The sequence below is a fragment of the Gorilla gorilla genome, chromosome 3 (genome assembly GCF_029281585.2).
Source record: "Gorilla gorilla gorilla isolate KB3781 chromosome 3, NHGRI_mGorGor1-v2.1_pri, whole genome shotgun sequence".
Taxonomy (NCBI): Eukaryota; Metazoa; Chordata; class Mammalia; order Primates; family Hominidae; genus Gorilla; species Gorilla gorilla.
In genome coordinates, this window is record NC_073227.2 from 8,886,646 (window position 1) to 8,995,455 (window position 108,810).

The following is a 108,810-nucleotide window of genomic DNA, read 5'->3' on the forward strand; positions in this document are numbered from 1 at the left end:
GGTGCATGTGCGGTCCCATGGGTGTTTTTCCTCTCCAGAGACCCTCCCTCCCTATCTTCCTAACTAGCTTCTGACTGCCTCCTCTCTCAGGGGTTCCTCTTCCTTTTAAATATCAGACAGTAAACAAGGAATGATGGGTCCACAGGAAGACAGACCACCATGTATTCATATCTCTTCACAGCCTTGCCCTCCAGAGTTTAGATGTGAAGGGAATAGATTAAAGGCAAATTTCTTGTTTTGCTATTTATCTTTGGACCTGTCAGGCTGTAACTGTGTGTTTTTCTCCTGTGGTGTGGGGCACTGTGTGAGTTTAAGCACCAATCACATGCATCCACATGTACCTGCACTTCTGTTCCCAGAAGGAAGGCCGTGAGTGTGAGTTGTCCAGGTCCTTGATATTTTGAACAAAGAATTGAACAAAATGCAAAATGGAACAAAACACATGAAGGAAACAGCAAAAGCAGGGGTTTATTAAAGCAAGGAAGCACTCCACAGGGTGGGTGTGGGCCCCAGCAAGCAGCTCAAGGACCCGGTTACAAAGTTATCTGGGTTTTAAGTACTCCTTTTGAGGTCCCTATCAGCTACCTCTTATCTGGATGAAAGATTTGGTCCGTGGCTAATCAAAGGCTGAGGCGAATTGGTACCCCATGCAGATGAAGGCATGGCCTGTGCTTGGCCCACGGCCACTCCAAGGCACTCTCCTTTTCTATCAGAGAACTGGTGCAAAGGAGAGGGTTGTAGCAACAGTCACCTTTGATCCTTTGCTACTCAGGTGTAGATGAGGTTTTTCCTTTTGGTTTAGATGTAGGAAGTTCACGTTAACTGGCTTTAGGTTCCCTGATCCCAGACCTTGGTGTTTCTTCTTTAGGAATTCAGCACGAATTGGCCTTAAGTTCCCTGCCTCCAGACTCTATTCTCTTGCCTCACTTCTATATAAGTCAATACCATCTTACAACAAATTTAACTTGAAATAAAGGAACCACAAAATCAATACTTACAAGGTGCCAAGCATTTGCAGGTTATTTGTAATCAATCTGTCCTGGAATCCTGTCTTTAATGGGTGTATATATTACTAAGCTATAACTGCATAACAAACAATCCCGAAACATACTAGCTCAGGATTGAGCTGGTTAGAAATTTAGGCTGGGCTTAGCTGGGCCATTCTTCTGGGCTTAGTTTGGCTCCTTCAGGTGTGAGTGGTCAGATGCTGGTGAATTAGGTGGCTCTGCTTCTGGGAGTGAGCTGTCTGTAAACTGGCGCACTTTGGCTTTCCTCAGCATGCTATTTTATCCTCCAGAAAGTTAAAATGGGCTTGTTCTCATAGAGATGGAAGAATTCTGAAAAAGATAACAGAAGCATTTAAGACCTTTTGAACCTGGGCCCCAAACTGGCACACTGTCATATGCACAGCTTCGGCCTGTGCAAATAAGTCAAGAGAGATTCAAGTTTGGGAAACAGAATCTGTTTCTTGATGGGAACAACTATAAAAGCCATTTCCATAGAGATGGAAGAATTCTGAAAAAGATAACAGAAGCATTTAAGACCTTTTGAACCTGGGCCCCAAACTGGCACACTGTCATATGCACAGCTTCGGCCTGTGCAAATAAGTCAAGAGAGATTCAAGTTTGGGAAACAGAATCTGTTTCTTGATGGGAACAACTATAAAAGCCATTTCCAAGAACATGAATACGATAAGAATTTTTTTAATTGCTGTTTTTGCAATCAATTTTATCATGACTTTTCTTGCAGATGTGGCTTATATAACTATCCCACAGCTACCAAGCAGCTGGCTTGGACTCAGGATCGATGCTTCCCTAATTCTAAAGCCTCTGCACCTCCATAGACCACACTACTCAGCCAGCTTTTCGTGTCCTTCACGGGGCTGAAGAGTGACACTTCTGAAATAGAAGCAAGATTTTTTTTTTTTTTTTAGAATCTCATCCCATCCACCCCTTACTCTTCACCATTGGAAATAATTCACTCCAGGGAATGGTTCTGAAGTCTCTTGGAAAAACTGGAAACAATTTGAGGAAATTGCTGAGCATTGGGTTTAGGAAATTAATGCCCAACGTTACATTTTTAATTTATCATAAGAGAAATTTGAAAACACCTATAATGCACTCAACATAGCTGCAAACTCTTTATTTTTTGTATTTGTAGACTATTTATGATTTTTAATATAGACTAAATCAAATTACTGTTCCTGAAACAACTTTTGCTCTGCAGGCATGTGACATAGCAATAGGGCTGCTGATATTTTTTCCTGCTGCAATTTAGCCAACCAGCCGAGCATGCTTTGAAGGGCCAAGATGTTTTCTAAGACCCCACATTTAGGAGCAGCTATAGGGCAAATACCTAGAGCACACATAGAAATCACACATAACCAATGCATTCCTTGCCCTGAATCAATGCTTCTCACCCTTGGATGCATATTAGCCTGTTGTGCATGTAGGTGGTGGTATTTAAAGTTCCCAAACCCAAATTGCAAGGGAATAATTAAGCCAGAATCCCTAGCATAAGACCCAGGCAAAAGCCAGTGTGATTTAAAGCTCTCCAGGTGATTACAATATGCAACCATACTCCCAAATGTCTGCTGTAAACTAACATCTTTCGGAGAACCAGTTGAAAATATTTCTCAAATTAATGTAAAAAGTGTTTGCTGTTGAGCTGTGGCCTTTCAGTCTTACTAGTATTACCCACATTCTTTCCTTTGCAAAACTGACCTCTGCTACTTGTTTTGTTCCTGATTCAAACCAGTTCCGCACGCACTGAGCGCACACTATGTGCAGCCCACTGTGCTAGGTGAATATTGTTGTGGAGGAAGGACGTTGCTGTAAGAAATTGCATTCCCCAAAACTAAAACCATGCTACTTACTCAATTGATGTAAAAAATGAAAGACTGAGGGGGACTCCCAAGGGTCAAGACATGTATGCATACCTTGGAATATTAGTATCCATCTCATGATGACTGAATGTAAATGCTCCACTATTTTTTTTTTTGATATGCAGTCTCACTCTGTTGCCCAGGTTGGAGTGCAGTGGACCGCGCCTGGCCAATGCCCCACTTTCAAACAAAACAATACAAAACATTGCTATTATTCTGAAATATTAAGTTAGTATTAAATATGTAATATTTACATTTTTATTGATGTATAATGTACACACAAAAATGCATCCACAATGAAATATTAATGTAATGCTCAATAATTTATAACAAAGCTAATACATTCGTGTAACTATAGAATGGAACTACCCTTGTTTTTCCCCACAAACTACTTCTTCTTTTCCTTCCCCCCAAATCTAACCACAATCTTGAGCTAATGTAATAGATGGTTTGTCTTTTTAGACAAGTCTTTTATTAGAGAATATTTTAAACTTATACACAGTAACCAATATAGTATAATAGGCTGATGCTCAGCCTCAACATCTACTAATTATGTCTCATTTATGTTTAATTTCTTCTTCACTTTTTTTCTTTTTTTTTTTTTCAGACAGAGTCTTGCGCTTGTCGCCCTGGCTGGAGTGCTGTGGCGCGATCTGGGCTCACTGCAAGCTCCACCTCCCGGGTTCACTCCATTCTCCTGCCTCAGCCTCCCAGGTAGCTTGGACTACAGGCACCTACCACCACGCCTGGCTAATTTTTTGTATTTTTAGTAGAGATGGGGTTTCACCATGTTAGCCAGGATGGTCTCGATCTCCTGACCTCATGATCCACCCGCCTCGGCCTCCCAAAGTGCTAGGATTACAGGTGTGAGCCACCGTGTCCAGCCTCCCATCTCCACTTTATTATTGTTTTTAGTTATTTTCTGTAAGATAAGATGTATATGCATTGAAACATACAGTCTTTACTGTACCTTTTTGACAAATCGATACGTCCATATAAGCTTTTCTCTTTCAATCATAGAATTACTGCCACTGAACAATTATTAATGTGCATGTGAATCACCTGAAAATATTTGAAATCCAGATTTTGATACCATATATCTGGGTTTTGCCTGAAAATGTGTATTTCTAACAAAGTACAGATTCATAGAGCACATGATAACTACAAGGTCTATTTTGTCCAAAGTGTATAAAACTTGAATAAAATTAAGAAAAATTGACCTCAGAGGAACAAATCAAAACGCATGTGCAATATGCTATCTGTAGGAGCATTTCATCAACAGTGACTCACAGTCATGTATGACCTTTACTGAATTGCCCAAAATTCAGTCATTTATACCAAGTGCACTTAAATTTCATAATTTCCTATTAAAATTATATTTAATGCCTTTACAAAATCTAACAGTTTTCTTATAAAATTAAGTAACAATATTTGATATGACATAAGTTCCATTTATATTAAACTTAAACTTACATAATTTTATTAGACAGTGTCTATGTGTCTACCACTGGATATCCTTTTGGCTTCCAGCATTTGCACAGGCACCACAGCTGAGAAGCACAGGACAGATTCACTAGACACAGGATGTTCCCTGCATCTTTATCTCTAAAGTTCATCAGTTAGCCAAGTCAGGTGAGAATTGAGGTCATGTATTCGCTACCATATCATGTCTCACGGACCCTCTCTTTAGAGGGAAAAGAGACTAGAAGATTATTTTAGGGGGCAGTTCCTGGGGCAAGGGCTAAGCTGCCTAAGGAGTGAGGATTCTGTCCAGCAGGTACAGACTTCTCAGAAGAGAAAGATGAGGCAGCCATTCTGAACCTGGGGCTCCATTGCCCCTTGTCCCATCTCATTAAGACAATTCTGAGGGGTTGTTCTGGAACATGTCTGGATGGTGGCAGTTAAAAGACAGTATGAGCTTTGATGGGACTTGGGTAAGGTCTGTCACTGGAAGGTAGGAGGCCAGTGCTCAGCCTCTCAGTTTGTGTTCTTGAGGACAAAGGGTTGCCATTTTAGGCCCAAGTCCATTTTCACTAAAGAGTAGGCTAGAGAGTCTGCATGGCTCCCAGATTCCATTTATGATTATTTCAGGGGGTGGGGTCAGGAAGGGTCTAAGTCTCAATATCTTTGGGAAATTCTGGAAAGCCTGTTTTGGAAACCCGGGAAGAACTCTTGCCTGGTGCCTGAATGCTTGATTTGCTGTTCTGCATTTATATATTCTTCACAGCCAGAGAGCCAGGTTTGCATTCACACCGACAGAGCTGTGAGTCAGAGGCTGAAGTGGCCAGGATGAGTGTCTTGGTGGCAGGCTAGGGTACATTATGATAGCAAACTTCAAGACTGTTTACATGCAGCTTGGCAATCAGGGTTGAGTCCTAGCCCAGGTGCTTAGATGCAGCATGGGGCCAATCAATAAATCCACGTCCAATCCTTCAGCTGTCTATGAGGTAAAAGGGAGCCCAGTTCATGTCTTGACTGGGGGACTCTACCAGGTGTTTAGATGACACCCTGGATTTCTTGACTTCTGACTTACTTATAAGAACAGATTCAGGACAGATGTATTCTTGGATGTGTGAACTGTCATTACCCTGCTAGGATAATGTGAGACAGATTGCATTAAAATAGAAGGTGTTAGAAACCCCTGACAATAAGGAGAAAAATCACAAACTCAATTAAAAAATGCACAGAACTTATTTTAAAAATCACACATTAAAATAAGTTGGCCGGGAGCAGTGGCTCACACCTGTAATCCCAGCACTTGGGAGGCCGAGGTGGGTGGATTACAAGGTCAGGAGATCGAGACCATCCTGGCTAACATGGTGAAACCCCATCCCTACTAAAAATACAAAAACAAAATTAGCCTGGAGTGGTGGCAGGTGCCTGTAGTCCCAGCTGCTCTGGAGGCTGAGGTGGGAAAATGATGTGAACCTGGGAGGCGGAGCTTGCAGTGAGCCGAGATGGCACCACTGCACTCCAGCCTGGGCGACGGAGCAAGACTCCATCTCAAAAAAAAAAAGAAGTAAAAATGGCCATTTTGCCAGGCGTGGTGGTTCACGCCTGTAATCCCAGCACTTCGGGAGGCTGAGGCGGGCGGATCACCTGAGGTCGGGAGTTCGAGACCAGCCTGACCAACATGGAGAAACCCCCATCTCTATTAAAAATACAAAATTAACCAGGCTTTGTGGCACATGCCTGTAGTCCCAGCTACTCGGGAGGCTGAGGCAGGAGAATCACTTGAACCCTGGAGGTGGAGGTTGCAGTGAGCAGAGATCATGCCATTACACTCCAGCCTGGGCAACAAGAGGGAAACTCCATCTCAAAAAAAAAAAAAAAGGCCATTTTTCACAAGGCGCCCAACTTCAATGTGGTTAGAAAAAAAAGCTCCAAAATATATGAATTTTGTCTGGCATCACTTTGGGAAATTAAATGTTTTCTAATATTGTCCCTTTTTATGAGCAGTAGAAACACACTGTTCATACTTGTAAAGTGTATAAACGGTCAATAACCTTTTGAAAGATAATTTGAAAATATGTATCAAGAGTTGAAAGAAGCCAAGCATGATAGCTCACACCTGTAATTTCAGCACTTTGAGAGGGGAAGGTGGGTGAGTTGCCTGAATCCAGGAGTTCAAGATCAGGCTGAGCTACATGGCAAAAACCCCTATTTTTGCATATAAAAAATGCAAAAAATGGCCGAGTATGGTGGCTCACACCTGTAATCCTAGCACTTTGGGAGGCCGAGGTGGGAAGATTACGAGGTCAGGAGTTCGAGACCAGTCTGGCCAACATGGTGAAACCCCGTCTCTACTGAAGATACAAAAATTAGTGGGGCCTGGTGGCACACACCTGCAGTCCCAGCTACTCGGAAGGCTAAGGCAGGAGAATCGGTTGAACCCGGGAGGTGGAGATTGCAGTGAGCAGAGATTGCACCACTGCACTCCAGCCTGGGTGACAGAGTGAGACTCTGTTTCAAAAAAAAAAAAAAAAATGCAAAAACTACCGTGGTGTTGTGGTCTGAGCCTGCAGTTCCAGCTACTTGGGAGGCTGAGGTGAGAAGATCAGTTGAGTTTGGGAGGTATAGGTCCTAGGAGCTGAGACTGTGTCATTGCACTTCAGCCTGGGCAACAGAGTGAAACCACATTTAAAAATAAAAAAGAAGTTGAGAGTTACATGTTCTTGCATAAAGGATTCTGCCTGTTGAAGGACATCTCATAAGAACACTTGAGCATCTGCACAGAGATGCTCACACTAGCATGTTGTTGGTGGGCATATACATAATCAATAAATAAGAAGAAACAGAAGTGGAAGTAAAAAAAGAAAAAGAAGAAGCAGGAAAAGAAGGAGGAAGAGGAGGAGGAGGAGAAGAAGAAGGAGGAGGAAGAAGAAGAAGGGGTGCACACATATACGTGAATTTTTTTTGGTCATGAACACCTAGAAAATATCTTTCTTGACATTAGGAAAGAATTGGGAAAGAATTTTTGGCAAAGTTCCCAAAAGCAATTGAAAGAAAAACAAACATTGACAAACAGGACCTAATTAAACTAAAAAGCTTCTGCACAGCAAAAGACGCTATCCACAGAGTAAACAGAAAATTTATAGAATGAAAGAAAATCTTTGAAAACTATGCATCTGACAAAGGCCTAATTTCCAGAATCTGTAAGAAATGTAAACAACCAAAAAAGCAAAACAAAACAAAATAAGCCTATTTTAAAATGAGCGAAAACATGAACAGATACTTATCAAAGGAGAATTTACAGGCACCCAACAAACATGAAAACATGCTCCACATCACTAATCATCAGAGCAATGCAAATCAAAACCACAGTGAGATAACATCTCACACCAGCCAAAATGGCTATTATTAAAAAGTCAAAAAAAGGAAGATGTTGGTGAGGCTGTGGAAAAAATGGGACACTTATACACTCCTGGTAAGAATGTAAATCAGTTCAGCCACTGTAGAAAGCAGTATGGAGATTTCTCAAAGAACTTAGAACTACCATTTAATCTGGCAATCCCAGTACTGGGTATTTATTCCAAAGAAACCCAATTATTCTACCAAAAAGCCGTCAGTGGATCTACAATTCTGGGGTCTGGAGGATAGTGGCTCTCTTCTCACAGCTCCACTAGGTGGTGCCCCAGTGGGGACTCTTTGTAGGAGCTTCAACCCCACATTTGCCTTCCACACTGCCCTAGCAGAGGTTCTCCATGAGGGCCCTGCCCCTGCAGCAAACTTCTGCCTGGGCATCCAGGAATTTCCATACATCATCTGAAATCTAAACGGAGGTTCCCAAACCACAATTCCCAACTTCTGTGCACCTGCAGTCTCAACACCAGGTAGAAGATGCCAAGGCTTGGGGCCTCCACCCTCTGAAGCAATAGCCCAAGCTGTACCTAGGCTCCTTTAAGTCACAGCTGGAGTGGCTAAAACACAGGGCACCAAGTCCCTAGACTGCACACAGCAGAGGGACGCTGGGCCTGGCCCACAAACCATTTTTTATTCCTAAACTTCTGGGCCTGTGATGGGACAGGCTGCCACAAAAGTCTCTGACATGCCCTTGAGACATTTTCCCCATTGTCTTGGTGATTAACTTTTGGCTCCTCATTACTTATGCAAATTTTTGCAGCTGGCTTCAATTTCTCCTCAGAAAATGGGATTTTCTTTTCTATCACATTGTCAGGCTGCATATTTTCCAAACTTCTATGCTCTGTTTCCCTTGTAAAACTGAAAGCCTTTAACAGCACCCAAGTCACCTCTTAAATGCTTTGCTGCTTAGAAATTTCTTCCACCAGATACTCTAAATCATCTCTCTCAAGTTCAAAGTTTCACAAATCTCTAGGACAGGGACAGAATGCTGCCAGTCTCTTTGCTAAAACATAACAAGAGTCATCTTTGCTCCAGTTGCCAACAAGTTCCTTATCTCCATCTGAGACCACCACAGCCTGGATTTTATTGTCCATATCATTATCAGCATTTTGGTCAAACCCATTCAACAAGTCTCTAGGGAGTTCCAAAACTTTCCCACATTTTTCTGTCTTCTTCTGAGCCCTCCAAACTATTCCATCCTCTGCCTGTTACTCAGAACTTCATTTCTGGTTACCTTTTGAGCAGTGTCTCACTCTACTGGTACCAATTTACTGTATTAGACCGTTTTCATTTTCACGCTGCTGATAAAGACATATCCAAGACTGGGCAATTTACAAAAGAAAGAGGTTTAATGGACTTACAGCTCCACATTGCTAGGGAGGCCTCACAATCACGGCGCAAGCTGAAAGGCACATCTCACATGGCAGCGGACAAGAGAAGAGAGCTTGTGCAGGGAAACTCCCCTTTATAAGCAAGCCATCAGATCTCATGAGACTTACTCACTATCACGAGAACAGCATGGAAAAGACCTGCCCCCATGATTCAATTACCTCCCACTGGGTCCCTCCCACAACACATGGGAATTCAAAATGAGGTTTGGGTGGGACACAGCCAAACCAAGTCAGGCTCCTCCTGGGCTTCTGCTGTTTTCTGGGTGAATGGGTGATCCCTTCCCCTAGAGGACTCCACCTTAACCCAGCCCCTCCCAGTCAGTAATCTCCCCTACTAGTCCCCCAGATGCTAATTATTGCTCACTTGAGTCTTTCTCACCCTAATCGAAAATTAATGTCTGATTCCTCTCTCTCCCCTGCATAACCTCTGTGAAAAATGTCAGATGCCTTAGACCCAGGAGGTTTCCTGCCTGTATTTCCTTTCCCAGCTCTCTCTCCCAGGTATGTAGACTCCATAAATTCCTTCACACATATGTGTCCAGAGCCTACCCTGTTCCAGCCCCTGGGGATATAGCAGTGAACAAAAAAAATGCCCCCATCCTGTGGGAGCTTGAGTTCTAGTTGGGGAGACAGATAAGAGACAAGACGAATAAATAATATGTAAGTGTGATCGATAGCGATAAGGACTGTGGAGAAAAAGAGATTGAGAAAGGAAGACAGTAAATCCCCGGGGGAGGCAGTTCTGCAACTTCAGAGGCAGATCAGGGAAGACCTCACTGTGAGGGTAACATTTAGGGAAAGGCTTGAAGGAGGTAAGGGAGGGAGCTGTGCAGCTATCTAAAGGAAGAGCAGTCCGGGCAGAAGGAACAGCAGGTGCAGGGGGCCTGGGGAGCCCGTATGTTCCAGGAACAGCACAGGGCCAGGGTGGCTGCAGGGCAGCAAGTGAGAGGAGGTGCGGTGGGAGGTGAGCTCAGGGGGGTGATGTGCAGGCAGCATGGGCCAATTCTCCAGGGCCCTCCAGGTCACCTTAAAGCCTCTGGCTTTTACTCTGATGAGACAGGAAGCCAGTCCATGGTTCTGTGCAGAGCACTGATATGATCTCACCTAGTGTTGGGTTGCAAAGGCACTTCAGGGGTCAACAATGGAAGTGGAGACCAGTTAGGGGGAGAGGGATGAAGGCAATGAGTAGTCATGGGGGATGAGAAGCAATTGAAGGTGGGGCCCACAGGAGGTGGGTGTGAGAGAGGAGGTGAGGACAGTGGCCTGGATCACTAACTGGAAGGATGGGGTTTGGGGAGGAGCAGGTCTGGGGAGGAGGATGCAATGTGGGCAGCCTGCACACAGCACTTACAGCTTTCTCTCCAGCTGTGTGTCAGCGGGTACTTGCCGCTGTGCCTTTGCACATGCTGGCCTCTGTGCCTGGAAGTCATTCCTTGCCCTGAGAGAAGAACTTTAACTTCCCTCTCAAGGGTACCTTCTGTGAATGAGTCCTGTTGGCCTCCACCTCCTCTATCCCTCTCTTTGCTTCATGCACATGCTGGAACTCATGCACGTTGCACAACCTCGACCCTATTGTGCCCTGGAAGGTGCCCCAGAAATAAGGACAGTGTGCCATCCATCCCTGAAGCCTGTGTTTCTCAGAGTGCCCACACCTCAGAGTGTCCGCCACACAGTAAAGGCTCAATCACAGACTGACTGCGGACCTGACTGGGGTCTTGCTCTCCCTTTAACTTTAAGCCTCAATTGGCAGCAATCGCAGAGCTTTGTCCCTCCCTGTGAGCCTGTCTGGCTGTTTATGCTGGATGACATGCACCCCCCTCTGCCAGGAGTGCATAGTCTATGGCCTGGCCAGGCAGCCATTGCAGATGAGAAGAGCTTCAACATCAACTTTATTGTGCTGCTGGGTTTTTTCTGCTGGCTCTTAGCACGTTTCTCATGAGCCATGATCAGCCTCAGGTCTATGGCACCTTCTGCAGCTATGTCATGGTGCCTGGGGACATCATCTGAAGCATGTACCACTGCTACCCCAAGGCAGGTGAGGCTGTGTGGAGATAGGAGGGTTGGAGACCATGCCTCTATCTCATAAATCAACTCTTCATCCTTCAATCATCTCCTCGTTCTCATTTTGACTCTCTGTTTACTTCTTACTGCTCTCATGAGCATTCATCCATCCATCCATGTTTCCATCCATACTTTCATCCACCCATTCATTCATCTATTCATCCATCACTTAGCAGAGGGGTTGATCAGAAGCCCCCAGGATCTGAAACCATGAAACAAACACCACGGAAGGGAAGAAATGAAGCACAATGCATTACTCATGTACTTAAACTAAAAGCCAATGAGTGCTTTAAGCTGAGGCTGAGAAAGTGAGGTTCTATAGCTGAGTGGCAGAGTTTGGATTGGAGCTCAGATGTGCGAATGTAGGCATCATTCTTGTTTTTGATTTCTCCATTTCAGGGTCCCAGAGCTTTCTGGGGTGGGTCAGGTCTAATCTTGGTGGAATGCATTAAGCAATTCCTTTTTTTTTTTTGAGATGGAGTCTCACTCTGTCGCCAGGCTAAAGTGCAGTGGCACAATCTCGGCTCACTGCAACCTCTGCCTCCTGGTTACAAGCAATTCTCCTGCCTCAGCCTCCCAAGTAGCTGGGACTACAGGTGCACACCACCACACCTGGCTAATTCTTGTATCTTTAGTAGAGAGGGAGTTTCACCATGTTGGCCAGGATGGTCTTGATCTCTTGACCTCGTGATCCGCCTGCCTTGGCCTCCCAAAGTGCTGGGATTACAGGCGTGAGCCACCACACGTGGCCTGAGCAATTCTTTATCTTTTGGAGTCTTAATGTATTCCTAGCCCTAGGAGTGATTTAGGATGGGAAAAGCACTGGTATGAGAGTCTTGTGTTCTATTCCCAGTTCTGTCGCAAACTTTGTGTGTGATTTTTGTCTTTCTGAGCCTCAGCTTTTTATCTGAAAAATGGGACTCAAGCCTCTGTTTTGCACACTCTCACAGGGTATAAAGATCAGAGAAGAGACTAAAGAGAAGACAATTTTGTAAACTCTACAGTGTTGTAGGTAGGTGAAAGGCTGCCAGGTACTGATAACCCTGAGAGAAGGACATGTCAGCTCCAAAATCAAATCTGTTACTTTTTCATTTTTATTTTTAACTTTAGACACAAAAATGTTTCTTTTTTCTTGAAGTACATGCTTAAGAAGCTCTGATAACAACATGAATGTTTTTCTCTCTCTTTTTTTTTTTTTCTGAGATGGAGTCTCACTCCGTTGCCCAGGCCGGAGTGCAATGGCGCAAACTTGGCTCACTGTAACCTCTGCCTCCTGGATTTAAGCAATTCTCCTGCCTCAGCCTCCCGAGTAGCTGGGACTACGGGCGCACGCCGCCATGCCCAGCTAATTTTTTGTATTTTAGTAGAGACAGGGTTTCACCATGTTGCCCAGGCTGGTCTTGAACTCCTCCACCTGCCTTGGTCTCCCACAGTGCTGGGATTACAGGCGTGAGCCACTGTGCCCGGCCCTGTTTTTCTTTTGAAAATATTTTAATTTACTTTTTTTGTTGAAGGTATTGCAGGTAAGTATTCATTTCTAGCTTTAAAGATAATTTATCTCAGATTCATTTATGTTTCTTTTTCTGGTTTTCATTCTATGCAGCTGTGGAAATGTTACTTCCATCTTTGTAACTTTCTTTTTCTCTCATTGATTTATACTGTTTTTTTCTACTGTGGTCTCACGCAGCTTGGCTATTTTTCAGTATTTAATCTATTTATTTTGTTGACACACTGCATTTCTGAATTCAAAGACTTATGTCTGGTTTTCAATTTTAGAAACTATAAGTCACCAAGTCTGAATATTGACTTTAATTTTGAAAATATATTCTGTAGGCCAGGCACGGTGGCTCACGCTCACGCAGTGCTGTAATCCCGGCACTTTGGGAGGTCGAGGCGGGTGGATTACCTGAGATCAGGAGTTCAGGACCAGCCTGGCCAATATGGGGAAACCCCGTCTCTACTGAAAATACAAAAAATCAGCTGGGCGTGGTGATGAGCACCTGTAATCCCAGCTACTTGGGAGGCTGAGGCAGGAGATTCACTTGAACCTGGGAGGCGGAGGTTGCAGTGAGCCGAGATCATGCCATTGCACTCCAACCTGGATAACAAGAACGAAACTCCACCAAAAAAACAAACAAACAAATGAAAATATATTCTGTAGAAACAGAATATATTTGTTTTAGTTCCTTTCATCCTACTTTTCATAGATGTATATTTGAGGTTATATAACTTCTCCTTTTCTGTTTTTACAGTGATTCTGCTCAGTATTATAGTTGACTGATCTCATCAGCTAAGACAAATGTTTCAGTGATATGTTGTAAATTAAGTAGATTATTTACATTTTTAATTGTTTGCTTCATATTTGGCTGTTTTCCAAATATGACTTGTCACCCTCATATCTTCTTGTTCTTTCCACATTATTAATATGTTGTCTATTTTCCTGATTGTATTGACTTGAAACATTTTAAATGTAAATCCTGTAAATGTAGGCAACATAAGTTGTAATTGTTTCACATTAATGGGAGATACCACAATTGCAATGTCTGCAGTTAGTTTATGGTTCTTTCCCCATTTGCCTATGTCAACTTGGTCAACCCACAGGAACCTGTCATCTGTATCTTTACCTATATCCAAGAAGAGCTCTTGTTTCTTAGATTGATCACATTCTGGATAGTTTATTTGGTCTTCTTCACTACCTAGAAAGTTCTCATATTTTTCTTGCTACTCTACTCAGAATTTTAAAAGTTCTTGTTGCTGGGCGTGGTGGCTCATGCCTGTAATCCCAGCACTTTGGGAGGCCAAGGTGGGTGGATCATGAGATCAGGAGATTGAGACCATCTTGGCTAACACGGTGAAACCCCGTCTCCACTAAATATACAAAAAATTAGCTGGGCATGGTGGCGGGCGCCTGTAATCCCAGCTACTCAGGAGGCTGAGGCAGGAGAATTGCTTGAACCCAGGAGGCGGAGGTTGCAGTGAGCCCAGATGGCACCACTGCACTCCAGCCTGGGTGACAGAGAGAGACTCTGTCTCAAAAAAAAAAAAAAAAAAAAAAAGGCCGGGCGCGGTGGCTCACGCCTGTAATCCCAACACTTCGGGAGGCTGAGGTGAGTGGATCACCTGAGGTCGGGAGTTCGAGACCAGCCTGACCAACATGGAGAACCCTCATCTCTACTAAAAATACAAAATTAGTCGGGCATGGTGGTGCATGCCTATAATCCCAGCAACTTGGGAGGCTAAGGCAGGAGAATCGCTTGAACCCGGAAGGCGGAGGTTGCGGTGAGCCGAGATTGCGCCATTGCACTCCAGCCTGGGCAACAACAGTGAAACTCCGTCTCAAAAAAAAAAAAAAAAAAAAAGGTTATTGTAACTTCCTAAGAATTTTAGCTTTCTACATTTAAAGTTTCTAGAATATGTATTTTCCCAAACAGCAAACACATCAACAAAGCATACCTGAGAAAAATATTTCACAATTTTTTTGGCAGAGAACAGCATCTCATGAAAAATTTCAAGTTATTTAGAATATATCTTTCCCTCAATTGTACTGTAAAGTAACAATAATTCATAGAGTGTATTTTTACTACAGAAAAACTGATTTTATGTCTTCACAAAATTTTGAAAACTACCCCGAGTGAAAGGAATAATATCTAAATATGGGCAGAATGCCACTTTCCTCTATGACTAAGATAACACTCGCAGGATAATTTACTGAAATTCAGGGTTTTGGCGTCAATCACCATGCTTCATCATGAACACTTTTCTGAATCCAAATTCTATTTGAATTTTCTATTTAATCCAGAAATTAATTTTTTAAATCTTATAGAAGTTTTATGTAGATAGATATTACTTGTGAACTCACTTTAGTAGATGCCTTCGACTGTTATTTACAATGCCTAGAAAATACTACCTGCTGGGTTTTTGCTCTCATGCATTCAACGACATATTTTAGTCCTAAAACCTTTCCATTTAATGGGTATTTTTTGTTTACTGGTTAAAAATTCTTCCCATTGGAGCGCCTCTGCCCGGCGCCCCCATTGTCTGGGAAGTGTGGAGCGCCTCTCCCTGTCTGTCGCACCGTCTGGGAAGTGAGCAACGCCTCTGCCCGGCAGCTGTGCAACCCTCCAAGTGTGAAGCGACAGCCTTGTGTGTGATCTTTCTGCCTTCCCCAGGTTTGCATTTTCGACATTAAAGTTTACTTTTAAACTAAAAGTTAAAAAAAAATTCTTCCCATTTATTTCTATGGCTATTTAGTCAAACTTTCTTATACAGCCATTTAACATTATTTATGTTCATGTAGTTGTTGTATACCAAAGTAGTTAATTGATGCAATGGCCTTAATATAACTTAATAGACCGGGCGCGGTGGCTCATGCCTATAATCCTGGCACTTTGGGAGGCCGAGGCGGGAGGATCACGAGGTCAAGAGTTCGAGATCAGTCTGACCAACATGGTGAAACCGCATTTCCATTAAAAATACAAAAATTAGCTGGACGTGCTGGTGCGTACCTGTAATCCCAGCTACTCAGGAGGCTGAGGCAGGAGAATCGCTTGAACCAGGGAGGCGGAGGTTGCAGTGAGCCAAGATTGTGCCACTGTACTCCAGCCTGGGTGACAGAGCAAGACTCTGTCTCCAAAAAAAAAAAAAAAAAAAATATATATATATATATATATATATATATAAATCAGAGTGAAAATGTGAGTGGCTAGGAGAGGGAGCGGATGTAGAAAGCGAAATTGTACCAAGTTTCACTTAGATGAGAGAATAAGTATTAGTGATTGATTGCACAGAATGGTGACTATAATAAATAATAATTTATTGTATATTTCAAAATTGCTATGAAGATTTCAAAAGTTTTCACCACAAAAAAATCATATGTGAGCTAAAGAATTTGTCACTTAGCTCAATGTAATCATTTTACAGCATAAAAAATCAAAATATGACATCATACCCAACAAATATATACAATAATAATATTTCAATTAAAAGTAAAATTTTTAAAGGTACCAGTTTTTCTTATTCAATAAATATTTAATATATTCACTTTAAACTCTTAGGTGTTAAGCCGATAAATGTTTAATGGCTTAGAATAATGTCTCACACATTGTATGCACAAAATACTAATGACAATAATGGTCAGATTACCTTATGCTCATAGTTTTCTTTAAAGACAATATTATTTTGTATTTGTTCTTATTAAAATGTATTTTCTGTCTTTCTTTTTTTTTTTTTTTAAGACGAAGTCTTGCTCTCATCCCCCAGGCTGGTGTGCAATGCTGTGACCTCAGCTCACTGCAACCTCTGCCTCCCGGGTTCAAGTGATTCTCCTGCCTCAGCCTCCCAAGCAGCTGGGACTACAGGTGCGTACCACTGCGCCTGGCTAATTTTTTGTATTTTAAGTAGAGATGGGGTTTCACCACGTTGGCCAGGCTGGTCTCGAACTCCTGACCTCAAGTGATCCACCCACCTCAGCCTCCCAAAGTGCTGGGATTACAGGCATGAGCCACTGCACCCAGCCCATATTTTCTGTCTTACTTAAATATTGATAAATATAGAAGGGAGGCTTTGTTCTCCTGCTTTATACATTCCAAAGTCAAATTGCAATTTTATTAACTTCCTTCTTATTCAGTAATTCATTTGTCTCCCACAGTAAACATAAGTATTAACTAACACAATTATAGTCATATTCTCCATCTTAATAATGCAGTAAAATTTGTGTTATTCATTGACTGGGTTATAGCCTCATTTTATATTTTTATCTCATGTTATTTCATGTGAAGTACCTAAGATATAAATTTTTATAAAATACTATGAACTAAAAATAAATGTCTTTTGCTTGAGCTCAGGAGTTCAAGACCAGTCTGGGCTACATGGCAAGACCCCATCTCTACTAAAATTACAACAGACAGCCAGGAATGATGGTGTATGCCTGTGATCCCAGCTACTCGGGAGGCTGAGGCAGGAGGGTCCCTTGAACCAAGGAGGCAGAGGTTGCAGTGAGCCAAGATCATGCCACTGCACTCCAACCTGGGTGACACAGCAAAGCTTTGTCTCAAAAAAAAAATACATACATACATAAATGTCTTAATAGGCACAAATTATGATAGTAATGTTATAGTTACAATGTCATAGTAATCAAATAATATAGTACCACCATAGGAATAGAATTATGTAAATTAAAAGAATAAAATTGAAGGTATATTAATAAACACATTAATTTTAGGTAAACATAATTTTGTCAGTCATGCTAGGAAATTCCAATAGGAGAAATTGTTCAAAACATAATGCTGAGAAATCAGTTTTCAACATGCAAATATAATGGATATACATACATATATATTAAATAAAATAGAGTAAATGAATAGCCATATAACAAGTAAAAAGAAAGTATTAATTAAATTATTTTCACATAGAAAAGCTCAGTGTCAAATTGCATAAATTCTAAATTTCACCAATATTTAATAATACATAATATAATTTTTTCACAAAAACTTTCAGCAATAGCAGAGATAACATTTTTCTATTAATCTATTAGCCAGGGGTACTGTGGTACCAAAACCGTGGCTGGGCATGGTGGCTCATGCCTGTAATCCCTGCACTTTGGGAGGGCCGAGGTGGGCAGATCACAAGGTCAGGAGATCAAGACCATCCTGGCTAACATGGTGAAACCCGTCTTTACCAAAAATATAAAAAATTAACCGGGCATGGTGGCGCATGCCTGTCATCCCCCTACTTGGGAGAAGAATTGCTTGAACTAGGAAGTCAGAGGTTGCAGTGACCCAAGATTGTGTCACTGCACTCCAGCCTGGGTGACAGAGTGAAACTCTGTCAAAAAAAAAAAACAAAAAAACAAAAAAACAGACAAAACAATCACACGTAAAGAACACTATGAACCAAAATTCCATATGAATATAGAATTCCTGATGAAATTATTAGAAATGTTAGCAAACTAAATCCAGCAACATGTAAAGCTGATTGCATACCATGACCACATAATAGTTTGTCATAAATGCAGTGTTGGCTTAATATTTTAAAAATCAACCAACATATTACAAAGTTACCTGAAGAATAGAAAAAGGTGATAATTTAAATAGACACAAAATGTATGACAGATCCAGCACCCACTCATTATAAAACACTCAGAAATCTACTAGAAAGGAACTTGTTAAGACCTGCTAAAAAGCATCTATAAGAAATCAATACCTGGCCGGGCATGGTGGCTCATGCCTGTAATCCCAGCACTTTGGGAGGCCAAGGTGGGCGGATCACCAGGTCAGGAGATCAAGACCATCCTGGCTAACACGGTGAAACCCCATCTCTACTAAAAATACAAAAAATTAGCCAGGCATGGTGGCGGGCGCCTGTAGTCCCAGCTACTCAGGAGGCTGAGGCAGGAGGATGGCGTGAACCCGGGAGGCGGAGGTTGCGGTGAGCCAAGATTGCACCACTGCACTCCAGCTTGGGCAACAGAGCAAGACTCTGTGTCACAAAAAAAAAGAAAGAAAGAAATCAGTAGCTAATAGTATACTTAATGGTAGATGATTGCAGGCTGTATCTGTAAGTTTAAAAATGGAACAAGAATGTACACTTTTTCCACTCTGTTTAACATTGTACTGGAAGTATTAGCCAGAAAACTATACTGGATAAATAAATAAAACCCTCAGATTAGAAAAGAATTAGAATACTATTTTCCTGCCACAATGTTATATAAAAAACTGTAATAAATTTACCAAAAATGTACTTGAGTTAATAAACAATTTTATTAATGTCACAAAATACAAGATTAATAAACAAGGTTAAATAATACTTTTATATAACATAATCGACAGACTGAAAATCAAATTATGAAAAAAATAATGTCATAAAAACCATTTAGGAATATATTAAAAGCAAGTACACATGCTTTACATTGAAAATTATTTAAAATGCTGAAATTTTTAAAACTCTATAAGTAAAGATACATCTAATATTAAAGGTTATCAATGAGAAATATTAAGATCAAAATACCCAACAAATCTATCTACAGATTCAATGCAAATTTCGAAGTAAATTATTTTCTTTCTTTCTTTTTTTTGAGATGCAATTTCGCTCTTGTTGCCCAGGCTGTAGTGCAATGGTGCAATCTCGGCTCACCGCAACCTCTGCCTCCCGGGTTCAAGCAATTCTCCTGAGGCAGGTACTGCTGTCTTCACTTTACAGAGGACACTGAGCACAGGCAAGTAACTTCCCCATGGTCACAAAGCTGGAAACAGCAGAGCAGCTAGGATGTGAACCCAGAGTCTGTGTACTTAGCCACAGTACAGTCCTGCATAACTACAAAACAAACTTATGTGTGTGAGCATCTATCCGCCCAAGCAGACAAGTGTCCAACTACGCGAATGCTGTCCAAGCACTGCGTGAGCATACACTTCTCTGAAAGCGTTCTGCTCATCAACAGGGCCAGCCAGTGACTTTTCTGATCGCTTAATGCACCTATCCAGTCTCTTCACAGGCGGCTCCTGGGGTCTGCCGGGGGTGCTGGCGTCGAGTTGGCCCTGGCGCTGTCCCCAGCCCCCACTCCCCAGGCCCTGCAGCGCCATGAGGTCGGACTCCTGGGCGTGTCCTGGGTTCTGACACCCTCCTCCCCCGGAAGCGGGGTCCTGGGGGCCTGGGGGGCGGGTCCCTGACCCACCCGCGACGCCAGCTGCCCGCGCCCGGAGCGGATGGGCCTGGCCCGGCTCCACCCCGCGGGGCTCCGCGGCTCAACGGGTCGCCCAGGAGCGCGGGCCCGGCTTCGTCCTCGACAGTGTCCGCCCCGGCCCTGGCTAGGCCGACGGCAGCCGGGTCCGGGTGGGGCTCGGGCTCGGAGCGCGCCCCTCCCATCTCTCCAGGGTCCGCGTCCTCGCTGCCGCCAGGTCCCGCCGAGACCCCCGGTGGCCCCGGCTCCAGCGGCTGCAGCGTCGCCATCGCCGGGCAGACCCCGGCCGACCTCAAAGCGACCGCGCGGTGGGGCCGGCGGGGACTGGGGCTGCGCAGAGCGGCCTGGGGTGGGGGCGGCGGGGCCCCCAGGAGCTCCTGGGAACCGAGGGTCCTGGGGCGGTCCCGCCCCGCACAGCTCCGGGTGAGCTTGGGGAGGGAGACACACTCTCAGCCCACCTCGCCCCGCCCGACGGCGCTCCGAGTCCTGAGTCCCCTCACCCCCATTCCACAGACACGAAGGTGAAGCCAAAGACGGGACGCTCACTTCCTATTTGCTGCCTACTGCGTGGACACCACCGACCTATTGTTTACAGCGGACAGGGACCCGCCCCCCAGACCCCCAGGACCCCGCTTCCGGGGGAGGAGGGTGTCCTCAGCAACGGTGACCCGCACCAAAGCCCTCCTCACCGGGGTCACCGCCACAGCCGGTGCGAGGCCCGCAGGGCGCTGGGGATGCGCGACCGACTCCCGTGAACCTGCTCCTCGCGCGTCAGGGAGGGCTGTGCACCCAACTAGGCTCTGTGAGGACGGACTAAGGTCGGCCTGCAGGCTGCGGTCCCGAAGGCAGGATTTGTGGAGAGGTGATTCGCGAGCCTGGAGGAAGGATGGGCTGTGCGTGCGTGGGTGCGTGCGTGTGTGCGTGTGTGTGTGCGTGTCTGTGACTTTTGTATGTTTATGTGAGACTGCGTACGTGCGCGCGTCTGTGTGTGTGCCCGCGTATATGTCTGTGTGTGTACGTCTGTGTGTGCCTGCGTGTATAATTTCTAAATGGACGTCACCTTACACATCACAAGGTTAAAAAATGACCTCTGGGCTGTGCCAGGCCAAGCACGAAGAGAAAGCCCCGCCTGAAAGTGCCTGGAGGCCCCCGGCTGTCACTCTCGCCACATTCCGTGGAGTGTGTGGTTGCAACTTCTGTCACTCAAGGTCTGAGGGCGGGGAGATTGGAGCCATATCCAATCAGGGCACTGGAATGAAAACTGCCCAATCAGGCACGCAGCCAGAGAGGAGGCGGTGGCTTCCGGGATGTGGCGCGGATCTTTGCGTCTGGCTACTGCCAGACCGCGGGTTAGGGGCCTTATCTCTCTGCATCCTCAGTTCTGGGAGGCCTTGGTGATTCGGCCACAGCCTCAGCCTCCGTCGCTCTGTGACCTGCGGGTATTGGATGATTGGTAGCTAAGATTCCCGAATACTCCAGAAGTGGGGAAATGGTGAGTGTGCGGGGCAGGGCGTCCCAAGGCTGAGGAGGTCTCATCGGAGCTGGCGGGAAATGGCGGCGGGACCGAGTCTGCGAACGGAGTCCCCGCTGCCGCCGCTCAGCCCTCGGGCCTCAGTTCCCTCCGGTGAGGGACCTGGGCTCCTGTCGGTCCCCGCACATAGGCTCTGGCCCAGCCTGCAGCCCTGCTTGTGCAGCTCTGCGCCCGCAGCCCCGCACCTTCCCCAGGTTGTGGGGTGAGGAGTAGCTTATCTGGAAGCCGCCCGCGCGGCGTGCGCGATGCCGGCGTGGGAGGAGCTGTGGGAGAAGCTGTGGTCCGGGGATCCCGTCCCTGCTTTACCCTGTTCGGAATGAGATCGAGGCCCCATCAAAACAGAGTTCATGTGAGCAAATGGGGACTCATTAATGGGACAGCGCCGGCCGTGGCTCGTGGTTTGGGGGCTGCCAGCGGGTCTTGAAGGAAAGGCTTTTGTAAGGTGTGTGAGAAAGCAAAGCAAATCACCCGCCCGCTCCAACTTGCCCACCAGTCCCCTTGCCTTGTGCACCTCCTCCGCTTGGCTGTTCCTGAGTGGCATCTTTTAGAATACGCTAGTGTGGGCGCGCACAGCGCTTCGCTGAGTTCTGTGAGTAGTTCTGCCATATTATTGAACTTGAGGAGGGTGTGGGCCCCTGGTTTGTAGACAGGTGTTCAGAAATGAAGACGGGTGTCCAGAGGCAGGCACTGGCGTTTGCAGCGGGGGCAGCTGCGGGAAGAGCGCTGAGCTTGTGGGGTCTGCGCTGACTCCGGGTGGTGTCGTTAGTGAGTTGTTGGACAGCCCGCTGGGGTCGGAGCATTGACTGGTGTTGAGCAAACTCCTCACGTTTCCTGTCAGAAGAAAGACATGGCTGAGCCTGGGCTGGAGGGAGTCGCAGGTGTCCGCGGGAGACCAGCCAGGTTCTGCACATGCACTGCCCTGCTGCGCACTGTCCTTTTCCTCCAGGTCTCCTCCCGGGGAGAGAGGGGACTGAGAACTTGGAGGAAAGGAGTTCTGAGAAACATCCCTTCCCCGCACCCTGCTGCCAACCCCCACCCAATGCTAACCCACTCCTGAGCCCGCCCATTGGGCATTCGCACGGCCACGCTTGCCCCAGGACAGGGTTCTACACTCAGGAATTGTGCCCATGGCAGCTTTGCTCCTAGATTTTTCTCCCAAGAACACACACAGTGCCCAGAAGACTCCTGGTTCATTTTAACCCCAGATCTGTAGCAGGAATCTGTTTTCTTCACCCACCCAGGCTTCTGGACCACCTGATCCTAATCTACTCTGCCTTTATGGACTCAGGAATCAGTCAGAGCTTAGCCCTGCCTGGGCCTGAACTTGTAGCACAAACCAGTCCTTTCGTCAATCCTGCCTTGCGCCCACCCAGGGCTCTTGATAGCACCTTTCTTCTGCTCGTTTCTTCCCCACAAATTCTCTTTCCTGTGCACACAGTTTGCTCAAGTGCATCCCTCATGTGCTACAAGAATTCAGACGTTAGTGAGTTCAAGACCATGCCTTTAGACCTGCCTGTTGTAGGACCAAATACAAATCAGAAGAGGCTTAATGCTTTCTCTTTAGAATGAGGGAAGAATTTTTGCTCTTCTCCCTTAAAGCGTTTAGTTTGAAAACTTTTATATTTAAATATTTTCTCTGTTTCTTTGAAATATATATAACTCATTTTAATCTGTTAACTAGGTGATTTGTCTTTTTTGACTCAAAAATTGTCTTTAGGACATGGAAACTATTGCTTTGAAATGTGCATAGCAAGAATATATAACCTATTCCGCAATTTCTGTAGGAGAGTAGGAGGCTGCCTTCAGCAGGTACCTGCCTTCACATATCAAATCTACCTCCTGTCCTGAAGCTGTGGGAAGTTTATTTTCCCTTTGAATATTACCAATTAGAAAACCCAGATGACCTCCCAAATTACTAGGTGAAAGTGTAATAAACTGTGTATGATACATGGTACTGTCAAGTCTTCTACTTGAGAGCTAATTATGGTGACTTTCTTTGTTTTGGCAGTGTCTTAGTAGACTGCCTGTAATGCACACCACATTTTGTTTAATTCTCTAACAACACATTTTCTTGCTGTTCTCAGTCACAACCCACAGTCGTGCGGAAAAGTGCACGAAGTGCAGCAAAGTGCTCCCCAAAGCTGCAAACAAAATGATCTCTCTATTTGGGATCTACAATCCCTTCTATAGCAGTTTGACTAGATTTCTACAAAAATGACTTTTTAGGATAGCGATCAGTTTTTCCACCTCTTTCAGTGCGCCAGTGATCTTCAGATCTGACACTGATTCAGAAATCATGGGGCCCATAAATCCAGTGAGGTTCACACATGTGCATTGATTAAACCTGAGAACTTCAATTCTCTCCCTTCTCCCCTTGCCCAAATGCCCACAAATGTGCTTACCAGCCCTCCAAGTCTTAAATGTGCAGTTCCAAATTCTGAGTTTATGTCCTGGGATTTGAGAGAAGAACAGAACTTTTGTTTGAGAAATACAAGTTCTTTTAATTATGAGACCAAGTGATGTGTTAAAATGAGACCACAGTCCTACTGTTCCCGTCTTTGAACTGTTTGTCTTTTGAAGTTGTTTGCTATTGCCACAAGTGGATATAAGTTAACCTAATAATGCCATACTGGACACTATAACCCACACCTTATAGCTTAACAACGTATATAGCCAATCACTAACCAATGTTACTTCTATAAACCAATAAGAATTTCTGACAGCTTTCTATCAGTTCCCTCTGCCTTTCTTTTTGCCTTTAAAAATATACTTGTAACTGCTTCTAACTGGAGTGTATATTCAGGGCAGCTTTATAGTCCAGGGTTGCAATCTTCAAGCTTTGGCCCAAATAAACTCTCTTCTTATATTATGTTTACCCCAGCTTTTTCCTTTTAGGTCAAAAAAAATTTTTTCTTTTGAGACAGAATCTCACTCTGTCGCCAGGCTGGGATGCAGTGGTGCGATCTCGGCTCACTGCAACCTCCGCCTCCCAGGTTCAAGCAATTCTCCTGCCTCCGAGTAGCTGGGATTACAGGTGCACGCCACCAGGCCCAGCTGATTTTTTATATTTTGTGGTAGAGATGGGGTTTCACCATATTGGCCAGGCTGGTCTTGAACTCCTGACCTTGTGATCCACCCGCCTCAGCCTCCCAAAGTGCTGGGATTACAGGTGTGAGCCACCGTGCCCAGCCTGTTTTGTGAATTTTGATGCCATTATGTGAATGGCTATTCATTGACAGAAGAGAAGTTGTTATTATTTGTATTGTGTTTACCTTGCTAAGAATAAATATTTAGCTTCTAATATAATTGTTCTAGAGAAACATAAGGGTTTTGGTTAAATTCCTTGTTACTGTATGTTATACAAAAGACAGAGAAGTGGCTAAAATAGATTAAAATTTCACAAATTCTGGGAATCAAATTTCTCTTGGGCAGGCTTAGAAAAGACAAAACCGAAAGTACTTAGTGACATAGAGAGCAGAAGCCTAGGGCCCACTTTCTGTCCCATCCCTGCCCAGATCTACCCTCTTCTGATCCTTGTCCAGGTCTGAGCCAACACTGAAATCTCTCACAGAACTGATTAATAGAGGAGATCAGAGTTTAGGGTGGCTACTCCAATTTCCTCTCCAGAGCTGGTGCCCACAATTTCCTGAAACCCAAAAGCCAATAAATAGGGAAAAGCTATATACTTTGGGGCCTTAAATCTTTTCTATAAAATTAAAACTAATGTTTCTAGAGACATCCCACCCAGCAACCTGTTCTCTATCCCTGCAGTTTCAGTGGCTTTTTCTTACAAGTCTCAAAGTAAATACAAACACAAAAATAAAAAAATTCCTCTGAATTGTACTTAACACTTTCTTTGGCTCTCTCCCATCTATTTATATTTAGCTATTATTCTATACATTTTTAAAAAAAAGTCAGGGGAAACAAAAAGGAAATGGAAATTCTGGGCCCTGCCTTTAAATCTGGGAAGTATGGGACACCTAGTGTCTACCTCCCAGGATGTTATGAGAATTAACACACATAATGTGAGCTTCCCATCACAGTGCTCTGTGACATACATCTGAGCACATATTACATGCCCCATAAAGATGGCATTAATGCAGATGCACATGTTGTTTTTCAGATACAGACTTACTCAGACATTGCCACCATCTCCGACTTCTGTAACCTTATAGGGTCTGCAGAGAATGCCATGTTTCAAGATGATGATTGGTGGTCTTGGGATGAAAAGTATTTGTGTTGTGGTAACGGTGTTGGGGTAAGGGACTCTGTGTGCTGTGTCTGCTTTCTCTAACTGAGTGGTACTATAATGGGTCTAGAGGGAGGAGCGTCAGCATTAACAGGAGACTTGCTGTAAAAAGCTAATTCGTGGACCCTTTTCAAACCTGCAGAATTTTGTTACTTACAGTGAGGCCTAGAATATCAAATAATGTATATGTACAATGAAGCTTGAGAGGCAGTGCTTAGCTAAGTGACTCTCAGCCCAGTCTTCCAGTAGGATCACATGGACAGTTTGAAGAGAAACCATCAGCTGTGTTCTCCCCACAGATCCTGTCCATTGTTCTGGGTGAAAAGTCCTTATTTATTTTATTTTTGGTTGTTGTTGTCCCAGATTTATTGAAAATAATACAGCACCACAGAAAAAATTCAAACAGGTCCCCGAGGCATTTTGAAATTCATCCCAACTGTAGGCTGAGTGACCTGAAGGTTGGACAGACTGCCAAAGTCCAAAAACTTCAGCATTTCCTTAGTGTCAGGATCTACTTCAATTATCTCTACTTCAATTATCTCCTGATCCAAGGCTGAGACCTTATTTTTTAAAATCAGTTCCTTGCATGGTTAAAAAAGTATTAAAAAAGTTCCTTGCATGATTAAAAAAGTATTTAAAAAGTTCCTTGCATGATTAAAAAAGTCCTTATGTTTTAAAATCAGTTCCTTGCATGATTCTACAGCAAGGCCAGGGTCAAGCATGAGGGCTTCCAGATACTTTACTGAAAGGTGAGTTCACCCTTTGTTCCAGGAGGTCACAGGGCCTACTCTGCTTGATTTTGGTAGGGGAAGGTCAGTGTAGCCCATTATTTTTATTGCAGCAACAGAAACTCTTGGAATGCCATCCTTTTTCTGCAGAGCTATAGAATACTTTAGAGAATATTACTGCGTTGAAAGTTATTTTATCAGATAATCCCAGTCAGTCACATGTCAGAACTAGCGCTCTCAACTCATTTCACCTGTAGTCAAATTAAGAACTATGTCCCTTGATATATTTGTATTTTCAGGAACTCTTAACATTCAGGGATGTGGCCATAGAATTCTCTCCAGAAGAGTGGAAATGCCTGGACCCTGACCAGCAGAATTTGTATAGAGATGTGATGTTGGAGAACTACAGGAACCTGGTCTCCCTGGGTGAGGATAACTTCAATACATAATTCCTAATTTTTCTCAGAGCTTTATTTTATTCCTTTGAAGAATTTCTCCTGGGAACTTTTATGTTTTATCTTTACATAAACCTTCTCTTTTCTTGAGCTAATTTGAGTCCTTCACTCTAGGTTAGTGGTAATTCTAGAAATTCAATGACATAAAATATTGTTTCCCACATCTTAAAATCCAATTTGCACCACTTATTTTTTATTCAGTAGTACTTGGTAGTGGAACTTAGAACCGGCAGATTTAAAATACTTAAATATTCTAAAGATTCTGTCAGGAAACAATTTTTGGATTAATTTTCTAGAATCTTCCATAATATCTCTCTTCTGCTTAGCATAGTACTAGGTTGGTAATTGGAGAATCCCCATCAATAGTCATGTTATTATTATTTTTTAAATAAAACAGGTGTTGCTATCTCTAACCCAGACCTGGTCACCTGTCTGGAGCAAAGAAAAGAGCCCTACAATGTGAAGATACATAAGATCGTAGCCAGACCCCCAGGTAGGTGAGAGTGAATGGAGGAGAGGACACAGGCAAGGGGACCAAAGGTCAAGAAGGAAGCCAGGCCTTAAAATATGGTTTGGGGCCAGGTGCAGTGGCTCATGCCTGTAATCCAAGGACTTTGGGAGGCCGAGGTAGGCGGATCACGAGGTCAAGAGATCGAGATAATCCTGGCCAACATGGTGAAACCCCGTCTCTACTAAAAATACAAAAATTAGGGGCATGGTGGTGCGCACCTGGAGTCCCAGCTACTCGGGAGGCTGAAGCAGGAGAATCACTTGAACCCAGGAGGCGGAGATTGCAGTGAGCCAAGATCACACCACTGCACTCCAGCCTGGTGACAGAGCTAGACTCCGTCTCAAAAAATAAAATAAAATAAAAAATAAAACGGGTAGTTTGGGAAGCTCTGCTCCAATGAAAATAATTTCTGAAAAAGCTGCATTTTTTCTCATGTTCACAAATAGGGGCATCTTCTGTCCCATGCTGTTAAATCTAAGAATTCTCTTTTTTCTTTAGTGATCTCCCTTTCAGTTTACAGGGAGAGCTAATGTCCACTTTATCGCTTATAAGGGGCTGCATGATGTGACTGCTGTTCCATTGCTTTTGGAGACGGTGGAATATTTGTGTTACTGAGGAGCTGTATGTCAAAGTATTTTTTTCAAATATTCTTTTCGTATTATGTCTAAAATGTGTAACGTGAGTAGTGGACATAGTGGGATTTGGTTCAGAAATCCCAGGAACACCAAGGACAGATGTTGCGTCTTTTCTACTTAGTGTTTTCTAATCCTATGGAGGCTGCAAATGTAATGCTACAAAAATTCTTACTCAGCAATTTTATCAGAACAATAAGCATTTCCTAAATATGAAAAAAAGTAATGTTATTTTACTTCAAAATTACTGTTTTAGTATAAACTCGTTTGTAATTTAAACTCTATATGTGCAAATTTTGAAATTATAATATAGTTTAAAGCATGGATTTCCAACATTTTGGCTTCCCTGGGCCACATTGGAAGAAGAATTGTCTTGGGCCACACATAAAATACACTAACACTAATGATAGCTGATGAGCTCGGATCATCTGAGATCGGGAGTACGAGACTAGCCCGACCAACATGGAGAAACCCCGTCTCTACTAAAAATACAAAATTAGCTGGGCGTGGTGGCGCATTCCTGTAATCCCATCTACTTGGGAGGCTGAGGCAGGAGAATTGCTTGAACCCAGGAGACGGAGGTTGCGATTTGCCGAGATTTTGCCATTGCACTCCAGCCTGGGCAACAAGAGTGAAACTCTGTCTGCAAAAAAAAAAAAAAAAAAAAAAAAGTTTTTGAAAAATTTTTGTGATATCCTCCACCACAGAAGATAAGCAAAAAAAGTCCTTGCATTCAAAGGATTGGAAACCACTGGATTAAAGGATCTACTCACCTTCTATATTTCTTAAATGCACTGTATCATTAACAAGCATAAATGTGCTATGTCATTAACCAGCATAGAACATTACTAAGTGTATATTAAGCTCTCAATTGTTCTCTTATTTGTTAATAGCTATTATAATTTTGTCTTAGTAGGAAGTCTGTTGAGATTCTGTCATTGAGATGTATCTCTCTGTAGCTATATAAAAATGTGTTTCTCACACACACACACCTATATAAGTTATTTAAGTGTGTAGTAAATTCTCACTTAACATTGTTGATAGGTTCTTGGAAACTGAGGGAAGCAACATATTGTTTAAGAAAACTAATTTTACCAGAGTTTAATTGATAACCAGAGTTTAAAAGATAACGAGTTATGTTTGAATGGCATATAGCAACATTGTTTCATTTAACAATGCAGTTTTTAAGAACCTAATTTGAACATTAAGTGAGGACTTACTGTACATCTGTGTTTGTGTGACATGGATTTTTCTGATAAATAAAAATTACATAACTATATTTAATGTGTACAATGTAATGATTTGATATGCATCTACATTGTGAAACAATATAGTCAAGTTCACGAAGAAATCTATTACTTCACCTAGATAACCATTTTGTTTGGTAGTAAGAACACTTAAGGCCTACTGTTGTAGCAAATTTAAAGCACACATTATAGTATTAACTATAAATACAATGCTATTTTGGTAATCTAACGCTAATATACATTAGGTTTCTCAGATTTACTCAACTTATAACTAAAAATTTGTGCTCTTGAACAACATGTCATATTCCCACCCTAGGCACTAACAACTACCATTCTGCTGTCTGCTTCTATGAGTTTACGCTTTTAGATTTTGTATCTAACTGAGAAAATTTAGTTTCTTTGTCTTTCCGTGTTTGGCTTATTTCATTTAGCATAATGCCCTCCAGGTCTATCCATGTTGTAAATGGCTAGATTTCCTTCTGTTTTATGGTTGAATAGTGTCCTGTGTATGTGTGTGTATATACATATGTATATACGTGTGTGTATGTACGTGTGTGTATGTACGTGTGTGTATACGTGTGTGTATGTACGTGTGTGTATACGTGTGTGTACGTGTGTGTATACGTGTGTGTACGTGTGTGTATGTACGTGTGTGTACGTGTGTGTATGTACGTGTGTGTATATACGTGTGTGTATGTACGTGTGTATACACACACACACACACACACACCATATATTGGCTACTGTAAACGGTACTACAATAAACATGGAGGGGAAGATAGTTCTTTGAGGTACTAATTTTATTTCCTTTGGTAGTATGCCCAGAAGTGGTATTGCTGGATTATATGATACTTCTAATTTTATTCTTTTTTTTTTTTTTGAGATGGAGTTTCACTCTTGTTGCGCAGGCTGGAGTGCAGTGGCATGCTGTTGGCTCACCACAGCCTCTGCGTCCTGGGTTCAAGCAATTCTCCTGCCTCAGCCTCCGAAGTAGCTGGAATTACAGACGTACCACCATGCCTGGCTAATTCTGTATTTTTAATAGAGACGGAGTTTCTCCACGTTGGTCAGGCTAGTCTCGAACTCCCGACCTCAGGTGATCCACCCGTCTCAGCCTCCCAAAGTGCTGGGATTACAGGAGTGAGACACCACGCCCAGCCAAGTTTTTTTTTTTTTTTGAGACTGAGTCTCGCTCTGTCGCCCAGGCTGGAGTACAGTGGCAGGATCTTGGCTCACTGCAAGCTCCGCCTCCTGGGTTCACGCCATTCTCCTGCCTCAGCCTCCCGAGTAGCTGGGACTACAGGCGCCTTCCACCACACCCGGCTAATTTTTTGTATTTTTAGTAGAGACAGGGTTTCACTGTGTTAGCCAGGATGGTCTCAGTCTCCTGATCTCATGATCCGCCTGCCTCGGCCTCCCAAAGTGCTGGGATTACAGGCGTGAGCCACGGAGCCCGGCAGCGCCCAGCCTAGTTTTATTCTTTACTGTATTTTTGTAAGTTTATCAATTTGCATCTCACCACCAGCATACGAGATTTCCCATGTATGTATTTCTTCTTTGGGAAAAGAAAAAATCGAACCTTTTGCCTGTTTTTGAATGGGTTATTCATTATTATTGTTTTGCTTTTTTGCTTTGAATTGCAGAAGTTTGTTACACATTTTGGATATTAACTTTTTTTTTTTTTTTTTTGTAGATGGAATTTCTGTCGCCCGAGCTGAAGTGCAGTGGCACGATCTTGGCTCACTGCAACCTCTGTCTCTCGGGTTCAAGCGATTCTCCTGCCTCAGCCTCCCAAGTAGCTGGGATTACAGGCACGTGCCAGCATGCCCAGCTAATTTTTTGTATTTTTAGTAGAGACGAGGTTTCACTGTGTTAGCCAAGATGGTCTCAATCTCCTGATCTCATAATCCGCCTGCCTCGGCCTCCCAAAGTGCTGAGATTACAGGCCTGAGCCACCGCACCCAGCTGGATATTAACTTATCAGATATGGCTTGCAAATGCTTTTCTATTTTGTAGGGTTTTTAAAAATTTTGTTTTTGTTTTTTCCTTTGATGTGCAGAGGCTGTTTACTTTGACGCAGTCTCACTTGTTTATATTTTATTTTGTTGCTGTGCTGTTGATGTCATTTCAAAACAAGTTATTGCCGAGACCAGTATCAACAAGGTTTTTTCCGTATGTTTTCTTCATGAGTTTTAAGATTTCATGTCTTAATTTCAGTCTTTGTTTTGAAAGTTTGAAATTAGAAAGCATGATGCCTGCCAGACAAGGTGGCTCACACCTGTAATCCCAGCACCTTGGGAGGCCGAGGTGGGCGGATCACTTGAGATCAGGAGTTCAAGACTAGCCTGGCCAATATGGTGAAACCCTGTCTCTACTAAAAATATACAAAAACTAGCTAGGCGTGGTAGTGGGCGCTTGTAATCCCAGCTACTCAGGAGGCTGAGGCAGGAGAATCGCTTGAACCCAAGAGGCAGAGGTTTCAGTGAGCCTAGATCGTGCCACTGCACTCCAGCCTGGGTGACAGAGCTGGACTCCATCTCAAAAAAAAAAAAAAAAAAAAAAAGCAAGTATGGTGCCCCCAAGCTTTGTTCTTTCTCAAGATTGCCCAGGTTATTAAAAGTCGTTTAAGGTTACACTTAAATTTTACAATTGTGTTTTCTATTAGTGTGAAAAATGCCAATAAAATTTTGATAGGGATCACATTGAATCTATAGATCACTTTGGATAATATTCTTTGACAATATTAGTTATCCTAATGGAATATGTTTCCATTTATTTGTTTCTACTTCACTTTCTGTCATTGATATCTTATTGTATTTAGTGTATAATACTATATGTTTTTTATGTCATTTGGTTAAATTTATTTTGATTAACTTTCTTATTTTTATACTATTGCAAATGGAAATGGTTTCTATTTTTGGAAAGTTTGTTTTTACTCTATGGAAATGCAAGAAATATTTGCATGTGGTGCCAGGTGCAGTGGCTCATTTCTGTGATCCCAGCACTTTCAGAGCCCAAGGCAGTTGTATCATGTGAGTACAGGAGTTTGAGATAAGCCTGGGCAATAGAGTGAGGCCCTGTCTCAAAAAAAAAAAAAAAAAAAAAAAATCCCAACAAACATCTATATGTTGATTATGTATCCTGATACTTTAATGAATGCATTTATTAGTTCAATCAATTTTTCTTATTTTACTCTAGGGTTTTATGTATATGCATGATGATATTATCCACAAACAGTAACATTTTTATTTCTTTTCCACTCTGGAGAGCTTTATTCTCCTTTTCCTTGTCTAATTGTTCTGATACAAACATCCAGTCACATGTTAAGATAGAAGCTGTGGCCCTGGAGGCAGGCCTGCAAGTGTTGTCCCCGGCTGTGGTCTCTGAAGCAGCCCTGTGTCTGCATTTGACAAATTTCACAGTTTGTATAAACTATTTTTGGCAGGTAAAGATCTCCTTTTGTTGAGTCCCAGGCTGATGAGATTACCTCTGGGGTTGCAGAGAAGAAGGGTTGTAGCTGGGTCACAAGGGTGCTGCTGGGTCTGCTGTGGGGTCTGCCTTTGATTATTGTATTACCAGAGATTTGGACAGTCATGGATTCTTTCTGGGCCCTGGAGAGATTAGATTTCTTTGAGGATATTAATCTATATGGCAGGCAGTAGACTAGGGTTTTGAAGTTTGTCTGCATATGATGGACCAAATACCAGGTGTATGAATGGGTTTGGCTTCTACTGACAACCTGGGAACAGTTTCCACACTTTTCTCTTTGGGTCCCTGATTGTGTTCAACTGGCCATGGACTGTGACTGTGAGGGCTAGAACTGAGTCACAGGGCTGCTTCAGGGAGCACAGCTGAGGCCAGGATACACAGGCCTGCCTCCAGGGCCATGGCTGGGTGTGTATCTCCCTGCAGGTCTCTTGATGGGAAGAACCACTTCTGGACTGTAGCTGAGATTGAATTTGAGAGAGGTTACAGAACTGCTTCAGAATCCTCAGTAAGACCAAGCTCAGTGTGTCTTTCCCTTGTCTGTAGCCATGTCTATGGGCTCTTGAGTTGGCCATCTGAGTGAGGGCCTGCTTATTCCAAATAACCCTCGATCTCTGGCTCCACTGAGGTTTCACAACCCTAACTATAGGCAAGCACCTTTCTACTTCTGCTTTCTATGTGCTTACTACTTAAAATATTGTATAAAAATGGAATCATGCATTGTCACTGTTAGTGTCTTATTTCACTAAAATAATGGCCTCAGGATTTATCCTTATTGTAGCATCTGACAAGACATTTTCATTTGAAGCTAAAGAATATTCCATTGCGTGTATAAGCCACATCTTTTAAAATCTTTCATTCATTGAAGGATGTTTGAATTTTTTCACTTTTGTAAATGATATGGTTTGGATCTATGTCCCCATTCAAATCTCATGTCAAATGTAATCCCTAATGTTGGAGGTGGGGCCTTGAGAGAGATGATTGGATCATAGGGTTGGCTTTTCATGAATAGTTTAGCGCCAGCCCCTTTGGTACTGTCTTTGCCATAGTGAGTGAGTTCTCCTGAGATCTTATTTTTTATTAATTTTTTGAGATGGAGTCTCGCTCTGTGGCTCAGGCTGAAGTGCAGTGGCACGATCTCGGCTCACTGCAAACTCCACCTCACGGGTTCATGCCATTCTCCTGCCTCAACCTCCAGAGTAGCTGGGACTACAGGTGCCCGCCACCACGCCCGGCTAATTTTTTGTATTTTTTTTTTTTTTTTTTAGTAGAGACGGGGTTTCACTATGTTAGCCAGGATGGTCTGGATCTCCTGACCTCATGATCCGTCCACCTCAGCCTCCCAAAGTGCTGGGATTACAGGCGTGAGCCACTGCGCCCGGCCTGAGATCTTATTTTTTAAAAGCATGTGGCACCTCCCCTCTCACTCTGTCTTGCTCCTGTTCCCACTGTGTGAGATGACTCACTCTCCCTTTGCTTTGTGCCGTGACTGGAAGCTTTTTGAGGCCTCCCCAAAAGCAGAAGCTGCTGTGCTTGCTGTGCAGCCTTCAGAATTATGAGCCAGTTAAACCTTTTTTTTTTTTTTTTTTTTTTTTTTTGAGACAGAGTCTCGCTCTGTCACTCAGGCTGGAGTACAGTGGCGCGATCTCGTCTCACTGCAATGTCCGCCTCCAGGGTTCAAGTTATTCTCCTGCCTCAGCCTCCCGAGTAGCTGGGACTACAGGTGCCTGCCACCAAGCCTGGCTAATTTTTTAAATTTTTAGTAGGGGCGGGGTTTTACCGTGTTAGCCAGATGGTCTCCTGACCTCATGATCCACCCCTCGGCCTCTGAAAGTGCTGAGATTACAGGCGTGAGCAACCGTGCCTGGCCGGAGAAACATTTATACTTCCATATACTTGTTGAAGTATAAAATGTAAGTGCCTTACAATTTTCTTTCCTCCTAAAACATAAGCACTGAGTTTGAGGCATTTTCCTGGATTTTTCAACCACTGAGTTCTTTTTATATAAAACTAAGTGAATAACCTTGACTGGGAATCAGAGACCTAAGCCTGTTGACTGCAGGGTAAGGTCAATCTTGATTCTGCCAAAGCAGGTCATCAATAGCCCGGTAATGTGTTGCTGGTGAACCTTTCTTTCAGGTGTCTCAGCCTGCTCAAATTAGACAAGGAAGGAGCCCTGGAAAGCTGGGTATCCACAGGCAGAGGCAGTGAGGGTTTGGATGAGAGGAGGTTGTGATATCCTCTGAGAGGGTGTAATTGTTATTGACATGGGGCTGTTTCTACATATTGTCAAGTAAAATAAATTTCGATGTAGGTAAGAAGTGAGTTTATTCTAAGGAGTATTGCAGTGGGGAAAGCATCAAGCAAAAGACCTGAAGGCATCTCCAAAATGAGGCAGAAAAAGGCTATTTTTCATGCAGAGGAGCAAACAAGATTAGAAACAAGGTAGGAGGGCCAGGCATGGTGGCTCACGCCTGTAATCCCAGCACTTTGGGAGGCCGAGACGGGCAGATCAGGAGGTCAGGAGATGGAGACAATCCTGGCCAACATGGTGAAACCCCATCTCTACTAAAAATACAAAAAATTAGCCGGGCGTGGTGGTGGGCACCTGTAGTCCCAGCTACTCAGAAGGCTGAGGCAGGAGAATCACTTGAACCCGCGAGGCGGAGGCTGCAGTGAGCCAAGACTGTACCACTGCACTCCAGGCTGGTGACAGAGCGAGACTCCGTCTCAAAAAAAAAAAAAAAAAAAGAAGGTGGGAGAGGGAGAAGGCAGAATGGAGAATGGCAAAATCAGATTTAAGATTAGAGAATGTTTCACCCTGAAGTCAGCCTGTTCTTGGGAGGGGCATCAAGAGGGGTTATATGCTAGCTCAGACTGAAGGTGGAGCAGAGTCCAGGGACCTGGGGGAATGTAGAGTCTGTGAATTTGTGATATCTAAGAGGGAGCATCTTCAAAATCATAGTGAAAAGGGTATTTCTTTGCAATAAGCGTTTTTTGCAGATCACAAAGGATTGGAGAGACCTTAGTCATAGCTATTTACCAAGATTCACTACCCACCTCATCTTTTCCCCCACTTTCTTTGTCCTATACATTTTTTCCCTTTGGCTTTTACTGAGCTGTATTCAATATAATAACCTGGAAAACAGATAAAGCGTTTTTGCTAAGTTCTGTGAGTAGTTTTATCAAATTATTAAATTTGAGGGAGGGAGTTAGGGAAGCCCATGATTTATAGTCAGTTGCTCAGAAGTGTAGGTGGGCCCCTGGAGTTTGTGACTGGCATGTGCAGCGGAAGCAGTGTTGTGGAACTGGGTCTGAACTTGTGGGGTCTGTGCTGACCCTGGGTGTTGTCAGAATTGAGTTGTTGGGCACCCAGTTTGTGTTGGAGGATTGGTTGGTGTTCAGCAAACTCCATATATTTGGTGTTGGAATAAAGATAATCAGGCTGGATGTGGTGGCTCATACCTGTAATCCTAGCACTTTGGAAGGCCGAGGAGTGCAGATGGCTTGAGGTCAGGAATTCAGCACCACCCTGGGCAACCTGGTGAAATCCCACCTCTACCAAAAATACAGAAAGTTAGCCACGCATGGTGGCACGCACTTGTATTCCCAGCTACTTGGGGGACTGAGTCTGGAGGATTGCTTGAACCCTCGGAGGTCAAGGCTGCTGTGACCTGAGATCATGCCAGTGCACTCCAGCCTGAGTGACAAAGTGAGACCCTGTCTAAAAAAAAAAAAAAAAATCACAGCAGACTTGGTCGGAAGGAGATGGTGGGTCTGTTGAAGAATGCAGAGTTTATTTATTTATTATTATTATTATTATTATTTTTTTTTTTTTTTGGAGACAGAGTCTCACTCTCGTCCAGGCTGGAGTGCAGTGGCGAGATCTCGGCTCACTGCAACCTCCACCTCCTGAATTCAAGTGATTTTCCTGCCTCAGCCTCTCAAGTAGCTGGGACTACAGGTGTGCGCCACCATGCCTGGCTAATTTTTTGTATTTTTAGTAGAGACGAGGTTTCACCATGTTGGCCAGGCTAGTCTCGAACTCCTGACCTCAGGTGATCCCTCCACCTTGGCCTCCCAAAATGCTGGGATTACAAGCATGAGCCACCACTCCCCGCTGAGAGTTTTACTTCTTTTGCACACAAGTTGTCACAGTTAGGTGTGATGTGATTCTACGTCTCCTCCATAGGGGACTGAGGACTTAAAGGGAAGGACTTCTGAGGGCAGACTCTTCCCTCCACCTGCTGCTACAATGTGATTTCTGCTCATTCACACACATGCACGCTAAGCAATGGTATGGCCGTGCTTCTCTCATGACAAAGCTTCACTCAGGAATTGTGCTGAGAGCACCTCTGCTTCTAGGGTTTTCCACTAATAGGCTACATAAGTGCCCAGAAGACTCATGGGCTCTTTCTACCTGCCAGATCTTGAATCTGCACCAGTAACCTGTTTTCTCCAGTAGAATAGGCTTCTGGATCACCTGACCATCTCATCTCCCTGTATGCACACATTTATAAGTCAGAGGTGCCCTGCCTGGGTGAATATCTAGAGCACTAACCAGTCCTTTTACCAACTGTGCACTGATCCTCACCCATGGTTCTTGATAGCACCTTTTCTTATTCTGCATTTTCCCCCCACAGACCCTCTCTCATGTGAACACAGTGTGCCCAAGGTCACCCTGCAGGTGCCTAAGTCCAGGGCCTGCTGGAAATCAGGTTTCCATGAGTTCAAGGCAAAGTTGTTGGGTGTGGTTATTGTAAATGTAAATGCAAAATAGAAATAAGAGGCTTAATCCTCACATTGGAAAATAAAGAGTATTTACTCTCCTCCCTTTTCTTAAAACCTTTGATTTAGAAAACTTTTATATGTAAATTTTTTCTGTGCCTTTTATCTTTTTTGTTGTCTTTTAATTCTCTAATTTGTTTCTGGTCTGATTTTTGTTATTTTGTTTATTATGCTAACATTGGGATTATTTAGTTATTTTTCAAGTTTTTGAGGATTAAAGTTGGTGTATTTGAGATTTTTTAAATATAAAATATATTACTATAAATTTCCGTCTCAGAACTGCTTTTGTTACATTCATTTTTATATATTATGATTCTATTTTCATTTTTCTCAAATACTTTATGATTTCCTTTTACTTTCTTTGACCCATTGGTTGTTCAGAAGCATGTTGTTTAATATCCATTTATTTGTAAGTTTTAAAATTTCCTTCCAGTGTTGATTTCTAGTTTTATAAAATTGTGATTTAAAAACTTGATATGATTTCAGTCTGTTTAAAAATGAAAAGACTTGTTTATTTTTGTTGTGGGCCAGATTTATGACGGGTCCTGCAGAGTGTTCCATGTGTGTTTGAGAAGAATATAAATTATACTGTTACTATCATATTTGTTTTTTTCTCCAGTTTAGTTAACATATGTTTATATATTTGTGTGCTCCAATATTGGATACATAAATATTTTTAATCGTTATATTCTTTTGACAAATTAGCCTCATCACTATATAATGAAGTTTTTTTTTTTATGACGAGTTTTTTTCTTTATTTTATTCTTTTTTTTTTTCTTTTTTTTTTTTTGAGACAGTCTCACTCCGTCACCCAGGCTGGAGTGCAGTGGTGCAATCTTGGTTCACCACAACCTCGGTTCACCACAACCTCTGCCTCCCAGGTTCAAGCAATTCACCTGCCTCAGCCTCCCTAGTAGCTGGGATTACAGGTGCCCACCATCACGTCTGGCTAATTTTTGTATTTTTAGTAGAGACAGGGTTTCACCATGTTGGCCAGGCTGGTCTCGAACTCCTGATTGCAGGTCATTCTGCTGCCTGGGCCTCCCAAAGTGCTGGGATTACAGGTATGAGCCATCGTGCCCAGCTATGACAGATTTTTTTCTAGACGTCTATTTAGTCTCTTATAAATATAGGCATTCCTACACTTTTTAAGTTATTATTGGCATGGAATATTCTTTTCATTTTTGAATCGTTAACCTATGTATTTCCTTAAATCTATAGTAAGTCTCTAGTTTGCAGCATATTGTTGATTTTTAAAATCGATTCAGACATTCTGTGAATGTTTTAGATTATTTTTTGCTTAATAACAATATTCTAGGGTTGGTAATTTATAAAGAATAGAAGTTTACTTAGCTCACAATCCTGGATGCTGAGATGTCCAAGAGCACGTCATTCCCACCTCATGAGAATCACAGTTCCACATCACAGCATGACCAAAGTCTTGAGGATGATGGAAGGTGTACACCGGAGCTCACTTTTATAATAGACCCACTCTCATGATGACTCACGCACTCTTAGAATTATAATACTAGGCTGGGCACAGTGGCTTACACCTGTAATCCTGGCACTTTGGGAGGCTGAGGCGGGTGGATCACAGGTCACGAGTTTGAGACCAGCCTGGCCAAGATAGTGAAACCCCCATCTCTACTAAAATGACAAAAACTAGCCGGGTGCGGTGGCGGCTGCCTGTAATCCCAGCTACTCAGGAGGCTGAGGCAGGAGAATCGCTTGAACCTGGGAGGCAGAGGTTGCAGTGAGCCGAGATCATGCCACTGCACTCCAGCCTGGGTGACACAGCAAGGCTCCGTCTCAAAAAAAATAATAATAATAATACTATTAATCCTTTCATAAAAGTAGAGCCCTCATGACCTAATAACTTCTTAAAGGCCTCACTTCTTATTTGTTTGTTTGTTTTTCGAGACAGAGTCTTGTTCTGTCACCCAGGCTGGAGTACAGTGGCATGATCTCAGCTCACTGCAACCTCCACCTCCCAGATTCAAGCGATTCTCCTGCCTCAGCCTCCCCAGTAGCTTGGACTACAGGCGCGTGCCACCACACCCGGTTAATTGTCTGTATTTTTTGTAGAGTTGGGGTTTCACCGTGTTTCAATCTCTTGACCTTGTGATCCTCCCGCCTCGGCCTCACTTCTTAATTTTATCACGATGGCAGTTAAATTTTAACACGAATTTTGAGGGGACACTAAAACCATAGCAGTGTGTTTTTATTGGATAGCTAAATCTTTCTATATTTAAATGAATTACTGATTGATAAGAACTTATTACTGCCATTTTATTCATTGTTTACTGACCATTTAGTAGTTTCTGTTTTTGAATTCCTTCATGCTGTCTTTTGTGTTTTCTTGAATTTTTGTTTTGTTTTTGTTGCTTTCTTTTTCTTGTATGTGCATCTACTAGTTTTTTTTTTTTTTTGTAATTTCCAAGAGACTTACATGAAACCTCTCATAATTTTAAAATTTTGCCTTCAATTTAACCTTTTGTTTTGTACAGATAGGGTCTTACTTTGTTACTCAGGCTATAGTTCAGTGGTGCATTCACAGTTCAGTGCAGCCTCAACCTTTGTGGGCTCAAGCAATCCTCCCATCTCAGCCTCTTGAGTAGCTGGAACTACAAGCACATGCCACCATATTCAGCTAATTTTGTCAGTGCTTTTTGTAGAGACGGGGTTTTGCCATGTTGCTCAGGCTGGTCTTGAACTCCTGACCTCAAGCACTTGATTTGACCTCCCAATGTACTAGGATTACAGGCATGAGCCATCAGGCCCAGTCACTTCTTTTTTTAAAAGATTGAATAGCTTTCTGAGATCTTTATTTTATATATGTATTTATTTTAGAGACAGCGTCCTGCTATATTGACCCAGGAGGTGGAGGTTGCAGTGAGCCGAGATGTCACCACTGCACTCCAGCCTGAGTGATAGAGTGAGACTCCGTCTCAAAAAAAAAAAAAAAAGAATCTCTCTTTGTCTTTGAATTCTGGCAGTTTAATTATAATGTGTCGTGAGCAATTTTTATGAGGTTCTTCTTGCTATAGAGATTTTAAGCTTCATAAAACTGAATGTCTATTTTCCTTCCAAGATTGGGAAAATTTAAGACATTATACCTTTACACAATTAAAAAAATTTTTTTTCTCTGTCTCCTGAACCTCTTAAGATATGTACATTCCTACAGATAATTATGCAGTGTGGGGCCCAAATGCTTCAGTCACTCTTTCTTTTTTCTTTTTTTTTTTTTTTTTTTTTTTTGAGACAGTCTCACTCTGTTGCCCAGGCTGGAGTGCAGTGGCACGATCTCGGCTCACTGCAGCCTGCGCCTCCCGGATTCAAGCAATTCTCTACCTTAGTCTCCTGAGTAGCTGGGACTACAGGCGTGCGCCACCACGCCCGACTAATTTTTTCTTTTTTTCTTTTTGTATTTGTAGTAGAGACAGGATTTCGCCATGTTCGCCAGGATGGTCTCGATTTCCTGACCTCGTGATTCACCCGCCTCAGCCTCCCAAAGTGCTGGGATTACAGGCATGAGCCACCATGCCTGGCCTCATTCTTTTTTTTTAAGTTTTAATTAGGAACTTACAAATGACTTACTTTTAAGTTTGCTTATTTTTTTTTCCTGTAGAACTGAGTCTCCTGTTAAAGCTTGTTGTTAAATTTTTTAGTTCTATTGTGTACTCCAGCGTATGTATTTGGTTCTTTTTTAAGTTTCTCGTTCTTTTTTTTTTTTTTTTTTTTAAGATGGAGTTTCGCTCTTGTCACCCAGACTGGAGTGCAATGGCACGATCTTGGCTGACTGCAACCTCTGCCTCCCGAGTTCAAGTGATTCTCCTGCCTCTGCCTCCCAAGTAGCTGGGATTAGTCATGAGCCACCACACCTGGCTAATTTTTATATTTTTAGTAGAGGTGGGGTTTCACCATGTTGGCCAGGCTGGTCTCGAACTCCTGACCTCAAGTGATCCGCCTGCCTCAGCTTCCTGAAGTGCTGGGATTACAGGTGTGAGCCATTGTGCCCGGCTCTCCTTCTTTTTTATAACTCATTTTGTTCATGCATTGTTGCAAAAAAAATTAGTAATCTGTGTACTTTTGCATTTTATTTTTCTTTTGTTGTTTTTTCGTTTGATTGTTTGTTTGATATGGAGTCTTGCTCTGTTGCCAAGCTGGAGTTCAGTGGTTCAGTCTCGGCTCACTGCAACCTCCGCCTCCCGGGTTCAAGCAATTCTCCTGCCTCAGCTTCCCAAGTAGCTAGGATTACAGGAATGTGCCACCACGCCCGGCTAATTTTTGTATTTTTAGTAGAGACGGGTTTCACCATGTTGGCCAGGATGGTCACGATCTCCTGACCTCGTGATCCACCCGCCTTGGCCTCCCAAAGTGCTGGGATTACAGGTGTGAGCCTCCGCACCTGGCCTCTTATTGAGATTTTTTAAGATAATTACTTTGAATTGTCTGTTAGACATTTTCTAGATCTGTGTTTTATTGTTAGTTGTTCCTGGAGCATTTTTAGTTTCTTTTTGTGCTGTTAGGTTTGCCTGATCCTTCATAATCTGTGAAGCCTTGTTTTGATGTTCTTGCATCTGAAGGAGTAAATGCTTCTTTCAGTCATTACAGACTAGTTTAGGGAGGTAAATATCTTCTATTGGATTTCTGGGCTGATGAGATTTTCACTAAGATCACAGTCAACTGTATTGGATCCTGGTCACATAACTGCTACTGGGTCTACAGTGAAGTTAATGCTTGGCAGACCTCTTATTTAAACATCAGACAGTTGAGGATTCCATTTTCTGAGGAGACTGAACTTTCTTTAAGACCTTGATCAATAAGACTGGTGCTGAGAAAAAAAAAAAACCCAGTTAATATCTGCAAATGGAGTTGCTGATACAATAAATATGAGTAGGTGTGGCTCCTGCTGTTTGGCTCTTGCGAGGTGTTTGGAAATGCTCTAACCTAGTCATTGGACAGGTTTCTAGATGACCGTTACTGAGCGTTGATCACAGCTGAGAGGGTGTGGAACTGATTCATAGGGCTGCTTCAGGATACACAGCTGAGACCAAAGTCTTCAGGTTTGTTCTGGGTTCATGACATTTCTCCCTCCAGATTTCTAGGTGGGCAGGACTTCTCCCCGCCTCTAGCTGCCAGAGACTGGAGCTTGGTTATAGGACTGCTTCACAATTCACGGTGGGAATAAAGTCAGCCAGCATGCCTACAGGGACACATATAGCTGTGCTTTTGGGCAGGTCACAGGTCAGGAAAAACTCCTCCTGGATTTTGGTTGCATGGACTTGGAGCCAATTTGTAGTGCCACGTCAAGATCCACCATTAAATAAATATTGGCAAGCCTACATCCAGGGGCAGAGATGGATATTTCTGTCTGTGGGTCCCTGTGTGAGTAGGATTTCTTCCACATCATGACTGACATGTGCAAGGGGTGGATTTTGGGGTAATTCAGAGATCACAGACAGAAGCAACATCTAAAGGCCTTTCATCTGAGACACAGGACATTATGAATCCTCCTAAGTGTCTTGGCAGATGGTGCTAGTGGCATATACAAAACCAAATGATCTGTAGCTGTGTTTACAATGAGAATTAATTACATTTCATTCTGTATTGTGGGCAAGCATGCCACTCAAGCAAGGGCACACCCTCTCAATACAGCCCTCCTCAGTCTTCGGTTCGCAGTCTTACACATGGATTCCAAAGTTGGCATAAAGGTTGTTTTGTCAGGGCTTAACTGCTGCATTTTTGTTACTGTAGAAAGTGTGGGTAGGGAGCCTCCTATTCTGCCATCTTGCTATGCCATATGTTCCGATATGTTCTATGTCAAATTTATCTGATTACAGATTCAGAATTTCTGAAATAAAATACTCAGATTTACACATTGTGTAATAAGTAAACGTATTGCAATGCTTCGTTCTCATTAGAGCATTTTATTAATTATTGAAATGCATTTGCTTTTATTGCGGCACATGGCATGTCAAAGATTCAGAATGCCGGCTCTTCATAAGTCACAGTTGAAAACTAGTTATTTAAAGGATTGTTTTTATGATACGTCTGTATTATATTCAATATTTTATAGGTCAGAATTTTCTCGTTTTCAACTGTATTTTACTGGGGAGTCTCTTTTCATGTAGGTTCTCCTTGATCATTTACTTTTTTGTGTGTTTTTAATCTTCATATTTGTATGGTAATTTTCAACTTTGTACCTTTTATGACCATGTATTGTTTAATTCTAATAAAAATCATTGGAGCAAGTTAAAAAAATATACATATATATATATGTGACATTTCTGTTGCCTATAAAAGTTATCTATGTGGTATTTGCCTGCAAAAATCACTTTGGGCAAATTTAAAAATATATATAAATGTGAATTTTCTATTGCCTATAAAAGTTTTCTATATGGTATTTGCCTGTATAAATATTGACCTACTTTGTTTATAAATTACTCATTTTCTTGGGTAGTCATCAGTATTTCCTTGTGTAGGTGAGCAGTCAAAGAAACTGTAAATTTACCATCTATTTATTGTTTGATTATATATTATTCTGTGAGAGAAACACTTGTTATTTGAAGGTGATTTTTGAAAAATGTAACCGCTTTAGGTAGATGTAAATATTTAATTGTGATGAAAAACATAAAATTGCCATCTTAAACATTTTCAAGTATACAGTCTAGTGGAGCTAAGTACATTTACATTATTTTGCAATGGATCTTTAGATTAATTTTATCTTACGAAAGTAAAATGTAATAATAAATAAACTGCCCTTTTCCTCTCTTCAGCTCTTGGAAAACACCATTTTACTTACTGTTTCTATACTTTTGGCTGATTTTTATATTTGTATCACTATAATTATATAATGTCTGTTTCTTTTTGACTTTTTTAACGTAATGATCTCAGGCTTTGTTTTTGTAAGATGTGTCAGAATATCTTTCTGGTTTTTTTTTTAAGTTCTAGGGTACATGTGCACAACGTGCAGGTTTGTTACATATGTATACATGTGCCATGTTGGTGTGCTGCACCCATTAACTTGTCATTTACATTAGGTATATCTCCTAATGTTATCCCTACCCCCCCCCACCCACCCCACGACAGGCCCCGATGTGTGACATTCCCCACCCTGTGTTTGAGTGTTCTTATTGTTCAGTTCCCACCTATGAGTGAGAACATGCGGTGTTTGGTTTTCTGTCTTTGTGATAGTTTGTTCAGAATGATGGTTTCCATCTTCATCCATGTCCCTACAAAGGACAAGAACTCATCCTTTCTTATGGCTGCATAGTATTCCATGGTGTGTATGTGCCACGTTTTCTTAATCCAGTCTATCATTGATGGACATTTGCGTTGGTTCCAAGTCTTTGCTATTGTGAATAGTGCCGCAGTAAACATACATGTGCATGTGTCTTTATAGCAGCATGATTTATAGTCCTTTGGGTATATACCCATTAATAGGATGGCTGCTTCAAATGGTATTTCTAGTTCTAAATCCTTGAGGAATTGCCACACTGTCTTCCACAATGGTTGAACTAGTTTACAGTCCCATCAACAGTGTAAAAGTGTTCCTATTTCTCCACATCCTCTCCAGCACCTGTTGTTTCCTGACTTTTTAATGATTGCCATTCTGACTGGTGTGAGATGGTATCTCATTGTGGTTTTGATTTGCATTTCTCTGATGGCCAGTGATGATGAGCATTTTTTCATGTGTCTTTTGTTGCCTAAATGTCTTCTTTTGAGAAGTGTCTGTTCATATCCTTTGCCCACTTTTTGATAGGGTTGTTTGATTTCTTCTTGTAAATTTGTTTGAATTCTTTGTAGATTCTGGTTATTAGCCCTTTGTCGGATGGGTAGATTGTAAAAATTTTCTCCCATTCTGTAGGTTGCCTGTTCACTCTGATGGTAGTTTCTTTTGCTGTGCAGAAGCTCTTTTGTTTAATTAGATTCCATTTGTCAATTTTGGCTTTTCTTGCCATTGCTTTTGGTGTTTTAGTCATGAAGTACTTGCCCATGCCTGTGTCCTAAATGGTATTGCCTAGGTTTTCTTCTAGGGTTTTTATGGTTATAGGTCTAACATTTAAGTCTTTAATCCATCTTGAATTAATTTTTGTATAAGGTGTAAGGAAGGGATCCAATTTCAGCTTTCTACATATGGCTAGCCAGGTTTCCCAGCACCATTTATTAAATAGGGAATCCTTCCCCCATTTCTTGTTTTTGTCACATTTGTCAAAGATCAGATGGTTGTAGATGGGTGGTATTATTTCTGAGGGCTCTGTTCTGTTCCATTGGTCTATATCTCTGTTTTGGTACCAGTACCATGCTGTTTTGGTTACTGTAGCCTTGTAGCATGGTTTGAAGTCAGGTAGCGTGATGCCTCCAGCTTTGTTCTTTTGGCTTAGGATTGTCTTGGCAATGCAGGCTCTTTTTTGGTTCCATATGAACTTTAAAGTAGTTTTTTCCAGTTCTGTGAAGAAAGTCATTGGTAGCTTGATGAGGATGGTATTGAATCTATAAATTACCTTGGGCAGTATGGATATTTTCACGATATTAATTCTTCCTATCCATGAGCATGGAATGTTGTTCCATTTGTTTGTGTCCTCTTTTATTTCATTGAGCAGTGATTTGTAGTTCTCCTTGAAGAGGTCCTTCACATCCCTTGTAAGTTTGATTCCTAGGTATTTTATTGTCTTTGAAGCAATTGTGAATGGGAGTTCACTCATGATTTGGCTCTCTGTCTGTTATTGGTTTATAGGAATGCTCGTGATTTTTGCACATTGATTTTATGTCCTGAGACTTTGCTGAAGTTGCTTATCAGCTTGAGATTTTGGGCTGAGACGATGGGGTTTTCTAAATATACAATCATGTCATCTGCAAACAGGGACAATTTGACTTCCTCTTTTCCTAATTGAATACCCTTTATTTCTTTTCTCCTGCCTGATTGCCCTGGCCAGAACTTCCAACACTATGTTGAATAGGAGTGGTGAGAGAAGGCATCCCTGTCTTGTGCCAGTTTTCAAAGGGAATGCTTCCTGCCCGGGTGCAGTGGGTTATGCCTGTAATCCTAGCACTTTGGGAGGCCAAGGTGGGCAGATGATGAGGTCAGGAGATGGAGACCATCCTGGCTAACACCGTGAAACCTCGTCTGTACTAAAAAAATGGAAACAATTAGCCGGATGTGGTGGCAGGCACCTGGAGTCCTAGCTACTCGGGAGGCTGAGGCAGGAGAATGGCATGAACCCAGATGGCGGAGCTTGCAGTGAGCCAAGATCGTGCCACCGTACTCCAGCCTGCACAACGCAGTGAGACTCTGTCTCCAAAAAAAAAAGTGGGGGGGGGGAATGCTTCTAGTTTTTGCCCATTTAGTAAGATATTGGCTGTGGGTTTGTCATAAATAGCTCTTATTATTTTGAGATACATTCCATCAATACCTAGTTTATTGAGAGTTTTTAGCTTGAAGGGCTGTTGAATTTTGCTGAAGGCCTTTTCTGCATCTATTGAGACAATCATGTGGTTTTTGTTGATGGTTCTGTTTATGTGATGGATTATGTTTATTGATTTGTGTATGTTGAACCAGCCTTGCATCCCTGGGATGAAGCCGAGTTGATCATGGTAGATGAGCTTTTTGATGTGCTGCTGGATTTGGTTTGCCAGTATTTTATTGAGGATTTTCACACTGATGTTCCTCAGGAACAAAAAATTCTCTTTTTTTGTTGTGTCTCTGCGAGGCTTTGGTATCAGAATGATGCTGGCCTCATAAAATGAGTTAGGGAGGAGTCCCTCTTTTTCTATTGATTGGAATAGTTTCGGGAGGAATGATACCGGCTCTTCTTTGTACCTCTGGTAGAATTTGGCTGTGAATTCATCTGGTCCTGGACTTTTTTTGGTTGGTAGGCTATTAATTATTGCCTCAATTTCAGAGCCTGTTATTGGTCTATTGAGAGATTCTGTTTCTTCCTGCTTTAGTCTTGGGAGGGTGTATGTGTCCAGGAATTTATCCATTTCTTCTAGATTTTCTACTTTATTTGCATAGAGGTGTTTATAATATTCTCTGATGGTAGTTTGTATTTCTGTGGGATTGGTGGTTATATCCCCTTTATCATTTCTTGTTGCATCTATTTGATTCTTCTCTCTTTTCTTCTTTATTAGTCTTTATTACTCTTGCTAGAGTCCACTCCAGACTCTCTTTGCCTGGGTATCACCAGCAGAGACTGCAGAACTGCAAATATTGCTGTCTGATCCTTCCTCTGGAAGCTTTGTCCCAGAGGGGCACCTGCCTGTATGAGGTGTCAGTCGACTCCTACTGGGAGATGTCTCCCAGTTAGGCTACATAGGGGTCAGGGACCCACTTGAGGAGGCAGTCTGCCCATTCTCAGATCTCAAACACCATGCTGGGAGAACCACGATTCTCTTCAGAGCCATCATACGGGGACGATTAAATCTGCAGAAGTTTCTGCTGCCTTTTGTTCAGCTATGCCCTCCCCCCAGAGGTGGAATCTACAGAGGCAACTGGCCTTGTTGAGATGCAGTGGGCTTCGCCCAGTTCAAGCTTCCCTGGCTGCTTTGTTTACTTACTCAAGCCTCAGCAATGGTGGACGCTCCTCCCCCTGCCAGGCTGCTGCCTGGCAGGTCAATCTCAGACTGCTGCGCTAGCAGTGAGCAAGGCTCTGTGGGTGTGGGACCTGGCAAGCCAGGCATGGGATATAATCTCCTGGTGTGCCGTTTGCTAAGACCATTGGAAAAACACAGTATTTGGGCAGGAGATCCCGATTTTCCAGATACAGTCTGTCACAGCTTCCCTTGGCTAGGAGAGGGAAATCCCCCAACCCCTTGTGCTTCCCAGGTGAGGCGATGCCCCACCCTGTTTCGGCTTGCCCTCAGTGGGCTGCACTGCACCCACTGTCCAACCAGTCCCAATGAGATGAACCAGGTACCTCAGTTGGAAGTGGAGAAATCACCCGTCTTCTATGTCAGTCATGCTGTGAGTTGCAAACCAGAGCCGTTCCTATTCAGCCATCTTGGAACGGGAGGTCTCTGCTCTATTTTTAAATTGTGTGTTAATTTTTGTTGTTAAGTTTGTTAAATATTCTATAAGTTTATCTTTTGTTGTGTATATTTCACAAATATTTTCTTTCATTCTGTAGATTATCTCTTCACTTTGTTAATGTTTTCTTTGCTGTGTAAAACATTTTTAGTTTGTTGTAATCCCATTTGCATAATGTTACTTCTTTTGCCTGTGCTTTTGAGGTCTTACTTAAAAATTATTTGCTCTGTAATATGTGGTAAAGCATTCCTCTATATTTACCCAAATAGCTTTATAGGTTTGGGTTTCACATTTAAATCTTTATTTGCGATTGAGTTTTTTATACCGTAAGAGCTAGGGGCCTAGTTTCATTTTTTGATTATCATGTAGATAATCAATTTTCCTAGCACCAATTATTGAAAAGACTGTCTTTTTCCAAATGTGTGTTCTTGACATCTTTGTTGAAAATCACTTGCCTCTAGTTTCATGAATTTATTACTGGGCTCACTGGATAGTTTGATCTGTCTGTTTTTATGCCAGTATCATGTTGTTTTGCTTATTATAGCTTTATAGCATATTTCGGAGTCAGGTAGTGTAATGCCTCCAGCTTGATTCTTTTTGCCCAGGATTACCTTTGCTATTTGGGGGTCTTTGGTTGTTCCTGGTTAATTTTAAGCTTGTTTATTCCATTTCTGTGAAAAAAGTCTTTGGTATTTTGATAGAGATGGCATTGAATCTGTAGATCACCTTGGGTAGTATGGCCACTTTTGTAATGTTTTTTCAATTCATGAGGAAAAATATCTTTCAATTTTTATGTCTTTTTCAGTTTTTTATCAATTTTGTTGTTGTTTGCTTTTTGAGACGAAGTCTTGCCCTGTTGCCCAGGCTGGAGTGCAATGGCACAATATCGGTGCACCACAACCTCTGCCTCCTGGGTTCAAATGATTCTCCTGTCTCAACCTCCTGAGTAGCTGGGATGACAGGCGTGTGCCACCACGCCCCACTAATTTTTGTATTTTTAGTAGTGACAGGGTTTCACCATGTTGGTCAGGCTGCTCTCGAACTACTGACCTCGTGATCTGCCCACCTTGGCCTACCAAAGTGCTAGGATTACAGGCATGAGCCACTACACCCAGCATTATCAATGTTTTATAATTATCAGTGTAGAGAGTGTTCACCTTTTCAATTCGGTTTGCTGCTAGACATATTTTATTTTATTTATTTAATTTGGGATGGAGCCCTGCTTTGTCGCTCAGACTGGAGCACACTGGTGCGATCTTGGCTCACCACAACCTCTGCCTCCTAGGTTCAAGCAATTCTCCTGCCTCAGCCTCCTGAGTAACTGGGAGTAGCTGGACTGCACCTGGTTAATTTTTGTATTTTTATGAGAGACAGGGTTTCGCCATGTTGACCAGGCTGATCTTGAGCTCCAGACCTCAGGTAATCCTCCTGCTTCAGCCTCCCAAAATGCTAGGATTACAGGCGTGAGCCACTGAACCTGGCCAACTGGTGGATGCAGAAGCAACACTGGCAAAATTGAACATGGCTTTGTGATTTGAGAAACTCAACGAATTAGGTATAGATCATATGTACCTCAATACAGTAAAGACCCTATATGACAGATTAATAGCTGATATCATACTGGATAGGAAAGAGCAGAAATCTTTTTTTTTTTGAGATCTGGAACAAGACAAGTATGTTTTTATTTTATATTATAATTGTGTGTGACAGCATTCAACTGTGTACACTGTAAGACTGGAGCACAAGTCAAATATGGATCACTGATATGTCTATTTCCAATATGAGTCTATGTTTATCTGTATGTGTATTGGTTTTGTATTGTTTATGAGTTGTTTACTTGTTCTGTTTGTGTGTGTTCAATGGTGGTTTTGAATAGTCATTGAAATCCTCCTAATTTTACTCTCTATTTATTTGTAAATCTATATTTGTGTGTGGGAGAAACACTTTTGCGACTTGAAGATAAGTTCAAAAACTGTCATATCTGTATCTCAGATTTTAGATACTATTTTTAATTGTCAAAAACACATAAACTTTACAATCTTTTTTTTTTTTTTTGATGTGGAGCCTCACTGTCACCCAGGCTGGAGTGCAGTGGTGCGATGTCAGTTCACTGCAACCTCTGCCTCCCAGGTTCAAGCGATTCTTCTGCCTCAGCCTCCTGAGTAGCTGGGATTACAGGTGCGCACCACCGCACCCAACTAATTTTTGTATTTTTTGTAGAGACGGGGTTTCACCATATTGGCCAGGCTAGTCTTGATCTCCTGACCTCATGATCTGCCCGCCTCGGCCTCCCAACATGCTGAGATTACACCGCGCCCAGCCAAAACTTATCTTAAATACTGTTTTTTTCCAAAGTTTGTTATCATAATTTAAGTTCTGGGGTACATGTGCAGAACATCCAGATTTTGTTACATAGGTATACATGTGCCATAAATACTTTTAAGTATTTACCTTAGTCATATTATATCGATATTGTTATGCACTCTATCTGGAATATGTTTATCTTGCAAGGCTAACACTCATACACATTAAACAACTACCTACTTTTTCTGTTTTCTGGCCCTTTACAAAAACAATTCTGTTTTCTATTTTGGAGTCAGACTGCTTTATATATGTCATGTAAGTTGACTCATGCAATTTTTGTCTCTTCATGGCTGACTTATTTTGTGTTACACAGTGCCATCAACATTTATCTTTATTATACATATTAAGATACTTTTTGCTTTTTATAAACGGTAATGTTTAATTTTTTTTTAAAGGTTTTTTTTTTTTTTTTGAGACAGAGTCTTGCTCTGTCACCTGGTCAGAATGTAAGTGCAGTGGCACCATCTCAGCTCACTGCAACCTCCACCTCCCAGGTTCAAGCAATTCTTGTGCCTCAACCGCCCAAGTAGCTGGGATTACAGGCATGCACCACCACGCCCATCTAATTTTTGTATTTTTAGTAGAGACAGGGTTTCACCACATTGGTCAAGCTGATCTTGAACGCCTGACCTCAAGCGATCCACCTGTCTCGGCCTCCCAAACTGCTGGGATTACAGGCATGAGCCACCATGCCTGGCCAATTGGCCAATGTTTCATTATTTTAATATTTCAAATTATATTTATCCATTGATTTGGTGAGAGAAATTTTCATTACTTTCATTTATTTGCTTTCAGTAACAATGCTACAATAATTGTGAGTGTCCAAATTACTCTTTATGTGACCATATGTGTGAGAGTTCATATTTTTGCTGGATTTTATTGATTTAGGTGTTCACCTTCATACTCATACCAAATTGTTTTAATTCTTTAGCTTTGTATGTTTTTTGAAATCAAGAACTGTAGTGTTTCTGACATTGTTACTCTTTTTGAAGATTGTTGAGTACTTCATTGTTTCTTGAAATTCCATATAATTTGGGGGTTGCTGTTTCTTTTTCTGGAATAATTTAATTAGAAATTTGACAAGGATTGCATTTAATCTGGAGATTGCATTAAGGAATTTAGACATCTTCTTTTTAGGCAAAATTGTTTTATACTGCTTTCAAGTCTTCTATTCCCATATGAATATTCTGTCTTGTTTCATTATTCATTATAGAAATTGGGGTATTGAAATATCCTACTACAATTACATTGCTCCCCATATCTTGCTTTAATTCTGTCAGTATTTGCTTTGTATATTTTGAACCCCAGTGTAACATACACACACACACACTCACACACACACATTAATATATGTATACACATATTTATCATGGGTTCTAAGTAAATGAACTTGTTTATTATTGTTTAATGTCTTCCTTTGCCCCTTATGAGCTTTTAGTTAAAGTATATTTTATGAAATAGAGTTTTTGACTTAAGATGTACTTTGTGTTATATAACTTGGACCTGTTCTCCTCTTATTTGGTCATTTCCATGAAATGTCTTCTTTCATCTTGCCTTTTTCAGTCTCTTTTAATCATTAGACCTCAAGTGACTCTTATAGAAAAACAAGTTGGATCTTGTTTTTTAATTTTTGCAATCAGTCCCTTTATTTGGTGCATGTATTTTGAATGGAAAGTTTACTTCATAAATATTTGAATAATTTGCTGAAATAGAAAGGCTTACCTGTTTTATAAATTGTTTTACTGGATTATTTTATCTCTGTCCCTTATTTTCTTTTTCTGTCTTCCTGTTTGTCTTTTAGATTTTTGTGTTGATAGGACTTTACTTCTTATACTTTTGTGTATCTATACCTTTGTGGTATCTTGGGAATTCTGAAAAATTTGTTAAAGATATATATATATATATATATATATATTTTTTTTTTTTTTTTTTTTTTTTTTTTTTTTTTGAGAGGGAGTCTCACTGTGTCGCCCAGGCTGGAGTGCAATGGCATGATCTCAGCTCACTGCAACTTCTGCCTCTCAGGTTCAAGCGATTCTCCTGCCTCAGCCTCCTGAGTAGCTGGGACTACAGGCATACGCCACCATGCCCAGCTAATTTTTGTATTTTTAGTAGAGACGGGGTTTCACCATGTTAGCCAGGATGATCTCGATCTCCTGACCTCGTGATCCACCTGCCTCAGCCACTCAAAGTGCTGGGATCACAGGCATGAGCCACTGGGCCCGGCCAAAATAATGTATTTTAAACTCTTAAAAATGTAACTTGAATTGCATTTGAAAATTCTTCCTCATTACATCTGCCCTCAATGTTTTTATTGATGTCACTAATCATATTTTTATGCTGTATATTTATTACCAGATTATGATGAATAATTTATAATCATTTTTATGCTTTTATCCTTTAAATTTTAGAGAAAAACTTTTTTGCACTATTATAATGATACAGAACTTTATATTTGTGTTTGTGCATATGTTTTTCAGAAAGTTATGTATTTTCATATAATCATATTTTTTTCTTGCATCCTGTTATTTTCAATGGAAGATAGTTCAGCATTTTTTTTTATAAGGCAGGTGTTGTGCTAATATACTTTTCAGCATTTGGTTATCTTGAAAGGCCTTTACTTTTTCTTCATTTTTAGGACTGTTTTACTGGTTATATTATTCCTACTTAGAAGCTATTTTTCCTTCAGCACATTAACTATATAACTTTCTCTTGTCTGAAAAAATGTTGACAGATTCACTTGTTATCTTATAAGAGCACACTTACAAATCACACATCACTTTTATCTTGCTGCTTCTAAGATTCCATTTTTGCCTTTGACTTTTAAAACTTTGCTTATTATGTGCTTTGTTGTAAATCTCTTTGTATATCCTAGTTGAAGTTTGTTGAGCTCTTTCTTTTTTTTTTGAAATGAAAGTCTTGCTCTGTTGCCCAGGCTGGAATGCAGTGGCACAATCTCGGCTCACTGCAAGCTCCGCCTCCCAGGTTCACACCATTCTCCTGCCTCAGCCTCGCGCATAGCTGGGACTACAGGTGCCCACCACCACGCCCAGCTAATTTTTTTTGTATTTTTAGTAGAGACAGGGTTTCACCATGTTAGCCAGGATGGTCTCACTCTCCTGACCTCGTGATCCACCAGCCTCGGCCTCTCAAAGTGCTGGGATTACAGGCATGAGCCACCATGCCTGGCCACATCTTTTTTTTACTTTTGAAAATTTCTCAGGCATTATTTTTGTATTTTTCACCTCCATGTTTTTTATATTTTTAATGTTTTCATTTATATATATATATATTTTAATTATATTTAGTTTTGTTACCATTTAGCTCATTGAGTTTTATTCAGGTCAAATTTTAAAACTTTGTACATCTTCATTTTTAATTTTTGTTCTGGAATTTTTTTTTTTTTTTTTTTTTTTTTTTTTTTGAGATGGAGTCTCATTCTGTCACCTAGGCTGGAGTGCAATGGTGCAATCTTGGCTCACTGCAACCTCCACCTCCCGGGTTCAAGCAATTCTCCTGCCTCAGTCTTCCGAGTAGCTGGGACTACAGGCATGTGCCACCATGCCCAGCACATTTTTGTAGTTTTAGTAGAGACAGAGTTTCACCATTTGGGCCAGGATGTTTTCGATCTCTTGACCTCGTGATCTGCCCACCTCGGCCTCGCAAAGTGCTGGGATTATAGGCATGAGCCACCATGCCTCGCCTTTTGTGATAATGTGTGTGTGTGTGTGTGTGTGTGTGTGTGTGTGTGTGTGTGTGTGTCAGTCTCGCTCTGTCTCCCAGGCTGGAGTGCAGTGGCGTGATCTCAGCTCACTGCAAGCTTTGCCTCCTGTGTTTACGCCATTCTCCTGCCTCAGCCTCCCGCATAGCTAGGACTACAGGCACCCATCACCACGTCTGGCTAACTTTTTTGTATTTTTAGTAGGAACGGTGTTTCACCATGTTAGCCAAGATGGTCTCTATCTCCTGACCTCGTGATCCACCCGCCTCAGCCTCCCAAAGTGCTGGGATTACAGGTGTGAGCCACCATGCCCGTTCCCTTTTCTGAAAATTTTTAAATTGTTGGACCGTGTTGTTCTAATATTTTGTATACATTGTAATGTTTGGTTGTTATTTGTACATTAACAAAAAGCTATTTGTAACAATCTTTACAATGCAGCTTTTTCCTGACATAGCCTGAAACCAATTGTCCTCGATAGAGATTATGGTAACCTCTCATACATGTTCTAAGGATGTGTCCTCTCTGGAATTTTGTGTTTATTTTTCAGTTAAAAGGGTTTGTTCATGTTTCTTCTTAACAGTCTCTAATCACTTGTTCTACCTGTTGCCTGTATTTAGCACTGCAGTCTGCTCCTGAAACACTTACATTTGCTTTCAGCAGACCCAATCTGTCCTCCCAAAGTGTATCACCATTTCTATCAGCACTCTGTGGTATTGGAGACAGAAACCAGGTTTTGTAAAGACACTCAAAAGCCAGAAGTAAGGATATGTGTATCAGTATTTTTCTTCTCTTTAAAGGAAGAAGCCAGGAGTTGATACTTCACTCCTAATGGCACAGTGCTATATTGGGGAGGAGGAAGAGCTGTTGGTGGGTAAATGTAACAAACATTCCTTCCTGTTCTATGTGGCTCTTGGCATTTTGCTTACCTGAGGCATTGCATACAATTAACTCATTTATAGATTTCACAGAAAGGTGTCTTTGTTAGTATATGTTTGCTACATGTATATGTCTGTGAAGACGTTATGGCCTGTGGGATTTTGTTATGCCATCTTACTAATGTATTTTGAATAATTTCATAAGATTTGTAAAGTATATTTATATGAATCTACTAAGTGGGATAATTTGTAATTTTTATTTCTTTCAGCTGTGTGTTCTCATTCCACCCAAGACCATTGGCCAGTGCAGGGCATAGAAGATTCATTCCACAAACTTATACTGAGAAGATATGAGAAATGTGGACATGATAATTTACAATTAAGAAAAGGCTGTAAAAGTTTGAATGAGTGTAGGTTGCAGAAAGGAGGTTATAATGAATTTAATGAATGCTTGTCAACTACCCAGAGCAAAATATTTCAGTGTAAAGCAAGTGTCAAAGTTGTTAGTAAATTTTCAAATTCAAACAAACGTAAGACAAGACATACTGGAGAGAAACACTTTAAAGAATGTGGCAAATCATTTCAGAAGTTTTCACACCTAACTCAACATAAGGTAATTCATGCTGGAGAGAAACCCTACACTTGTGAAGAATGTGGCAAAGCCTTTAAATGGTCTTTAATATTTAATGAACATAAGAGAATTCATACTGGAGAGAAACCTTTTACTTGTGAAGAATGTGGCAGCATCTTTACCACATCCTCACACTTTGCTAAGCATAAAATAATTCATACTGGAGAGAAACCCTATAAATGTGAAGAATGTGGCAAAGCCTTTAATAGGTTCACAACCCTTACTAAACATAAGAGAATTCATGCTGGAGAGAAACCCATCACATGTGAAGAATGTAGGAAAATCTTTACCTCATCCTCAAACTTTGCCAAACATAAGCGAATTCATACTGGAGAGAAACCCTACAAATGTGAAGAATGTGGCAAAGCCTTTAATAGGTCCACAACCCTTACTAAACATAAGAGAATTCATACTGGAGAGAAACCCTACACATGTGAAGAATGTGGCAAAGCTTTTAGACAGTCCTCAAAACTGAATGAACATAAGAAAGTTCATACTGGAGAGCGGCCTTACAAATGTGATGAATGTGGCAAAGCCTTTGGACGGTCCAGGGTCCTGAATGAACATAAAAAAATTCATACTGGAGAGAAACCCTACAAATGTGAAGAATGTGGCAAAGCCTTTAGACGGTCCACAGATCGGAGTCAACATAAGAAAATTCATAGTGCAGATAAACCCTACAAATGTAAAGAATGTGACAAAGCCTTTAAACAATTTTCGCTCCTGAGTCAACATAAGAAAATTCATACTGTAGATAAACCCTACAAATGTAAAGATTGTGACAAAGCCTTTAAACGGTTCTCACACCTGAATAAACATAAGAAAATTCATACTTGAGAGAAATCCTACAAATTTAAAGAATGTGGCAAACCTTTGGATGATCCACAAACCTTAATGAACATGAGAAAATTTATACTGTAGAGAAACCCTGGAAATGTGAAGAACGTGGCAAAGTTCTTTACCTCATTCTCAAACCTTGATAAACATAAGAGAATTCATACCGGAGAGAAACTGTACAAATGTGAAGAATGTGGCAAAGCCTGTGAATGGTCCACAAACCTGAAGGAGCAGAAGAAAATTATTACTGGAGATAAACCCTGCAAATGTAAAGAATGTAACACAACCTTTAAACAGCCCTCACCGATGAATAAACATAAGAAAAATCATGCTGGAGGGAAGCCCTACACATGTGGCAGAATGTGGCAAAGCATTTAATTGGTCCTCAGTGCTTAATAAATATAATTCATGCTGGAGAGAAACTTCACATGTGAACAGTGTGGCAAAGCCTTTAAATGGTCCTCAACCCTTAATGAACGTAAGTGAATTCATGCTGGAGCAAAATGCTTCACATGTGAAGAATGTGGCACAGTCTTTACCACATCCTCAAACTTTGTTAAACATAAGAGAATTTATACCAGAGAGAAACCCTACACATGTAAAGAATGTGGCAAAGCCATTAATAGGTTCTCAACCCTTGCTGTACACAAGATAATTCATTCTGGGGAAAAAAATGCTACAAACGTGAAAAACGTGGCAGAGCCTTCAGACCATCCACAAACCTTTATGAAAATTCATATTTGAGCGTAGAAGATTCATTCCACAAACTTACATTGAGAAGATATGAAAGATGAATATAAGAAAATTCATCCTAGATATAAAACCATAGAAATGTAAAGGATGTGACAAAAGCTTTAAGCCATACTCCAGGCTTCTTAAACATATGAGAACTCATACTGGAGGAAAGTCTTACAAATGTGAAGAATGTGGCAGTTTTAAAATCTTCCTCAGTCTTTTCTAATCATAAGATAATTCACACTGAAGAGAAACTGCAAACGTGAAAAGTGTGACAAAGCTTGCAACCACACTCAATCTATTCTAAATATAAGAGAAATGATATTGGTGAGAAGCCACAAAAATATGAAAAATGTGGCAAAGCCTTCAAATGCTTGTCACATCTTACTGTATATATATAATTCCTACTGAAGAAATCCCTGGAAATGCAAAAAATGTGGCAGAATTTTTACCAATGCTCATCTTTTTGCACATGATATCCTTTATATTCGAGAAAAGTTGTAGAAATATAAAAAATATAGAAAAGTCATATCACATTTTACTAACTAGCAATGTTCATACTTAATGAAAACATTATAAATGTAATTTCTGTTGAAAGACTTCAGAAAATATAGGCCTTTAAAGTGAAGAAGAATATTCTTAAGACAAACAATACAAATATAAAGAGGGTTGTAGTACCTGTACTTCTCTCATGGATTTTGTTGTACACATTTTATAATAGGGGAAAACACTGAAGGAGACTTTCTTGAACATCAGAAAATTTATATTGGAGAGAAATCCTACAAATGTAATAAATGTGGAAAAACATTTGTTCAAAAACTGCAGCTTAAAAAACAGTTTACACTAGAAAATATTTTGTAGATGCAGTAAATGTGAAGAAATATTTAGTCTAAAAAGAAGAGTATGTAAACATCAGAGGATTTACAGTAGAAATAACTAAGGAACTAACACTTCAGACACTGCAGTAAATCAGAGTATTAAGTATAAAAAAATCCAAAGTTGAACCTATTAGAGAATTTCTTTGTATATAAGTTGAAAAGAAGATTTTTGAAGAGATACTACATTTAAAGTATATTTTTTCACTTGAAAAAATTATAGATTTTTTGAAAAGCATATAATAGTTAATTCAACTCAAATTATTTCATACTGTTTCAACATTCCTGTTTATGTGAAAGCATGTGATGAATTGTTGCTGCATCAGAGATAAGAGAGATTCTTTTTCATTAGGTGGGCATTATTCATGAATTTTTACAAGAAAGAGTGAGGACAGAAATGAAAGATCCATGATGAAAATCTAGCAGAGAGGCTTTTTTGTAGTTGACAATATTGAGTGATGCTTGAGGTAGGTGTTCAGAGTAATATTCTTCTGCATTATAGTGAGAGAAAATCTGTTTTAGTAAATTGTTTTACCAATTATACATTTATGTAATAAAATACAGTAAATTTTAAAATTATTTTAAGATCATGTGGGAACATAATTTTTTAACTAAACAAAATTTTTAATGTGTTGAAATAATTGTTGCTTGAATGAAGTGTCATTATGCCACCAACTTAAACCTATCCCACCTTACTCAATGGTGTAGGTAAAAGATGGTAACAATGTTAACATAGTTGAATGACATTTTTAGTATTCTCTTTTTCCAGTGGCTTTAAATAGCAAATACATTGAAGAATATCATTCCCATATGTTGCATTTTCACTCTTGTTATTTTCCGAAATTTTTGTGGGTACATAGTATGCATATTTATCTATGGCGTATATGGGTTATTTTCTTATACAGGCATACAACATGTAATATACCAGAGTAAATGAGTTATTCATCACCTCAAGCATTCATCCTTTGTATTACACACAATCCAATTATACACTTTAATTATTTCTAAATGTACAATTATGATTGTAGTATTATATCAGTATAATTATAATTCATACATTTATGCATCCTGAATACTTTTAAAAAATGTTTTACATTTATCTTTGAACATGTGGCATCTTTTCCTGCAAACTTATACAAACTTTAGTTTCATTTACATGAAGTTAAGTATGTAAATGTGTTGCTGTAAAGATAAACCTTAGGTGTAAGAAAATTATAGAGCAAGCAATTGTGTTTATGTGAGTTTGTACCTATTTTCCAAAGAAAATAGCAATATTAGAACAAAGAAGATTATGTTAATACCATGGATAATTTACTGGAAATCTAGAAGCCTGAAACATTCTATATTTTCCTCTTTTTATTTAATTACTCTAAAATCTAATGGATTGTTGTTGAGAATCTCCCCATACAAACTGCTTGTTTTTATTTGTCTGGTGCTCATGCTAGAGCTATAATTTCTTTGATTCTCTTTTTTGTTTTCACTTCATGAAGTGTTTATTATGTGAGCTGGTCAGAAATTATAAGAATGATTTTTATAAAATGTAGCGAATGTAAAATTTTTAGATGTAATTTCATAATATACGTATTAAGTTATTTTAGTTGGAACATTTCATTTTGTTGTTTTAATTTAAGAACCCTATATAAACTGTTTTCTTTAGTTATTGTTCCTTTCGGTTTTTATAATTGACATAAATGAGTTTATTTTGCCAATTTGTTCAGGTAAGTACTTGGAAAACTTTGTCAGTCATGGGGATGTTTTGATCTATTATTGTAGTGAACAAACAAAGTTCTGGTTGTGTAATAGATGCTTCATAATTAGCCATAAATATTCCTGGAGTTAGTTTGTAGCTCCAAGTAAGAGATTGAAAATAATCTGTGGTGAACAAATGGCATTAATTGTGCATGTAGAGAGGACGTCTGTTCTCAGGCTGCAGAACCAACTCATTATGAATGTAAAGAGGATTTCTTTTCTTATTTTCTAATTATCTTCAGTTTTGTGATATCTTTATGATTTATCCCCAGCTATGTATGCCTCAGAGCCTTTCTTCATTTTTGCGTTATGGCTAGTTTGTCACTGTTCTCTTCATTCCACGTAATTTCGCATGGACTTTAGGTTCTGATGATAAGTTTCAAGTTTTTTACTGTGGTAAATTGTTTTTAACTGGGGTGTTTGAGGTTATTTATAGGTTATCAGTGCAACATTTAGATCACTTAATTGAGATAAGAGTAATTCACTATCAACAGGTGAGAGGATTAAGTCAGTTGGCATTGTTTTTCTGTGTTTGTAAAAGAAAAATTGTATGAGATTCTATCACAAAGTGTGTAAAATGTAACAAAAGTTAGAATAAGTAAAGCATTAATATAAGTGGGTTGTATATTGTACCACCATATGAAGAAACATCACAATTTTGAAATTTCTTAAGAGGAAATATATCTTAGAAATAAAATTTTTAGGCCAGGTGGCGGTGGTTCACACCTGTAATCCCAGCACTGTGGGAGGCCCAGATGGGTGGGTCATGAGGTCAAGAGAGCAAGATCATCCTGGCAAACATGGTGAAACCCCATCTCTACTAAAAATACAAAAATTAGCAGGGCGTGGTGGCATGTGCCTGTAGTCCCAGCTACTCAGGAAGCTGAGGCAGGAGAATCGCTTGAACCCAGGATGCAGAGGTTGCAGTGAGCTGATGTTGCGCCACTGCAGTGCAGCCTGCCAACAGAGTAAGACTCCGTCTCAACAACAACAACAACAAAAAAGAAGAAAATTTTTAGGAGACAATGGTAAGTGAACAATTTTACATTTAATTTTCTGTGACATAGCAAAACATTTTTCCATACAAAATCTTCTATTTATTTATTTATTTTAGATGGAGCCCCACTCTGTCACCAGGCTGGAGTGCAGTGGTGCAATCTCAGCTCACTGCAACCTCCGCCTCCCAGGTTCAAGTGATTCTCCTGCCTCAGCCTCCTGAGTTAACTGGGACTACAATCGCCTGCCACCACGCCCAGTTAATTTTTATATTTTTAGTAGAGATGGGGTTTCACCATGTTGGCCAGGATGGTCTCGATCTTTTGACCTCATGATCTGCCTGCCTTGGCCTCCTAAAGTACTGGGATTACAGGTATGAGCCACCGTGCCTGGCCAGAATATTATATCTTTGAGTGTGAGTGTTAAATAGTGGAAAAACAATAGAATGATCTCTGTAGATTCAAAATCTGCACTGATCTTTTTTGTCCAGATTCATATTACAATCTTGAGGAATTTCTCATAATTTTTTGTTTTAGTGGATGCATTTCATGGGCTACAGTTTTCATTTTTACTCACCTAACTTTATCCAAGTCCTTGGTCACCTTCTCTGGAAAAAATTTGAAGATTATGGCAGCTGTTGAATTCAAACAGTTTCTCAGTGATTTTTTTTTTTTTTTTTGAGATGGAGTCTTGCTCTGTCGCCCAGGCTGGAGTGCAGTGGCACAATCTCAGCTCATTGCAACCTCCACCTCCCGGGTTCAAGAAATTCTCTTGCCTCAGCGTCCCGAGTAGCTGGGATTACAGGTGCCCACCACCACACCCAGCTAATTTTTGTATTTTTGATAGAGATGGGGTTTCACTCTGTTGGCCAGCTGGTCTCGAGCTCCTGTCCTCGTGATCCATGCACGTCAGCCTCCCAAAGTGCTGGGATTACCGGTGTGAGCCACTGTGCCCAGCCTCTCAGTGATTTTTGATGCAAATTCATTTACTGTGTTCACGAAGTGGCCAATTTTGGGACCTTTAGCATCACTTGCCCTTTTAGTGTCTTACATATGTATGATTACCATCAGCACTAGAAATTCCAGGTACTTCAAGCTTAAAAGTGAGAGCTCTAGAGTGTATTGTCTTGTATTATATATTGTTCTGGGTCTAAGCCATGCTAGTAAATATTAGAGTTCCTATGATTATTTTCTTCTTTATTTTATTTTTGAGACGGAGTCTCGCTCTGTCGCCAAGCTGGAGTGCAGTGGTGCGATCTCAGCTCACTGCAACCTCCGCCTCTCAGGTTCAGGCGATTCTCCTGCCTCAGCCTCCTTATTAGCTGGGATTACAGGTGTGCACCACCATGCCTGGCTAATTTTTATATTGTTAGTAGAGATGGGGTTTGACTATGATGGCCAGGCTGGTCTCAAACTCCTGAGCTTGTGATCCTGCCACCTCGGCCTCCCAAAGTCCTGGAATTACAGGCGTGAGCCACTGCGCCCAGCCTCTATGGTTATTATATTACAAAAACAGCACAAAAACTATATATTTTTTATAATACTCAAGTTGTTTGACAAAGATACTCATCATTTGCAACATTATTCTGTAATTTTTAAAATATATTTGTTAATTGACAGATAAAATATCCTGTAGAACATGGTGTTTTGTAGTATATATACGTTGTCAAAAGCTTAATTCTAGCTGCTTAACAAATACTTCACCACACATAATTACTTTTGGGATAAGAGCTCATAACATTGACTGTGTTAGCATTTTCCAAAAATACATTATTGTTAACTGTAGTCACCATGCTGTACAATAGATTTCTTGAATTTATTCCTCCTAGGCAACTATGTGTTATTTTATAGACATGTCTCCAGATGCCCCTTTCTTGTAAATACCCAAGCATCTGGTAACCAGCATTCTACTCTCTGGCTTATTTCACTTAGCATAGTGTCTTCCAGATTTATCCACATTGTTTCAAATGAAAAGATTTCCTCCCTTTTAACGTTGAATTGTATTTCCTTGTGTATACCACATTTTTGGAAAAATACATTAATTTCTTGGTTGAAAAACTCACATGATGAGAAGATATTTCTGTATTAAAGCATGTATTGGAATTCAGTATATACATATTTTAGTAATAGTTGATTTCTACCAAATGCTAACCATAATACTGTATATGTGTTAATAAATTTTATTTTCAGCCAGGTGTGGTGGCTCACACCTGTAATCCCAGCACTTTGGGAGCCCAAGGCAGGTGGATCATGAGGTCAGGAGTTTGAGACCAGCCTGGCCAACATGGTGAAACCCCGTCTCTACTAAAAATATAAAAATTAGCTGGGTGTGGTGTCAGGTGCCTGTAATCCCAGCTACTCAAGAGGTTGAGGCAGGAGAATCACTTGAACCTGGGAGGTGGAGATTGCAGTGAGCCGAGATCACGCCATTGCACTCCAGCCTGGGTGACAAGAGCAAAACTCCATCCCCCCCGCCCCCCAAAAAATTAATTTTCACAGAAGATTAATAGCATAGGTATTATCCTCATTTTACAGAGAAAGAAACAGCCATAGAGAAAAATGACTTGCTCACAACACAGGCAACTTTGACTCTAGAGATAACACTTATTACAGTAAAATCCCTCTTCAGACAGAAAATACATGATTATCTTAAACATTCTTAATAAAAATTTAACAAAAATTGTTAAATGTTGTCATATATGTGTGTGCAAAACGTATAAAATATACAGAAAAGAGAAATACTTCCTGTATTTAAACCATATAAACTCTAGAATTGCCCTTCGATACTGACGTACTTGGGAACAGCTTTCCTTTCAACTGTCCTTCACCACCCTTTTAGCAATTCAGAATATTTATAGCATAATTTTTACCTATACATGTAGTCAGTAAATGCTGTAATGTAATTAAATATTATTTACTGCAAACTCACATAGTACATTATGACTTTATTACTGTTATAAATACAAATTTATTTGTTGAGTTAAATATTTCACTCTATTAGTTTAGTTTCCTTTGTGCCTATTTCTCAGTTTTGCCTAAATGCTACCAATTATCTTACACTGGCTCCCCAAATAGGTTTTTATTTGTTTATAAAACTTTAAATTTATCTCTAGGAACCTCAGCCGAGCAGTCAGAACTCACAGCTCTGACCAAACCCCTAGAACTAAGAAAGAACCAAAAATTTACTATTTAATACAGACTTCAAATGTGCTTTTTTTTTTTTTTTTTTTTTTTTTTTTGAGACGTTGTCTTGCTATGTCGCCCAGGCTGGAGTGCAGTGGCGCAATCTTGGCTCACTGCAACCTCCGCCTCCTGGGTTCACACAATTTGCCTGCTTCAGCCTCCTGAGTAGCTGGGACTAACAGGTGCGCTCCACCACGCCTGAAAAATTTTTGTGTTTTTAGTAGAGATGGGGTTTCACCATGTTGGCCAGGCTGGTCTCAAACTCCTGACCTTAAGTGATCCACCCAGTCAGCCTCCCAAAGTGCTGGGATTACAGGCGTGAGCCACCATGCCCTCAAATATGCTTTGTTAGTACTCCACGTTTATGCAGCCATCTGGAAAGAAAGGAGACTTTTGACAACAGAGAATACCCCTATTAAATACGGGTCACAGATTTTTACCCTAGTCCAGCCTATCCACCTACCACAGAAAGTAGCTGTAGTTCATTGCTGGGGCCACCAGAAGGGTCAAGATGAAATTGCTCAGAGAAACAGGAGGGCTGACCAAGCAGCTAGGGCCACCACCATCTCTGGGAACTTTTTGTTTTTTTTTTTTGAGACGGAGTCTCACTCTCGCCCAGGCTCTGGAGTGCAGTGGCTCGATCTCAGCTCACTGCAAGCTCCACCTTCCAGGTTCATGCCATTCTCCTGCCTCAGCCTCCCGAGTAGCTGGGACTACAGGCACCTGCTACCGTGCCCGGCTAATTTTTTGTATTTTTAGTAGAGACGGGGTTTCACCATGTTAGCCAGCATGGTCTTGATTTCCTGACCTCGTGATCCGCCTGCCTCGGCCTACCAAAGTGCTGGGATTACAGGCATGAGCCACCACGCCCGGCCTTAGTTGTGTGTGATTTCTATGTGTGCTCTAGGCACTTGCCCTATAGCTGCTCCTAAATGTGGAGTCTTAGAAAACTTCTTGTCTCTTCAAAGCATACTCTGCTGGTTGGCTAAATTGCACTGGGAAAAAATAGCAGCAGCCCTATTGCTATGTCACTTGCCTGCAGAGCAAAAGTTGATTCAGGAACAGTAATTTGACTTTGTCTATATTAAAAATCATAAATAGTCAACAAATACAAAAAATACAAAGAATTTTTAGGTATGATTAGTGCATTATAGGTGTTTTCAAATTTCTCCTATGATAAATTAAAAATGTAATGTTGGGCATTAATTTCCTAAACCCAATGCCCAGCAATTTTCTCAAATTGTTTACAGTTTTTCCAAGAGACTTCAGAACCATTCCCTGGAGTGAATTATTTCCAATGGTGAAGAGTAATGGATGGATGGCATGAGATTCTCAAAAAAATCTTGCTCCTATTTCAGAAGTGTCACTCCAGCCCCTTGAAAGTCCAGGAAACCTGGCTGAGTAGTGTGGTCTATGGAGGTGCATGGGCTTCAGAATCAGGCCAACGTTGATCCTGAGTCCCAGCCAGCTGCTTGGTAGCTGTGGGATAGTTATACAAGATACATCTGCAAGAAAAGTCATGATAAAATTGATTGCAAAACAGCAATTTGAAAAATTTCTTATTGTATTCATGTCCTTGGAAATGGCTTTTATAGTCGTTCCTATCAAGGGACAGATTCTGTTTCCCAAACCTTGAACCTCTCTTATTTGCACTGGCCCAGTTTGGGGCCCAGGTTTAAAGGTCCTAAATGTTTCTGTTATCTTTTTCAGAATTCTTCCATCTCTATGACAACAAGCCCATTTTAGCTTTCTGGAGAACAAAGTAGCATCTGAGAAAAGCCAAAGTGCCTCAGTTTACAGACAGCTCACTCCCAGAAGCAGAGCCACCTAATTCACCGGCATCTGACCACTCACACCTGAAGGAGCCAAACTGAGCCCAGAAGAATGGCCTGGCTGAGCCCAGCCTAAATTTCTAACCAGCTCAATCCTGAGCTAGTATGTTTCGGGATTGTTATGCAGTTATAAGTTAGTAATATATACACCCATTAAAGACAGGATCTCAGGACAGATTGATTACAAATAACCTGCAAATGCTTGGCACCCTGTAAGTATTGATTTTCTTTTTTCCTTTATTTAAAGTTAGATTTGTTGTAAGATGATATTGAGTTACACAGAAGTGAGGCAGGAGAATAGGGTCTGGAGGCAGGGAACTTAAGGCCAATTCGTGCTGACTTCCTACAAGAAAAAACACCAAGGTCTGGGAGCAGGGAACTTAAGCCAGTTAACGTGAACTTCCTACATCTAAACCAAAAGGAAAAACCTCATCTACACCCGAGTAGCAAAGGATCGAAGGCGACTGTCGCTACAACCCTCCCCCTTGTACCAGTTCTCTGATAGAAAAGGAGAGTGCCTTGGAGTGGCCGTGGGCCAAGCACAGACCATGCCTTCATCTGCATGGGGTACCAATTCGCCTCAACCTTTGATTAGCCAAGGACCAAATCCTTCATTCAGATAAGGGGTAGCTGATAGGAACCTCAAAAGGAGTACTTAAAACCCAGAAAACATTGTAACGGAGTCCTTGGGCGGCTTGCTGGGGCTCACACTCACCCTGTGGAGTGCTTTCTCACTTTAATAAAATCTTGCTTTTGCTGTTCCCTTCCCGTTTTTCATTCCTTTGTGTGTTTTGTTCAATTTTTTTGTTCAAAATGTCAAGGACCTGGACAATTCATACTCACGGCCTTCCTTCTGGGAACAGAAGTGCAGGTGTATGTGGATGCATGTGATTGGTACTTAAACTCACACAGTGCTCCAAACCACAGGAGAAAAATACAGTTACAGCCTGGCAATTAGGTCCAAAGATAAAGAGCAAAACAAGAAGTTTGCCTTTAATCTATTCCCTCCACATCTAAACTCTGGAGGGCAAGGCTGTGAAGAGATCTGAAGACATGGTGCTCTCTCTTCCTGTGGACCCATCATTCCTTGTTTACCATCTGATATTTGAAAAGAAGAGGAACCCCTGAGAAGGGAGGCAGAGGCTGGTTAGGAAGATAGGGAGGGAAGGTCTCGGGAGATGAAAAACACCCACGGGACCACACCTGCACCACCCATGTAGCTAGCAGGAAGAAATGTGGTTAAGAACTTCCTCTTATGCCAGGGTGTTGATCAGAAGAGACTGTCTCACTTAGGCCCAGGTGTAATAAATCAACCTAAATGTCATTTAACTTGACCCAGCTCCTTATAACGTTACTAACATGACATAAATATTTTGGTCTTAGCTTCACTCTTTCCACCTGCTGTCGGTTTTGCTTGGGCACTCATGGGTAATAACCAAGATGGAGTCACTGTGGTCAACTCCAGGCATGCACAGATACAACACCCTTAGTGGGGAACTTTACCCCTCCCATTTGGGCAGAGCCCACAGAAGACTTCCTTGTTCTTGCCATATGAAAGACCCAGAACTCAGCCCCATTTCTGGCAACCTGCTTTCATGTCCCCTTTCTGCTGAGAGCTTTCCTTTTGCTTAATAAATCCCATTCTGCTTTATTCACTCTCTGATGTCCGTGTGCCTTATTCTTCCTGGCCGTGGAACGAGAGTCCACACCTGGCTGAACTGAGGATACCACGACACCGGCACCAAACAGCAACTGGGAGACCGTGGTCTTCACGTGGACACTCTCAGCTTGCAGCCCCTGCTCTCTCTAGAGGCACTGTCCCATCCACCCTTGAGCCTGAGGAGAACAGTTGGTAGAGAGGCTGTTCCCTCACAGCAGAAAAGAAGTGTTCAGGCCCTCACTTCCCTGAGGGAAGAGAGCCTTCATGGCTGCACTCAGTGTGGCTGCCATCTGCCATATGTAGCTACTGGGTACCTGGAATATGGCTGGTTTGAGGTAAAATGTGCTGGAAACATAAAATACACAGTGAGTTTAGAAGAATGAGGTCAGAAATATACTTTATTTCTAATTATATATTGATCACATATTAAAACAATAATATTTGGGGTTTAAATTATTTATTTATTTATTTATTTTGAGATGGAGTCTTGCACTGTCACCAGGCTGGAGTGCGGTGGCACGATCTTGGATCACTGCAACCTCCGCCTCCCGGGTTCAAGCAATTTTCCTGCCTCAGCCTTCCCAGTAGATGGGACTACAGGCACACGCCACCATGCATAGCTAATTTTTTGTATTTTAGTAGAGACGGAGTTTCACCAGTTTGGCCATGATGGTCTCGATCACCTGACCACGTGATCCACATCAGCTTCCTAAAGTGCTGGGATTACAGCCGTGAGCCACTGGGCCCGGCCAATATTTTGGATACAATTGGTTAAAATTATCACAAACAATTTCACTTGCTTCTTTTTCTCAGTTTTGATGTGGCTAATAAAAAATTGAAAATTCACAAATAGCTAACATTTTATTTTTTAGAGGTTCGCTTTCCTCTTCAAATCTCGGGTATCCTACTCAAAAGACCACGGGCCAGAAAAGTTATGATATCTAAAATATTAAAGTAATTATACTGTTTCCATTTGTGAACAAGTGTGTGTCTGTGTGCATGCGCGCGCGCGCGCGTGCGTGCACAAGGTTAAAAATGAACCTTGTGCAGAGCCAGGCCTAGCACAGAGAGAAAGCCCTGACTCTAAGTGCCCGGAGGCACGAGTCTGTCACTCTTGCCTCAATTAGTATACTGTGTTTTCGCAATTTCTGTCACTCAAAGCCTGAGGGCGTGAAGCTTGGAGCCCTATCCAATCAGGCCGCTGGACTGAGAACTGCCCAATCAGGGATGCAGCCGGAGAGGAGAGGGCGGCATCCGGGATCTGGCGCGGCTTTTGCCTTTCGCTCCAGCCTGAGCTCGGTTAGGGCCTCAGCGCCCTGCTTCCACCCCTCAGGGAGGCCTCCGTGTTCGGCCTCAGCCTCCGTCGCTCTGTGACCTGTGGGTATTGGATGATTCCTAGCTGAGACTCCGCTACACCCCTGAAGTGGGGAAATGGTGAGTGTGTGGGGCAGGTCCTCCCGAGGCGACTGGGGAGGCCTCATCAGAACCGACGGGAAATGGCGGCGGCGGGACCGAGTCTGTGAAGAGAGTCCCCGCTGCCGCCGCTCAGCCCTCGGGCCTCAGTCCCCTCCGGTGAGGGACTCTGGTTCCTGCCGGTTCCCGCAGGGTGGCTCTGGCCCAGCCTGCAGCCTTCCTTGTGCAGCTCTGCGCCGCAGCCGCGCACCTTCCCTGGGCTGTGGGGTGAGGAGGAGTTCATCTGGAAGACGCCGACGCGGCGTGCGCGGTGGGCGCGTGGGAGGAGCTGTGGTCTGGGGGTCCCGTCCCTACTTGACCCTGTTCGGAATGATGTCAAGGCCCCATCAAAACATAGAGTTCATGTGAGCAAACGGGGACTCATTAATGGGACAGCGCCGACCATGGCTCGTGGTTTGGGGGCTGCTGGCGGGTCTTGAAGGAAAGGCTTTTGTGAGGTGTGTGAGGAGGCAAAGCAAATCACCCGCCCGCTCCCACTTTTCCACCAGTCCCCTTGCCCTGTGCGCCTCCTCCGCGTGGCTGTTCCGGAGTCGCATCTTTTAGAATATGCTAGTGTGGGTGCGCACAGCGCTTCGCTGAGTTCTGTGAGTAGTTCTGCCATATTATTGAACTTGAGGAGGGTGTGGGCGCCCCTGGTTTGTAGGCGGGAGTTCAGAAATGAAGACGGGTGCCCAGAGGCGGGGACCGGCGTCTGCAGGGGGGCAACTGCGAGAAGAGCGCTGAGCTTGTGAGGTCAGCGCTGACTCTGGGTGGTGTCTTTAGTGAGTTGCTGGACACCGCTTTGGGGTTGGAGCATTGACTGGTGTTGAGCAAACTCCTCACGTTTTCTGTCAGAAGAAAGACATGGCTGAGCCTGGGCTGGAGGGAGTTGCATGGTGTCTGCGGGAGGCGTGACTGGGTTCTGCACATGCGCGGTCCTGCTGGGCACTGTCTTGTTCCTCCAGGTCTCCTCCGAGGGAGAGAGGGGACTGGAAACTTAGAGGAAAGGAGTTCTGAGAAACATCCTTCCTCACACCATGCTGCCAGCCCCCACCCAATGCTAACCCACTCCTGAGCCCACCCACTGGGCATTGGCATGGCCACACTCCTTCCAGGATAGGGTTCTACCCTCAGAAATTGTGCCCAATGGCAGCTTTGCTCCTACAGTTTTCTCCCAAGAACACACAAAGTGCCCAGAAGACTCCTGGCTCATCTCAACCCCAGATCTGTAGCAGGAATCTGCTTTCTTCACCACCCAGTCTTCTAGACCACCTGATCCTAATCTCCTCTGCCCTTATGGACTCAGGAATCAGTCAGAGTGTAGCCCTGCGTCGGCCTGCACTTGTAGTACAAACCAGTGCTTTAGTCAGTCCTGCCTTGCCCCCACCCAAGGCTCTTGATGGCACCTTCCTCTCTTCTGCTCTTTCCTTCCCCACAAATCCTCTTTCCTTCCCCACAAATCCTCTTTCCTGTGTTCACAGTGTGCCCAAGTCCATCCCTCAGGTGCCTACAAGAATTCAGACGTTAGTAAGTTCAAGACCATGCCTTTAGAACAGGCTGTTGTAGGACCAAATACAAATTAGAAGCTTAATGCTTTCTCTTTAGAGTGTGGGAAGAAGTTTTGCTCTTCTCCCTTTTCTTAAAGCATTTAATTTGAAAACTTTTATATTTAAATATTTTCTCTGCTTCTTTGAAAAATATATAAATCATTTTTATCAGTTAACTAGGTCATTTGTCTTTTTCGACTGAAAATTGTCTTTATCTAGGACCTGGAAACTATTGTCTTGAAATGTAAATCGCAAGAGTCTATACACCCTATGCCACAGTTTTTGTAGGAAAGTAGGGGGCTGCCTTCAGCAGGTACCTGGCTCAGCATTTCAAAACTACGTCTTACCATGAAGATGTGGGAAGTTTTTTTGTTGCTGTTGAATGTTACCAATTAGAAAACCCTGCTGAGACTACAGGCGCCCAGGTGACCTCTCAAATTACTAGGTGACATAAACTGTGTATGACAAATGATGCTGTCATGTCTTGTACTTGAGAACTAATTACGGTGATGTTCTTTCTGTATTTGCAATCTATTAGTTGATTGCCTGTGATGCATATCATAGTTTGGTATAATTACATAACAGAACATTTTCTTGCTGTTCTGTTATTGTGGAGAGTATTTTAGGATTGGAGATGATTTTGCTTTTAGTTATAGTTACCACACTGTTCAGAATTACCAGATTTATACATAAAGTGCCCACTAGGCCTCACTTGAGAGAAAACCTTTTTTCTAAGGATTCCAGTCACAATCCACAATTTTGTGGCAAAGTGCACAAAGTGTAGCAAAGTGCTCCTCAAAGCTGCAAAAAAAAAAACAGCCGGGTGCAGTGGCTCACACCTTTAATCCCAGCACTTTGGGAGGCTGAGGTGGGCAGATCACGAGGTCAGGAGATTGAGGCCATCCTGGCTAGTACCATGAAACCCTGCCTCTACTAAAAATACAAAAAATTAGCTGGGTGTGGTTGCAGGCACCTGTAGTCTCAGCTACTGGGGAGGCTGAGACAGGAGAATGGCATGAACCCGGGAGGCAGAGACTGCAGTGAGCCAAGGTCACGAGACTGCACTCCAGCCTGGGCAAGTGCTGGTGAGAGTGAGACACCATCTCAAAAAAAAAAAAAACCTCTCTATTTGGGATCTCTATTTGGGAACAGTCACTTCTAAAGCAGTTAGACTAGATTTCTACAAAAATAACTTTTCAGGACAGCAATCGGTTATTCCATTTCTTTTAGCGGTCCTGGCATCTTCAGATCTGACACTGGTTCAGACATCATGGGGTCCATAAACCCAACCAGGATCACATAAGTGCATTAATTAAACCAGAGAACTTCAATTCTCTCTCTTCTCCCCTTGCCCAAATGCCCACAAATGTGCATAGCTTACCAGCCTTCCAAGACCTAAATGTGCAGTTCCAAATTCTGAATTAATATCCTGGGATTTGAGAGAAAAACGGCACTTTTGTCTGAGAAATACAAGTTCTTTTAATTATCAGACCCAGAGATTTGTTAAAATGAGACCGAAGTCCTACTTTTCCCCGCGTTGAACTATTTATTTTTTGAAATTCCTTGCTATTGCTACCAGTGGCTATAAATTAACCTAATAATACCACAATGGACACTATAATGCACACCCTATGGCTTAACAATATATATAGTCAGACACTAACCAGTGTTACTTCTATAAACCAATAGGAATGTCTGAGAACTTTCTATCAGTCCCCTCTCTGCCTTCTTTTTTGCCTTTAAAAATACACTTGTAACTGCTTCTAATTGGAGTGTATGTTCAGGGCAGCTTTATACTCCGGGCTTGCAATCTTCAAGCTTTGGCCCAAATAAACTCTCTAGTTATGTTTACCCCAGCTTTTTCCTTTTAGGTCAAAATATTCTTCAGAATGTGTTGAAGGAGCCTCCATGAGAGGATCTCTCTGGTTTTACTCTGTTTGCTGTAATCCCCAAGAATGCAGAGGCACATTGATTCTGAGAGGAGAGACCCTCTCATATTGTTTTATATTGTTTTATACTCAGTAAAAACAACAAGGAAGTGAAATCAAAGACAGGCAGCCCGGCGCCAGGCCTGGGCCTGCCTGGCCTAAACCCAGTAGTTAAAAATCAACTTATGAATTAGAAGCCGATGTTATTCATAGATTCCAGACATTGTATAGAAGAACATTGTGAAACTCCCTGCCCTGTTCTGTTTCTTCCTGATCACCAGTGCATGCAGCCCCTGTCACATACCCCTTGCTTGCTCAAATCAATCACGACCCTTTCATGTGAAATCTTTGGTGTTGTGAACCCTTAAAAGGGACAGAAATTGTGCACTCAGGAAGCTCGGATTTTGAGACAGTAGCTGGCTGATGCTCCCAGCTGAATAAAGCCCTTACTTCTACAACTCGGTGTCCGAGAGATTTTGTCTGTGGCTCGTCCTGCCACAATTCCACCTAGAATCTGCACATAAAAGCTGGCTTCTGCCTAGGATTCACAACATAGTGCCAGACTTTGGGTTGAAGACATACAGAAAACTCACAGAAGGCATTTTCTGCATCATGAGAGGTCAACATAGACATCTTAAACCACACTTTCAGAGTGGAGCCCTTTGAGTTTTCCAGGTCTTGTCTAGTCACCTGGTACAACTATGTGAGAGGCTTCTGGTGTGAACAGAATCCTGTGGCAGAATCTGTAAGTGTAAACAAGCACCTTAGCAGTGGGAGGTCAGGGCCACAAAATATCCAGAGCCATAATCACAACCATAATCACTAGTCTGCCATCCTGTATACTGTGGTACTGGAGTACTTTTATCTTTCCTCTTGTCTCAGAGTTAGCTGATCAGGGACAGTGCATATGACATCTGGATCCAGGATCTGCAGCTCTACCAGGGCAGTTCTGTTTTCCGTTTGCACTCCACAAAGTCAGCCTGAGTCTCTCCTGCCTGGATCACTATGGGGGCTTCAGCCCAGGGTCACTGAGGACACTCTCACCAGCATCAGTGAGTTATTTGAGACATTTGAGGATGTCCTGTGCAAACTGGGGTCAGTCTGACAACAAAGTCTAATTCTGGTTCCATTTTCAGAGAAAGAGAAATGACTCATCCAGGGTTTGTTCCTCCCCTCACAGAAAGAATCTCCTTGGTTCATAACAGATAAGAGTTGTTCCAGTTTTTTTGGTTCTTTGGTGAAAATGAGGAGATCTAGAGACTCAAACTGATCAGTAAGTAATTGCTTCTATTTCTTATGGTAATTAGAAAAAGAAATGAACCAGTCATGGTCCCTACCATCAAGTAACCTGCAGTCTGGAGCACAAAGACGGAAACTGTACAGGAGACTTAAGCTTCATTTGGGTTACTTTTATCGTTTTGTGAGTTTTGATGCCTCCACCTGAAGGGCTATTCATGGACTGAAGAGAATTTGTTGTTGTTGTTATTATTATTTGTATTGTTTTTAGCTTGTGAATAATAAGTATTTGGCTCTTAATATAATTGGTCTAGAAAAAATAAGGATTTTGGTTAAGTTCCTTCTTATTGTATGTTGTAATATAGACAGGGAAGTGGCGAAAGTTTATTAAAATCACACAAACTCTGGGAATAAAATCTCTCTTGGTCAGGATTAGAAAAAACAAAACTGAAAATACTTAATGGCCTAGAGAGCAGAAGCCTAGGGCCCACTTTCTGTCCAAACTGTGCCCAGATCCACTCTCTGCTGAATCTTGTCCAGGTCTGACCCCACACTGAAATCTCCCACAGAACTGCTTAGAGGAGATAAGAGTTTGGGGTGGCTACTCCTACTGCCTCTCCAGAGCTGGTGCTTCCAATTTCCTGAAACACAATAGCAGATAAATTGGGAAAAGCAATATACTTTTGTGCCTTAAATTCTTTTTTATAAAATTAAAACCAGTGTTTCTAGAGACATCCAGCAATCTGTTCTCCAGCCCTATAGTTTTAGTGTTTGTTTGTTTTTCTTTACAATTTTCAAAGTAAATACAAAAATAAAAAATTCCTCTGAATTGCACTTAACACTTTCTTTCTGTTTCTCTCCCATCTATCTATATTGAACTATTCTATACATTTTTAAAAAAATCAGTCATAGGAAAACAAGAAGAAATAGAAATGCCGGGCCCTGCATTTAAATCCTGGGAATTATGGGACACTTACTACCCACCTCCCAGCATGTTATGAGAATTAACGCACATAATGTGAGCTTCCCAGCAGAGGGCTCTGTGACATACTCCTGCACACATAGTACATGCTCCATAAAGATCACATTAATGCATGTGCACATGTTTTTCAAATGCAGACTTACTCAGACATTGCCACCATCTCCAGCCTCTGTAACCTTTGAAGGGCCTGCAGAGAATGCCATGTTTCAGGATGATGATTGGTAGTCTTGTCTTCGGGTGAAAAGTATTTGTGTTGGGATAAGGGACCCTGTGTGCTGTGCCTGCTTTCTCTAGCTGAGTGTTACTATAATGGATCTAGGGGAGGAATATCAGCATTAACAGGAGACTTACTATAAGAAGCTGTATAATTCATGGACCCTTTTCAAACCTCCAGAATTTTGTTACTTACAGTAAGGCTTAGAATAGCAAATAATTTATACGGACATTGAAGTCTGAAAGCCAGTGCTTAGCTAAGTGACTCTCAGCTGAGTCTTCTAATAGTATCACATGGACTGTTTGAAGAGAAACAGCCACTTTTTCCCTCCCCACAGATCCTGTCTATTGTTCTGGATGGAAACATCCCTGTTTTTTAAATTAAAACATGATTCTACAGCGAGGCCAGGGTCAAGCATGAGGGCTTCCAGATACTTAATGAGAGGTGAGTTCACCCTTTGTTCCAGGACGTCACAGGGTCTACTCTGCTTGGTTTTCATAAGGGCAGGTCAGTGTAGCCCGTATTTCCATTGTAGCAACAGAAATTTCTGGCATGCTGTAGAAAATGAAGTAGAGATTCCTCTTCAAAGGGACTTTCCTCCCAGTCTAATTGAGAATAAATAGTAACCTCTCTTAGAAGCAAAATTTACTCAAATACCTATGCTGGTATTTTTAAATATCTGCTAACCGTAATAAAGAAATCAATATACTTTGTATTCTTAGCTCCCACATTTTAGCCTAAGATATTTGCCCTGGGATGCCTAAGCAGGTCCAAGCAAGCATTAGGTCATAGGCTGTTCCTCTTACTTATTTGGAGGTGTTTTTGGCCTTTCTCAGCATTCCACAAGTTACTTCCTCTTTTCCTTTATTCTCCTCTGCCTTCCCCTCTTTTGGAAAGTTCTAAATTGCTAGCCAGTCGGGACAAGGACAAAATGTGAGGTCCTATTCCAGCCAATGGAAACCAGACACAGCCATAGGGTGGATGCATCAGGTTATAAATGACCCTGCCTCCTTTATTTGTGTGTGATCTCATGGCAAGACTGCTAGTGAGTGGCACCCTTTCTACAGAAAGTAAATTAGCCTTGCTAAGAAGATCCTTTGTCCCAGTGTTGATTTTTGTTGACACCGAATATGCATTCCTGACACATGCTGTCCTTTTTCCTCAGAGTTATGGAATACTTTAGAGAACATTACTGTGTTGAAAGTTATTTTATCAGATAATTATAGTCAGTCCCATAAGTCAGAACCAGCTCACATAACTCATTTCTCCTGTAGTCAATTTAAGAACTCTGTCCTTAGGCCGGGCGCGGTGGCTCACGCCTGTAATCCCAGCACTTTGGGAGGCTGAGACGGGTGGATCACGAGGTCAGGAGATCGAGACCATCCTGGCTAACACGGTGAAACCCCGTCTCTACTAAAAATACAAAAAATTAGCCGGGCATGGTGGTGCGCGCCTGTAGTCCCAGCTACGCGGGAGGCTGAGGCAGGAGAATGGCGTGAACCCGGGAGGCAGAGCTTGCAGTGAGTCGAGATCGCACCACTGCACTCCAGCCTGGGCGACAGAGCGAAACTCCGTCTCAAAAAAAAAAAAAAAAAAAAAAAAAAAGAACTCTGTCCTTTGATAAATATGTGTTTTCAGGAACTCTTAACATTCAGGGATGTGGCCATAGAATTCTGCCCAGGAGAGTGGAAATGTCTGGATCCTGCCCAACAGAATTTATATAGAGATGTGATGTTGGAGAACTACAGAAACCTGGTTCCCTGGGTGAGGATAACTGTAAAATGTAATTGCTAATGCTCCCTCAGAGTTTCTGAAAAGGCTGCATTTTTTTCTCATGTTCACAAATTAGGGGTGTCTTCAGTCCCATGCTGTTAAATCTTCTAAGAATTCTCTCTTTTTTTTAGTGATCTCCCTTCAAGTTTACATGGACAGCCAATGTCCACTTTATCACTTATAAGGGGCTGCATGATCTCACTGCTGTTCCATTGCTTTTGCAGACATAGGAATATTTGTGTTATTGAGGAGCTCTATGTTAATTTATTTTTTTCAAATATTGTTTTTGCATCATGTCTAAAATATTTAAGGCAAGTAGTGGACGTATTAGGATTTGGGTCAGAAATCCCAGGAACACCAGAGACAGATGTTGCAGATTTTCTGCTTACTGATTTTTAATCCTATTGCAAATGTAATTCCACAAAAATTCTTTGCTAGCAATTTTTTCAGAACAATAAGCATTTTCCTAAATATGAAAAATGTTGATTGTACTTCAAAATGTTATTGTTTTAGTGTAAACTGAGATTTGTAATTTAAACTCTATATGTGTAAATTTTCAAGTTATAATATAGTTTAAAGCATGGGTTTCCAACCTTTTGGCTTCCCTGGGCCACATTAGAAGCAGAATTGTCTTGGGCCACACATAAAATACACTAACACTAATGATACCTGATGAGCTTTAAAAGAAAAGTTCATGGATAGTTTTTATGAAATCTACCACAACAGGTATGCAAAATATTCTTGCATTCATAGGGTTGGACACCACTTGATTAAAGTATCTACTCACCTTCTAGATTTCTTAAATGTACTGTCATAAACCAGCTTAGAACACTGCTAAGTGTATATTATTATTTCTTAATAACTATTATCTTATAATTTTAGTAAGACACCTACTGGGATTCTGTTATTGAGATCTATCTGTATCTAAAAATGTGGGTCTCATGCATATACACACCTATATAATTTATATATGTGTATTGTAAATTCTCACTTAACATTGTTGATAGGTTCATGGAAACTGTAAATGAAGCAACATATTCTTTTAAAAAAAATAATTTTAACTGGGCACGGTGACTCAAACCTGTAATCCCAGCACTTTGGGAGGCTGAGGTGGGCAAATCATGAGGTCAGGAGTGCAAGATCAGCCTGGCCAACATGGTGAAACCCCATCTCTACTAAAAATATAAAAAATTAGCTGGACATGGTGGCATGCACCTGTAATCCTAGCTACTCGGGAGGCTGAGGCAGGAGAATCGCTTGAACCCGGGAGGTGGAATTACCGTAGTTTAATTGATAGAAACAAGGGTTATGTTTGAATGCATATAACAACATTGTTTTATTTAACGATGCAGTTTTCAAGAACCTATTTTGAACATTAACTGAGGACTTACTGTACTTCTGTGTTTGTGTGACATGGATTTTTCTGATACATAAAAATGGTATAACTATATATTTAATGTGTACAATGTAATGATTTGATATGCATGTACATTGTGAAACAAAATACAGTCAAGTTGATGAACATATCTATTACCTCAAATTTTTTTTGTAGTAAGAACACTTAAGATCTACTGTCATAGGCCAGGCACGGTGGCTCATGCTTGTAATCCCAGCACTTTGGGAGGCTCAGGTGGGTGGATCACGAGGTCAGGAGTTCGAGACCAGCCTGGCCAACATGATGAAACCCTGTGTCTATTAAAAATACAAAAAATTAGCCGGGCGTGGTTGCACGCACCTGTAATCCCAGCTACTCAGGAGGCTGAGGCAGGAGAATTGCTTGAACCCAGCAGGGAGAGGTTGTAGTGAGCCAAGATCACGCCACTGCACTCCAGCCAGGGCAACAGAGTGAGACTCTGTCTCACGAAAGAAAAAAAAAAGCAAATTATAAGCATACATTACAGTATTACTAACTATAAACACAATGCTATTTGGCTAATCTAATGCTAATTTACATTACATTTCTCAGACTTGCTCAATTTATAACTAAAAATTTGTACTCTTTGAACAACATCGCCTCCTATTTCCACCCTCAGACACTAACAACCACTACTGTACACTCTGCTTCTGCCGGGCGTGGTGGCTCACACCTGTAATCCCAGCTCTCAGGGAGGCAGAGCTGGGAGGACAGCCTGAGCCCAGGAGTTTGAGACCTGCCTGGGCAATATAGCAAGACCCCATGCTCCATAAAAAGGAAGAAAAAAAAAAAGACAAAAAAATAATAAGTGTAACTACACTCTGCTTCTATGAGTTTATGTTTTTAGATTTCTCATCTAACTTAAAACAAGCAGTTTCTTTGTCTTTCTGTGTTTGGCTTATTTCATTTAGCATAATGTCCTCCAGGTCTGTCCATGTTGTAAATGGCTAGATTTCCTTCTGTTGACGGCTGAATAGTATTCTGTGTATATATACACACGCACCATATTTTGGCTATTGTAAACAACACTACAGTGAACATAGGGCTGAAGATATTTCATCAAGATAGAAATTTTATTTCCTTTGGTAGGATGCCCAGAAGTGGTATTGCTGGATTATATGGTATTTCTATTTTTATTTTTTACTGGTTTTTATGATGACTTTATTTATTTACATCTCACCAACAGCATACAGATTTCCCTTGTATGTATGTCTTCAATGGGAAAAAAAGTAACCTTTTGTCTATTTTTGAATGGGTTATTATCGTTGTTTTGCTTTGAATTCTAGAAGTTTTTTGTATGTTTTGGATATTAACTTCTTGTTAGATATATGGCTCGCAAATATTTTCCTATGTTATAGGGTTTAAAAAAATTTTTTTCTTTGCTGTGCAGAAGCTGTTCAATTTGATGCAGTCCCACTTGTTTGTATTATTTGTTGCTATGCTTTTGATCTCATATCAAAAAAGTTAATGCCAAGACCAATATCAACAAAGTTTTTTTTTTTAATATGTTTTCTTCAGGAGTTTTAAGGTTTTATGTCTTACATTTAAGTCTTTCATTTTGAGTTAATTTTGGGGTATGGTATAAGAAAATATTCTACTTTTATTCTTTCACTTGTGGATATCCAGTTTTTCTGGCACCATGTATTGACAAGACTGTATTTTCTGCATTGTATATTCTTAGTGGCCTTGTCAAAGATTAGTTGACCTTGTATTCCTGGTTTTGTTTCTGGGCTCCCTATTTTGTTCCATTGGTTTTTGTATTTGTCTTTACGCATATACCATACTCTTGATTATTATAACCTTTAAATAAAATTTGAAATTAGAGAGTATGATACCCTCGCATTGTTCTTTCTCAAAATTGCTCAGGTTATTTAAAGTTCTTTAAGGTTACACTTAAATTTTACAATTGTGTTTTCTATTACTGTGAAAAATGCAACTAAAACTTTGATAGGGATCACATTGAATCTAGAGATCATTTTGGATAATATGATACTTTGACAGTGTTAGTTATCCTAATGGAATATGTCTACATTTATTTGTGTCTACTTCAATTTCTGTCATCAATCTTATTGTATTTAATGTATAATTTTTTTATTGGTTAAATTTATTTTAATTAAGTTTCTTATTTTTGTACTATTGCAAGTGGAAATTGTTTCTTTTTTTGGAAAGTTTGTTGCTACTGTACAAAAATGCAAAAAATATTTGTATGTTGGGCCAGGTGCAGTCTCTCATTTCTGTAATCCCTGCCCTTTCAGAGTCCAAGGCAGGTGGGTCACTTGAGGACGGGAGTTTGAGATGAGTCTGGACAATGCAGTGAGACCCTGTCTCCAAAAAAGAAAAAAAAGAAAAAAAACCCCACAAGTATTTGTATGTTGATTATGTATCTTGATACTTTAATGAATGCATTTACTAGTTCAAACAATTTTTGTTGTTTTACTCTAGGGTTTTATATATATATATATATACATATATGCATGATCTTATTACCTACAAACAGTAACATTTTTACTTCTTTTCCAAGCTGGAGAGCTTTGTTCTCCTTTTCCTTGCCCAACTGTTCTGAAAGAAACTTCCAGAAATATGTTAAGGAAGCTGTGGCCCTGGAGGCAGGCCTGCAGATCTTGGCCTCAGCTGTGGACTCTGAAGCAGCCCTGTGCCTGTGCATTTGAAGAATCTAACAAGGGTTTCTATAAACTATTTTTGACAGGTAAAGATTGTCACGCGCGTCCGTGTGAAGAGAGTCCACCAACAGGCTTTGTGTGAGCAACAAGACTGTTTATTTCACCTGGGTGCGGGTGGGCTAAGTCTGAAAAAGGAGTCAGCAAAGGGTGGTGGGTTTATCATTGTTTCTTATAGGTTTGGGATAGGCATACAAAGTACCTTCTTAAGGGCAGGGGAGAATATATGTATCAGGGTGGGGCAGGAACAAATCACAATGGTGGAATGTCATCATTTAAGGCTAATTTCACTTCTTTTGTGGATCTTCAGTTGCTTCGGGCCATCTGGATGTATACATGCAGGTCACAGGGGATATGATGGCTTAGCTTGGGCTTAGAGACCCGACATTCCTGTCTTCTTATATTAATAAGAAAAGGAAAACAAAATAGTGGTGAAGTGTTGGAGCAGCAAAAAATTTTGGGGGTGGTATGGAAAGGTAGTGGGTGATGTTTCTCAGGGCTGCTTCGAACGGGATTAGGGGTGGCGTGGGAACCTACAGTGGGAGAGATTCAACCGAAGAAAGATTTTGGGTTAAGGGGTGATATTGTGGGGTAGTTAGAAGGAGCATTTCTTGTATAGAATTATTGGTCATGGCCTGGATGCGGTTTTGTATGAATTGACAAACTAAACGAAAGACACAAGGCCAAGTAAAAGAAGGAGAAAAATAGGTATTAAAGGACTAAGAATTGGGAGTACCTAGGACGTCCAATTAGAGAGTGTCCAGGGGGGTTCAACGTTATCGTTTGCTTGGTTGGTGAGTTTTGGAGCTCTATCCTTGAGTTTTTTTACGTTGTCATATACCAGGCCAGATTGATTTAGGTAAAAACAACACTCTTCATTTAAAAATATACAAAGTCCTCCTTTTTCAGCAGTGAATAAATTGAGGCCTCAGCAGTTCTGGAGGACAACTGCAGCTAAAGAGTCAATTAGGGCTTGGAGAACAGACAAAGTTTGTGATATGTCTGTAATGCTAGCAGAGAAGTCATTAGAGAGGCTGCAGAATGTTGTGACAGAGGTTAAGATGCCTGCTGTTCCAGTTCCAAGTGCACTAGTGGAGGCAGAAAGTCTTAGACCCATAAGTAAAGGGATTAGTGGGATGACTCTTTTTTTGTCATGTTGGTGTCATGAGAGGGACAGGCAGTTTTTCGTTCCCATCTGCAAACTGGATGTGGGGGGTAAGGAAGACTAGAGTACATGTGCCTGTCCAGTTGGCAGGTAGGCACATGTAGGTGAAGAGCCACATAAAAAGAAGAGACCTTGTGTCAGGCAGAACTGGAAATGTAAAGTGAAAAGGTGAGAGGGTGTACTGAAAGAGGAATCCTGCACCTAAAATCCTAGCGATCCAGCAAGGGCAGCAGCCATTAGAGGTTGTAATGGGGATTGATGGTGCAACTGTGTAGAGGGAGGGGTTTGGTTTTCATGGTGTATGAGAAAGCGCATAGTGTCTACAAGTAACCTTTCACTGCTATTCATGGGGCTGGGTATAAGCAAGCAAGAGGAGGGGCTAGGAGGAGATTCAGATGAGCAGGGGGAGGGTAGCCAAGGATGGAGTGAGATGCAGGGTAGGTGTCTTCCTAAACAATAGTGACTGCCAATGCTTTTTAGTTTGTAACGATAGAGGGCTTATCAGTAATGCAAAGTTGGAATGCTCCCATCCGTTTGGTAATGTGTGTGGCTGGGTTCTGGAGATAAAGAGTAAAGGAATATTTGGACAGTGGAAGGTTGCCTAAAGGGATTCCAGTACGCTGTTGTTGGGAGATGCATAACGGAGCGGCAACAGGGATAATTGTTTGTGTGGTTAGGGGTCCAAATATGGGTGGGGGTGGAATTGACATAAGGAGAAAGGTGCTATAAGTAGATGCAGAGAAATGTGACAGCTTGTTGGTGTGAAATGTCTGAGGAGTTCTCACCAAATCTGTCTATAAAGTAAAGAAGTTCCCCAGGTGCGTAAAGATGAGTGCTATCGAAGGAGGTTCGGAGGTGCAGGGAGATGGGAGAGGTAGCCCAATCGGCCTGTAGAGCAGGGATGGCTGTGTAAGAGCAGGAAGAAAGGGAAACACATAGCCAACAATTCTTTGCTAGAGAAGGATTGGAGGCAGTGAGGAGAGAGTGGGTGAAATTGATAGTGTGCTAGAGGCAACTTGGGAGAGGTAAAGAGTGGCATAAGAATGGGAATGACAATAAGAGTGAGTATAAAAGTAAAGAATAGAACTTCATCAGGGTGGAAGTATTGGAGGGTGCCCTGTCAGCAAAGATCATCTATCCAGTCCAAGAGGGAGTCAAGAGTGGTGGTTTGGGGATAACACCAGGAGTTATCAGCTGTGATGTCTTGGCAAAACAATGTAAACTGGCAGTGTAAACAAGAGCAGGTCATTTATGAGTAGTTGAGAATGGTGAATAGGAGTATGACTAGACAGAAGATAGCAGGGATGACAAGTTTTGGGGGTATAGTCCAAGTAGTGGGGGTGACTGCATAAAGCCCTGTTGCAAAGAGTAGGGTAAGGATGGATACACCTAATAGAATGAAGGGATGTATTAGGCTCATAAGGGGTATTATTATTCTTCAGAAATGCGAGTGAGTTTAAGGGAAGTAGGGGAGAGTACTTGTGACTTCCAGGAGGAAGAGGAGATATCAGGCTGGCTGGCTGATGGACACAGCTTTATTCTGGAATGGTGAACCCAATGGGGAGGGTCCTGCGGGTGGACGGCAGTCGGGGTACTATAGATGACTAAGTAGGGTCCGGTCCATCGAGGTGGTAGAGTTTGAGGGGTCAGAATCTTAACAAGAACTGATCGTCCAGCTAGGGTGTCTTTACATCGCTGGGAATCTGGAGTGGGCAAGAGAAGATTAGCAGCCTGGTGAATTTCATGTCTAGCCTGCTGGAGGACTGGAAGATAGTTGTCTAGAGGGCTGGTGTCTGGGACAAGGTTTGGGCCAAGTAAGAAAGGGCGTCCATATAAAAATTCAAATGGACTGTGCCCTGTAGCATCTCGAGGACAGTTTCTAATTCTGAGAAGGGCAAGAGGTAAAAGTACTGTCCACTCCTTTTTAAGTTGGAGGCTGAGTTAGGTAAGGTATGTCTTTAAAAGACCATTAGTCCATTCTGCCTTTCCTGAAGATTGAGGACGGTAAGGGGTATGAAGTTTCCACTGAATACCAAGAGTCTGAGAAACTGCTTTGGTGATTTGACTAATAAAGGCCTGTTATTGGACTGTATAGAGGTGGGAAGGCCAAACTGAGGAACTGTCTGACAAAAGGGAAGAAATGACCATGGTGGCCTTCTCAGACCCTGTGGGAAAGGCCTCTACACATCCAGTGAAAGTGTCTCCCCAGACCAAGAGGTATTTTAGTTTCCTGACTCGAGGCATGTGAGTAAAGTCAATTTGCCAGTCCTGGGCGGGGGTAAATCCCTGAGCTTGATGTGTAGGGAAGGGAGGGGGCCTGAACAATCCCTGAGGGGTAGTAGAATAGCAGATGGAACACTGAGAACTGATTTCCTTGAGGATAGAGTTCCATGATGGAATGGAAATGAGAAGTTCCAAGAGGCGGGCTAGCGGCTTGTAACCTACGTGGAAGAGGTTATGAAATGATCATGTGTCCGGAATTGGTGGGTTCTTGGTCTCACTAACTTCAAGAATGAAGCCGCAGACGCTCGCGGTGAGTGTTACAGTTCTTAAAGGCAGCGTGTCTAGAGTTTGTTCTGATATTCGGTTGTGTTTGGAGTTTCTTCCTTCTGGTGGGTTCATGGTCTCACTGGCTCAGGAGTGAAGCTGCAGACCTTCACGGTGAGTGTTACAGCTCTTAAGGTGGCACGTCTGGAGTTGTTTGTTCCTCCTGGTGGGTTCATGGTCTCGGTGGCTTCAGGAGTGAAGCTGCAGACCTTCGCGGTGAGTGTTACAGCTTATAAAGGCATTGTGGACCCAAAGAATGAGAAGCAGCAAGATTTATTGCAAAGAGCGAAAGAACAAAACTTCCACAGTTTGGAAGGGGACCCGAGCGGGTTGCCACTGCTGGCTCGGGCAGCCTGCTTTTATTCTCTTATCTGGCCCCACCCACATCCTGCTGATTGGTCCATTTTACAGAGAGCTGATTGGTCTGTTTTACAGAGAGCTGATTGGTCCATTTTGACAGAGTGCTGATTGGTGCGTTTACAATCCCTGAGCTAAACACAAAAGTTTTCCATGTCCCCACTAGATTAGCTAGATACAGAAGGTCGATTGGTGTATTTACAAACCCTGAGGTAGACACAGAGTGCTGATTGGTGCATTTACAAACCTTGAGCTAGATACAGAGTGCCGATTGGTGTATTTACAATCCCTTAGCTAGACATAAAGGTTCTCCAAGTCCCAACCAGACTCAGGAGCCCAGCTGGCTTCACCCAGTGGATCCCATGCCGGGGCTGCAGGTGGAGCTGCCTGCCAGTCCCACGCCGTGTGCCCGCACTCCTCAGCCCTTGGGTGGTCAATGGGACTGGGTGCTGTGGAGCAGGGGGCGGCGCTCATTGGGGAGGCTCGGGCCACGTAGGAGCCCATGGCTGGGGGGGTGGAGGCTCAGGCATGGTGGGCCGCAGGTCCTGAGCCCTGCTCCGCGGGGAGGAAGCTAAGGCCCAGCAAGAAGTCAAGCACAGCAGCTACTGGCCCAGGTGCTAAGCCCCTCACTGCCTGGGGCTGGCGGGGCCAGCCGGCTGCTCCAAGTGCAGGGCCCACTGAGCCCACGCCCACCCAGAACTCACACTGGCCCGCAAGTGCTGCGCGCAGCCCCAGTTCCCGCCCGCGCCTCTCCCTCCACACCTCCCAGCAAGCTGAGGGAGCCGGCTCCGGCCTTGGCCAGCCCAGAAAGGGGCTCCCACAGTGTAGCGGCGGGCCGAAGGGCTTCTCAAGTACAGCCAGAGTGGGTGCCAAGGCCGAGGAGGCACCGAGAGCAAGCGAGGGCTGCAAGGGCTGCCAGCACACTGTCACCTCTCAATGATAGAATAGAATGGGCCTTTGAGGCTGGAAGGAGACATTTTCCTTGGTCCAAGAACCATTTGCCTTGTGTGGGAAGAGATTAGATTGATAGGTGGAAGTTTCAGTGGGAGTGTAGGTGGGAGTGACCGATGAGGAGAAAAACTGGCCATAAGGGACAGAAGTTGGAATGCTAGCTGCTTCTTTAGCTACCTTATCAGCATAAGCATTGCCCTGAGCGATGTGATCTGATGCCTTTTGATGGCCCTTGCAGTGAATGACTCCAGCTTCCTTTGGAAGGAAAGTGGCTTTGAGAAGAGTTTTTATTAAAGAGGCATTAATGATGTAGGACCCTTGCATAGCGATGAAACCTCTTTCACCCCATATAACAGCATGGTGGTGCAGGATATGGAAGGCACATTTAGAGTCAGTATAAATATTGACATGTAATTCCTTGGCAAGAGTGAGGGCTCGAGTTAAGGCAAAGAGTTCAGCTTGCTGAGAGATAGTGGAGGGGGCAGAATGGTAGCCTCAATGATAGATGTGGAAGATACTATAGCATAGCCTGCCTCTGCTGTTGAGTGGCAATTAGGCCTGGTGGAACTGCCATCAATAAACCAAGTGTGATCAGGGTGAGGAACAGGAAAGAAGGAAATATGGGGAAATGGAGTGAATGTGAGGTGGATCAGAGAGATACAGTCATGGGGGTCAGGTGTGGTATCTGGAATAATGTGGGAGGCCGGATTGAAGTCTGGGCCAGGAACAATGGTATTTGTGGGAGACTCAACAAAGACTGAGTATAGCTGAAGGAGCTGGGGGGCAGAAAGTATATGTGTCAAGCGTGAGGAGGAAAATAGATTTTGAAAGTTATGGGAACAGTAGAGAGTAAGTGGAGCATAGCTTGTGATTTTGAGGGCTTCTAAAAGTATTAAAGCAGCGGCAGCCACTGCACACAGATATGAGGGTTATGCTAAAACAGTAAGGTCAAGTTGTTGGGACAGAAACGCTACAGGGCACGGTCCCAGCTCTTGTGTAAGAATTCTGACCACACATCCCTGCAGTTTGGCTGTGTGTAATGAAAAATGTTGGGATGAGTTAGGCAGAGCTATGTGGGAGCAGTTTTTAGGGCTGTTTTTTGAGGAATGGAAAGGGGAGTAGGGAAAGGATTTAGGATTTGTAGGGTCAGCTAGGTTTATCTAGAACAGAATAATGGGTTGTGGAGGGAGGTACTGAGGATAGGAGAGCATATGGGTTTGGCACCACGGGGTGGATAGGCAAGACAATTTGGTTGATAAGGTGCAGATCCTGAACTAACCTGTAAGACTTGTCTGGTTTTTGGACAGGTAAAATGGGAGAATTGTAAGGAGAGTATATAGGCTTTAAAAGGCCATGCTGTAACAGGCGAGTGATAACAGACTTTAATCCTTTTAAAGTGTGCTGTGGGATGGGACATTGGTGTTGAGCGGGGTAAGGGTGATTAGGTTTTTTTTTTTTTTGAGACAGAGTCTCGCTCTGTAGCCCAGGCTGGAGTGCAGTGGCGCGATCTCTGCTCACTACAAGTTCTGCCTCCCGGGTTCACGCCATTTTCCTGCCTCAGCCTCTTGAGTAGCTGGGACTACAGGTGCCCGCCACAACGCCTGGCTAATTTTTTGTGTTTTTAGTAGAGACGGGGTTTCATTGTGTTAGCCAGGATGATCTCGATCTGCTGACCTCGTGATCCACCCATCTCAGCCTCCCAAAGTGCTGGGATTACAGGCGTGAGCCACCGTGCCCAGCCGGGTGATTAGGTTTTAATGGGATAGCAACAGATGTGCAATCGGTTGCCAGGGAGGGAGTGGAGGTGTCCCATACTTGTGGGTTAAGGTTGGGGGTATACGAGAGGAAGACGCGAAGGAGGCTTTGGGTTGGGAAGAAGGGTGGCAATGAGATGTGGCTGTAGTCCAGGAATAATCAGGGAAGCAGATAATTTGGTTAAAATGTCTCAGTCTAATAAGGGAACTGGGCAGGTGGGGATAACTAAAAAAGAGTGCATAAAAGAATGTTGTCCAAGTTGGCACCAGAGGGGGGGGAGTTTTAAGGGGTTTCGAAGTTTGCCATTAATACCCACAATAATTATGGGGGCAAGGGAAGCAGGCCCTTGAAAAGAAGGTAATGTGGAGTGGGTAGCCCCCATATTGATTAAACAGGGGACGGACTTAACCCTCCACTGTAAGAGTTACCTGAAGCTCGGCATCTGTGATGGTCCAGGGAGCTTCTGAGGTGATCAGGCATGTCAGTCTTCAGCTACTAAGTTGAGGAAATCTGGGAAGGAGTGGTCTAAGGAACGTTGGGTTTGGTCTCCAGGGGCTTGAGGAGCGGTGGTGATGTGAGTCAGACAGTCTGACCTCCAGTGGGGGCCCACACAGACAGGGCACAGCTTAGGAGGAATCCTGGGCTACAGGCATTCTGAGGCCCAGTGGCCAGGCTTTTGGCATTTGAAGCAAGGTCCATGAGGATGTTTTGAGGGACCCCTGGGAGCTGTGGCTTGGATGTTCTGAAGTTCTTGTATGCTAGAGATGTGGCTGTGGGTTGTCTTACAGTGGAGGCAAGTAGCTGTAACTCAGAAATGTGTTGCTGTCTGGCTACCTCCTCCCTATTATTGTACACCTCGAAGGCAAGGTTAATTCCCATTGTGGGGTTTGAGGGTCAGATTCCAATTTTTGAAGCTTTTTCTAATGTCAGGAGCTGACTGGGTGATAAAATGCATATTAAGAATAAGGCGGCCTTCTGGCCTCTCTGGGTCTAGGGCGTAAAGCATCTAAGGGTTGCTGCTAAGTGGGCCATGAACTGGGCTGGGTTTTTATATTTGATGAAAAAGAGCCTAAATGCTAACTGATTTGGGAGAGGTCAGATAAAGAGAAAAGCATTAAGTTTGACTATGCCTTTAGCTCCAGCCACCTCTTTAAGAGGAAATTGTTGGCAGGTGGGGGAGGGCTAGTCGTGGAATGAAACTGTAAGCCAGACTGGGCATGAGGAGGGGAGGTGATAGAAAGATTATAGGGTTGGGGAGCAGAGGCTGAGGAAGAACTGGGACCTGGCTCAGCCTGGCGAGGAGCAGCCTGGGGAGAAGGGGAGAGGTCAGATGAGTCCGTAGAAAAGAAGGATTCAAAGGATTCAGATCTTGGGTTGGAGACTGAAAGAACAGACAGGAGAGAAAGAAGAAAGATTTGGGATGAGTCAGATTGGGAACAGAGACTAGGGAGGGACCAATGTGTAAAGGATGCCTGGACATCAGGCACCTCAGACCATTTGCCCATTTTTCAACAAAAATTATCTAGATCTTGTAGGATAGACAAATCGAAAGTGCCATTCTCTGGCCACTTGGAATTACTGTCAAGTTTGTATTGGGGCCAAGCGGTTCTGCAGAAGAAAATAAGGCATTTAAGTTTTAGGTCAGATGTGAATTGAAGAGGTTTTAAGTTCTTGAGAACACAGACTAAGGGAGAAGAAGGGGGAATGGAGGGCAGAAGTTTGCCCATAATGAAGGAGGTAAGTTTAAAGAGAAAGGTAGAGACACAGAGAAGAGGGTGGGTGAGCAGCCCTGGGCTGCAATGTGGGTGTGCAGCCAAGCAGGTGTCCCCGCAATTGACTTGCCACCAAGGGAATGTGGGTGAATGACCAAAGCAGGCATCCCTGTGGTTATCAGACACCAATGGAATGTGGGTGAATAATCAGGCAGGCATCCCCATAACGATTAAACGTCAAGGGAAGAATGTCTTCCTGAGTCTGTGACTGGCGCCAGAGTTTTGGGTCCACAGATAAAATATGTCTCCCTTGTCTCTACTAGAGAGGAAAAAGAACTGGAATTGGAAGGACAGGGAGATTGAAGGGTAGTGAGAGAGGAAGATTGAAGTGTAGTGAGAGAGGCTAGAGAAGAGTGAAGACCACTTACCTGATTTGAAATTGATGAGATGTTCCTTGGGCTGGTTGGTCTGAGGACCTGAGGTTATAGGTGGATCTCCTCACAGAGTGAGGGCGAGGACAGGGGACTGGTCTCCCAAAGGAGTCCCTCTGACCTGGGTCCTTGGCACCAAATGTCAGGCGCATCCATATGAAGAGAGTCCACCAACAGGCTTTGTGTGAGCAACAAGGCTGTTTATTTTACCTGGGTGCAGATGGGCTGAGTCCGAAAAAGGAGTCAGCAAAGGGTGGTGGGATTATCATTAGTTCTTACAGGTTTGGGATAGGCATACAAAGTACCTTCTTAAGGGCGGGGTGGGGGAGAATATTACAAACTACCTTCTTAAGGGTTGGGGGAGAATATATCAGTTAGGGTGTTGCAGGAACAAATCACAATAATGGAATGTCATCAGTTAAGGCTATTTTCACTTCTTTTGTGGATCTTCAGTTGCTTCAGGCCATCTGGATATATACATGCAGGTCACAGGGGATATGATGGCTTAGCTTGGACTCAGAGGCCTGACAAAGATCTCCCATTTGTTTGGTCCACAGGCTGAGATTACCTCTGCAGTTGCAGAGAAGAAGGGTTGTAGTAGCTGGCTCACAAGGGTGCTGTGGGGTCTGCCTTTGATGATTGTGTTACCAGAGATTTGGACAGTCATGGATTCTTTCTGGGCCATGGAAAGATTAAATATCCTTGAGGACATTAATCTATATGGAAGGCAGTAGGTTAGGGTTTGAAGTTTGTCTGCATATGATGGGTCAAATACAAGGTGTATGAATGGGTTTGGCTTCTGCTGACTACCTGAGAACAGTTTTCAAAGTCTCTATGTGGGTCCCTGAGTGTGTACAACTGGCCATGGATTGTGGCTGTGAGGGTTAGAACTGAGTCACAGGGCTGCTTCAGGGAGCACAGCTGAGGCCAGGATACACAGGCCTGCCTCCAGGATTATGGCTGGCTGTTTCCCTGCAGATTTCTTGATGGGGAGGACCACTTGTGGACTGTAGCTGATAGGAGTTTGAGAAAGTTTGCAGAACTGCTTCATAATCTTCAGTAAGGCCAAACTCTGCACTGTTTCCTTGTCTGTAGCCAAGTCTATGTGCCTTTGAGTTGGCCACCTGGGTGAGGACCTCCTTTTTCTAAATAACCCTCCTTGATCTCTGGCTCCACTGAGGTTTCACAACTCTTACCACAGGCAAACATCTTTCTACTTCTATGTCCTAGTTTACTACTTAAAATATTGTATAAAAGTGGAATCATGGGCCAGGCATGGTGGCTCACTCCTGTAATCCTAGCACTTTGGGAGGCTGAGGCGGGCAGATCATGAGGTCGGGAGATTGAGACCATCCTGGCTGGTGAAACCTCGTCTCTACTAAAAATACAGAAACAAAATTAGCTGGGCGTGGTGGCGGGCACCTGTAGTACCAGCTGCTCAGGAGGCTGAGGCAGGAGAATGGTGTGAACCCAGGAGGCAGAGCTTGCAGTGAGTCGAGATTACACCACTGCACTCTAGCCTGCTGGCCTGTACCTATAATCCCAGCTACTTGGGAGGCTGAGGCATGAGAATCACATGAATCCAGGAGGCAGAGGTTGCAGTGAACTGAGATCACACCACTGCACTCCAGCCTGGGTGACAGAGCAAGACTGTCTCAAAAAAAAAAAAAAAAAAAAAAAATTGCTGAGACCAAGGTCATAATCTTACTGTATCTTCTTTTAGAGATTATATAGGTATAATTCTGACATTTAAATATTTAACTCATTCAAGACAGTTTTTTTATATGGTTCAGAGGAAGGACCCAATCTCAGTTTTTCCCATGTGGATACAGAGTTTTCCAATACCATTTATTGAAGAGATTGTGTTTTTCTTGTTGTGCGGTCATAGCAACCTTGTTGAAGATCATTTGAGCATATATAAAAACATGGTTTGGTTTTAAGTTCTGGGTTCTGTTCCATCACTAGTTGTCTTCTTTCAAGTACCACAGTGTTTTTATTTATGTAGCTTTGTAATATGTTCTAAACAAAGGAAGCATTGTGCCTCTAACTTTGTTCTTGTTTTCTAAGAATGTTCGGGCTATCAGTGGTCCTTTGATATTCCATGTAAATGAAAGAATTTTAAAAAAAGATTTCTTTAAAAAGTATCATTTGGCACTGGGCGCAGTGACTCTCGCCTGTAATCCCAGCAGTTTCGGAGGCTGAGGCAGATGGATCACAAGGTGAGGAGTTCAAGACCAGCCTGGCCAAATGGTGAAACCCTGTCTCTACTAAAAATACAAAATTAGCCAAGTGTGGTGGTGGGCGCCTGTAATCCCAGCTACTTGGGAGGATGAGGCACAGGGAATTTCTTGAACCCGGGAGGTGGAGGTTGCAGTGAGCTGAGATTGCGCCACTGCCCTTTAGCCTGGGCGACAGAGCAAGACTTCATCTTAAAAAAAAAAAAAAAAGTATCAAGTATCATTTGGATTTTTTTTTTTTTTTTTATTGATCATTCTTGGGTGTTTCTCACAGAGGGGGATTTGGCAGGGTCACAGGACAATAGTGGAGGGAAGGTCAGCAGATAAACAAGTGAACAGAGTTCTCTGGTTTTCCTAGGCAGAGGACCCTGCAGCCTTCCGCAGTGTTTGTGTCCCTGGGTACTTGAGATTAGGGAGTGGTGATGACTCTTAATGAGCATGCTGCCTTCAAGCATCTGTTTAACAAAGCACATCTTGCACCGCCCTTAATCCATTCAACCCTGAGTGGATACAGCACATGTTTCAGAGAGCACAGGGTTGGGGGTAAGGTCATAGATCAACAGGATCCCAAGGCAGAAGAATTTTTCTTAGTACAGAACAAAATGAAAAGTCTCCCATGTCTACCTCTTTCTACACAGACACGGCAACCATCCGATTTCTCAATCTTTTCCCCACCTTTCCCCCCTTTCTATTCCACAAAACCGCCATTGTCTTCATGGCCTGTTCTCAATGAGCTGTTGGGTACACCTCCCAGATGGGGTGGTGGCCGGGCAGAGGGGCTCCTCACTTCCCAGTAGGGGCGGCCGGGCAGAGGCGCCACTCACCTCCCGGACGGGGCGGCTGGCTGGGCAGGGGGCTGATCCCCCCACCTCCCTCCCGGACGGGGCGGCTGGCCGGGCGGGGGGGCTGACCCCCCCACCTCCCTCCCAGACGGGTCGGCTGGCCGGGAGGGGGGCTGACCCCCCCCACCTCCCTCCCAGACGGGGCGGCTGGCCGGGCGGGGGGGCTGACCCCCCCACCTCCCTCCCGGACGGAGCGGCTGGCCGGGCAGAGGGGCTCCTCGCTTCCCAGTAGAGGCGGCTGGGCAGAGGCGCCCCTCACCTCCCAGACAGGGCGGCTGGCCGGGCGGGGGGCTGACCCCCCCACCTCCGTCCCGGATGGGGCGGCTGGCCGGGCGGGGGGCTGACCCCCCCACCTCCCTCCCGGATGGGGCGACTGGCCGGGCAGAGGGGCTCCTCACTTCCCAGTAGGGGTGGCCGGGCAGAGGCGCCCCTCACCTCCCAGACGGGGCGGCTGACCAGGCGGGGGGCTAACCCCCCCACCTCCCTCCTGGACGGGGCGGCTGGCCGGGCGGGGGGCTGACCCCCCCACCTCCCTCCCGGACGGAGCGGCTGGCCGGGCAGAGGGGCTCCTCACTTCCCAGTAGGGGCGGCCGGGCAGAGGCGCCCCTCACCTCCCGGACAGGGCGGCTGGCTGGGCGGGGGGCTGATCCCCCCACCTCCCTCCCGGACGGGGCGGCTGGCCGGGCGGGGGGCTGACCCCCCCCACCTCCCTCCCGGACGAGGTGGCTGCCGGGCGGAGACGCTCCTCACTTCCCAGACGGGGTGGCTGCTGGGCAGAGGGGCTCCTCACTTCTCAGACGGGGTGGCTGCCGGGCGGAGGGGCTCCTCACTTCTCAGACGGGGCGGCTGCCAGGCAGAGGTGCTCCCCACATCTCAGATGATGGGCAGCCGGGCAGAGACGCTCCTCACATCCCGGATGTGATGGCGGCCGGGAAGAGTCGCTCCTCACTTCCTAGATGGGATGGCGGCCGGGCAGAGACGCTCCTCACTTTCCAGACTGGGCAGCCAGGCAGAGGGGCTCCTCACATCCCAGACGATGGGCGGCCAGGCGGAGACGCTCCTCACTTCCCAGACGGGGTGGCGGCCAGGCAGAGGCTGCAATCTCGGCACTTTGGTAGGCCAAGGCAGGCGGCTGGGAGGTGGTTGTAGCGAGCCGAGATCACGCCACTGCACTCCAGCCTGGGCGCCATTGAGCACTGAGTTAACGAGACTCAGTCTGCAATCCCGGCACCTCGGGAGGCCGAGGCTGGCGGATCACTCGCGGTTAGGAGCTGGAGACCAGCCCGGCCGACACATCGAAACCCCGTCTCCACCAAAAATATACAAAAACCAGTCAGGCGTGGCGGCGCGCGCCTGCAATCGTAGGCATTCAGCAGGCTGAGGCAGGAGAATCAGGCAGGGAGGTTGCAGTGAGCTGAGATGGCAGCAGTACCGTCCAGCTTCGGCTCGGCATCAGAGGGAGACCGTGGAAAGAGAGGGAGAGGGAGACCGTGGGGAGAGGGAGAGGGAGAGGATCATTTGGATTTTTACCAGGATTACAATTAATTTGAATATCACTGTGGGTAGTATTGTTATTTAAAAATATTAAATCTTCTGACACAATGAATAGTATGTTGAAGAGTCTGTTAACTTTCACAAATTTTTGGATTTGGCAATTTTGCTTCTGCTGTTGCTGTCTAGTTTTATTTCATGTGGTATGAAAGGATGCATTGTGTAATTCAATATTTAATGTGTACCAGGCTTAATACCTTGATGACAAAATAATCTGTACAAAAAACCCTCATTGACACAAGTTTACCTATATAACAATCCTGCACATATACCCAGATCTTAAAACAAAGTTTTAAAAAATAAGAGTTATTGGGCGCCTGTAGTCCCAGCTACTAGGGAGGCTGAGGCAGGAGAATGGCGTGAACCTGGGAGGTGAAGCTTGTAGGGAGCCGAGATCGGCCACTGCACTCCAGCTTGGGCGACAGAGCTATTTTGTGTTCTAACAGGTTATTTTGTGTTCTAACAGGTTGTCTGTGAAATAACAACTACTAATTTTCTTCTCCACTTAGCCCCTGACACAGTTTAGTTTACTTTCTGTTTCTAGTAGTTTAATTACTTTAGGTATCTTGCATAAGTGGAATTATATAGTATTTGTCTTTTTGTGCCTGGCTTCTTGCACATAAATAAAGTCTTTAAAATATATCCTTATTGGGGATATAACAAAATTTTCTGCTCTTAAGAAGTTAATAATATTTAGTTATTTATACATTCCAAATTGTCTTTGTTCATTTATTAATAAAACTTGGTTCTTTCCACATACTTGCTTTTGTAGATGATGCTACAATGAATATGGATGTGTAAATTACTCTTCATTTGATAATATATGCAAGGGATTATTTATGTGCTCTATTCTGTTTCACTGGTATTGTCTTTTTTTGATCCAGTTATAAATTATTTGAATTACTATAACTTTATAATAGGTTTTTAAAATCAGGATGTATGATGCTTCTGATGTTGTTCCTCTTTTGACAATTTTTGAGCACTTCTGGCCTCCTTAGTTCTCATATAACTTTAGGATTGCTTCTTATAGTAATGCAAAAATACATAGCTGCTGTCATCCAAAGTATACCACCTTTTTCTTCAGCACTCTGTGTCAGGGGAACCCATCTTTGACAGCCTCCTAAAAACCAAAAATGTGGACACATATTCTACATTTCTCTTTCTCTCCTGAGGAAGAAGCATAGAGTTGGGAGTTTCTCCTTGTTTTCACCATACTGTATTGGGAGGAGGTAAGGATGTACTGAGCATGTGTAATAACATTTTTCTTCTCTTCTACATGTTTTTGGCATTTTGCTAAAGTGAAGTAGTACATATTCTTAACTATGTTTTGGAATTCCCACAAAGGCGATGTAATCAATATGGTGCTAAGGTCATTTATCTATGAAGAAATGAGGATCAGTGGTTTTTGTTCTTGAGTTTAAATTGATATTTTTATTACTTTAATTTTTAATTTTTGTGAGTGCACAGTAGCTATATATCTATGGGTTACATGAGATTTTTTTTTTTTTTTTTTGAGATGAACTCCTGCTCTGTCGCCCAGGCTGGAGTGCAGTGGCGCCATCTCGGCTCACTGCTAGCTCCGCATCCCAGGTTCACCCCATTCTCCTACCTCAGCCTCTCTGAGTAGCTGGTACTACAGGCGCCCGCCACCACACCTGGCTAATTTTTTTGCACTTTTAGTGAGATGGGGTTTCACTGTGGTCTCGATCGCCCGACCTTGTGATCCACCCGCCTCGGCCTCCCAAAGTGCTGGGATTACAAGCGTGAGCCACCGTGCCCGGCCAACATGAGATTTTTAATGTAGGCAAGAAATGTATAAAAATCACATCAAGGTATAGGTATTCACTATCTCAAGTATGTGTCCTTTGTTTTACAAACAATCTGATTTCATTCTTTCAGTTATTTAAAAATGTACAATTAATTTGCTTTTGACTATAGTCACTCTGTTATATTAGCAACTACTAAATCTTACTCTAATTTTTTTGAAACCATTAACTTTCCTCACTTCCTCCCAGACCTGTAGTATACTCTCCAGCCTCTGGTAACAATCCTCCTTCTAGTTTCATGAAATTAATTTAATTTTTAGCTCCAGCAAATGTGTGAGAACATGCAAAGTTTAGTTTATATGCCTGGATTATATCTGTAAACATAATGACCTCGGCCGGGAGCAGTGGCTCACGCCTATAATCCCAGCACTTTGGGAGGCCGAGACGGGCGGATCACGAGGTCAGGAGATCCAGACCATCCTGGCTAACATGGCGAAACCCCGGTCTCTACTAAAAATACAAAAAATTAGCCCAGCTTGGTGGTGGGCACCTGTAGTCCCAGCTACTTGGGAGGCTGAGGCGGGAGAATGGCGTGAGCGGAGATCGCGCCACTGCACTCCAGCCTGGGTGACAGAGTGAGACTCCGTCTCAAAAAAAAAAAAAAAAAAAAAAACATAATGACTTCTAGTTCCATATTTGTTGTTGCAAATGACAGGATCTTATTCTTTTTTATGATTGAAAAATATTCCATTGTGTATATGTACCACATTTGCTTTATCCATTCATCTGTTGATAGACACTTAGGTTGCTTCTAAATCTTGGATAATGTGAACAGTGCTGCAATAAAAATGGCGGTATAAATATCTCTTTGATGTCCTGATTTCCTTTCTTTTATGTACCTACTTAGGAGTGGGATTGCTGGATAATATAGTATCTCTATTTTTCATTTTTTGAGGAACCTCTAAACTGTTCTCCATAGTGGTTGTACTAATTTGCATTCCCACCAAGAGAGCACTAGAGTTCACTTTTCTCCACATCCTCATCAACATTTATTATTGCCTGACTTGGATTAGAGCCATTGTAATTGGAGTAAGATAATATCTCATTGTCATTTTGATTGCATTTCTCTGATAATAAATGATCTTGAGCACCTTGTCATGTATCTTTTTGTCATTTCTATGCCCTCTTTTCAGAAATGTCTATTCAAATTTTTGCCCATTTATAATCAGATTATTCAATTTTATCCTATAGAGCTGTTTGTGCGCGCTATGTACTCTCGTTTTTTTTTTCTTTTCTGATGGGCAGTTTACACATTTTTTCTCATTTTATGTGTTGTCTTTTTGTTAATTGTTTCATTTGCTCTTTAGAAGCACTTTAACTTGATGGGATTCCATTAGTTCATTTTTGCTTCGGTTGCCTGTGCTTGTGGGGTATTACTAAAGACATCTTTGCCCAGTTTAATTTCCTGTAGAGCTTCAGCAATGTTTTCTTGTAGGAGTTTCGTAGTTTGAGATCTTACATTTGTCTCTAATCCATTTTGATTTAATTTTTTTATATGACAAGAGATGTTGTCTAGTTCCATTCTTCTGAATATGGATATTCAGTTTTTTAGCACAATTTATTGAAGACTCCTTTCCCCAGTATATATTCTTGACACTTTTGTCAAAAATAAGTTGGTTGTAGATATGTGGATATGTCTCTGCATTCTCTCTACTGTTTCACTGATCAGTTTCATGCTGTTTTAATTACTGTAGCTCTGTAGTATCATTTAAAGTCAAATACTATGATTCCTCCAGTTTCATTTTTCTTACAATGGCTTTTGCTATTCTGATTCTTTTGTGGTTCTGTCTACATTGTAGGATTGTTTTTTCTATTTCTGGGAAGAATGTCATTGATGTTTTTCTAGAGGTTGTGTTAAGTCTATAGATTGCTTTGGGTAGTATGGACATTTAAAAAATGTTGATTCGTCCTATCCATAAACATAAAATATTATTCAGTTTTTTGTCTTCTTAAATTTCTTGCATCAGTGTTTTATAGTACTCAATGTAGAGATTTTTCATTTCTTTAATTTCTAGGTATTTAATTTTAATTTGTTGCTATTGTAAATGGGATTAGTCGATTTCTTTTTCGCTTTGTTCACTGTTAGCATGTAGAAACACTACTAATTTTTAAATCTTAAATCTTCACTAAATTCATCAATTCTAGTCATGTTTTAGTGAATTTGGTTTTTCCAAATATAAGACCACATCATCTGCAAACAAAGATAATTTGGCTTCTTCCTTTCCAGTTTGGATGGCCTTTATTGTTTTCTCTTGTTTCATTGCTCTAGCTAGCACTTCTAGTACTATGTTGAGTAACAGTGGTAAAAGTGTGCATCCTTTGTGCTTCTTCTTTTTTCTTCTTCAGATACAGACACTTCATCAGAATGATTTGGGGTTTAGGTTCCCAACTCTAGAAGGTAATTTGTCCTCAGCCATCCTGTTGTCTTTTCCTGGTCCTAGGCTTCAGAACTGTCTGGGAAGATCCCAGATGCCCACGGTAGCTATGTGTCTTGGAGTGCTTAGGGCATAACAGTTACTGAATCATCTCCTCATAGTGGATGGCCTCAGGTGTGGGGTGGACCCTCTCGGAAGCAGCTGGGTGACCTGGTGCTCAGAGCACTCTTGTGGTTTACGTTTCACTCAAAAAGCCACATCCTTGTGGCATTAAGATTTTCTTTCTCCCAGTCCAGTTTCCATTTTTTGGAGTCAGATTGCTGCTCAGCCAATGGAATGCTGATACTGAAGGGAAAGGCAGAAATAATTTCTACCATCTGGATTTTTTCAGAATTGTGAAGGGAGAAAAATATAGTATCCCCAAAGACAAAGTCCATTCTAGCAAGATGGTGCATGGACCTGCACACACACACACACACACACACACACACACACACACAAACACCACTCCAGGCACACATGGGGATGCAGTGCAGAGGCTCTTGGGAGGGTGGTCATTGAGTACTTCAGTGAGAAGGATAAAGGTGGGAGGATGTACATCACACGACAGACAGCCCAACTTGACACTTGAGTCAGATAGCATTATTCCAGCCAGTACTGCCACTCCTTGGGTTTGTCATCTTGAAAAAAATGTTTACTTATTTCAACTTCCATTTTATTAACTGTACAATGCATTTTATTGGTAGAGCTTGAAAGATAGGAGAATATTCTCAAAGAGGCATAAATATGTAAACTTAAAAATGTCTAATGATATATTTGTTAAAAATTCTTTCGTTTTCCCTTCACATGTGTAATAAGTTTTTCAGATCTGTATATTTTGGGAGTGGTTTCAAACAGAACCTCAGGGCCTAGTTATGGGAATATTACTGGGTTAAAAAAAGTAGGAAACATTTCTCTTCCTCTATGGCTGCAAAGAACTGAATGCATTTTTAGAAGAAATTTTGGTAGATAAATTGGTGATTTAGAGATGTGCCAAAATATCAGTTTCTCTTTTCTGCGTGGTGGGAAATTTGTAGTAATGAATAAGTCTGCTCTGTATGCTGTTATCTGGATGTCTGAATTTAATGTTAAATTTTATGGAATAGGACTTGACATTCCTGGTTAATGTTCATGTATGATTTCCTATTTGTTGTTATGGAAATAATACCTAAATGATTATTGTCTGAAATTGATATATATTTTGGCTTTTCTTGTTGAAGCATAAAATGTAAGTGCCTTACAATCTCCTTTCCTCCTATGAACATAAGCAATGAGTTTGAGGAATTTTGCTGGTTTCTTTAAACACCGAGTTCTTTTATATAAAACTAAGTGAATAATCTTGACTGGGAATCAGAGACGTAAAACTGTTGACTGCAAGGTAAGGCCAATCTTGACCCTGCCAAAGGAGGTCATCAGTAGCCCGGTAGTTTCTTCCTGGGAACATTTTCTGCAGGTGTCCCAGCCTGGCTCAAATTAGACATGAAAGGAGCCTTTATACTGAGAAGCTACAGAGCCCTGGAAAGCTGAGGATCCACAGGCAGATGCAGTGAGAGTTGGGATGGGAGGAGGGTTGTGATGTCCTCTGAGAGGGTGTAATTGTTATTGTCATCGGGCTGTTTCTAGATATCATCAAATAAAATAAATTCTGATGTAGGTAAGAAGTGACTTTATTTTAAGGAGTATTGTAATGGAAAAAGCACCAAGCACAAGATCTGCAAGCATCTCCAAAATGAGACAGATAAGGGTGATTTTTCATATGGAGGATCAAACAAGATTAGAAAGAAGATGGGAGAAGGCAGAATGGAGAATGAGAATGGCAAAATCAGATTCAAGATTAGAGAATGTTTCAACCTGAAGTCAGCCTGTTCTTGGGAGGGGCATCAAGAGGGTTGTATGCTGGCTTAGACTGAAGGTGGAGCATAGTCCAGGGGCCTGGGAGAAGGAGAGAAACTTGAGCAGTTTGGTTAACAAGTATTCTGAACACTGAAGACAAAATTATTAATTATTTATGAGGGAAAAATGAGAATGTAGAATCTGTGAATTTGTGATACCTAAAGAGAGAGTATCATAAAAGTCATAATGAAAAGGGTATTTCTTTGCAGTAAGCTTTTCTTGCAGAACACAAAGGATTTGAGAGATGTTAGTCGTAACTACCATGATTCACTGCCCACATCATGTTTTCCCTGCTTTTCTTTGTCCTATATGTTTTTTCCTCTTAGCATTTACTGAGTTGTATCCAATATAATAATCTAGTAAACATAGGTAAAGTGTTTTTGCCAAGTTCTGTGAGTAGTTTTATCAAATCCTTTAACTTGAGGGAGGGAGTTATGGAAGCCCATAATTTATAGACAGTTCCTCAGAAGTATAGATGGGTCCCTGGGGCTTGTGACTGGCATGTGGAGTGGAAGCAGTGTTGTGGGACTCAGCCTTGAGTCAGTGGGGTCTATGCTGACCTGGGTGTTTTCAGAATTGAGTTGTTGGACACCCAGTTTGTGTTGGAGAATGGTTGATGTTCAGCAAACTCCATATTTTTGGTGTTAGAATAAAGATATTAGGGCCAGGCGCGGTGGCTCACGCTTGTAATCCCAGTACTTTGGGAGGCCAAGGCAGGCGAGACCATCCTGGCTAACACGATGAAACCCCGTCTCTACTAAAAATACAAAAAATTAGACAGGCGTGGTTGTGGTGGGCGCCTGTAGTCCCAGCTACTCGGGAGGCTGAGGCAGGAGAATGGCGTGAAGCCGGGAGGCGGAGCTTGCAGTGAGCCAAGATCGCGCCACTGCACTCCAGCCTGGGCGACAGAGCGAGACTCTGACTCAGAAAAAAAAAAAAAAAACATTAGGCTGGGTACGGTGGCTCACGCCTGTAAACCTAGCACTTTGGGAGGACGAGGAGGGCAGATTGCTTGAGCTCAGGAGTTAAACACGAGCCTGGGCAACATGGTGAAATCCTCTCTCTGCCAAAAATCCAAAAAAATTAGCTGGGGACGGTGGCACACACCTGTATTCCCGGCTACCTGGAGGGGGTGCTGAGGCAGGAGGATCGCTTGAACCCTGGGTGGCCAATGTTGCCATGAGCCAAGATCACACCACTGCACTCCAACCTATGTGACACAGTGAGACCCTTTCTCAGAAATGTAAAATTAAGATATCATAGCAGCCTTGGTTGGAGGGAGACACTGGGTCTTTTGTAGAATGGAGAGGTTTTTTATCCTTCCTTTTTTTTTTTTTTGGCAGACAAGCTGTCACACTGTGAATTGTCCTGTGATTCTAGGTCTCCTCCAAGGGTCAAAGGAGACTGAGGACTGCTTCTAGAGTTTTCCACTAATAGGCCACATAAGTGTCCCGAAGATTCATGGCTTCTTTCTACCTCCCAGATCTTGAATCTGCACCAGTAACCTCTTTCCTGCAGTAGCCTAGATTTCTGGATCACCTGACCATCTTATCTCCCTGCACGCACACATTTATAAGTCAGAGCTGTCCTGCCTGGGCCAGTATCTGTAGCACTAACCAGTTCTTTCACCAATTGTGCACCAAAGCTCACCCATGGATTCTTGATAGCGCCTTTTCTATTCTCCATTTTTCCCCCACAAACCCTCTTTCCTGTGAAGACAGTATGCCCAAGGTCACCCTACAGGTGCCTAAATCCAGGCCATGCTGGAAATCAGATTTCCATGAGTTCGAAGCAGAGTTTTTGGATGTGGTTATTGTAAATGTAAGTGCAAAACAGAAATGAGAGACTTAGTCCTCCAACTGGAAAATAAAGGAAGAGCATTTACTCTCCTCCCTTTTCTAAAAACCTTTCATTTAGAATTTTTTTTTTTTTTTTTTTTTTTTGAGATGGAGTCTCACTCTGTCACCCAGGCTGGAGTGCAATGACGCAGTCTCAGCTCACTGCAACCTCTCTGCCTCCTGGGTTCAAGTGATTCTCCTGCCTCAGCCTCCCAAGTAGCTGGGACTACAGGCCCATGTCACCACACCCGGCTAATTTTTTTGTATTTTTAGTAGAGACGGGGTTTCACTGTGTTGGCCAGGCTGGTCTCAACTCCTGACCTTGTGATCCCCCTGCCTCGGCCTCCCAAAGTGCTGGGATTACAGGTGTAAGCCACCGTACCCGGCCTTAATTTAGAAAAATTTCATATGTAAATTCTTTCTCTGCCTTTTTTCTTTTTTGTTGTATTTTAAGTATCTAATTTATTTCTATTAGAGGTCTAATTTTTATTTTATTATACTAAAATTGGGATTATTTTTCAAGTGCTTTGAGGATTAAAGTTTCATTGTTTGAGATCTTTTTTCTTAGTATAAAAATATATTGCTATAAAATTCTTAGAACATCTTTTGTTACATTTCAGTTTTGATATGTCCTGTTTCTATTTTCAGTTTTCTCAAGATAGTTTGTGATTTTTTTTCATCTTTGACCCATTGGTTTTTCAGAAGCATGTTGTTTAATATACACATATTTGTAAGTTTTTTACTTTTCCTTATATTGATTTCTAGTTTTATAAAATTGTGATTTAAAATTTTGATATGATTTCAGTCTTTTTAAAAATGAAAAGACTTGTTTGTTTTTGTTGTGGGCCAGATTTATGATGTGTCCTGCAGAATGTTCCATGTGTGTTTGAGAAGAATATAAATTATACTGTTGGATGAAATGTTCTATATATGTCTGTTAGGTACAGTTTTATAGTGTTAAGCAAGTACATTGTTTTTTCACTAGCTTTCTGTCTGAATGATGTATTAAGTAGGGCAGTATATTCCCCTATTATATCTGTTTCTCCACTTTTCTTAATATGTATTAATATATTTATGGGCTCCAGTGTTTGGTACATATATATATATTTAATTATTTTTTGACAAATTAGACTCATCATTATATAATAAAGTTCTTTTTTTCATGACAGATTTTTTTTCTATAAGTCTATGTAGTCTGATATAAATCTAGCCACTTCTACACTGTTTTAGTTATTATTGGCATGGAATATTCTTTTTCATCCTGTACCATTAGGCTATGTATGTCCTTAAATCTAAAATAAGTCTCTTGTGCACAGCATATTGTTGATTTTTTAAATCTATTCAGACATTCTGTGAATGTTTTCATTTATTTTTTGCTTCAATAACAGAATATCCCAGAGTTGGTAATTTATAAAGAATAGAAGTTTACTTAGCTCAGAATGCTGGATGCCAAGAAGTCCAAGAGCATGTCATTCCCATCTGATGAGAATCACAGTTCCACATCACAACATGACCAAAGGCTTGAGGATGACAGAAGGTGTACACCAGAGCTCACTTTTATAATAGACCCACTCTCATGATGACTAACTCACTGTGGAAATGATACTAATCCTTTCATGAGAGTAGAACTCTCATGACCTAATAACTTATTAAGGGCCTCATTTCCTAATTTTCTCACAACGGTAGTTAAATTTTAACATGAATTTTGGAGGGGATGCTCACACTATAGCAATGTTTTTATTGAATAACTAAATATATATTTAAAGGAATTACTGATTGATAAGAACTTATTACTATTTGCTTTTCTTTTCTTTTCTTTTTTTTTTTTTTTGACAGAATCTCGCTCTGTTGCCCAGGCTGGAGTGCAGTGACACGATCTTGGCTCATTGCAACCTCTGCCTCCTGAGTTCATGCAATTCGCCTGCGGCAGCCTCCCAAGTAGCTGGGACTACAGGCACCCGCCACCACGCCCAGATAATTTTTGGTATTTTTAGTAGATACGGGGTTTCACCGTATTAGCCACGATGGTTTTGATCTCCTGACCTCGTGATCTGCCCACCTCGGCCTCCCAAGGTGCTGGGATTACTGGCATGAGCCACCGCACCCGGCCCTATTACTGCTGTTTTCTTACTGTTTTCTGACGATTTCGTTTTTGTTAATTCTTTCATGCTGTCTTCCCTGGTGTTTTCTAGAATTTTTGTTTTGTTTTTGTTGTTTTATGCCTTCCTTTTTTGTATTTACCCACTACAATTTTTTTTGTAATTTCCAAGAAACTTATGTAAAACATCTCATAGTTATAAAATCGAGCTTCAGATAGCAATTTAACTGTTTTGTACAGATAGGGTCTCGCATTGTTACCCAGGCCAGACAGGGTCTTGCTTTGTTACCCAGGTTGTAGTGCAGTGGTGCATTCATAGCTCAGTACAGACTCAACTTCCCCAGGCTCAAGCAATCCTCCTATCTCAGCCTCCCAAGTAGCTTGGACTACAATTACATGCTGCCATGTCTGGCTTATTTTTTTACTATTTTTTGTAGAGACAGGGTTTCGCCATGTTGCTCAGGCTGGTTTTGAACTCCTGGGCCCAAGCAATCCACCTGTCTTGGCCTCCCAAAATGCTAGGATTACAGGCATGAGCCATCAGGCCCAGCTGCTTCTTTTTTTAAAAGAATAAATAGCTTTCTGAGATCTTTAATTTTAATTATGTACTTATTGAAGAGACAAGGTCCTGCTATATCGACCAGACTGGTTTTGAACTCCTGGCCTCAAGCAAAAGTTAGCTTCTATATACAGAAAAATTAAACAGTCTTACTCCCTTCAACATAGTATTTCTGTCACACTCTTTTTTTTTTTGAGATGGAGTCTTGCTCTGTCGCCCAGGCTGGAGTGCAGCGGCACAATCTCGGCTCACTGCTAGCTCTGCTCCCAGGTTCACGGCATTCTCCTGCCTCAGCCTTCCTAGTAGCTGGGACTACAGGCGCCCGCCACCATAACTGGCTAATTTTTTGTATTTTTAGTAGAGATGGGGTCACTGTGTTAGCCAGGATGGTCTCGATCTCCTGACCTCGTGATACACCCACCTCGGCCTCCCAAAGTGCTCAGATTACAGGCGTGAGCCACTACACCCAGCCTCACACACATCTTTTTATATCGTATACCCATTAACAATTTATTGAAGCTATTTTTAATAATTTTTTCTTGTAGTTTTTATACCATAGTTAAAAGTGATTTTTGACCATAATTACAGTTTTATAGCCTTCTAAATTTGACTATGTATATATGACTTTCAGTAATATTTACTTTTTTGTTGTAAGTTAGGATTCCATTACAACTTGAAAAATTCTCATTAGCATTTTTTGTAAGTCAGGTCTAGTGATGAAAAATTTCCTCAACTTTTTTTAAATCTGAGATTTTGATTGATACATCATTTCTAAAGAACAGCTTTGTCAGGTGTATTCTTAGTTGTCAAGGTTTTTTCTTTTTCTCTCTTCATTTGCACTTTAAATATACGGTTTCACTTCCATGTGGCTTGCATGGCTTTTGCTGGGCAATCTGCTGATAACCTTATAGAAGTTCCCTTGTATGTGAAGAATCTCTCCTTGTCTTTGAATTTTGGCATAATTACAACGTGTTATGGACAATTTTTGTTAGATTCTTCTTGCTACAGACATTTTGAGCTTTTCAATTTAATGTCTATATTTCTTCCAAGATTGGTAGAAATTTAAGACATTATATCTTTAAACAATTTTTAAAATTTTCTCTCTCATGAACCCCCTAAAATACGTACATTCTTACTGTTTACTATGCAGTATGGGACCCAAATGCTTTATTCACTCTTACATTCTTTTTTAAAATTCTAATCAGAAACTTTCAAATGACTTACTTTTACATCTGCTGGGTTTTTTCCTGTGTAACGAGGTCTCCTGTTAAAACTTTCTCTTAAATATTTAGATCTCCTATTGTGTACTTTGGCTCCAGCATATCTATTTGGTTCTCTTTTAATGGGTTCTCTTTATTATAATTGTGATTTTGTTCATACGTTGTTGCAAAAGAATTTAGTAATGTGTGGTCTTTTTGCATCTCATTGAGATTCTTTAAGATAATTATTTTGAATTCTTGGCCGTTTTTTAGATCTGTGTCTTACTAGAACATTTTTAGTTTCCTTTGGTGATGTTATGTTTGCCTGATCCTTCATGATCTGTGATACCTTCTTTTTATGTCCTTGCATCTGAAGGAGTAAATACCTCTTTCAGTCATCATAGATTAGTTTGCGGAGGTAAATATTTTCTCCTATTGGATCTCTGTGCTGATGAGATTGCAGTAAGGTGCATTGGATCTGGATCACAGTGAAGTTCATTCTTGGCAGACCTGTTATTAGGGCATCAGACCATTGTGGATTCTATTTTCTGGGAAGACTGAACTTTCTTCAGGATCTTGATCAGTAAGACCGGTGCTGAGGAAAAAAAGTCTCCAGTTATATATGCAGATGACAGAGCTGATACAATCCATGTGAGCAGGTATGGCTTCTGCTGTGTGGCTCTTGCTGGGTTTTTAGAAATCTTCTAACCCAGTCATTGGACAGATTCCTAGATGAGAAGTACTGACCCTTGGTCACACCTGGGAGGGTGTGGAACTGATTCATAGGGCTGCTTCAGGATACACAGCTGAGACCAAAGTCTTCAGGTTTGTTTCTGGGTTCACGGCATTTCTCCCTCCAGATTCCTGGGTGGGCAGGACTGCTCCCAGACTTTAGCTGACAGGGACTGGAGGTAGGTTTTGGGACTGGAGCTGGGTTTTAGGACTGCTTCAAGATTCACAGTGGGAATAAAGTCAGCCAGCATGCCTACAGGGGCACATATAGTGTGCTTTTTGGCAGGTCCCAGGTTAGGAAAAACTGCTTCTGGACTTTGGTTTCATGGACTGGGAGCCTGATTATAGTGCCACATCAAGATCCACCATCAAATAAATACTGGCGAGCCTACATCCAGGGGCACAGATGGACGTTTCTGTCTGTGAGTTCCTGCATGTGCAGGATTTCTTCCACATCATGATAGATGTGTGCAAGGGGCTAATTCGGAGACCACAGAGAGGACCAACATCTAAAGTCCTTTCACCTGAGACACAGGACATTATGAATCCTCCTTGGTGTCTTGGCAGATGGTGCTAGTGGCATAAACAAAGCCAAATGGCCTACAGCTATACTTACAATGAGAATTAATCATATTTTATTTTGTAGCTGGGAGTATGATGGGCAAGCATGCCACTCAAGCAAGGGCATGCCCTCTCAATACAGCCCTCCTGTCTTGGGTTTACACCTTTTGACATGGATTCCAAAGTTCCCATAAAGGTTCTTTTGCCAGGGCATAACTGCTCCTTTTTTTTTGAGATGGAGTCTCACTCTTGTCACCCAGGCTGGAGTGCAGTGGCGCCATTTCAGCTCACTGCAACCCCCGCCTCCCAGGCTCAAGCAATTCCCCTGCCTCAGCCTCTCAAGTAGCTGGGATTACAGATGCCCGCCACCATGCCCAGCTAATTTTTATATTTTTAGTAGGGATGGAGCTTCACCATGTTGGCCAAGCTAGTCTCGAACTCCTGACCTCAGGTGATCCACCCGCCTTGGCCTCCAAAAGTGCTGGGATTACAGGTGTGAGCCACCGTGCCCAGCTTGCCACTTTTTTTTTTAAGTCCGTCAAAGTTTTATTTATAAGAAATAAATTTACATATAACCCAAACACAACAACTCTCGTATTACATTAATACAGCTATAACATTAATGCAGCAATTTTATAACACAAAAGTGTTATAAGGACATGGGAAATGTTTGTGAACTGTGAGGTGAAAAGATACAGAAAATGACTATGCCTACTGAAACTACCTTTGAAAAAGGACCCATAAAAAATACATTGAATATTAGTTGGCTAAAGAAAATATTAACTGTGCTACTTTCTTACAGATTATGGTTATCTTCTTCCATATAATTTCAATATGTACTAAAATTCACACCTATTTTGTAATCAGAATGTCATTATAATTAAATGTTATGTTGTGCCGTTTCATCAGATCTTCTTATAGTCAATGTCACA

At 42.2% G+C, this 108,810-nt stretch overlaps 1 protein-coding gene and 2 long non-coding RNA genes across 11 annotated transcripts; 2 read left to right on the plus strand and 1 right to left on the minus strand.

The window, feature by feature from the left end:
• Positions 1 to 841: 841 nt before the first annotated feature.
• LOC129532927 (uncharacterized) lies at positions 842 to 20,678 on the minus strand. Its single transcript, XR_008678874.2, has 3 exons — positions 20,563 to 20,678; positions 2,939 to 3,064; positions 842 to 1,337 (listed from the first exon to the last, which is right to left on the minus strand). It is a non-coding gene; the product is annotated as an uncharacterized lncRNA (long non-coding RNA).
• Positions 20,547 to 67,088, plus strand: ZNF141 (zinc finger protein 141). 8 transcript variants are annotated; one of them, XR_008678870.2, is made up of 5 exons: positions 21,761 to 25,662; positions 26,681 to 26,807; positions 27,234 to 27,329; positions 55,759 to 61,685; positions 66,205 to 67,088. XR_008678870.2 is itself a non-coding variant. In XM_019025368.3 (4 exons), the coding sequence occupies exons 2-4, from the start codon at positions 26,774 to 26,776 to the stop codon at positions 56,955 to 56,957; spliced, it is 1,329 nt and encodes a 442-aa protein (XP_018880913.3). In that variant the 5' UTR covers positions 20,547 to 20,735; positions 26,681 to 26,773; the 3' UTR covers positions 56,958 to 67,088. The 8 variants fall into 8 exon arrangements, 4 of the variants coding, with proteins under 4 accessions (XP_018880913.3, XP_030865925.1, XP_018880910.3 ...); XR_008678869.2 differs by having other exon boundaries at positions 55,759 to 61,344; positions 61,431 to 67,088; XR_008678871.2 differs by having other exon boundaries at positions 55,759 to 61,344.
• A 2,145-nt stretch (positions 67,089 to 69,233) lies between these two features.
• Positions 69,234 to 81,445, plus strand: LOC134758222 (uncharacterized). 2 transcript variants are annotated; one of them, XR_010133161.1, is made up of 3 exons: positions 69,234 to 69,420; positions 73,796 to 73,965; positions 74,050 to 81,445. It is a non-coding gene; the product is annotated as an uncharacterized lncRNA (long non-coding RNA). The 2 variants fall into 2 exon arrangements; XR_010133160.1 differs by having other exon boundaries at positions 69,251 to 69,420; positions 74,094 to 81,445.
• Positions 81,446 to 108,810: the final 27,365 nt, after the last annotated feature.

Excerpts from the sequence above, each read along its gene's own strand:
- ZNF141 (XM_055384249.2), top strand. The coding sequence starts at position 25,480 with ATGCCCCATAAAGATGGCATTAATGCAGATGCACATGTTGTTTTTCAG. Across the intron at positions 26,808-27,233 it reads CAGGAACCTGGTCTCCCTGG|GTGTTGCTATCTCTAACCCA; the intron begins GTGAGGATAACT and ends TAAATAAAACAG. Across the intron at positions 27,330-55,758 it reads GATCGTAGCCAGACCCCCAG|CTGTGTGTTCTCATTCCACC; the intron begins GTAGGTGAGAGT and ends TATTTCTTTCAG.